Source organism: Muscardinus avellanarius (assembly GCF_963383645.1).
Source record: "Muscardinus avellanarius genome assembly, chromosome: 5".
Lineage (NCBI taxonomy): Eukaryota > Metazoa > Chordata > Mammalia > Rodentia > Gliridae > Muscardinus > Muscardinus avellanarius.
The window spans coordinates 82,696,605-82,840,783 of record NC_137790.1 but is presented as its reverse complement, the minus strand read 5'-3'; the positions used below and the strand labels follow the sequence as shown (position 1 = coordinate 82,840,783).

The 144,179-nt window shown below is 37.6% G+C and overlaps 1 protein-coding gene across 4 annotated transcripts; it reads left to right on the top strand.

Annotated features, from left to right (window-relative positions):
• Nucleotides 1–33,966: 33,966 nt before the first annotated feature.
• IL1RAP (interleukin 1 receptor accessory protein) lies at nt 33,967–137,197 on the top strand (the record flags this gene model as incomplete). Of its 4 annotated transcripts, none has more annotated exons than XM_080696379.1 (10): nt 33,967–34,030; nt 82,635–82,920; nt 86,953–87,139; nt 99,735–99,900; nt 103,070–103,141; nt 105,573–105,699; nt 107,121–107,269; nt 123,750–123,893; nt 125,421–125,564; nt 136,479–137,197. In XM_080696379.1, 10 exons carry the CDS (start codon nt 33,967–33,969, stop codon nt 137,195–137,197), a joined length of 2,058 nt encoding a protein of 685 aa, XP_080552505.1. The 4 variants fall into 4 exon arrangements, with proteins under 4 accessions (XP_080552505.1, XP_080552504.1, XP_080552507.1 ...); XM_080696378.1 differs by having other exon boundaries at nt 123,744–123,893; XM_080696381.1 differs by lacking the exon at nt 136,479–137,197 and adding an exon at nt 129,403–129,770.
• Between the last annotated feature and the right edge of the window lie 6,982 nt (nt 137,198–144,179).

Sequence of the window (144,179 nt, the reverse complement as noted above, 5' to 3'; positions counted from 1 at the left end):
ACTAGACTTAGGTTCCCAAGGTGAGTGTGGAAGAAAGAGGGGGATGCTTGCCCGACTCTGCTCCAGAAACCTCAAGCAGGACAAGTAGATCAAAACTGCAGAGGATCAGAGTCCAGTTTAACACACTGATCCATTTATTCCAGTCAGGGCCATATGAAAACTAGCCAGGGAATGAGTTCCCCATTGCTAAGGACATTTAAAGGGCGCCTCGCCATCTCCTTGGTGAGGATGTTACAGGGAGATTTGAATATTGGAAAAAGGAGTTTGAATCAAAATGACATTTAAGGATCTTTCCGGCCTTGAGATTCTGTCTTGAATTCACTCAGAAACTTTATATTGAGAATAAAGGTTTCCCCTTGTTATAAAAAACACCAACTAGTGATGTCGCCTCCTCCCTCCCCCACTGCGCTTTCCTCTTCTGAACAACTACTCAATTTAAGAAGAGGACTTAGGATGAGGAAGGATGTGGTTCCTTCCCACTTGGCAGCACTCCGTGTCAGAATGGAATACTTGTGTCTGGGCCTGGCACGGTTCCGTCGCCATCAGCCCCTCTCACCAGCCCAGTCGTGTCTGTGACCAGAGCACGTGGGAGGTGCACATCCGTGTAGAAAAACCTCCCACTGGCTGCCAGCTCTGCATTCTTTTTTTTTTTTTTATGTCCAATGAATGCAGTCTTGCCAGCACAAACTTCTTGAAGGAATGAGGACACACCCTGAGACAAGTTCTAGTCGGACCAGACAAGCATCCTCTGAAAAATATTCCCCTTGTAATTGGCAGCATATGAGAGGGGTTCTTTGAGAGCAGTTTCTTCTTGCCATTTCAAAGGAAAGCAGCTTGCAGGCCAGGGTAGAGAAGAGCAAAGACAATACTCACTGCCCCCCATTTTTCTGTATTCTTCCTTTTTCATTTAAATTGGACTATTACTAATCTGAAAGCTCTACATTTCAAAAATGAAGCTCCTTTGATTTAATGTTGAAATTGAGACATTTCATCGGTTTCAGAAGGAAGGAATGTGGCAACTACAGAAAGTGTTCAGCAGCTGATTAACAGCTTAACTTTGACAAAATTAAAAGATGGTAATACTGGCAGAGGGTCCTACTGATCAGTGTTGCCACTAAGCATGGACAGCGCTTTATCATTAAGTCAGGTGATCTTTCCCCTCAGGACTTAGACATTTTACTAATCTTCAACTCAGTGCATTTTTAATTTTATTATTTTTAAATTTTATTTATATGTGGAACATATTGAAAATGGTATACATTTAGCCTGTGCTTGGTGTCCTCTCCCTCCTCCCGGTTCCCCTTCCCCCATCCCAACAATGAGTGTCCAGGTTAACCATGCTATATTTGTAGTTTTACACATATTTGGATGTAGCTCCTCTATTTATCAACCTCAGCCTTCTTCCTATCCTATCCTTCCATTCTAGTTTTGCTGAGTTTTTCCCTCCATTATCTGGAGTCCCTCTGGTATCCCTAATACTCCCTAGTTTGGGCATATTAGAGAAAACATGTGTCCCTTCTCTTTGTGCTTGGCTGATCTCACTTAACATAATGTTCTCCAGATCTTTCCATCTTCTTGTGAATGGCATTATTTTGTTCTTCTTTATAGCTCAATAGAATTCCATTGTATTTCCCATAATTTTGAATTCCATTCATCTGTTGATAGAGACCTAGATTGGTTCCATATTTTGGCTATTACGAATTGTGCTGCTATGAACATGGGTATGCATATGTTACTGCAGTTCTCTGATTTCAACCCCTTTGGAAAAATCCCCAGGAGTGGTAGAGCTGGATCATATGGTAGATCCATTCCCAGTTCTCTAAGGAATCTCCACACTTTTCTCCATAGCAGCTGAACTAGTTTGCACTCCCACCAACAGTATAGAAGAGTTCCTCTTTCCACACATCCTCCCCAGCATTTGTTGTTGTTTGATTTCTTTATGTTTGCCACTCTGAATGGGGTTAGATGGAATCTAAGTGTAGTTTTGATTTGTATCTCCTGATGGGTAATGATGTAGAACATCTTTTCATGTATCTATTGGCCATTTGTATCTCTTCTTTTGTGAAGTGTCTATTCAGTTCAGTAGCCCAGTTCTTGACTGAGTTATTTGTTTTGCTAGCGTAGAGTCTTTTGAGCTCTTTGTATGTTCTGGATATTAGCCCTCTATCAGGGTGGTGGCTGGTAAAGATCTTTTCCCATTCTGTAGGCTTCCTCTTTAGGTTCTTGATGGTTTCCTTTGATGAGAAGAAACTTTTTAGTTTGATGCCATCCCACTTGTTAATTCTTGCTTTAATTTCCTGCACTTTGGAGGTCTTGTTGAGAAAGTTACTGCCTGTGCCTTTATGTTGTAGTGTTGAGCCTATGCCCTCCTCTAATAACTTCACAGTCTCTGGCCTAATTTCTAAGTCTTTGATCCATCTCGAGTTGATTCCTGTGCATGGTGAGAGGTAAGGATTTAGTTCTATCTTTCTACAAATGAATAGCCAGTTCTCCCAGCACCATTTGTTGAAAAGACTGTCTCTTTTTCCAGCGTATGAGTTTAGTCCCTTTGTCAAAGATTAATTGACTATAGTTGTGTGGGTTTGTTTCTGTTCTGTTCTACTGGTCAGTATGCCTGTTGTTGTGCCAATACCACACTGTTTTTTTTTTAAATTAAATATTACAGCTCAGTATGCTTTGCTCAAATGTATCATATTTTGGTATATCAAACTATGAAGTTTTATCCCTTATGGGGAAACTTTTGGAAGTCCTAGATATCAACAGTGAAGTCAGTTCATGTGTCCCTAGGAAATTAAGATGTTAACAACTTCATAGCTGCAAGAAACCTTTAGGGATCTGATCCAACACTGTGAAAAGAAGTGTGGCCAAGATTTCCCATGTACCTCATAAATCTTCACCAATGCCATGGAAAGAGAACAGCAGCTCAGCTTCCTTAGCAGCCTGCTGATTGCTCCTGGGCCCAAGAAGCTGTCTTCTTTTGATACAGGACCACCACCTGTTTAGACATGAGTCTTTCACTGGATATAAATGGTGTGTTATTTTTAGGGGACAGTCATTTCTCAGTGGTCCTTCGGGTTAGGAGGCTGAAGGCTTCCTCAGAGAAAGCCTAAACTGGGGATCCAAAGACAACTTGAATTTCCAGTAGCAAGTTATCAACCTTATGAAAGTCACCTTTCCTTCCTGGGCTTTCATTTCTCAAATAGTGTTCAGAATAGCATTATTGACTTTTGAGATCTTTTCTGATTTTCTAGAGGTTATCTTGATAAGAAGATAAAGATTTAGATAATTAAAAAAGAAGAAGAAATAAAAATTATAGGGTGTTATGCCGGGCGTGGTGGCGTATGCTTGTAATCCCCGCGTTTGGGAGGCTGAGACAGGAGGATCACACGGGTTCGAAGTCAGCCTCAGCTACATAGTGAGGCTTTCAGCAACCTAGTGAGACCCTGTTTCCAAATAAAATATAAAAAAGGTCTGTTAGTATAGCCCGGAGGTAGAAAGCCTCTGGGTTCCACACCCAGTACCACAAAAAAAAAAAAAAAAAAAATTATAGGGTGTTGCTTAAGAAAATGAATCCACTGTTTCATATATATCTCAGAAAGCCTTTGTTGTAACAAAGGTTCCCTCATAAACATAGGAAACTTAGTCTGTATGGCATATTACAGAATATGTGCACATCCCTTATTTATCTTCTTTCTGTTTGCTGAGATTTTATAAGAAACATGAATTGTAGCCATCAGAAAGCTTAAGGACCATGATGTTCAGTTCACTCATTTTAAATAACAACTCTAAGCCCTATGTCCAGAGATACACAGATCCTTAACTCAAGTCTCCTGCCTCCTTGAGCAGTATACTTTCCAATATAGTGCCTATTCCATTTATTTAGCAATGACCAGTACTTAAAAATGAGGCTATGTTCTCAAGGTCAGTTAGTTCTAAACAGTAGAGTTTGGTGTCCAGAAGAAATTGCTAGCAAGGAGATTTACTTCTTGTGCCTATATATGACTTAATTTCCTCTTTATAAATGTGTCACACATAATTTTTTATTTCTGCAGCTCTATTCCTGGAATAAATACCATGTTCTTTTAGAAGATATACCTTCTCCAGAAAAGTAAAACTTAACTAAACCTTTTAACTCTCTCAGCTCTGGTTATCCACCAGAGCCACTCACTACAGAGGTAGGGATTGAAACCAGGGATGCTTTTTTTTAAACCACTGAGCTCCATCTCCAGCCCTTTATAATTTCTTTTTTATTTTGAGATAGGATATCCCTAACTTGCTCAGGCTAGCCTCAGACTTATGGTCCTCCTGCCTCATCCTTCCAAGCTGCTGGGATTATAGGCATATGCTACCATACTCTCCATAGTCACTTTTTTCTTTTAACCACAATATTTCTTAAGATAAAAGTTCAACTTTCTGAAAATACTAATGCTGGGTACATCTATGTCATATACCGTTATGAAAATTTAAGGGTTCATTCCTAATTACCAATTTTGTAGTCATGGAGTGGCCATGAAAACAGTAGTAAAATTCACAAATGCTGTGTTATGTCTCTGGTTGCTCTCAACAATTCTAGGACCTTAGATCAGTCTTGTTATATTTTTTCTTTTATTTTTCTGTTTAGTACCGTGGTTGATACAAAGTCTTCCTTGATTCTGTGATCAAGGATCTTATATCTATTTGGTTAGGCTGCTTCCCAAAATATATTTTATACTGCACTGATGTTTTTAGCAAATATCCTGAAAAATTATACTATCATTAATAATTCAGGGCCATGATTTTGAACATCAATTATTTTTCACCCTACATAATGATGTCCTCAGGGCCTATTGAAATAAGTAACACTCTAAGCACTAAATGGCACCAGACTCCCATGTTACTGGCTTTCTTTGTTTCTTTTAATTTTCTTGTTTTATTTTAATAGCTTGCCTTTCTCACTGCTGTAAACATGCAGTGTTGATTAAAAAAAAAAAAAAAAAAACAAACTTTGCCTTCCTTGGAAGTTTGCTACTTCTCTGCTTGGACATAAGGGGTCTAATAACCAAGTTGTTAGAATGAGGACTTCAGGATCTGTGCTGTAAAAGAAGTTGACTTTTTTTTTTAGTTGATATATTCTATTTGCTGTTTTTAGAGCTCTGATTTACCTAGTTGGTTCTTGAGTATTTATATGATAAAACTTACACTATCGAGTAATTCTTACCAGCTCTTGGGGTATGACTAATACCCTTGATTTTATGGATCTTACCTTCTTCCTTATTTAGATGTTAAGCTTCTTGGAATAATAGACTCATTAGAGGTTTCTACTGTGATCTTCTGGGAACTTATTGATCTTTGATTCTCAAGGAAAATGACCTAAGCCTTAGTGTGGTATAAAAGGATAATATTTTGAAAATAATGAAAATGCTACCAATTGGGAAATGGTTAAATACACTATGGTAGAGCTAGACAAGACAATAATATCTAGTTGTTAAAAGGATTCAGTTTACATGATCTGGAAAAAAAAAACAACAACAACGAATGATAGATACATTGTGACATTGTGAACTGTGAGCCTCCTGTCTCAGTCCCCCAAATGCTGGGAATATAAGCGTTTACCATCACACCCAGCTTAAGACATTTTTTAAAAGAGAAAAAATTTTCCCCAATTTTATTATGAAAGTATTAACATATGCAGTGACTTTGCAAATACATGATAGTGAGCCCCCATGCATCAGCACTTAGAATCTACTACTCACATTATTAAATACTTTATCACATACCTAAACACATATCTATGTGATTCTATGTGCATCTCTGTGTATTTTTTTTACTGTAAGCTTAAGCAGTTTTTATTATTACAAAGGTAGGAAGAAGGGACAGAAATTATTAAAGCACTACATCAGAGGAATATAGTGGAGTGCCTTGAAAATAAGATACTCCATCTCTGTGTATTTTGACTTGTTTACCTGTTGTTAGACTTGTCTACTTGTGTAAGGAGCTATCCTGGAGCCTTTGCTAAATGACTCATTGCCTGTCGTAAATAATGTCATATGTAGAGATTTTATTGATATGCAGACACAGAAACATGTACTGACAGAGCATTAGATGCCTTTACTTTAGATATTTTAGATATTCTCTCTCTCTCTCTTATTTGGTTTGCTTTTTCAGGATATAACATTAAGAAATATTCCTGGAAACAGATTTTAGACTTTGGGAATAAATATAAATGATTTGTGTTTCCAGTGAACCAGTGCTTGATTTTAGGGTGCTGAATGATGAACACTTTGAGGAGGTGGAACAGGCCATATTTTATTTTGGTCCTAAGTAGTCTTTTTATGGGAAGTTGATTCTGTTAAAATTCCCAAGGAGTTCCCAGTTGTGGATAGAAGAGAACACAGCTCAGGACCAGCGGGGTCTTTGGCTTATGAGAAGGAAAAAAAAATCAGCACATACCAGTTAGAAACATAGATAGAGCTTGTGAAGGGGGTGGAAGAAGTACATGAGAATAGCAATGACATCAGTGGTGGTCACAAACCTGTTATGGTGTGACTGTGGTCTTCCTTATATCATCAATCTGATCAATAGATGACCTGGAAAGTCCCTTCAATTATAGGTTCTCAAGAAATTGCATCTGTATCCGGTGCACAGGGTAATTATAGTTTCTTGTTGTTGTTAACTTTAAGATTTACAGATTACCCAGGAACGTGGGAGAGACAGGCCTGAAAAAGAGAACTGGTTTGAGGAGTAAAGATATGAGGAAACTTAGCATCAAGCTTTTATATTAAAGTTATATTTTATCCCTATTTCTTTTATTTCTTCTACCTCAGTCTCTTTGATGAGAGGTTATTTATTTGAGGATTGGCTGTGATTAGCAGAGAGGCAATTATATTAGAGAATAATAGTAGTCATAAATGTAAAAATGTGGAATAGAAGTAACTTTGGCCAGGTCTAAGTCCAAGGATTTTTAATTCTGCATAATTCATGTCGACCATTAAAACTTGCCGATTTTGTGGGTGAACAGATGTTCCTTCCACCTACACACATACAAAAAACTAAAAAGAAAATGTAGAAAACTTGAGTCAAATTCATATAAGATCTGCATCATTTTCTCTTGGCATATCATTCTCGGCCTGTTTTCCATATTCTTTGCCTATTCCTCTGCGGATTACACTCATCAAATTTCTTACTTGCTTTTAAATACCCCATTTACTTTTCTGCTTTCAGACCTTACCTCGATTTTTTTTTTTTAGAAATTCTTTCCATTCTTCCTTTCCCTCCTTTCCTCTTCACTCCCTACTTTCTCTACCCCATCTCCCTATAAAGATGCACAGGGCTCTTACCTCTGCTCCTCGTCATGTGTAGATGTGGATTTTTCTCCATGATACCTCTCTAACGCTAGCTAAAAGGAATCACTTCCAGAGTGGTATTTCACAACCTGTTATTTATACTTTATCACTCAGACTGTTGTTGCTTAATGTCTGATCTGTGGGGTAGCAGCAACAGTCACCCCAGAGGGTTGACTGGAAATGCAGATGATGGAGACCCACCCTAGACTTGGTGAATGCAAATCTGTTTTGCACAGATGTTTGGATCATCCTGATGGGCATCACTGTTTGAGAAACAGTTTCTTAGAGCAGATATCCAGTTGTGCCTCTCACTTGTTTTGCTTCTGTACCAGTGAATTTTGAAAGACCATGTCTTATGATGGCAAACCATATTTTTAGCTTTTGTCTGCAAGGCAGGTTGGCGTGTTTTACACACAGAAGGGGCTCCTTAAGTGTTTGTCATTGAAAGAAAGTCTGTATTTTCACCAAGGGTACAGAGGGGATTACCCATTATCAAGTCTCAGCTTCCTCCTCTTTTTCTTTGTGAAAAGCCACAGTGATAGGATTTGGGGGATTTGGATCTTCCAAAGCTCAGGTGAGTTTGCTGTTGGAGACCTGTGTTCACAGCACAGGGAAGAATTTCTTATTAAGATGTCATTAGTGGGGTTGTGTCTGCTAGCTGACATAATTGTGTTTTTGTCCTAGGAATTGCAAGCCTGACTACAAGGCTAGTATAAGATCCAAAATCAGATTTTAGAGCATCTGATCTCAGAAAAATAGCATTACTTGAGTTGATTGCATTTGCTTAATAAAAAAAAAAAAACTCAATGAAGAACCTGCAGAGTTCCAAAAGGCTTTTGTGTGTCTCCCATTCCAGATTGTCTTCAAAGTCCCTTTCCAATGCCTTCATCTTCTCCAGTTTCCCTGGCATTACTGTTTTTGATTTTTAATCGACAGTCACTCTACTTACTGGTTTTTAAGTTTTCTTAGTCCTTTCACTCATTTTTGAATAGTCAGTGTATCTATATTGTAAAGTTCTAGTGTTATCCCTGATTTCTCACAAAATATTAAAGAAAATTAATAAAGTTATATTACAAGTAAATATAAGTAAATGTATAAAACAAAATAAATAAAATATAAGAAAGTAAAACTAAATGTAAATAGAATGCCAAATAGAAATTTATTAAAATTAAATATCACAAAAGATGATTATTTGACTTAGAATAAACCTAGTGGAAATTGACCATTTTTATGCTATGAAAAACAAATGTTGAATATATGATATCTGCTACATGCATTTTTTATAGTATAAAGATTATGAAATTGAATGTTTCTACTTTTGTTCATTAAATTGTAGAAGATAGCTTTTAGGTTTGTTTTCTGCATGTGGCATTGCAATAGGTATAAAAATGAAATTTAAAAAAGTAGCACTTTTTATGCCTTCAAAAAATTAAGGTACGTGCAGTGAGATGGAAGAGAGATAAGGTGCACACATACTTAAAGAACAAGGTGAAAGGGGCAAGTACTAACAAATATGTAAAAAATAAAAGCAAAACCAAGGCATTTGTTTAGAGAGGTCCAGGAGGTTGTGAGTATGAAGCAAGGCCAGGAAGGTTATCAGAGCACAGGGAGTCAATTCGATGGATTCTGAACACCCATACTCAAGTCACATTCCCCCTGCCTTCTGCCTCCCCCTCCACCTTCCTTACCTCCTTCTCAAGGTCTCTTAATACTCTTTCTTTCCTTTTGTCCTTCCTTTTTTTTTTCTTTCCTGGGCAAAAGTTTGTATGATGCCTATTCTGAAACTGAAAGTTTCAAAGGCACACAGTTCTTTTGGAATTCATATTACAAACGCTTTTCATGAACCCATCAATGGAGAAATTTCTTCCTGTCCTGGATGGATATATATTAACCACATATTTATTTTCACAAATACCAATACTAATTATTAAAGTTTGCCCCTGAAGTTTTTTTGGCTCTTTCTCCCCTTCTTATATATGACTGTGTTTTAGTGCTTCCCCTGATATTTATTTTAATGTAAATTATAAAGATTATAGGATTAAGACATGTTTGGAGAAAAAAATAAAAAGCAAAAATCTTCCCTGAGAAAACACTTTATTTACTGAACAATCATTTAACCAAAATATGAGGCACACTGTCTGCAGTTCACTGAGAGATTACAAAGACAGAAAGAATCCTATTCCTTTCTGTAGCTAAACACCTATTACTATTTTCAAGAGTAAGAAAGCTTGACAGCAGCTTTTGTCACACATGGCCCATCCTAACTTGACCTGGTAATTGGGGTAATCAGCTGTATTAGCTGATTGGCTTTATCCAGAGGAAAAACAAACTTCTCTTATCGTTATCACTTTACAACAGGATGATTTGGGAACAATTGCCTACTGAAGTTGGGCTCCTATTCTTCCATAGAAACTGGGAGATGGGGGCACTATATACCTTTGTGTTTACTTTTCAAAACGATGGCCCTCACCAGGCATGGTGGCACACACTTGTAATCCCCATGCTTGGGAGGCAGAGACAGGAGGATTGCGCAGGTTCGAAGCCAGCAGTACTGGCTTAAGAGACCCTGTTTCCAAAAATAAAAAAATAGGTCTGGGAGTGTAGCCCGGATATAGAAGGGCTTCCACGAACCCCAGTACCACCAAAAAAAAAAAAAAAAAAAAAAAGATGGCCCTCACGTTTCTGAAAAAGGCATTTCTATATCAGGAAGTGAAGAAAAGCCTATCTAATTTTCAAAAGGACTTATATATTTCCAAAAGAAGAAAAAGTACTTAACAATTATAAGTTTTCTAAAGTGAATGTTCTAGGAAAGGGATGTAGAATAAAGAGTGGGAATCTCTTCACTTACTTTCTACTAGGAGAATTAGGCCTTCTAATTAGTTTGTGTTTGGACTTCCAGAGGGTAGATTATATTTCAGTATCTTTACCAAATGCAGCTAAGAATTAAAGTCTTATTTCTTTCCAAGTTTGAGGTAACCAAATCAACTAAAGATTATCTGTGGTCTGTGTAACAGATTATATGTCTCTGTGATGAAATTTAATTTTAAAATTATTAGTATTTATTTAATTTTTTATTTTTGCTGTGATAAAAATATGTAAACCACTTTAGCCATTGTGTGTGTGTGCGTGTGTGTGTGTGTGTGTGTGTGTGTGTGTGTGTGTGTTTTGTTGGTGATTGAACCTGATGTAGGAGAGAAGAAATAAATAGGTAGAAAGGAGAAAGACAGGAAGGAAAAGGAAAATACAACTTTCATAGAAGAACCTGGTGCTAAACTCCTCATCTCCTCAACCTTTCCTCCCCAAATCAGTTCTTTTTCCTAGGCCTATCTCTCCCAAATTCCTGGGACTTCTATAGATCCTAGAGTTAACTAAAAGAAACTATAATTGCCCTGTGTACTGTTAACAAGACAGATACATTATTTTGAGAAGCCTATAATTTAGGAAACTTATCAGTTTATCATTTGATCAGACCATGGTAACTGTGAACAGCCTGAGTATCCTAAGGATGATGAGACCACCAGAAACTGCCTTGAGCCTATGGGACTGTGCTTGTCCTTACATCTTTCCCAGACCTTCCCTTTGCCCTGCTTCTTTTAAAAGAAAAGCAAAGGGCCCTCCAAATTCATCCCTCCAGATAGCCCACAACTTCCCTTGAATGTGTATTTACTCCTTCCTAAATAAATCTCTGTCTGTGTCTCTGTCTGATGCATGCTGAAGTTCTTTTCTGTCACATAAGCCCAGGGTCTCATGGATACTGAATTGAGGAATCAATACTTTCCCCATGGAAAACCCAGGGGCACTCCACTTCTGAACTACACCCTCAGCTCTGTTTATTTTTTATTTTTTTATTTATTTTTTTAAATTAATTTATTTTTTAAATTGGTGCATTGTAGTCATATATCAATCACATTGGAGTACAAGACTTGAGAGGATATACAAGCACACATCATCCAATTAGCCCTCCTCCAGCCCCCGTCCCATTCCCTCCCCCTCCCTCCATCCCACACTTCTTTGGTGATTTACTTTGATACATTTGTTTATGTACCTCCTGCGTTTTAAAGAGGCTCCGTCCTCCAGTATTACATACCCTCTGATTGGTCACATTAGTTGCTTCACTATAGGGCCCTTTCTATAGCTCAACCTCTTCATGTTGCCCTTTTCCTCCTAGTTATTGCTGATTAAGAGAAGCGTCTGATTTATATTTTCTGCGATATTTCTCTGTGCATGCTGCGTTGCAAGTACAAATCCCACTCTTGATGGTCCCAGTAGTGGCCTGGCTACTCAGTGGACTGATCCAGACCTCGCTGGCTCAAGCAGCGGCCTTGCCTCATGGGAGGACCCAATTCTGGTCTCACTGGCCCCTGAACCGGTCAAACCCCTAAGCTGGCTTTGGTCCCGACCTTGGAGGCCGCAGGAGTGAACTTGCCTCACGCCAGGCTCTGATGCTGGCCATTGGCCCCTGCACCGGTCTAACCCCTTGGCAGGATTCCAATCCCGGCCTCGGAGGCCCCAACACTGGTAATGCCTCACGGCAGGCTCCGATGCCGGCCTCACTGGCCCCAGCAACGGCCTAACCCCTTGACAGGCTCTTATCCTGGCCTCAGAGGCCCAGTACTGGCCTTGCCTCAAGGCAGGTTCCGATGCCGGCCTCGCTGGCCCCAGCACCGGCCTAACCCCTCGGCAGGCTCCGATCCCGGCCTCGGAGGCCCCAGCACTGGTCATGCCTCACGGCAGGCTCCGCTGCCGGCCTCGTTGGCCCCAGGACCGGCCTAACCCCTCGGCAAGCTCTTATCCTGGCCTTGGAGGCCCCAGTACCGGCCTTGCCTCACGGCATGCTCTGCTGCCGGCCTCGCTGGCCCCAGCACTGGCCTAACCCCTTGGCAGGCTCTTATCCTGGCCTAGAGGCCCCAGTACCGGCCTTGCCTCAAGGCAGGCTCCGATGCCGGCCTCACTGGCCCCAGCACTGGCATAACCCCTCGGCAGGCTCTTATCCTGGCCTCGGAGGCCCCAGAACTGGTCATGCCTCAAGGCAGGCTCCGATGCCGGCCTCGCTGGCCCCAGCACCGGCCTAACCCCTCGGCAGGCTCCGATCCCGGCCTTGGAGGCCCCAGCACTGGTCATGCCTCACGGCAGGCTCCGTTGCCGGCCTCGTTGGCCCCAGGACCGGCCTAACCCCTCTGCAAGCTCTTATCCTGGCCTTGGAGGCCCCAGTACCGGCCTTGCCTCACAGCAGGCTCCGCTGCCGGCCTCGCTGGCCCCAGCACCGGCCTAACCCCTCGGCAGGCTCTTATCCTGGCCTCGAGGCCCCAGTACCGGCCTTGCCTCAAGGCAGGCTCCGCTGCCGGCCTCGCTGGCCCCAGCAGCGGCCTAACCCCTTGGCAGGCTCCGATCCCGGCCTCAGAGGCCCCAGTACCGGCCTTGCCTCAAGGCAGGCTCTGATGCCAGCCTCGCTGGCCCCAGCACCGGCCTAACCCCTTGGCAGGCTCCGATCCCAGATTTGGAGGCCCCAGCACTGGTCATGCATCAAGGCAGGCTCCGATGCCGGCCTCGCTGGCCCCAGCACCGGCCTAACCCCTCAGCAGGCTCTTATCCTGGCCTCAGAGGCCCCAGTACCGGCCTTGCCTCACGGCAGGCTCCGATGCCGGCCTCGCTGGCCCCAGCACCGGCCTAACCCCTCGGCAGGCTCCGATCCCGGCCTCGCTGGCCCCAGCACCGGCCTAACCCCTCAGCAGGCTCTTATCCTGGCCTCGGAGGCCCCAGTACCGGCCTTGCCTCAAGGCAGGCTCCGATGCCGGCCTTGCTGGCCCCAGCACCGGCCTAACCCCTCGGCAGGCTCCGATCCCGGCCTCGCTGGCCCCAGCACCGGCCTAACCCCTCAGCAGGCTCTTATCCTGGCCTCGGAGGCCCCAGTACCGGCCTTGCCTCAAGGCAGGCTCCGATGCCGGCCTTGCTGGCCCCAGCACCGGCCTAACCCCTCGGCAGGCTCTTATCCTGGCCTCGGAGGCCCAAGTACCGGCCTTGCCTCATGGCAGGCTCTGATGCCAGCGTCGCTGGCCCCAGCACTGGCCTAACCCCTCAGCAGGCTCCGGTCCCGTCCTCGGGGGCCCCAACACTGGCCTTGCCTCACGGCAGGCTCCGATGCCGGACTCGCTGACCCCAGCACTGGCCTAACCCCTCAGCAAGTTCCGGACCCGACCTCGGAGGCCCTAGCACAAGCCTTGCATCATGGCAGGCTCCAATGCTGGCCTCGCTGGCCCCAGCATCGGTCTAACCCCTCTGCAGGTTCCAATCCCGGCCACGGAGGCCTCAGTAGTGGCCTTGCCTCACAGCAAGCTCCGATGTCGGCCGCTGGCCCCGGCGCCCGCCTAACCCCTCAGCAGGTTCCGATCACTGTCTCTGTGGTTATTATTTCAAAGGTTCCAGTTGTAATGTATCAGATCTCTGCCTCCCCCGAATATTGGCCACTGGCATTGCCACTGCCTCCACCGTTTCAGGCTCTTTTTCCACTCTGAATGTTGTCCAGTGTTCCTAAGCATGCGTGATGGTAGCATTCGACATTTGGTGTAATTTCTCCAAAAAAATAAAGTTGGTAAGATCCGGTTTCTGCTTCTCCTGAATACAAGTCTCCACCACCATCGCGAAGAACTCTTTCAACACCGCATTTCTCCTTGGTCTCCGCTAAACTCTCTCCTTATATGTGATGTCTGAGATTCTTAACAATATAGAGAAATAGCAGTCCTCTTTCACGGCGAATTTTTCCATAAGTTCCAGTGCATTTAGATAAGTTTTGTCTGCATCTCCAGTGTCCTGGCATCCATAACGGCTTTCTTACCACCTCTCCGATATTTTTCTTTATCTTTTTCTGTTCTGGGCCCGGTTTCTCCAGGGGTCTGGCGTGCTTCTCGCAGTTCGGCCGGGAACAAGAGTCCTGAGATCCGGGCCCCAGCTGGCGTGCCCTGTGCTCGACCCCCGCCCAGAACCCAGGGTCTTACTGGGCCTGGTTTCTCCATGGGTCTGGCGTGCTACTCGCAGTTCGGCCTGGGGCCCAGAGTCCCGCGACCCGAGCCCCATCTGGCGTGCCCAGCCCACGACCCCCGCCCAGAACCCAGCATCTTACTGGGTCTGGTTTCTCCAGGGATCTGGCGTGCTACGTGCAGTTCGGCCGGGGCCCAGAGTCCCGCGACCCGGGCCCCATCTGGCGTGCCCCGCCCGCGACCCCCGCCCAGAACCCAGCGTCTTACTGGGCCTGGTTTCTCCAGGGGTCTGGTGCTACGCGCAGTTCGGCCGGGGCCCAGGGTCCCGTGACCCGGGCCCCGGCTTTTGTGCGCCGCGCACGACCCCTGCCCAGAACCCAGTGTCTTACTGGGCCTGGTTTCTCCAGGGGTCTGGCGTGCTACTCGCAGTTCGGCCTGGGGCCCAGAGTCCCGAGACCCGGGCCCCATCTGGCGTGCCCCGCCCGCGACCCCCGCCCAGAACCCAGCGTCTTACTGGGTCCGGTTTCTCCAGGGGTCTGGCGTGCTACGCGCAGTTCGGCCGGGGCCCAGAGTCCTGCGACCCGGGCCCCATCTGGCGTCTTATTTTTTATTTTGAAACAGAGTCTCCCTGTGTTACCATGCATTAGCCTCAGCCCTGTGATCCTCCTGTGTCAGCCTCCCAGGTCCTGGAATTACAGCTATGCACCACCATGTCTGGCCATTTTAGCCATTTTAGGGTTTGCTGGGCAGTTGTTTTGTACTTATCAGTACCATTCATCTCTATATCTTTTCCATCTTCTCCCACTGAAACTATATCCTTTAAATATGAATTGAGTTTTCTATTCCCTTTTATTCCTAGCTTCTGGCAACCACAGCATTATCATGTTAACTTTCCTATTAAAAACTGTCATGATATTTCAATATCCTACCTATGAGCAATAAGAAGAAAGTTGTTTCCCTAGGACTTGAAAGACAAAGGTGTTTTCTTGGGAAATTGAGTATGAAAAACAAAATGCCTTGGAATCCAGTGCCCCCATCTATGTAAGAGATGCTACACTAATTACAAATTCTCTGAGTCTGTGTAGTTCCTCAGAAATGTCTCATTTGTGCCACCCCATTACTTTCAAAGTCATAAAAAAAGAAAGCTTTCCTAGAGAAACAATTTTTTTTGCTTATCATTCAGGCACTTTACTAATGTAGACTTGGCATTTTCCATGATCTTTGCTCCAGTCAATCTTTATCTTTTTTCATTGATCTTTTGGATTATTTTTTTGAAATACAGCAGACTAAATATTACACAGTTCCTCCTTGTGTTTCATTTTATAGCCCACCAGTGGCATTGGGAAATGATGTAAAAGAATCAGGGCAGATACTCTGCCACAGTCAGAGAACCTTATTTAAAAGAAAGTTCTGCTGTTGGGTTGCTGCAATATCTTGAGTTAGACTCTTTACCATTTTGTGTCTGATTTCATCATCCATAAAACAGAAAAATTATATTTTCTCCTGAATATGTTGTATGGATATCAAGTAAAATAGGACACAAAAAGAAGTAATTTGTATTCTTTCAAAGCACAGATCATTTTTATTCAGTAGGGTGGTACCTAGCACATAGTAGGGCTATGGAAAATATTAGTAGCATGAATGAACAGATATTATTCTCAAATTTAAATTTCCTAGGGTTCTCCTCTCCACATATACTCCTTGATTGACTTATAATCTCTTTACCCTTTTGCTATCTTCTCCTTCCCCAAGTTACATTTCAGGTTTAAGAACTCCTGAATTCAGAGTTTAAGGAATGATCTGAAGGAGCCTAAGGAATTTCTGTTAACACTTCACATCAGCATTTTCTTTCTAAATCCAGTTTCCTCCTCAAAGATTGGGAGTAGAGAAGATTCGAAATGGAAATTATATACCATAACCCACTGGAACGATATACATAGTTGAGACAAGGGGAACTGTCTTCTTCATTATCTGTTTTTTCCTTCTCCTTCTTCTTCTTTGCCCAGAGACAGCATGCTCAGGGGATTTTACCCTGGCCAAAAATTTAATGAGCTACAATAATGTTGAGTCAGACAATGTGAATCCAAATTAAACAATATCCAGGGACTAATCCCAGGAGTGTACAACTCTTGTTCAGTGTCACCATGCACATGATAAATGCAAATGCATGGATAGTAAAGGCATCGCCAAGGCTCACACTGACAGATGACAGTGTCCGGCTATTCTGTTGAATGCAGATTGACTGATTTTAGTGAGAAAACACATCCCTAAAAATGATCCAGGGAAAGAAATGACTCTTCAGAGACTGAAGGTGTGGAAAACAAATCAAAGAGTTATAGTATTTTCTTGGACCGAGAAACAGCCTGTAGAATCATTCTGTTCAGAAGACTGCAGTTGTTCAACCAGAAGTCTAGAGTATTTCCGGTGTGCCTGGCTTCATGCTAGTCCCTGGGAGACTAAAGGGAATCCAGGCAAACCTTGTCTGCAGGAGTCCAGCCATATATAATTAATTGTAGTACAGGATAAACAGTGACATTACTGGGACCATGAGGGAAGAGTATTGAATGTTGTAAGAGGACAGGAGAAATTACACCTGGCAGAGGGAAACAAGGAGGCTTCAGGAAAGAAGTGGTCTAAATATTGAAGGACAGGTGGAATTTATGTAGATGGAAAGGGAATGAAGGACATTACAGGCAGAAGGGACCATTAAAGGGGACAGGGACAAAGTCACAGCAGTGATTTTTGGCACCATCTATATGTGTACCTATGGTGGGGATCCAGTTATATTAGGAGTGATGCAGAAAAGGACTGGGAAGAGGAGTTTTCCGCCAGATCTTGGAGGATCCAGAATGTCATCTGAAGGACACCAGAGAAATGGCATTAGGGTGTGCTGTGTGGGAAGATTGCTTTGCTCCTTGTCATCAGTCAGCCTTTACAGGTGTCCCCTTGGCACCCGAAGCTTACCTAAGACTTTTACAGCTTGCTTATTTGTGGTGTTGCAAACATCTTTTCTTTGGATTTAGAGAGCCACATTTCAGTCTGTTTTTCATGTGTTGGTACATGGATAGAAAATCTGCATGCAAAATTTACTGTTTTGTAGGTCAACCTAATGAATACACACATTTTCTCATCTTTCTCTTTTTCAGATATGACAATTAAAAATAATAGTGCATTTTGTTTTTCTAACAGATAGTAAGGCCACATAGGTGAAGGGGTTATTTGCCAAGTCTCTCTCTGTGTCCTAACTCTTTTCATAATTAGAGGAATTAAGGCTCCCCTCTGTTTTCCAAATCTTTCTTTCTGGTGGCTTATATCCATATTTGGCAATAGTTTTTAAGTATCTAAAATTCTAGAAGAAATTAAATTAGAATCATTCCAATTAGCTATACTGGTGGAGCATAGCATTATCATAGTTAGATCCACCAGCATGCCTTACCTCTCATTTTATTTAGCTAGTTATTACACCATTGTTCCTCCATCGGCTTGACATAGGAATGGGTTAGCAAATTAGCAAATTGTTTTGGATTTCTCACTTTTTACCCAATTAAGAATTCATGAACCTTACTATAAAACCACCTCAACTAGGAGTGCAGCATCCTGTGAGAGAATTTACAGCTCTACCTACTGAAAGCTCAACCTATTGTGGGGTGCCTCAAACACTGGACACCTACCTTTTTCTGAAAAATAATCTTCAGTCAGCATTTCTAAAAAGTGCCAAGGATCTTAATGTTTGGAGATTATACTAAAACAGAACTTCAAAAACCAATTAGAATTGAGAAACTCTGTAAATTATTCTTAAGTAATTTAGTTTTACAGTATACACTTAGCATACTAAACGGCCCCAAGAAGTCCTGCAGGAAATAATCATATTTTAACCTAATATTTTATTTAATATTTATAAGCTGATGTTTCTTTAAAAGGAAGAAAAAATACCAAACATAATTTCTCAAAGTGATTCTGCAGAAGCCCAAACTGGTCAATATGAATCAATAGATGGGCTTCAGACGGTCCAAGTTAATCTGTGAATAAAATCTGAATGTATCAAGAAGCTTGAATTTGGTAGGTATATTTCTCAGGAATATGTATCTAATCCATCCTCTGTCTGAATTTAAATCAGAATTTTTTTTCTATAACTTGGCAACCCTGTAAAACCCTGTGTGTCAACAGAGCTGCTCAATCCAATATTATTTTCCTGAATTTGAAGAAACACCAAAGGGGACTGAAATAATAAGACATTAATTTCGGCTGCAGCCTGCCGATGTTGCTGACCCTGCGGGGTTATTGCAGAGTGAGATTAATTATGCCGATCTGCCACCCTGGGCTTTGGAGTTGAAGTACCCTGTTGTAATTCACTGCAGGATCATTCATGTAGCCAGCATATTGATATGATTATTATTCCACCAAGGCTTTATCCGCCCCTAGACAATTACAGAACCACTTACCAGCATCTCTCATTGACTTCTTATTTAAAATTCCCAGGGCCACGGCAGGCGTTCAGGTCCTTTTGTGGAAGATAGCTACAGATCAATGGCATTAAGCAACATGGGATTTTCTTTAGGACATGATGAATGCTGAAACTGTTTGCTAAGCAGAAGATAGACACGCCACTTCCTGCAGAAAGTAGTGTTTCCAAGGCTTGTCATCTTTAACTTCTAAAGTCATGACAGCAAGAGCAGAGAGGGAACATACAAAAGAAAGATCGTTACATGTGGTGTCGAGGCATTTGAGTTTGAACACAGAGCTCCTTATTTATTATCTGCAGAACTTTGGGGAAATCACTACTTCTGCAAAATGGGACTGTTATTAAATGCCAAACTCCTGGCAGTCTGAAGAACTTTTAAATGTATACATGTGGTTAGAAAACTTCGGGATTGACAGAGTGTCTTAAACATATTTTTTTCATGCTCATAATTCCAGTATTGGGAGGCTGAGACAGGAGGATCACAAGTTTTAAGACAGCCTCAGCAACTTAGCTAGGCCATCAGTAACTTAGTGAAACCCTGTTTCCAAATAAAAAATAAAACAGGACTATGGGTATAACTTAAAGGTAGAATGCCCCTGGATGCAATTCCTAGTATCTATCTATCTATCTATCTATCTATCTATCTATCTATCTATCTACATATATATACACATACATATGTATGTCTTAACCACGTATTGATAGAATTGGAAGCTCCAGCAAAGTACCTCCTTCAAATGATGCATAGAATAAAATTCCTTTTTCTTGTCAATAATTTTAGGGACTTCATACCTGCAAGATGGTATTAATTTAATTAGCATTTTTTCAATATGTTGGAAATTCATACTAGGTGGTGAGTTTTGGATGCCTGGGGCATGGCAAGATCTGTGTCATCCATTAGCATTTAGCACAGAGCCTCCTGTTGTAGATACTGAGTTTCTCTTATAACTTTGACTGGAAAATATGCCCCTCAAAAGCCTGTGGTATAGCCACAAAATGCTCCCTGCTTGTACTCTATCAATTTATTTTAGTACATGTTCTGCCCTCCTGTTCAATTTGCCTGTCAATTCATTTTCAAACCTCATATTAAGCACTGTGTGAATACCTTTATATGAGGGAGGCTAGAATTTTTTTTTGTATGTAGCTGTATGGTGGAGATAAGGCATACTTGTTGAAATTAGGGTCACTTGAGTCTTTAGTGGTTTATGGATCAGTAGGTAATAACACTATAAACTACAGCTCATTTTCATTTTTATGTAAGATGGATTGCATGGTGCTACATTATTTGTAATTAAGTCACCGAATGCCAAATGGGTATGAAAAGAACTGTGGCCAGAACCACCTCCTGCCTCACCCCATCCCCTCTTTCCATCCAGTGTGATCTGGGGGACTGAGGTCACAGCCCAGAATCTGGGACTGGTGGGTGCACATTGCCATCTGTCAGGATGGTCCTGGTGCCCAAAAATTAGTGAAAGAAGCCATAGAATTTTCTCAACAGGGACACAGACCTCCTCAGTGTTAGTTAAAAAGGGGATTTTCTTTAACACTTTAGATACAGAGGCATAGAATTTTCTTTAGGGCTTGCTTTTTTTTTTTTCCTTCTATAACCTCCCAGAAAGACTTGGGACATTACCTTTGTGTTTCAGTGACAAGACTGGAGATGGGGACAGGGAGGATGTAAACAGTCAGTTTTCTTCAGTGGGTGAGAATGTGTGAACATAGAAGCCATGGCAGATTTCCCCATGCTTTCTCATGGCAGGTACTGTGGTAGCCTGGTATATGCTAAGACCTCTACAAATGTTCTAAATTTAACTCTAGATATTAATTCTTCCTTTTAAAACAAACTGTAGAAACTGAGGCACAAGGACAATACAACACATGGCCAGAGTCCCCCACTGAGTTAATGCCAGTCAGCATGAGAGCCCTGGACACTCTCACCTCTTCTTTTGTAATTGGCTGAGGAGCCCCTGGGTGCTGTAAGGTCTGATTGAATCAGGGAGGCTTGCCAGAGGCTTCCAGGGCCCTAAACTGGAGGGGAGTCAAGACTCCGGTCTGATGGATGATCTCTAGCCAAGCCAATTATGTTTCTGACAAAATCAGGGGGATGTGACAAGGAAGTACTCTGTGAAGGGACAACTGATTTTGGCTAGCAAGATTCATCCCAGTCTAATTTCTGAAGACAGGCTCATTTCATAGGCAGGGGATCTTGATGAGTTTCCCAGAACCCACAGGGACATCTGTTTAGACCAAGGCCTGGAGGAGCCTGCCGTCTCAGTTGGGCCTTAGCCTTGCTAAGGGAGATGGTATACCTGTGAATAGGTGTATAGGATAAGAACATATGCATTCGCATTTATGTCACATATCACCATTTGTAAAGTATTTTTATAAACATTACCTAATGGAATCCTATAACATCCTTTGAAGTACATATTATTATCCTTACTTTATTGATAAGGCTATCAGAGTCTAGAAGGGTATTATAATCCAATGTCTTACAGCTAAAATATGTCCAATAGAAACTGGCACAGAGGCTGAATGTATCTTAGAAAAGTGTTCTTTTTATAATTCAGAAGTAGCCTGTATTTATATGTGTTGATTTTGTAACAGCATTGAATTGTGTGCTGTGGATACAGACTTGGAGTCCCAGTCTACAAAGCATGGTAATAAGACAAAACCTAAGCAAAACAGACCAAGGAAGGACTTTTTTGAGGCTCTAGAAGAGGAACAGACACCTGTTTGGTTTTTAGGAAAATAATAATTTCTTTCTAAAGAGGCAAGATAAGAGAGAACTAGGAAAAGCTGCAGAAGTGAGGCGAGGATTACATGAGGCTCTAGAAAGGTAGATTCATTTTCTCTCAGTGCTAGCCAGTTAGTTTCAAGTGAAAACGAAAAAAGAAGCATTTTATGGGTTGAAGATTTATTTGGGAATTAAGGAATTAAAGCTTGGGCTCTCTTTTTCTACTTTAGAACTTTCACCATTTATATCAGTATTTCCAGTTGGATCCTAATAGGTATATTACATAAGAAAAGAGTTCATGGCCAAATAATTTTGGGTAATGTTATGTTAGACCAAGGTGATTGTAATATTTACTGGACAGATTACCTCAAGCCTTTAAAATGCCAATATGTATTGTTATCCTTCAGGAGATGTGGGATACATTTCAAATTCATTTTTTCTGTACTTACTATAGAATATGATAGTTTTTTTTTTTCAGCACTGGGAATGGAACCCAGGGGCATTCTACCTCTGAGCTATACCCCCAGCCCTATTTTTTATTCTTTATTTTGAAACCGAGTCTCAATGAGTTGGGGAGGGCCTCACTAAGTAGCTGAGGCTGTCTGTAAACTGCAATCCTCCAGTCTCAGCCTCCCAAATGCTAGGATTACAAGCATGCACCACCACGTCCAGCTAGAATATGATAGTTTTAAACATGCTTTTTGATACAATTGTGTTGAACTTGACCATTTACTTTCTTCCTCTTTTCAGATTTTACTTTCTTTTCATTATTTGTGTATATCTCCTTCCAAGCTGTGAAATTCCTAATTATTAGGGAAGTGTGCTTATTTCTATATGTACTTAATTACTCTTGTATGAAATAAGGGTTCAATAAATGCTCCTTGACTTGAACAAAACTTGATGTTTATAGACTCAGAAGCTAGAGTGTTCAGTCTTTATATAGATAAATCCCTAAAAATCTTTCTTTCTTTCTTTCTTTCTTTCTTTCTTTCTTTCTTTCTTTCTTTCTTTCTCTTTTAGCGTGTGTCCTTTATAATAGTATGAAGACAGTTGCTCTCTCTGGAGAGTATCACAGACAGAATCGTGATCCTCAGACCATCTCTTTAAATTAAAGAGTTTAATAGTAGCCATGTTGCTACATGGAATTTGGGGAGAGAAAACCTCTGTTGGCCAAGAAGCTTTCTATGCTAGAACAGTAATTAATTTACCAATGTGGGGTGATTGGATCTTGGTCCACAAGGTGATCTGACTCTTGCGTCTGGAGTGGTTATAATTACACCCGATTTCCTTCTAGACTTCAAATGACCCAAGTGGGTTGGTTCTTCCTCCTATAAGCACTCACATGCTTTGAAACAGCTCTGATGCAGTCCTGTTCTCTATGTTGTGGACTTTTGTATACATCAGAATTTTGACTTCTTTAAGGATAAGGGTAGATTCTATCCTTTTTTTTCATCTGTTTTCAGAGTTTGAGAAATATTTGTTGGGTGAATTTGAAGAAATATTAGGTTCTCTTATAATAAATTTTTCTTCTTTCTTCCTTGAAGTTTACTGAGATGACTCCTTATTACATTATATGCTATATTTAATTGGCTTTCTTAGTTTAAATGGGGATAAGTGTGTGGGTTGGCTGTGTACATGTATACAGTTATTCTGTTCTTTTTGTGAGTTTTATTTATTGTTTTAAAACACCATTAACTTTCATCAAACAAAAATAATTCTGTATTTTCATAGAAACATATTAATAGTAAAGTACATAAGTAAGTGTAAGTGTAGAATGTGTTGACTTTTTTTTTTTTACAAATGCATCATTATGTAACCATTATCTAAGAAATAGAACTTTGTCAAATTCTAGAAATCTTTGCTTTTGCCCCTCCTTGTCAGTATCTGTAAAGGTAATCCATTTTAACCCCTCTTTATTTTTATTTTATTTTTTGTTTTCTGTGGTTGGAATTGAACCGGGCATTCTCCCTGCAAACTATATACCCCAGCCCTTTTTATTTTTGTTCTGAAACAAGGTCTCTCTAGGTTTCTGAGAGTCTTGCTAAGTTGTTCAGGCTGGTCTCATACCTGAGACTTCCCTTCTCATCCTCCCAAATACTGGGATTTTAGGCAGGTACCTCTATGCTTGGTCCATTTTCTAATTTGGAATTATAGGGAGAAAATGGGCCATAGAAGGAACTCTAGATGCAGAAGGAAAAACTATAGATGAGCAAATAAGGTGACCTAACTGAGAAGGATGGGAGGTGAGAAGACAGAAATTCCCTACTGTACATGATGTACGTTCACAAACATATTAAAATCAATCACTAAGCCAAACATGAGGAGAAGGGGGAGGAAATGGGGTGGGAAGTGGGTAAGAGATAATTGAGTGATGTGTGCATGTATGCCTCTAACATCTTGTATTCCATTAAGATGTATGACTACAGTGCACCAATAAAAATTTTTAAAATTTTTCCTTTTTGATGTTAGATCTTTACCCCATTGTTTTGTTTTGAATTTAAACAAGAAAGAACAAAAATAAAGTTTGTTTCATATATAAAAATCAAATTTTATTATATCTATTAATATACCACTTAGAATTATAAAGACTCTGTCTATATTTTGGGTAGCAACATTTGATATTCTAAGCTATCCTGTGAAATAGGTAGCCAGGGGTTCTCACTTAGATGCTAAAAATGAAGATTTGATGTTTGGAGAAAGAAATAATCATAATTTTTCCAAGTTCAAGTTTCGTCCTGGAGCCTATCACAACAGTCTTGGCTTTTTTTACTGCAAAATCCAAACCACTTTGATTATCTCCTTTGAAGTATTTTGGAAACACATCACTAAACTTGAATCTAGTGCATTTAAGAGTAGTACTTTGCAGATTTTACCCAATGGTCAATTGTGAATGTGAGTTAAGTTATGACGGCCCTTTTTTTGTAAATCATAATAATGGTAGCTCCACAATTTCAAGTATTTTATATCTGTTATTGCACTTAATCAGAATTGATAATAACCAGCAATTTTTGAGAGCTTTTTATGTTCCTAGACCATGCTAAGTACTCTACAGAAATTAAGAATATTTCTCTGGACTAATTGTGAGGTAGGTATTCATTTCTACCATCCCTCAACCTCAGTATCCCTAAACAGAGAATAATTAATCATTAAGCCCACCTGTGAAGGAAAGAACACATGGAATACTCCTCCTGAACTAACTGAGGAGTATCCATGAACCCCTATCACATTGGTCTTAAATTTGCCATGAAGAGCAGGCAGGTTACAACTCTTCCTAAATGGTCACCAGATTGCCCTCACTCTTTCTCTGACGATGTCCTAGATCACACAGTCAATTGTAGAACTTCAAGTCAGTGCACTTTCACCTTTCTCTCACTGAAAACTGAGGTCTAGTTCTCCCCTGTGATAAAAAACACTTCATGATGATATTTCTTCCTTCACCCCTCAGAGCATGCTGCTATTCAAAATGATAAGAACAAAAGGAAACCAATCTGCTCACATTCTATTCCAAGCTTTGAAAGATGGCAGGTGTTATATGTTATATCTGTCCTCTCCGAGTTCCAGGCACTTTGAAGCAATGGGGGAAGGCGACACCTAAGAGGACCTTGCTCATGTTTTCAGGGGTGAACTTTGACTCTGCTGTTCTATCAGTAACGGTCACCACACTGGCTTGGTAACCTAAAAGTTGAGGGAGTTCATTGATCTCTCTGTGTGTGTCTATTGCTGGACTTTTCTGGAACATTCAGACTTAATGACAAGACTGTGTGATTCTGAAAGTGAATGTTGAAAATAGAAACCATATTTAGGTTAAAGCAGCTTTCATTTATTTAAACTGTCTAAAAGGGTTCAATATCATTCATTCTGTTGTGTGTGTGTGTGTGTGTGTGTGTGTGTGTGTGCGTGTGTTTGATACTGGCGATTGAACCTAGGGATATTCACCTCTGTACTACACTCAAACCCTTTTTAGCTTTTGTTTTGAAACAGAGTCTTGTTAAGTTGCTGAGGGTATTGCTAAGTTGCTGAGTCTGACCTTGAACTGGCAATCCTTCTGTTTCAGCCTCCAAAGTGATGGAATTATAAGTGGTATGTATCACTATACTCAGCATTCATCCAATATTTTTTTTTTTACAGTACTGGGATTGAACCCTGGGACATTCTACCTCTGAACCGTACATCCAGCCCTATATTTTATTCTTTATTTTGAAGCAGGGTCTCACTAAATTGCAGAGATCCTCGCCTCACTAAGTAGCTGAGACTGGCCTGGAAACTTTGATTCTCCTGTGTTTGTTTCCTAAGTACTATTAGTACCACTTGCCTAGCTTCCATTCAGAATTTAAAAGGGAAAATTTTAACACTTAAAAATATATTTAACTTGCATACAATAAAAACAATTTATTTTTTACTAGAGCTGTATGAATTTTAACTCATGTGTTGAATCATGCAGCCATTGCCACAATCAGGACATGGATTTCCTGTGCCCCTAAACAGCAGCGCAGAGCTCTTTCTTTGCAGTCATACCTTGATATCATCCTGATCCCCATGTCTGTTCTTTCACACCTGTTTTGTCTTGTTGAGAATGTCATATAGAACCATACAGTTGGTAAGCTATTCCGACTGGCTTCCTTCATCCTGAACAGTGCCATTGAGGTCCCTCCAAATTGCTCATCAACATATAACACATGAAGCTCATGGCTTAGGGTTGCTGAATAGTCGTCTGTTTTTTGGACGCACCAGTGTTTGTGGGTCCATTCACCTGTTGAATGACATTTCAGTTGTTTCTGGTTTTAGGTGATTCATAATACGGCTGCCATAAATATTCATGTACAGCCTTTTGTGAACATAGTTTTTATTTCTCTTGGGAGCATAACTTGGTTAACTTTATTAAAGACTGCCACTGTTTTCCAGACTTTGTACTATTACCTATTTTGCCATAAGAGGGTTCCATTTGCTTTCCATCCTCCTCAGCACTTGGTATTTTCAGTATTTTTGTTCAATGTTAATGATTTCTTAGAAGTGTGTATGGTATCTCATTTGGATTTTAATTTATGTTTTCCTAGTGTACCTCCTGCCCTGTTGTTTATTCTTTATTTTGAAACAGGGTCTCACTAAGTTGTGGAGAGCCTCACTAAAGTAGCTGAGGCTGTCCGTGAACCACGATCCTCCGGTCTCACCCTCCCAAATGCTTGGATTACAGGCATGCGCCAACATACCCGGCTGTGGTTAATGATTTTGAACATCTATCCATGTGTTTATTTGCCTCCTGAGTATCCATTTTTGAGGGACTATTTCTTCATGACTTAACATTTTCAAATTGAGATATTTTTAGTATGATTCTTCCAACTTTATTATCCTTTTAAAAATTGTTTCCAGTATTGTAGAGCATTTCTCCTTTCATATAAATATTAGAAGTAGCTCATAAGTATCTAAAAATATCACTGGGACTTTGATTGACATTAACTTAATTTGTAGATTCGTTGGAGAAAATCAACAATTTCTCAATGGTGAATTTTTTATTTCATGAATTTGGTATATTTTTGTATTTTTTTTTACTACTATAACAAATCATCAAAAAGTTGTTTAAGAACCATCCATGTGTTATCATATAGTTTCTGTGGGTCAGAAGCCCAAGGACAGCTGGGCATGGTGGCACAGGCTTTAATTCCAGTACTTCGGAGGTGGAGACAGAAGGATCACACGTTTATGGCCAGCCTCAGCTACTTAGTGAGGCCCTCTGCAACTTACTGAGATCCTATTTCAAAATAAAGAGTTAAAAAAAAATAGTACTAGAGGTATAGCTTGGAAGTAGAATGCCCCTAGGGTCAATACCTAGTAAGACAAACAAAAATCTCAAAGTCAGCAAAGCTGTGTTTCTTTCTGGAGGCTTTGGAGAAGAATAGTTATAGAACTATTCAGGTTTTCAGGTTGTTTGATTTATTTTATTTGGACTTTGGTAGTTAGTAGTTTTTGAGTTAGTAGTTAGCTGAGTAGTTTTTATCTAAGTTGTAGAATTTATGTACCTAAAGTTTGTAAAATTGCCCATTACAATCGTAATATCTCTGTATTCAGTAGCCATGTCTCCTCTTTTATTTCTGATATTAGTGATGTATATCTTTTTTATCTCCTACTTGTTTTACCTGACTAGAGATATATCAGTTTTATTTATTTTTTTAAATAACCTATGTTTTGTTTCCTTTTTTCTTACTTTGAATTCTTTGGCCAGGCATAGTCGTGCATGCCTGTAATCCCAGTACTTAGGAGGCTGAGATAGGAGGTTAGCATGTTTAAGGACAGCCTCAAAAATGTGTGATCCCTTTAGCAACTTGATGAGACTCTACTTCAAAACAGAAAAAAAGGGCTGTTAAGTAAAATGTACTTGAGTTCAATCTCCAGTACCCCCCCACATAAAAAGTTCTTTGATTTCTTATTTTGTCTGGTATTTTGCTTGCTGGGTTTATTCTTCTCTTTTCTAAGTTCTTAAGATGCAAAATTAGACAATTGACTTGAGATCTAATATAATATAAGCCTTTAGTGCAAAAAATATTCTCGAGGTACATATTTGGTAAGTTATATATTATTTTTTGTTCATTATGTGTAAAATTATGAATATAGCATGGTTATCCTGGACAATCCTTGGTGGGAGGGGAGAAGGAAAAATGGGGGGGGGAGGGCACCAAGTATAGTTTAAGTGTATACCATTTATGTTCAATAAAAAATTGAAAAAAATCTTCTAATTTTATTTGGGACTTTCCCTTTGACCCATAGATTATTTAGATGTATATTTATTTAGTTATGTATTTGATTTTTTGTGTGTGCATGCAGTACTTGAAATTGGAAAATGAGTACTCTAATGCTGATGTACATCCCTAAACCTTTTTATTTTTCATTTTGATACAAGGTCTTGCTAAGTTGCTGATGTTGGCCTCAAACTTGCGATCCTCTTGTCTCACCCTCCCAAGTACTGAAGTTACAGATGTGTGCCCCCATACTAGGATAGAAGTTTTTTTTTAAATTCTGAGGTGTTTGAAGATTTTTCTCTATTTTTCTGTTTTTATATCTTGTTTAATTCTCTGGTTGTACTCCTAACAAATATATCCTTAATTCCTTTAAATTAGTTATGGTACACAATATAACCTATTTGGCCAATATCTTCTACATAATTAAAAGAATATGTATTTTAGAATTTCAGAAAGTTGCTCCATACAATATACTCATGTTTTATAGTTTCATTCACTGAGAAAGACAGAGTGGAATATGCTTTCTTCATCGTACCCCGAATTAGAAGCTTTGTGTCCCTTTGCCAAAACTTTGATTTGCTGATAAATATTAGACACTGACATTTCCTATGCAAGGATCCCTTTATGGTTCAAAAATTATACACTAGATAAAACATTGATGATGAAAACAATCCTGATTTCTAAATAAATCATATCTTCTTTTTTACAAAATGGGACGGTTAGAACCTTTGAAGGTTGGCACCAATATAAAACCTACCCAAACTTTATCAACAAGTGGAGAAGGAAAATATGGATGGGATTGTGATAGTTAGATCTGGAATGTGGCTTGGCTGCAGGTTTGTTCCCACATGGAGGTGGCCATCTAGAGTTTGTGTCTTGCTGTTAATGAACACATTTTCAATGGGAAGATCATAACAAAGGACATCTGTCAACCACAGTAGAAATGAAATAAAGTTACAGCCGCTTCAAGGTTTATCCATCTGTTAGTTTTTTGTTTTGTTTTGTTTTTTGCTGTGCCTAAAATGCGACTTGGAGGAAGAATATTTTACTTTGGCTCATGGTTTCAGAAGTCTGAGTTCTTGGTTGGCCATCTCCATTGCTCTGGGCCTGAGGTGAGGCAGGACATCATGGTAAAAGAACATGGCAGAAGAAACCTGCTCAGCTCCTTGAAGCCGGGAAGTAGGGAGAGAAGAAGGGACAAGATAGAAGATAAACCCTTTAGAGCACATCATTAGTGACCAATTTTTCCAGCTAGTCCCACCTCTCAAGAGTTAATTTAGCTCTCATAATCCATTCACTCTCCTAAAGCCTCACCTACAAACACACGAAACTTTGGAGACATTCTATATCCAAGCCATAGCACCAGCTTAAAGCAAGGCCTTACAGGGGGTAAAATGAAGTTCCTGGAAAAAAGATCTAACAAACACCAGGATGAAGTTCTGAGCCCCAAGCAGTATGGTGGACTTTAAGGAGTAGTTATTATGTGAGTATGAAGCCGTATATGGAATCAGGAAACAGAGAGAAATCCAGTCCTGTGGCCTAGTAAAATTCCACTGTGCAGAAAAAAGACAGAACAAGTACTGATCCAGAGCAAATACTAGCCCTGGATCAGTGAACCTAATTTCAGTATATTAGCTGCTGGCTCCAAGAGAACACCTGGAAGTTACAGTGACTCATAGGTAAAAAGATTCAGAAGTTTTCAAGCCAAAGAAATAGAGACAATAAAAAATTCGTATACAGGGACAGACATTAACATTTTTGTTGAATACATAGAACTAAATACATATTTGAAAGTTGCTGCTAGATGGTAGAGGCATCTAAGTTGATATATTGGAAAACAGTGCCCTTAAATCTGAAAAGCATAATTAATATACAAAGGGGAAGTATAAAAATGATCTATAAGAAATAAAATGAATAACACAGAAAAGGCTGGCTGGTAATTTATTGTATGTCAGTTCTAGCCATCTGAAGTAAGAACAAGATCTGAGAGAGCCTATCACAGCAATACAGAGCTAAACTGCAGCTGGGCGGGTGGCACACACCTGTAATTCCATTGCTTGGGAGGCTGACACAGGAGAATATCAGGTTTGAGGACAGCCTCGACAACATAGCAGGACTCTCAGCAACCTAGTAAGACCCTCTTTTAAAATAAAATAAAATAATATAAAAAAATAACTGGAATTATAGCTTGAAGGTGGAGTATCCCTGGGTTCAATAACCACAGCCAAAAAAAGAAAAAAAAATCCTATTGGTACATTATAATTAAACAGCATAGTAAGTTTTGGCGTCATAGAGAAATACATACACACAGCATTTATTTTGTGTTTCCTTCCAGGATTGTTTTTAAAGCTAAACTGTAATTTTAACATAGTGGACTTGTTTGTTATCAGGCAATGCCTTTGCTTTTGGTCAGTTTCTCCATCTTTAACTCTATTCTTACTCAAAATAATAAAATCCTTAGACTTAATGTAAGATAATTTTAAATGAACCAGCATCATCCGAGAAAGTTTCAAATCAAACACCCTCCTCCTACTACCCTTGGTACCATTAGCAGCCCGCACAATCACATTTATTTTCAGTCTGCTTTATTTTAATTCATCACAGGGAAGGCTTGACCCTCGATTTGTGTTTGCACATAGGTTATCTTTCGATTAGCCTTACCTTGGTGACCTGACTCTGCTGCCTCTGGCATAATCCAGGTACTCTTGGGAATATCAATTAAGGTCTTCAATCACTCTAATTAGAATGTCTTCTAAATGCTGCTTTAGGAATTCAGTAGCTTATAAACAAGCAAATTGGGAAAATCTAGAAGTGTGTGTGTGTGTGTGTGTGTGTGTGTGTATGTGATTTTTTAAAAATAAGCAAACATGGTTAAGAAGGCTAAAATGCTCCGATATAGCTGAGTCGTGGGGCTAAAATTACTGTGCCCTGAATCTACAATGAAAAGTCTAGTTGTTCTTGCTGACAAGGATTAATATAGAATTATTAATTACTTCTCTTAATGACTTGGATGAAGACATAGGTAGCATGCTGATCAAGTTTGTAGAGGACACACAGCAAAGAGGACAGAAATTACAATAACAATAGTCTCAGGCACCAAAATAATTTTCAGATAGAATTTAGTGGTGTGCCATTGAAATCATACCTGTCAGAGTGACCTCCATGAGGCACGACTTGGTGATAATATCACTTCTCTAAGCAGAAAACCTCAGCAATTCGCTATTTTCTATTTAAGCTAATTCCCAAGACTTTAGTTTGTACTTCTGATCCTGCTGCTCTCTAATTTAAGACAAAATCTCTATAGTTTATTCTCTAATATCTTGTTCTTGAGCCAAATGGATTTATTTAGCCTATTTCCTATTTACATAGCATATTTTCATTAACTTTGAACATTATTCTCCACCAAGAGTTTCTTTTCCCTCTACTTTCTTCCTGCCTCAGTTATAAATACCCAAACCAGTTCTTGCTCAGTTCAAAAGCACCTTTTGTGTTTAGTCTTCTTCGACTGCCTTGCCTAGAGTAATCACTTTCTTTGCTAATCTTCAATAACACTTATCTGTTCTTTTCTACTTTGTCATTCTTTCCTTTGTATTGTAGCTACTTGTTTGGTACACATTGTACATCCCTGCTAGACTCTGCCCAGAACTATAACTTCTGTTTGATAAATCTCTGTATTTTCTAAGTGCCTCTGCATGCATGTTTTATACATAGTTGATGATATTTAAGTGGTTTGCATGGGGTTTATCTACTGCAAAAGACGTGCCTTTACAGAAGGCCCTGAGTCTTGCTGGCTAGAGGCCCCTGCAGTTATTTTATAGTAAATTGTAAACAGAAAATGCTTAATACATTATTTATTTATTTTTGGCTGTCCTGGGGATCAAACTCAAGGTCTCTTTGTTAGGCAAGTACTGTACCACTGAGCTACACCCCCAGTCTTTAGTGAATGTTTTATTGAATTAATTAGCAACTGATCGAGATAATAGATTCTACAAGGTATAAAGTAAGGTTTAGAAGGAGGTGGTTGGAGAAGAGACATTAAATCTCTAAGATAAAATGATTGCTTGTGATACAATAAGCTCATTTGTAATATATGTACAGCTAGGATAAAGAAGGACCCAGGACATGAATAAGAGACTTTTGATAATGTGTAGTTAAGGGAGGGGACGAGCTGAAAACTTGCATTAGCTTTTAGGCTGACCACACAGCCTGGGTTGCTTGGGCAGTGCCAGTTTACACCCTTGATTTCTGTGTAGCACTCTTAAAAGTGGCCCATTTTAACTGATGTTATTCTGTTTCGCTGTTTTTGTTGAGAGGTCTTGGTGATTGTGAAATTTGTGGTGTGAGTTTTGCTTTGTCTTATTTTTTTTACTTTACCACTGAACTACATCCCCAGCCTTTTAATTTTGTTTTGTTTTGGTTTTTATTTTGAGATAGGTCCTTGCTAGGTTGCTGAGGTTCCCTTTGAACTTATGATCCTTCTGCCTCAGGCTCCCAAGTAACTGGAATTATAAGCATGTACCATCCTGCTAGATTATGGCATAGTCTTTTTGAGATTAAAGCTTTTGCTGTCAGCCCAATTTGGATATAAGTCAGATCTCTGTCACTTTCTAGAAATATAATCTGGACAAGTTACTACAATCTCTGTAAGCATCCCTTTATAGATATTGTCTTCAAATCAGAAAGCGAGGTCTTGAGTGTGGAATTTCTGAGTCATCTTCTGGCTTCAGTATTTACATAGGCCTACAGAAATTTTACCAATGGCCAGGCATGTCTAGGGTGGTAGAAGAAGAGATGCCTCAGAGAGTTGATAAATCTCTAGGTTTTCTTCATTAAAGATCATGGAACCAAATATAAGGACACATTTCTTGCTAGATGGAAGTTTGAGTTGGTTATCAATCTGAAGGCTAAAGATCACAGAAATTGGACTCCTACCTCATCATTTGTCTCTTCCAGTGAGAAAAACAAGAACAGCAGGGCACAAGGCTTATATATTTCTCCTTCATATAAATTTAGAGCATGGTAGACTGCAGAGTAAGTGTAAAACTATTTTTTTTTAAATTTTTTCATTCAGCACCGTGCGTGGTGGCTCACGCTTGTAATCCCCCTGCTTGGGAGGCAGAGACAGGAGGATTGCGCAGTTTCGAAGCCAGCCATGCTGGCTTAAGATACCCTGTTTCCTAATAGAAATATAAAAAAATAGGTCTGGGAGTGTAGCCCAGAAGTAGAAGGGCTTCCAGAAACCCCAGTACCACCAAAAAAAAAATTTTTTTTTTCGATTCATACTTAAGAAGAAAAGGTACCTGGATCACAAAACATTCCCCACTTGGAACAGACCAAAGGACTTGAAAAAGGGTAAGAAGGTCAAATTTATCTGTCAGAAGTTTGACTCATGGTTAAAAAAAATCCAGATGAGTGGTTTTTATGTAGGCATTTACACTGCAGTGATTAGCAGAGTTTGGAGCAGACAGTTGCCATTGGGTCATGGCTCTACCACTCTCTACCAAAGGATCTTGGTTATATCATTTTTATTTGGCTGAGTTTCATTATCTGTATGTCTTTTAGATATTTTTAAAAACAAAGCCTCTATAATTGGTTGATTCTGACAACTAGACCTGTTAATCTTGTAAAACTCTAAAAACGTTCTTAGTCTATAGTCAGCATGCTTGCATGCTAGTTTTTATTATTTAATCTCTTAAAGATAACAAGCTTTCTCCCTTACCTCTGTGTTTATGTTGACAGGATGGGGCTTCTGTGGTGTGTAATGAGTCTCTACTTCTATGGAGTCCTGCAAAGTGTGGCCTCAGGTAAGTGAATGGCTTTTGACAACCAATTAAATGTTAAATCATGCACAGGGTAATGGATCCACCCTTTTTGAGAATTAATTTAAAAAATCACAATGCTGCTTATTTCTAGTATTTTCTGGGGTAGTAGAGAATTACAGACTTGACAGAATTGTTGCATTATTGTGATGGGAGGGACCATAACTTCTCATCTCTAGTCCTCATGGGACAAAATGAACTTGGGGCAAATAGTCTGTTGTGTATAATGAGCAGGCATTTCTGTCACCTTCACACTCAAGCCAAGCAGAATGCTACTGCTTTCCCACACCTTAGATCCTGTGGGGAAACAAATAGCAGTGGTGGCTGCAGGAGCTATTTTGCAAGCTTAAGCCAACACTGCAGAAGGCCATGGTGGCCAATAGTACACTGAGACCTTAAAAACAAACCAACCACTGAACCAAACAACAACAAAACCTAAGAAAACAAAAACAAACAAATAAACAATAATAGGATTCTGATAAACTTCTTCTATCAGGAGAGAATGGACTTGTCCATAGGCCCATATTTTCTTGGAATCTGGCTTCATAAGAGGAGTGATCTAAGACTTTTGCTGAGTTTGAATAAGCAAATTTAGCCATTACTTATCTGGATTATATGAAATCTTAGCTGGAAGTGACTTAATAGTAGAAAGTCCTTCATTTGAGTCCTTGCTCATCTCCAGAATTCTGTTCACCAAGCTTCTTATACCACTAACTAGTGGATTTCTAATTTCAGCCTACTGTGTTTCTGGACTGATTGAATTTGCAGAAAGTTTTTAGTACTTTGTACAAAGTTTTTAGTACAACCTGAAATTTCTCTTTTATTTTTTATACATTTCTTTAGTTAAACTGCATGGTTGAAACATAAAATAACTAATGCAAAGGTTCTTTAATGTTAATACCAGGAACCCAGGGATCCTCATTTAAAAAAATGTTCTCATGTATAATTCACCTGAACACCAGTGGACCTTACTTTGAATATTGTTGCTTTAACTTCTATTCTATATGAGAACTTTATAAATGTTAAACCAGCAATTATATAATTGTGACCCCAGAGTTGTGTGATATATACTTTCAAATGTTCTTCACATGGCATGGATTTGAGCCCTCCTACTATCCTGATAATCTTTGCTGGGTGCATTTGAGTTTTTCTATGTCAGTTAAAGCATTGTATTAGAAACCAAAAATAGCTCTAAAGGAGGGGTGGAACTAGGACAGAGTACAGCTCAAAGATGAAAGCAGGGATAACTTCTAAACTTGTTGGTCCTTTGAGACTTCACAGAGGAAAGAATATATTTTAACCAGAGCTGATATTCAGCTGAGATATACTAGTATACAGTTGGGATAGCTAGTATACAGTTGGGATGCAATAGTATACAGCTGGGATGCACTAGTGTACAAGTGGGATATACTAGTATCCCAGTATCTGTTTTGTTTGATTGGCTGTCTCATTTGATTACTGAAAAAATTTATGTCCTGATTTTTAAATATGTTGACTCTAACCCCTAGTAACTATAACTTTTTCTCATTTGATTTAGTTCTGTGTTTGAATGTTATCTGCTCAGAGGCTTTCCTCGTCCATTTAACTGAAATAGGCCTCCTACTCACTTCCGATCACTTTACTCAACATTCGTTTTCTTCATATCTCTCATCTTCTCCTGAGATGACATTAACTCTTTCTCTTTTCTCCTTCTCTTCCTCTTCTCCTCCTCCCCTTCTCTTCCTACCCTCTACTGCTTTTTGTATCCTCCCTTCTTTCTTCTCCAAATCATCTTTGTCCTCTTCCTTCTCCTTCCCTTCCCTTCCTCCCTTGCTTCTTTCTTTCTTTCTTTCTTTCTTCCTTTCTTTCTTTCTTTCTTTCTTTCTTTCTTTCTTTCTTTCTTTCTTTCTTTCTTTCTTTTTATTCCTTGACATTCTCCCTTTCTAGTTTTTAGATTCCTTGAGTCATAGATTTGTCTATTTTGTTTGTTCTCCAAGCATTCGAATAATAATAATTGACATATAGAGACATAGTAGGCACTAGACACACACATGTTAAGTGGATGAATAAACATCCTTCATATCTTTTTTTTCTCTCAGACTGGCCAGTTTTATGATGGAAATATTTCAGTCCATACTTGCAGTTCTTCATTGTGGTTTCATGCCCTTCCTCACCTTGGAGGGAAAGGGAGAGATGACCACATTACTGTTGTTGAGAGATCAAGGAGTTCCCAGTAATGAAGCTGGTACCTCCCCCAGTGGTTTCGTTAGTGCTCCTTCTCTGAATGACCCTTACTGTAAACCCTGCAAGGAGACCCCCCGCCCATGCAGTTGGTAAGTAAGCTTTCTACCCAGTAACTGTGACTCATACTTCTGCCAGGGGAAGCTGGCGTCTTGAATAAGATAAGTTCTCATACCAGCCCCATTGAGTCACCGCTGGAGCAGGAAACATGTTGTAATCTGCTAGGCCCATCTGGCGCATACTCATTTGCCTTCCCTATGAAGAGGTGTATTGTGTCTGTGTCAGCACTCTACTTCCTAGTTGGAGGGAGAGGGACAAAAAGGAAGTGTTGCTGACAAAAATAAAAGGGACAACTGGCTCTGAGGAAAAGGGATCATCGTGCATCTTGAGGGTTTCACCCGTCTCTCTCTGCATGATGGTACTACTTTTCACAACGATGGAGATGGTAGAAGACTTGTTGGTCTTTTGTGAGGCTCTATGTTTCAGGTTCTTCTCTTAATGGTAACACCAATTTTTATAAGGGACAAGGAAGAAATAGTCTGAAAACCCCAAACCACTCTGCATACATTTGGCATTATTAATAGTTCATTTGTTCTGGGTCCATCCATTGAACCCTCTTCCAGTTTTAAAAATAGAACTGTAACAATGTAAGAATGTAGTGGCATGCTGTGAGGTTCAAGTACAGCAAATGACTTCCAGGCACAAAAGTTTGACTTCCCAACATGGTCTTTCTGGTAATGGAGCTGTGATTTCCTCATCCTTTCAGGAAAGGGCAAGCAATATTTTCATCTCAGGCGGTGATAAAAGCAAATAATAGTAAAAATAGCATTACATCTTTTTAAGGAATTAAAACTTGGATAATTATAATGTGGTAGTTATAGTAATAAAACTGATGTTACCTTGGCTTAAAAAGCAGTTTACATTTTATTTATTCAATCATTTATTTCTTATATTCAAATGTTCTGATAACCATGGCTATTGTAACTTCCCTTTTCGGATAAGAAAACTGAGTGTCAAAGTGTTTACGTGAATGACCAAAACCACATAGCCAACACTTGCAAAACTGTGACTCCAACTGGTTCCTTGGTTTATAAGTCTCATGATATTTTTACTAAATATGCTGCCTTTGGGCTATAAAAGAATATAAATAGTCTAGAAGAAGATCATGATCCAATGAATGAAAAGTAATGATTTTGAAGGGGTCACAGGAAATCATGTTGCTAACCACTAAACACTCCTCAGTAATAAATTTATGTGCTGTTCAGAGAAGGAATCTCTTTATATCCCTACTCCTCCCTCCAGACATTTTCTTTATGTGGAAATCACACAAAATTCATTACAAACTTCGGTATTCCCATTCTTTCTTATCCTAGTACTCAACATTTTCACTATTAAATTAAAAAACATTTTAATTTGCAATCATCCAAAAAGAAAACTTTTGGAGTCATCACACATTTGTCTTTCGGTGTGCCTCCCATTGGCTGCTTGCTAGGAAGTTAAACTGTTAGAGCTGACTTCAGAGTAGAAGTCAATATTTGGAACCTGTGACTCCAAACTGATAAAAAAAGAAAAGTGGCACCACATCAAGTACAGTGAATTTGAAAAATATTGTTCTCTGAAAATAGTTGTTTCTCAGAGTACATTGAAACAGGGTATGCAATGTGTTATCTTTCTAAAATGAGTGCGTACATCCAGATCTTTGAATATATCTTTTTATTGCAAGGTCAGCATACAGTTACCTCTGTGCTAGCTGCAGGTTTGGATTTCTCACACATTCCCTTTGAAGCCAGGGGACTAAAGATTCTCATACCTGTTTTTTAGTTTAAGAAATGCAAAGCCAGGGAGATAGTTTGATTATTGATGCTCATGCTAACATACACGACAGAACTTGGGTTTGAAGGCTGCCTGACTAACTGCCTTTCTATGACTTTATCCTGTTATTGAAAGTAAACATTTCCAATTCCTCTCCCATTTTAGTTTTTTATTAACCATTCAGAGGATAGAAACAATCTATTGATTTATTAGGTATGAATTACACAATTATAAGTAAATAAATACAAAACTGCTGTGTTTTTATCATAGTAAAATACTGTGGTCTGCTAGTGATTGAGATATATTATTTCAAGTTCTTTTTCACTGTATGAGCTGTTTAATGTCATTAAAAAAGTCATTTCATCACTTTTCGTTGCCCTGTTCTTACCTGTAAACCAAACAACTAACCAACCAACTCACAACAACAGTAGACTCCAACCAGTTTGACTTCCTTGTTCTTATTAAGGGATATTATATATGCCTAACATGCACAGGGTACACACTTCTTATTAATTCTTGGCCTCTAGTGATAATCTTAACTATTTTACTACAGTCTAAAAATCACACATTTGACTTTTTTTTATATTGTAGACTCCAGGCTGAAAGGGAAAGGCTCTTACTTTAAGGGACTCAAATTAAAAGTTTAGAAAAAGGAGGGGAAACCAATGCAAAGTAAGACTCCATGAAAGAGCACAGAAATTACTAATGATTTTGGTAGGTACTGGGGAAAGACCTTCAATCAAAGATAAGTGCTCTTTAGTAAAGGGAATACATCTTTTAGTTGGACACAGAATAGTTTAAGGCAACTGAAAAGATAGTGGGAAGGCCTGAGGAACCCAGGGCAAGCTGGGAAGGGGGCTGGGGACAGATTGTGAAAGACAGGAACCCCTTCAGGAAAAGGCAATTGTAGCGTTTAGCATATTGAAATATAGTGAGCTCGAGTGTTTTTTTAATTCTATCTTATTTCTGCAAGGACATATCATATTTCTAATGCTATGTAATGGTTCTTTCAGCTTTCATAAGAACTCAATTTGTTGTCAGCCTCAATGGCCTCATTTTCTTTGAATGTGCTTTTTGAAACACTGCACTCTCAGATGTACTTGTGACATTCAGTCCTGTCTCTGTCGCCCATGGCTGGTCATACTGAACACTCTTCATTTCTATGCAGTTTAGTCCAAACATTTGGAGAATGTCTGAAGAATACCATTTCGTTTTATTCTTAGGCCTAAAGGTCGTTGGAGTTATAGAATTTCACCCTTTTGTCCTTTAAACACTGCTTCTTGGGAGCAGGCAGCACTACTTTTTTTTTTAATCTTATCACTCCTACTTTTTTTGTTCAAGCTGCATTTTTATTTTGAAACACACTGATGTTTCTTTAAGTTACTTGTACTTCCTAAGGGTGAGTATTATGTAGCCTGATTGAAAAGAGATTTGAGTACCACAATTTATTGGTCTCATGCTGACTTTGCAAACAAACAGCTTCTTGTAACTCAGAGATGATTCTGTGTTTAGCAAAACGAACTGTTTCTTTCTTCACATGGCAGTATTAGTTAAGAGAAACTGTAATATTTGTAGGGAATCCACAAGTACCTTTGTATGTAGGTAGGAAGGCTCAGTTCATAAGAATTTTGCCCTTTGAATCACCTTCATTTCTGCTATTCCCCCTTCCCACCCATCCTTCTAAAATCTGTGTCTTTGCCCTGAGATGAGCTTTGTAGAACCAGATCTCCACCTTAGAAGTGACTTATGACCAGGCCCATCTCCAACCATTTTTCTTCCACAGTCTGAAAGGTTTCTTTTCTGTTCAGTTGATCAACCATTTTAGGAAATAAAGTTTCCACCCAAGATAACAACATGATGGTGGTGCTTTCAATCCATTGGGTACTGCCATCTTTCATTTAATTTTGAATGACACAGAAAATGGATATATTTTACAAAAACATTTGGAAATCTCAGTCAATAACTTCAGGTATCTGGCATATGAACCTATAAAAACTGATGTACACAATTGCCTTGTCTGTCCTTTTCCATTTTAGAGGCAGTAAGAGGGCTGAAAAATACAGATGGCTAAGGAAATGAGAGAAGAGAGAGATGATATAATCACACCTTCAACAATTTAGACTACCATGTCCGCTTGTTTTCATGAATTTTGTTTCTTCTTCTGCCATAGGAATCAAAATACTGGGTATAACAATATATTTTGAGAAAATAAATATCACTTTTCTACAATGTGTGTAGTGTCTGAACCATGCAGACTTTATAGGGTCTGGAATAATAGTTTACAGCTCTTACCCATCATTTCAGTGTCTTCCTTTTAAGTTAACTTTTGCAGTTTTTGAAGGGCTCTTTGAGGTAGACATGAGTGTGCATTTTGACATGTATGTCAAGGTCTGATGTTTCACTTTCCCCTCAGTTTTTATAACGGGAAGTTACAGTCTCTTTAAGGTTTGAGCTTTCCATGCCATGCCAGCAAGTTAGGCTAGGTGATAATATCTGTCAGCTCTGCTTCCTCAGTGGAACCTCTAAGGCCCATTCCTTAAGTGTAGAATCATAAGAAGAAAGAAGCAGAAAGCAAGTATACCTATCAATCACGAATGACTTTTTATATAAATATTGATATTTATTAACTTACTATTGTATGGTTTTTAATTATACACATTTTGCGAGTACAGCTATAGTTGAAATATAGAACTTTATTATGTTTTAAAGCAACACAAATTATTGTTCCCAAGTAGATGCAAACTATTATTGACCATTATTTAGTATAGTTTTGTTTGTCCTTCTTATCTTGGGGGAGAAACTAATTCTTCATCATAGACGCCTTTGATGTTTAGAGGCAGTGTACCTACTAGCTTAAACTGGTATGCCTGAATTAACCTGAAAGATCTAGACTTTTCTGGATTCTCTGAGACTTCAGGCTGCCCCAGAAGTTGATTAATGAACTGATTTTTGCTTTTCAGAGAGAAAGCATTAATTTTATCCTTGTATTTTCTTATTTTCTTTGGACTATTTTGATTTATCTGGTCATCTAAGGAAAATTGAATTTCTCTTATGCAAGGCATTTTGATATCCATGACTAGATTTTAAGTATTTCTTCAGCAATTTTTTACTGTTCACTCAAGGTGAATGAAGGAAATGAAGAGAAAATGAGGAATAGCAGGGAAGAAGAAGAGAGTCAGAAAGAAAAGATAGAGAGGAATAGTGAAAAAAAGACAGAAATTCAAAGAAAAATATAGAAACAAAAGCAATCTCTAGATACCAAGCAGGTTTCCTAGATTTGATACAAATCTAGCTATATACATCTTAAGATTACATAAAAATATCTGTTTTTTATGCCACAGTTAGATATTCTCTTTCTTGTTCTGAGCTTGGCATTGAATGATTTCCTTTTAGAATAATTAATTTTCCCGTTTTTGTTAATTCTGATGATTTTCTATTTTCATAGTACATTAAAATGATAAGAGGAAATAGAAATATTAAATATTATAGAAGTGTCCTTACAGCTAAGTGTACTTCCAGTTATGAGATTCACCATCATCTTCAGGGATAAGGCTTTGTGAAGCAAGAATACTTGTATTCTGAAGGAAGAAGGGTCCAGCAGAGGCTGGTAGAGCTTAGAGCCCTGCGTTCCTTCACAATAATGAAGGAAGAGGAGACAGCAGAGAGAGTATAGGACTCTAGATCTCTTCTTGCATGTTCATAGATTCCAACACAGAAATAATCTGCTATTGTTTTCTGTTGACACTGAGCTGTGAAATGTGTTTGCTAGTAATAATGCATTGCTTGAGGCTCAGAATAAAACCACCTTATAGTCAGGTTAGAAGGAAGATGCCACTTTGGAGAATAATTGAAACCACATTTTTTTTTTTTTTTGTGGTACTGGGGTTGCTGGAAGCCCTTCTACCTCCGGGCTACACTCCTAGACCTATTTTTATATTTTTATTTTGAAACAGGGTCTCTTAAGCCAGCACAGCTCGCTTTGAACATGCGCAATCCTCCTGTCTCTGCCTCCCAAGCACGGGGATTACAAGCGTGTGCTACAATGCCCATCAAAACCACAAAATTTTGGATACTGTAATTAGTACATGGAAGTACTGGAGTTATCCCTCCCTCCGGTCGTGGGCCAAATTAATGAGATGCTAAAGGATTTTCAGGGAAAAGTAGAGACAAAAATTTTGTTCCTAGTTGCTTACTAAAGCAAAGTCTTAGTTATCTCACCTTTATTACTCCAAATATCCTGGTATTAAAAAAGGTTCTTATTATCTATAATGCAGTGATAATTGATGACTGCAATAAAAGCCATTACGCATTATACAATATCGATTATTTTAATCACTAAAAGAAGATCATGTTATGCTAAACATAGCTTTAAATCTCTTTTAGTGTGTGTGTGTGTGTGTGTGTGTGTGTTATTTTTGTGTAATAGGAAAAAGGAAGGTGAGGAAAAATATTTATTGAACCAAGGAGTAAGTTTATCTATATTATATAAATGACTAAGCAGGTCCATAGCATAGAGGGCTGCTTTCTTCTGTTGTTACCAGGGAAAAGTTCCAGATTACAAAACATGAGTTATCTTGAAATGGTGAAACACGCCTGTAATCCCAGCACATGGGAAGCTGAAACAGGGGGATGGTAGGTTGTAGGTCAACCTTAGGAGATTAGTGAAGTCCCTTGACAATTTACAAGACCCTGTTTCAAAAAATAAATAAATAAATAGTGTTGGGAGTGTGAGTAAAAGGTAGAATGCCTCTGGGTTCTATGTTTAGTACTTAAGATAACAATAACAACAAAACTGAACTAACTTGACCAAACTCACTATAGGTAATAAGGAATAAAACTCATATTTTGGCTTCAAAATGCATGTCATTTTAAACATACTATGCTGATACTGAACTCGTTTTTTATAATTAAAATTTTATTCTCAAAACATGCCAATGAAAGTTGTCTGCCAATAAGTGATGACATAGAAATACACATTTTGAAAAGAAATGACCAATGAACAAAACAGAGAACATAAGATGTGCCTTTTGATTATGCAAATGCTTTTTCAAATTGATTTGTTACAGGCTTCTTGAAACATATACAGCACATTTCAATAGTGTATACTCAGATTATAGACATCTTTCCAAATTTGTCAACATTTTGCTAAACACTTCTTAACAAGAACAAGTTTGCAGATGGATGAAGGGATGCTGACTTGGTGTGGATGCGGTGGGTTGATATGGAGTGGGAGGCTCTTAACTTCTGTATGTTGCATAGTTGGTATTAATCATTTGTTTCCCCCTGTGACTAACTTAGAGATGTTAACTATGTAATTTCCTGGCTTTTTTTCTTATCCACTGACTGAAGGTTTTGTCCCTCCTCTTAGGTGTTAAGGGACTTAGTAAATGATGTTTACATGTGGCTTAGTGACTTTTTTTTTTAATCCAGTAGTATATAGCTCTCAAAAATTCTTTCTAGTCTAAAAATGCCAGTTCTTTCCCACTAGACGTTGGCAGTGACTGAGTGTGAATTTTGAAATTTGTGGTTTGACTCCAAGTTCCATTTTATTTCTGATAGAGTTGGAATTTTTTATCTGCTCAGAAACTGTCCTGTGGCATGCGTGTTGTGTGTGTGTGTGTGTGTGTGTGTGTGTGTGTGTGTGTGTGTGAACAAAAAAGCTAAAATAAATGTTACCTGGACTCAGCAAGTACACAAAAGATTGGGCTGGAGGGATTATCACTAACCTATTCATAGGTAAGCTATTCTATTTAGTGCAACTTTCCAAAATTGAAATCCCAGCATGTTAATGCACAAATCCTCTCCAGTCCCAAGGAAATCCGTTTCTTAATAGGCTAGGCTAGTTATCCATTTTAAAGCAGCAATACTTTTGTCACAAAGGATAAGTCTCCTCCTTACATTTTGAGACTGCACCTTGTGATTTAGTAAAAGCAGGACAATGATCCACCATAGCCTCTGCATTTAGGGAGGCTGGCATTTCAGACTTAGATGTGAAACACAATTCAACAGAGGTTTCCTGGGGACCTGTTATGTGCAGAGCTTTGTATAATGGGGAAGGTAAGAATGAATAAGACATTTTGTATTTATTTACTCGTTCATAGTGTGTGGGCACAGACTAGACACAGTGCCTGCCTACACTGGTAAAGATGGCAGCAATTCTCTTTCCTCCTAATGCTTGCCATTTTGGAGATAGATTTTGACTGAAGAAAAGATGTAAGTGAATCTATTTTTATAAAATGTTTGATGGTGGTTTTCTGGAGGACATTATTTTTATGGAACGTAATGGAACAATACATGCCTGTGGGTAGAAAAGGTCTCTCGAAGCAGATGCCATGAGAAATGACCACTGATAGGCAATTCAGAAGGTGAGGCAGTGGGATGAGGCATGAGGAAGGCCTTGGGACCACAGGGGTCATTCCGTGCTGCTGGAGCTTCTACTCTGGAGCAAAGGGCAGGGGGCGAAGAGGAAGGGGTAAATAAGAATCCAGCACATATTTTAAATTGCTCTTATATTTTCCTTCATTGCAGTGAAATGCCATTGGGAGAATTTGAGCAGGGCTCTGACTTTATCCAGCTAAATCATTAAGTGTGCATGGCAGCTACTGTGTAGGAACTAGATTGTAGTAGATTCTCATTTCGTTCTGTATAATGAACTAGATCCTTTAAGCAACCCCATTTCAGTAAAGCAGGTAGAAATGCTGCATTTAAAGATAAATTTCTTTTAAAATGAATTGCTGAATTGGTAGGAAATCCTCAGAGGCCAAAACTGAAGTGAATACTAGAATCCAGAAAATAAAAGAAGCCAGTTCTGTGGATGGCAGGTGCCCAGGATAACATCCAAAGTCAGTGGCAAAAGACATATTGATCTTTGATAATTTCACTAAAAATAAAATAAAATGTTTACTGTTTATCTCAAATATATTTCAGTTGAATTAAATATTGAAATGTAAAAAATAAAGTCCTAAAAGTACTAACAAAAAATATGTATAGTTTTATAAAGTTGGTATGGAGAAGGCCTTTCTAGATATATCATCAAAGGTAAAGGCCGTGAAAGAGCATTTGATAGATTGAAAAATTAATAGAGCATCAAAATATTATAAAATAGAGAACAAATTTTAAAAAGGGGGAAATGCAGATATGTGGCAAAGAGTGAATGTTATCAGAATACAAGGAGCTCTCGCACAAAGAAGTTCTTCTAATAGAAAGTATACTCTGAAAAAGGAGAAAAACTTTGAAACTGAAAGTTCAGGCAGTTAAAAAAATCAAAACATGTGGATCACACAAAAATTAAGCTCTGGTTCATGAGTCAAAAAATAAAAGCAACAATGCAATGCTACCTCCTCTCGTCAGACTGGTAAAGATGAACGAGAACAGTCTACCTCGCATCAGTCAGGATGTGGTACTCTCATGATCAGGGTGAGGAAAGTGAGTGTGTACCTGGGATAGAATTTTCAGAGGTCACCTTGACAATTTTTTTCTATGATACCACCATAATGCCTCCTTTTAACGTTGTGATGAATCTTTCACATATACATCCCAAGAAAATGACCAGAGAGAAAAGCACCAACATGTATTCACAACTATATCTTTCATAGGATTGCTGAAATAAGTAACACTGAATATAAATATGCATTTGTAAAATATGCTTCAATTACTACATCAATAAAGTCAAATTCTATAGATCCATAAAAAAGAATATGCTTTTATATTTTTTGAGGTGGCAGTGAGTTTCTGATAGATCTCTCTGTTTAAAAACAAACACCATAAAGCAGTACTAGAATGAAACCTTCAAAAATGTGGCAGTTCTTTGCTGGAGCTCGGCAGTATTAGCCTGTAAGAGCCAACTGTTCTGTTTTCAGGAACTTTTTGAGTCAGTTATCATCAAATTTTTGTTAGTCTGAAATTACCTTTGGCAAGAATGTTTATCCCAGGGGAACTGGCAAATAGGTGCTACCAACTGATTCCCTCCTCACCACTAGGGGCATGCATGCCTAAGTGTGTGTGTGTGTGTGTGTGTGTGTGTGTGTGTGTGTGTAGGAAACCTTAGCTAGAATATCCATCCAAGCCTTAATTGGAATTAGCTTTATAAAATGCAATGATATTTGGGTGTATTTCCCCATTTAAAAAATAGTTGTACTTATTGTCTGAATATATTACAATCCTGTTCTATTTATAACTAGAAATAAAGAGAAACTTCAGTTTGGGAAGTAAGGAAGAATGAAGATCTGCACTGTTAGAAATCTGGGGATGTAAGCAAGGGTCTATTCTGACACATACTGCTGCATCAGTATTGGCTTTTTGTTTTAATCTATATTGTTATGTTAATAACTTCCCTAGAACAGAAATTACTTCATTATTCATGAAATGACCTTGCCAGACTACTAAGTTAGGTGGTTTGTGAGGGAAAAGAGACTTTACTATTGATTTTTTTCTGTATTATGACCATGGATGGTATTTGTATACTTGTTAAGGATGCAATGACAAAATAAATATTAGCTATATAAAAGCTCAGAAGTTCGAGTCAGTGAGTTCTCACATTCTCTCATCAAAATTTTCGAATTCTGGATACCTGTTCCCCAATGTACCTATTTTCTTACCTATTTATCGGCGCTTTTAAACATTGCTGTCAATTACAGACAGCTTTCTGTTTTATTTTTTGTTTTTCATCTTTGTGCTTGTTAAACACAAAATCAGTGCTACAGAGTATGTTCAACCAGCTGTCAACATTTCAATTTCCGTAGGCATGATTATGCATGTGTTAAGCAAATGAACAGTTTTTTTCTTCATCTGTAAGTGTTCCTGCATTTTTCCATGCGGCAGACATGTCATATTGGGTTTATGCTGTGTGCCAGAGACAGTTCACATTATTTTATATTCATTACTGTCACATTGGTGAATAACATCATACCATAGTGTTTTACAGTTTAAAAATGCTTACATACTAGATCTTCAGAATAGCAATGTAAAGTGTAGCATTGTACCTGTTCCACCAATAAGGAAGTACAAGCTTGTAGTGGTTAGATGATTTAGCCATAGTCATAAAGGTAGTACATAAAAGAACCAGGTCTCTAGCCCTTTTTTTTTTCTATTCCCAAGCCCATTATTCTTTCCACTGTTAGGCCCATGGGACTCCCTACTCTTTTATTTCTAAGGACATCATTTATTTTATATTTTTCTAGTGACTTTGTGTGTTTCAAAGAATAAAACCAGACGTGTTAGTCTTGCAACCTTCATGACAATCTAATTTTAGAACATTCCATCCTCCAAAGAAGAAACCCTACATACATCAGCTAGTAAACATCATCCCCTTCCCTCCCTCCTCGAGCCCTAATCAATCCTCGTCTACTTTCTACCTCTACAGATTTGCCTATTCTGTACATTTCATATAAATGGAATCATGCTGACTGTGGCTTTCTGTGACTGGTTTTGTGTATTTTCATTGAATGCAATGTTTTTAAGGTGCATCCATATTACATTGTGACTCAATAGTTCATTACTTTTCATTGATAGATAATATTTCATTGTTTATCATTTATAGGCATCTGGATTGTTTCCACTTTGGGCTATTGATATTAATGATTCTATGCCCATTTGTATTTGTTTTTGTATGGATATCTGTTTTCATCTCTCTTGGGTATAAATCTGGAAGTAGAATTTCTGGCTCATGATAAATCTATGTTTAACATTTCGAAGAACTGACAAGTTTTTTTCCAAGGTGACTGCTCCATTATAAATGCTTTTTGAAGTATTAAAATAGCAGATGAGCCTCAGGTTGAGTTTGATACCACAGCTTTATAGAATGGCTCCTTAAGGCAAAATACATGCATCAAACAGAAGACACTGATGCACATTTAACTTCCTTCCATTTTCTTCTAGAGTGGGTAGTGCTCAGTGAATATGAGAGTACAGACATCTCTTTGAGATCCTTATTTCTTCTTGATATACACAAAAATTGAATTGCTAGATTATATGGGATTCTATTTTCAATTTTAAGGAACTCTCCTAGTGTTTTACAGAACAGATAAAGAAAATGTGATATATATTTATGTTTATATAAATATATACATAAACACATGTGTATAATATTTCATATATACATACATGTATATTTAAATTCTATTCAGTCTTAAGACAAAAGAAAATCTCATCACTTGGAGAACCTGGAAAACCTAGAAGACATTATGCTATGTAAGATAAGCCAATCACAATACAAATATCACATGATACCACCTATTTTAGGAATCTAAAATGGTCAAATTTATAGAAACAGAGTAGAATGGTGTTTGCCAGGGGCTAGAAGAGTCAGAAATGGAGAGGCATTAGTCAAAGGGCACCATGTTTCAGTTCTTAAAGATGAATAAATCCTAGAGATGTACTATCCAGCTCTATGATTAACAAGACTATATTGTATATGTAACAGTTTGCTAATAGGGTAGGTCTTTTGCAAAGTTGTTTTTAATCTCTGTAATAACAATAATAACAGTCAAGATGGTGAGAGGAAACCTTTGATTTTAGATATGTGTATGGCATAGATTATGGTGGTTTAATAGATATATACTTATACTTACCCAATTTAATCTAGTAGTATCCATTAAACATGTATACCTTGTATATGTCAGCCATACCTCAATAAAGTGGGGAGAAGAGGAGGAGGAGCAGATCATGGTAAATTAATAATCCTTCTCAGACTTAGTTCCTTAATCTCTGATCCAGCCGAAGGGCATCTGGACATTTTCTTTTGGTTTGTTGTAATAAAATTAAGTCTCAGTAATATGGGAGATCAGAAAATACGCTGAGTTAGAACACATCCTGGGCAATTCATAATACATAATCTAGAGTAAAATATCCTGGGCTCAAGTCAGGCCATGGCTCCGTGTGACTCTTTGTGTCCTTCTCTGTAAAATGAGGATGATGATATTGGTTCTGCCTGCCTCATGGAGTTGTTATGGAGATCCAATGAGATGATGCGTTTAGAAGTTTTCTGTAATCAGCAAAAGGAAGCAGAAGCTCAAATAAGCCTGGAAGCCAATACCACACACTTGGCAGATGGGTAAGCACCAACTGGTCTGCGTTTTGAGATTAGATGGAGATTTCTGCACTGAAGGGTGGATGTTCACCCACAAGAATCCACATTTCCAAATGTGGTTAAACCTCTGCTCAGAAAGGATTTTTACAAACTGTTTATTTACGTGTCAGTTTTCTAAGAATTCAAAAGCAGGAGGTAGCCTCTTCACCAAGCCCAGTTGTTAAAAACCAGTCTTTAGTTTCCTGGTTCACTGCCACTCACTTGGGTTTTGATGGCTCTAAATCAGTTCTCACTTGTGTTCTATTTCAGCTGTGTTTTTAATGTAGTTGCACAAGAAAGATGGGTAAAGAAAATGTGTTCATCTATTTCATATGATTTACAAAGGTTTTTTCATGAGCCAAGAATTTTCCAAGCATGAAATATAATACAAACTAGGTTTTGTTCCTGTATTAATTCTACAGTATTTATAATTTTTTGTGAGTGTTTTGTCTGTCTCAGGGTCTTATTATTCACCAGGATTCCTGAATAGTCCCATAACTATGTTTTCTTTAAAAATGAAGAACAAAGTAGAGGTCAAATTTAGTCTCTAAAATATATAAATGAGAAATAACACAGGGAGCATAAAGGATCTTGATGCCATGGTTCAACTCTATTGCTCATTTACCAGGTGACCTTGCACCAGCTACTTAACCTTGCTGAATCTATGTTTTCTCATCTGTAAAATTGTTCAGTTCCTTTTGACTCTAAATTCTAAGTTCCATAATTGAAATACGTTTTAGGTTCAAAAGCTTCTGAACCCACTCAACTTACTCTTTCTTTATGCTTCTCATCCATCCATTTTAGCTCTTCTTCCCAGTGTCCCTGCCCTCTTCTCTCCATTTTATTGATCATCCTGGTCTGACTTAAGCTGTCTACTTCTTGGAAATTTTTCAGTACTTCCCTAACTGGCTGTTTCTTCTTCTCTTGCTACACTTCATTTTTCACACAGCAATCAGTGTTAACCCAAGTATGGTAATGCATGCCTATAATCCCAGTACTTAGGAGGCTGAGACAGGAGGGAGGTTCATAGGATCCAGATCAGATTTGGCAACTTAGGAAAACCATGTCTCAAAACAAAAAGTAAAAAGGTCTGGGGATATAATGCGGAGGTAGAATACTTCTGGGTTCAATTCCTACCATAAATAAATAAATATAATAATAAAACAGCAAGTCCAATCAAGTGTCTCTTCTGAAAGTATTTACTGTAATTCTTAGAACTAACTTTCAATTCCTTATAGTAGGCTATATGACCCCAGGTGTTCAGGATCCTCTTCATTCCTTCAGTGTTTTGATAGTTTACCATCGTTCTTGCATCTGACAATGAAGCCTACTCAGATTCTTTCATTCACATGCATTGTTCCTTTCTACGCATAAGTTCTTTCTTTACATACTTTTACTCAACCTTGTTTTTTCATACATTCATTCTGTCATACTCAGCTCAAATGCTTCAGGAAATATTCCTTCCCTCCCCAAATACTGATATCTCAGAGTAAGTTTCCTATTATATTCATCTTCCCATTATTCTTTACTGTCTTTTCCTGGTACCCATATCGGTATCAATTATTGTTTGTGTAAATATTTACTTAAGTATTTAAAGTTTGTCACTGTCTCAAAAATGAAAACTCCTTGGGGATAGGTGGTTTTGTTCATCTCTGTACCTTTAGTGCCTGGCAAACAGGTCTGGTACTTTGTAGATGCTCAGTAAATACTCGGTGAATGATGTAATGGGTATAACAAATGCAAATAAATCTCCTCTTTACATCAGCTATGAGATTATTTTGTATAAGAAGACATGACATTTGTCCAGGAGTTCTGAGGAAGCCTTGGCTTTTACTTCTGCCCATTGTTGAACTATTTGTCTATTGTGAGAATCTGTGGACAAGTGCGGGCAGGGTGTGTAGTATCCAAGGCTCACAATCTAGGGAAGGGTCATCCCAAACTGTAAATAACAATTATACATGGTACAAAGTGGTTAGTGTCACAAGAAAGGTTCAGAGAAACCGCTGTAGTGGTTTGGCAGTGGGAGAAATTGCTTCAGACTGAGAGCAGGCAGCTTTTTTCAGGGCTGAAGTGTCCAATTGAGGCTTTGGATGACTAGAGAGATTTGACTACTTGTAGAATGTGGAGAAAAGGCTTTGCAAAAATTGCCTGTGACCAACAATTGTCCCTTTCCAGCTGGTGCAGGAAAAATCAAGCCTCTAATCAAGAGGCAGGAAATGTACCTTTTACATTTTATTTTTATTTATTCTAATTTGGATCTAATTCCGTGTTTTGATGTGTGAGATCTATGGATAGACAAATGCATATGTCCGTATAAAAACCAACACAATTAAGATGCAAAAATGTTCTGTTACTTCCCCCAGTTTCTTCCATGTTGCCTCTGTGTAGTCAACCTGCCCCCAACCCCAATCCCTTGCAAAACCTGATCTATTTTCTGTTCCTATAATTCTGACTTTTCCAGAATGTTAGACAGATGGAACAATAGAGGACTGGTTTCTTTCACTTAGCAGAATGCATTTAGGATGCATCAATACTGCTGTGCAAATTGGAAGTATACTCCTTGTTGCTGAATTGTATTTCATTATTTGGTTTTATCACTGTTTGTTTATATTTTTAGTAGTTGAAGGACAATTCAATGTCTTAAGGACTTGGCTATTACAGTTAAGTTTCCTATAAACATCTGCGTGTAGTTTTGTTTGAAAACAAGTTTTAAGTTCTCTTGGGTAAATATCAAGGACTGGCATTTCTAGGTCATATGATAGGTATATATTTTACTTAGTAGAAGCTGCCAAATTATTTCCCAAAGTTACTGTGCTACATTTTGCATTTCCATCTTCAGTTTATGGGACTTGTGACTCCTGAATATCCCACCAACACTTGGAATTTTCTAATTTTTAACAAGTTACCCTTATTTCCAAATAGCTCTCTAGCTTCTACAGATAAGATAATGATTAAGGGGATTTAGGAAAGGTGGGGGGAGTGAAAACATAAAGAATGTAATAGTTCAAATAATGCTACAAATTATGCTACAAATCACACACACACACACACACACAAAATTATCAATTATAATCTCAAAGAAATGTATATGGACGGAGGAGGGGGGAGGGACTGAAGGTCACCAAGAGTAGGGTGCAGGTATTTTTCTGTAATTTTTTTTACCCCAGCATGATGTAGAATTACAATGCACTAAATCAAAAAGATAAAACAAATGTTAGTTAAGCTGGGCATGGTGGCATATGCCTGTAATCCCAGTACTTGAGAAGCTGAAACAGAAAGATCTCAGGTTTAAGACCAGCCTAAATAATTTAGATTCTCAGCAACCTAGTGAGACCTTGTTTCAAAATAAAAAAATGGAACAAAAACCAAAAAAAAAAAAAATTGGCTGGGAATGTATCTCAAGGGTAAAATGTCCCTAGGTTCAATTCCTAGTATCATACAAACACATGATAAATAAAGAAGTAAAAGAAAATGTTAACAATTTTACTAGTTATATAGTACTGTTTTCTGTTATGTTAAATTTGCTTTCACATAATGACTAGTGATTGGGGACACCTTTTCATGTGTCTTACTTGTCTTATTTGATGAAGTATCTTTTGCAATTATGTCCCCTTTTAAATCAACTTGCTTGCTTACTTACTGGGTTTTAAGAGTTCTTTGTATATTCTGAATGCACCTCTATTATCAAATAGGTGATTTGTAAATATTTTCTCTTTGTCTGTGGCTTGTCTTTGTAATCTGGAGGTTTTCTTGTCATGTTTAAAGTCCCACTCCTATATTTCTCATTTGGATCTATCATTAATTTTTTCCACTACTCAGCATGTTTTTGAAATTTATTTTTTGTCCTTTTAAATTAAATTAAATTTATTTACCCTTCAATATTTTATTTTATTTTTCCATATTTTATTTTATTTATATATGGAACATATTGCAAATAATGTACATTTAGATGGTGCTTTGTGCCCTCTTCCTCAATTCCCATTCCCTCTCCCAATAAAGAGTGTCCAGGTTAACCAGGCTGTATTTGTACTGTTACACACATTCGAATGTACCTCATCCATTGAACAACCTCAGCTTTCTTTCTCTCCTATCCTTCCATTCTAGCTTTGCTGAGATTTCCCCTCCATCATCTGGAGTCCCTCTGGTATTACCACTACTCCCCAGCTTGGGCATATTAGAGAAAACATATGTCCCTTCTCTTTCTGTGCTTGACTAATCTCACTTAACATAATGTTCTCCAGTTACTTCCATCTTCTTGCAAATGCTATTATTTTATTCTTCTTTATAGCTGAATAAAATTCCATTGTGTGTATTCCATAATTTTGCAATCTATTCATCTGTTGTTAGAGATCTAGGTTGGTTCCATATTTTGGCTATTACAAACTGTGCTGTTATGAACATGGGTATGCATATGTTAATGCGGTTCTCTGATTTCAAGCCCTTTGGAAAAATACCCAGGAGTGGTATAGCCAGATCAAATGGTGGATCTCTACCCAGTTTTCTAAGGAATCTCCACACTGATCTCCTTAGCGGCTGAACTACTTTGATCTCCCACCAACAGTGTAAAAGAGTTCCTCTTTCCCCACATCCTCACCAACATTTGTTGTTGTTTGATTTCTTTATGCTTGCCAGGGGTTAGATGGAATCTCAGCATAGTTTTGATTTGCATTTCCCTGATGGCTAGTGATGTTGAACATTTTTTTCATGTATCTATTGGCCATTTGAATCTCTTCTTTTGTAAAGTGTCTATTCAGTTCAGTAGCCAATTTGTTGATTGGGTTGTTTGTTTTGCTAGTGTAGAGTCCTTTGAGGTATTTATATATTCTGGATATTAGCCTCCTATCAGAGTGGTGACTGGTAAAGATTTTCTCCCATTCTCTAGGCTTCCTCTTTAGGTTCCTGATGGTTTCCTTTGATGAGAAGAAACTTTTTAGTTTGATGCAATCCCACTAGTTAATTCTTGATTTAATTTCTTGCACTTGGGAAGTCTTGTTGAAAAAGTTGTGCCTGTGCCTATATGTTGGAGTGTTGAACCTATGCCTTTCTCTAATAACTTCACAGTCTCTGGTCTAATTTCTAAGTCTTTCATCCATCTCGAATTGATTCCTGTGCATGGTGAGAAGTAAGGATTCAGATCCAACTTTCTACAAACGGATAGCCAGTTCTCCCAGCACCATTTGTTGTAAAGATTGTCTTTTCTCCAGCATATGAGTTTGGCCCCTTTGTCAAAGATCAATTGACTATAGATGTGTGTGTGTGTTTGTTTCTGTATCTTCTTTTCCACTGGTCAGTCTGCCTATTGTTATGTCAATACCATTTTTTTTTTTTTACTACTATTGCTCTATAGTATAATTTGAAGTCCTGGATTGTGATGCCTCCTGCCTGGTTCTTGTTGCTGAGAATTGTTTTGGCTATTCTGGGTCTTTTCTTCCTCCATACAAAATTCATAACTGATTTTTCCAGGTCTATGAGGATTTAATGGGGATTGCATTGAATCTATAGATCACTTTTGGCAGAATGGCCATTTTGATGATATTTATTCTGCCTATCCACGAGCGAGGGATATGTTTCCGTCTTCCAAGGTCTTTTTCAATTTCTTTCTTTAATATTTTATAGTTTTCTCTGTAGAGGCCTTTTACCTCTTTGGTTAAGTTTATGCCTAGGTATTTTATTGGTTTAGAGGTTATAGTAAAAGGAATAGTTTTCTTTATTTCTTTCGTTGTGGATTCATTATTGGCATAAAGAAAAGCAACTGATTTCTTTAGGTCGATTTTGTATCCTGAAACTTTGCTGAATTGGTTCATCAGCTCCAGAAGTCTTTTGGTTGAGTTTATTGGATATCTAGATAAAGTATCATATCATCTGCAAATATGGATAGTTTTAATTCCTCTATTCCTATTTGAATTTTTTTTCTTCTTTTGTCTTATTGCTGTGGCAAGAGTCTCAAGAACTATATTGAAAAGGAATGATAATAATGGCCATCCTTGTCTTGTTCCTGACTTTAAATGGAATTCTTGCAGTTTTTCCCCATTCGATATAATGTTGGATTTAGGCTTATTGTATATAGCCTTAATGATGTTGAAATATGTTTCTTCTATTCCAATTTTCTGCAGTGTTTTTAATATAAATGGGTGTTGGATTTTGTGGAATGCTTTTTCAGCATCTATTGATATGATCATGTGGTTTTTGTTCTTAGTTATATTTATGTGGTGAATAACATGTATTGATTTGCATATGTTGAACCAGCTTTGCTTTTCTGGGATGAAACCAACTTGGTCATGGTGTACAATTCTATTGGTATGGTTTGGAACGCATGTGGCTAGTATTTTGTTTAGAATTTTTGTGTCTATGTTCATTGAGGATATTGAACACAGACGCAATTGGTCTGTAATTTTTCTTTCTTGAAGTATCTTTATTTGTTTTGGGGATTAATGTGATACTGGCCTCATAGAAGGAATTAGGGAGAATTCCATCTCTTTCAATTTCCCGAAACAAGTTGTGAAGTATTGGTATTAGTTCTTCACTGAAAGTTTTGTAGAATTCAGCTGGAAATCCAACAGGGCTTGGGCTTTTCTTTGTTGGCAGAATTTTGATTGCTGTTTTTATTTCTTTGTTTGCTATTGGTTGGTTTAGGCTTGCTATGTCCTCTGGGTTCAGTTTAGGTGGGTTATATGTGCTTAGAAATCTATTGATTTCTTCCATGTTTTCCAGCCTGTTGGAGTATAAATTCTCAAATAGTTTCTGATAATCCTTTGAATTTCCCTTCTGTCTGTGGTGATGTCTCCTTTTTCATTTCTGATTTTAATAATTTGAGTTGATTCTCTCTTTTGGTTAGGTTGGCCAGGGATTTGTCAATCCTATTAATCTTCTCAAAGAACCAGCTTTTTGTTTTGTTGATTCTCTGAATTTTTTTTTTGTTGTTGTTCTCTATTTCATTTATTTCTGCTCTGATTTTAATAAATTCCTGCCTTCTGCTGGCTTTGGGATTAGACTGTTGCAGTCTTTCTAGGTCCTTGAATTGTGTCATTAGGTTGTTTGCTTGGTGACTTTCTCTTCTTCCTATGTGAGCACTCGATGCTATGAAGTTTCCTCTCAACACTGCCTTTAAAGTGTCCCATAGATTGGAGCTGGCCATGAGGCTAGGCCCATGCTGGGGCCTCTGAGGCCAGGATTGGAGTCTGCCCAGGGGTTAGGCCAGTGCCAGGGCCAGTGAGGCCAGGATCAGAGCCTGCCATGAGGCATGGCCTGTGTGGGGGTCTCCGAGGCCGAGAACGGAGCCTGCCGAGGGGTGAGGCCGGTGCCAGGGCCAGTGAGGCTGGGATCAGAGCCCACCGTGAGGTAAGGCCAGTGCTGGGGCTTCTGAGGCCAGGATCAGAGCCTGCTGAGAGTTTAGGCTGTTGCTGGGGCCAGCGAGGCCGGGATCGGTGCCTGCCATGAGGCTAGGCTGGTTTGGGGGTTTCTGAGGCTGGGATCAGAGCCTGCTGAATGGTTAGGCCATTGCTGGAACCAACAAAGCTGGGATCAGAGCCTGCTGTGAGACAAGGCTGGTGGTGGGGCCAGTGAGGCTGAGATCAAAGCCTTCTGAGGGGTATGGCTGATGCTGGGGCCAGCGAGGTCGGGATCGGAGCTTGCCATGAGGCAAGGCTAGGGCTGCAGCCTCTGAGGCCGGGATCAGAGTCTGCCAAGGGGTTAGGTCTGTGCCGTGACCAGCAAGGTTGCAATTGGAGACTGCAGTGAGGCTAGGCCAGTGCTGGGGCCTCCGAGGCAAGGATTGGAGTCTGCCAAGGGGTTAGGTCTGTGCTGTGATCAGTGAGGTTGTGATTGGAGACTGCCGTGAGGCTAGTCCAGTGCTGGGGCCTCCGAGGCAAAGATCAGAGCCTGTGGAGGGGTTAGGCCTGTGCCGGGACCAGCGAGACTGGGATCGGAGCCCGCAGTGAGGCAAGGCTGGTGCTGAGGCCTCCGAGCCTGGGATCAGAGCCTGCTTGAGGGCTGAGGCCGGAGCCTGGGCCAGTGAGACCAGTATCGGAGCCCACTGTGAGGCACGGCTGGGGCGGGGGCCTCCGAGGCTGGAATTGGAGCCTGCCGAGGGGTAAGGCCAGTGCTGGGGCCTCCAAGGCCAGGATCAGACCCTGCCCAAGAGTTATGCTGGTGCTGGAACCAGGGTGGCTGGGACCGGAGCCTGCAGTGAGGCAAGGTCGGTGCTGGGGCCTCTGAGGCCAGGATCAGAGCCTACCGAGGGTTGAAGCTGGTTCAGAGGCCAGTGATATTCTACTAACATTTGTACTAGTGATATTCTACTTTCCATTTCATCTAATCCTCCAGAATTCCTTTCTATTGCTGTCTTCATTTCACTTATTGAGTCTTTCATTTCATTCCAGACCTCTTTCTTATTCTTTCTTAGTGTTTCTATTTCCTCTTTCATTTTCTGTAGACTTGTTTTAAAGCCTTTCATCATATTGTAGATCATGATTCTGAACTCCCCTTCCTGCATTTCTTGTAGGTCAGTATTCATGATTTCTGTTGTCTCTTCATTATTCCTGGTTCTTATATTTTCAAGGTTCTCAGGCCTGTTTTTCTGATGTCTACCCATCCTTTGTATTATGTCTAATCCAATCTTAGTATTAGGAATTTAGGGGTGTCAGCAGGTCAGCAGTACTTTTTCCAATGGTGAGGGTTGGGTGATAGGGGAGGAGCCAGGGTGATGGGTACAGTAGTCAGGTTAGGTAGAGGATATGTTTATGTTGAGTAAGAATTAAATTATAATAAGGTAATATCTTGTTGAGAATGAGAGAGAGTTAAATAGTAGGACTCTTGTAGTTAGTAGAATATTTTATGTAGATATGAAATACTTTGAATGTTAAAAAAAGGAGATATAGTATGGGGAAAAGTTTTGAGGGAAGAGAGTAGATAGGCTAGAGTGGGCAAGTTTGTAAGAGGGTTGGGGGAAGGAGCAAACAAACACAAATAAAGTATCAATGCAAGATACAAAAGCTAACTATTATATAATCAAAGAAAAAAAAACAACTGAAAGAGGAAAAAGAAAAATAGAAAAAAAGAATAAGAGAGAGGGAAAAAAAGACAAGAATAAAATAAAATAAAAAGAACTAGCAACTCTGTGAGACCAGAAAACAAAGCAACCTATCAAACCTATATAAAAAAAAAAGGCAAAGAAAGAAGGGGGAAAAAAAACAAAAAATAAATAAAAAATAAATAAAAAATAAATAAAAACATAAAAACCCCAGTGCTAATTTATGAATATGGGGTCGGGTCCATATAATATCTGAATGACTGATTGTTGTGGTAGCTTTTGGAGTATAATCCAATGTCTCTTAATTTGCTCTGTACTCTATTGTCAACTTCTTGAGCCACTTTCTGGGTGTTTGGATGCCTTTCTTGCCTTTGACAGCTTTCGGTTTAGGTGTCAGGGCACCTGGTGTGCATGTTAATAAATTCTGTAGAAGTCCCGGGTTCTGTGTATTTCCAGCCTGTATTCAGCACTTCTGCACTCTCCACCCTGGACTCAGGTCTGTGCTTCCCTATTGCAGGGGTGGAGGTTGTTCAAAGTAGTCTTGGGACCTCCCCCTGAGGCCCTGTGCAGTTATTGCACCATGAGGATGTATCCTATGTCTCTGTAAATTCTAACTGGGCTACCCTGTGGGGTCCCAAGGTGCACTCTGGGGAAAGGGTTGCTGTAGGGTCCTGGGGCACACACAATTACTGCCAGAGTGCTATTGGATCTCAGGGCGCAGACTGGGTGCATGGCGATTGCTGGTCCAGGGGCTCAGGTGGGCGCAGATGCCTAGCACCCATTCCTGTGCTCAGGCAGGGTGCCCAGGGCTAGCGTGGGACCCGGGGCACGGGCAGGCACTCTAGGCTGGCTCCAAGTCTCGGGGCATAGTGCCGATGCAGACAGCTAGTGGTTGGTCTCCAGGCATGGGGTGGATGCAGGTAGCGGGAGCTGGGTCTGGGGGTGCAGGCAGGGTGCAGAGGCCAGCACTGATCTCAGGCTCAGGCAGGGCGCACGAGGGTAGTGGTAGGTCCCAGGGCATGGGCTTGGCATATATGGCTAATGCTGGACCCGAGGTGTGGGCTGGGGGCCCAAGGTTAGCCCCCAGTCTTGGGGGGGTGGGGGGGGAACACGCAGCTAGTGCCATCCAGGGGAGCGGGCAGGGCCCGCGAGGTTAGCGCTGGGGAGGGAGCATGGGCTGGATGCACAAGGTGGGCACCAGGTCTAGGGGTGTGGGTGGCACAGACAACTAGTACAGGTCCTGGGGTACGGGCAGGGTGCACGAGGATAGCTCTGAGACCTGGTGTGGGGGACAGGCACCTAGTGCTAGTGCCATGTTGGTGTCAGTCAAGTCCAGGTTTGGGCTGTCAACCCGTGCTGGCACTGGCAGCCCAGCTGTGTCTGCAGCAGATCCAATGCTCAAACTTTTTTTTTTCCCCCAGTGGATCTCGCAGTTCAGGGTTTCAGGATTCCTTCTGCTGAGGTGTCTGGATCTGTTTTGGTTCCTGAGATATATTTATTTTGTTGTTTAAGATGCTGCCTTCTTGGTAGTTGAACTTTATTTCAGCCACTGAGAAATGCTGTGTCCTGCAGTTGCCATTTTGAATCCCTCTTGAAATTTCTAACCTTTATCAGTCACAATCAGGGTGAAGGGTCTGAAGATGAAAAAAGTGATTGTTTTATTATGAAGAAACTTCTGGTATTTGGAAATAGAAACCAGGTATTCAGACATCAATAGCCTAAGGAGTAATGTTCTGAATCACACAAGAATGTATAGAAAGTGTCCTATACTATAATGTACTGTCATTTATTGAGGTTTCTGTTTGTTAAAATACCTTTAGATCATTCTCCACAGGAAAGGAACAGTGAAGACTAAATAATTAGGTCTCACAAACTCCATAATGTGATTGTTCATCTATAGCCCCATTAATCCTCATTGATGTTGATGATGAGAGTGGAAGGACAGAGAAGGAGCAAGTACTGGTGATGTAGTCTTTCTCATCTTGATTAATCCTAGTCCCCTACTCTATCAACCACAGAGCAAAAGGACTAGCTCAGAAGCCCTTAGCCTCCCTGCATCCCTCCTCAGCCTAGGTTATTGCACTTGTCTCTTGATTTTATTTCTGATCTGTATCAGTCAAAGCAGAGATAGCAAATGGATAAAGACATTCAAGTCTTCACACATGCGGAGATGCCTGTGTGACCCATCAGATAGCCTCAGGGCACAAAAATATCTCTCAACTGGGGGTCCTTTATCTCTGTTCTTATGTTGCACATCATTCTCAGGTGTCATCAGTGTCTCTCAGTTGCTACAAACATAAAGTCAGTCTTTACCTTCTCTGACACTGGCTGCCATTCTCACACTCTACTAAATTACCCCACACATTGTAATGCAGCCCCAACTACCTAATGGACTTCCTAGTCATAGCTCCAGTGGCCTGGACTCCTCCACTTGTACCTGTCAGTTCACATTCTATTCATTCACTCTTCAGGCGTAAATCAAGTGCCATCTCTTCTGTGAAGGCACCACTGAACTCCACTCCACTCACAGTCAGAATTGAGAACCCCTTCTGCCTTATTATGACATGTTGCATCTTTTCTCTTTTTAACATTTGCTTCATTTTACTTTGCATTGTGGGTTTTTGTCTGACTTTTCACTCTTTTATACAGTGAGATCTTTGAGAGTAGAAATTATGTCTTTCTTATACCTTTATCCTCCATTGGAGCCCACTATGAACTGTCATATGTGGTAGGTTCTCAGGAAGGGCTTATTGATTGAAGGACATGGCATAACCCATGGTTCACCTTGCTTTGTGACCCAGACAGAGGAAGTGTCTGAGTGGCTGATAGTTGTAACTAGAGGTGACAGGGTGTTCTGATGTGTTCAAAGCAAAGACAGCCCTGCTTCCCTATTGGCTGCGATGATGCTCTCCTGTCGAGAATGTGAAAAGGATGATTTGATTTTGAGTAATAAGCAACCTGGCTCTAATCGTCTACCTTAAATGCCTTCCATTGTTCTTCTTAAGGTGATTTTCTACCAGCATGAAATGTTCTCTTTCCCAGACAGTTGATGGAGGAGCTGAGTCATGCCTGACTATACTTAATAAGACAGAGGCAGCTCACGCCCCAGGGAGCTTCCTTCGAGGACAGGTTGACATTTCTGACTCTTCTCTGCTTTAAAAGTGGGTGTCATGAAGGAAAGTCGAGCATAAAGATAGTTTTGGAGTCTCTACTGGAAACAGGCCTATATAATGACACACTCTAATTGAGACAGATGTGATCGGCCCTGCTGCCTCTTTGCTGTGACAGGTGTACGATGATGCTGGGCACAGCAAACCAAGTAGTTTCTGCTCCTCATTAAAGACTCACTTTGTCTCACTTTCTATTATCTACTGCCCCACCCACATTTTTTATTGGAAACACTGGCTTGATTTTACATATTTTAGGATTCAGTCTAGGAAATATTCTTCAAGTTAGTATGGGTTATAAATCCATCATTTTTTAGTGAAGGCAGGAGTTTGTAGAGATGGCAGGGGTTAGACATTATATGGTTCTATCTTCTGACATTAGAAAACTGAGTGCTAGAGACAGAAAGATACTTAGCTACAGCCTGTACTAGATTCCAGAAAGAAGTCAGTCTGTGTTAGATTCCTTTTCCTCCCACTTAATTTCAGTGTAACATATGGATATGCCTTCTTCTCCTCATTTTTTTTAAGCAGATAAAAGTCCTGGTGTAGTGATGCATGCCTGTAATCCCAGTATTTGGGAGACTTAAATAGGAGAATCACAATTTCTACACCAGCCTCAGCAACTTAGTGAGACCTCATTTCAAAAAAGAAAAAAAGAAATAGTACTGGGAGTGTAGCTCAGAGATAGGATGCCCCTAGTTTCAATCTCTCATATCTCCCGCCTGAAAATCAAAGAAAAATAAAATTGTTCAAAAGAGTTGTTATAAAGATTAAAAGTGAATTTTTCAGTCATTTTTTCACCACAACCTAGGTGCTAGTCTGTTACAAACTAGTGGGACAAGTTTCTGCTGACCCTGCTCTGTACTACATGGATCCCTTTTTCTTCAAGATCCCTGAAGAAGTACAGGATGAACAGGAAGAGGAAGAGACTTTGCCTTTCAGGGAGACATTGCCCAACTCATGCCTCTCATCTTCAATACCTTCTATTCCAGCAAAGACAGTTTCTTTTAGAAGTTGAACTCTAATGCTTAGGTTGCCTTCCACAAGATTAACTATGAGAGCCTAACAGAACCTTACAAATGGGAGAGTACTAAAGAACTGAAAATTGACATTTTTCCAACCTTCAGGAAGGTAATTTGAATACAGTGGACACGGGCATTGGCATGACCAAGGCTACCCTCGTAAATAATTTGGGAACCATTGCCAAGTCTGGTGCTAAAGCATTTATGGAGTTGGGCATAGTAGTAGTGCATGGCTATAATTCCAGTACTTGGGAGGTTGAAATAGATGGATCTTGGATTCGAGGCCAGGCCAAGTAGTGGGATTACAAGTGTGTGCCACCATGTCTGTCTTTTTGTTTTTTTTTAAACTGGGTCTCAAAAAAGACAGACATGGTGACACACACTTGTAATCCCACTACTTGGTAGGCTGAGACAGGAGAATTGCTGGTTTGAAGCCAGACTTAGCATCTTAGCAAGGCCCTTAGCAACTTAGAAAAACTTTGTTTTGAAATAAAAAGGGGTGAGGATATATAGCTCAGAGGTAGAATGCCTCTGGATTCTATCTCTAATACCACAATGGAATAATAACAATGGTGATAATGATGATGATAACAATAATACTGGAGCAGTCCGGGGTAAAATTCAGAGGTAGAATGGCCCATAAAAAGTATTTGTGGAAGCTTTTCAGGCATAGGCAGACATTGGCATAATTGGGCAATATGGTATTGGATTTTATTCTGTCTGTCTGTTGTCAGAGAGACTATTTGTGATCACAAAACACACTGACAAGGGACAGTACAACTGGGAGTCTTTTACTGGGGGATCCTTCATGGTAAGCCAGTTGGCTGAGGTAGCAAAGTGATCATCTACCTCAATGAAAGACCATACAGAGTACTTAGAGGAGGGGTGTGTTAAAGATTTGGTAAAGAATCACCCACAGTTCCTAGGCCATCTTATCATCCCCTATTTGGAGAAGAAAGAGAAAAGGTAATCAATGATGTTGAGGAAGAGAAAAAAGAGGGATATGAGGATGATGAGAAGCTCAAGATTAAAGATGTGGACTCAGATGAGGAGGATGACATTGCTAAGGACAAGAAAATTATGAAGATTAAGAAAAATATATCAAGTAGAAATAACTGAGCCATACCAGGTTTATTTGGACCAGATACCCTAATGACATCACTCAGGAATATGAAAAATTCTATAAGAGCCTTACCAATCTCTGAGAAAACTACTTGGCAGTAAAGCAGTTCTCTGTAGAATATCAGTTGGAATTTAGAGCATTGCTGCTCATGCCTCCATGGTCTCCCTGTTATCTCTTTGAGAACAAAAACAACATCATACTCTGTATCCATCATGGTTCATTGTGAGAAACTGGTAAGCTGATACTAGAGTATTTCCACTTCATCCACAGTGTGGGTGACTCTGAGTACCTGTCTCTAAACATCTTGGGAGGAATGTTCCAGCAGAAAAAATCTTAAAAGTTTCCACAAAAACATGGTTAAGAAATCCCTGATCTCTTCTCTGAGCTGGGAGAAGGCAAGAGAACTACAGGAAATTCTGTGAAGTGTTCTCTACAAATCTACAGCTTGGAAGCCACAAGAACGGTGCTAACCACAGTACCTCTCTAAGCTGCTGTACTGCTCTACCTCCATTTGGAGATGTAAAAAACATCTGTGTCATAATATGTCTCTCACATGAAAGAGACACAGGAGCCTCTTCGTTACCTCATTTGTAAGGTCAAAGAACTGGTGGCCAGCTCTGCTTTTGTGCATGGGAAGTCGGGCTTTGAGTTAGTATGTATGGCTGAACCTATCAACAAGTCCTGGCTGCTGCTAGCTCCAGGAGATTAATGGGAAGATCCTGTCTGTATGAACAAGGAAGGCTTGAAGTTACTTGAGGATGAGAAGAAGAAGAAGAAAGAAATGGTGGAGACTTGGCAAGGCAAACTTTGAGAAACTCTGGGAGCAAATTAACGAAATCTTAGATAAGAAGGTTGAAAAGGTTCCAATCTCCAGTCAGCTTGTGTCTTTACCCCCAGCATTGTGACTAGCACTTGTGGCTGGAGGGCCAACATGGAATGGATATTGAAGGCTCAGGAATTTAGAGGCAACTCTGCCATGGGCTACATGCTGACCCAACATACCTGGAGATCAATCCAGCCACCCCATTGTAGAGATGCTGAGGCAGGAGGCCGAGGTCAACAAAAATGACAATTCTATGAAGGATCCGGTGTCGCTGTTGGTTGCACTGGCACTGTTCTCTTCTGCCTTTTCTCTTGAATATCCCCAGAACCATTTCAATCATTTTTCCTGCATGATCAAGCTGGGCTTAGCCATTCCTGATGAGATTTCCTGGGACAGTGACTAGGCTGCATCTCACATGGAGGAAGTAGATTAAGAGTTTTCATCTGGAAACTTGGGCCCTCTGAGTAGTATCTCCATGGCTCTCACAAACACCTGGTGTGACTTTGGCCCACTTGGCTTCCTCAGCGGACATCTGCTGTTTCCTCACCCCTTCTCTTTCTTCTGTCTAAGGCAGGAAACAAGGGCCTTAAGCCCTATCTCCTCACTGATGTGACAACAGGGTTAGATGTTGTGTACTGTGGGGTTTTTGTGCTTTGTTGTTGTTTCCTGAAATTAAATTAAACAAAAATGATTCTTTTTATATAAAAACTTAAAAGTGGGAGTAAATATAAAGCACTTAATATTTGGCACATTGAAAACATTTGATATTGCCGGAGGTTGTGGCGCACATTTGTAATCCCTTTGCTTGGGAGGCTGAGACAGGAGCATCGCACAGGTTCAAAGCCACCCATGCTGGCTTAAAAGACTCTCTTTCCAAATAAAAATATATAAAAAAATAGGTCTGGGAGTGTAGCCTGGAGGTAGAAGGGCTTCCAGGAACTCCAGTACCACAAAAATAAAACAAAAAACAAAAAAACATTTGATATTTAAGAGCTGGTAAAGGTAGCTAAAGTAATAATGGTAGTCCCATCAGAGAATTTTGAAGTGAAACCAGATTTTCTGACCCTGTGCCATTGTTTTCCATACAGAATATCAATAGATATACCCCAGAAACTATATTGGGTGATGAGAAAGTTTAAAGAGATCATTGTAAAAATGAATTTCTACGTTCAAGGAGTCATTAGGTAGTTTTCTGTGGAACAGAAGGGAAGAACATGGCTTGAGATATTTGTTATCATAAACAATCAAGATGGGTGTAGTGTCTGAGGGAAGGGATTGTATATAAGGCCTAAAAACTAGAGACCAAAAGTCTTAGTGTTGCTTGTGAGCCTGAGAAGGTTAGTGGAGAGATGACTGGTTCTGGAGTCAGAAGTCTCTACTGTCAAATAGCTCTGTAAACTTCCCAAATCACCCTCAGAGCCTGTTTCCACCTCACTCCCCACATGGGGCCAAAACTTCCACCTCTGTGATCAAAGGATGGACTATGTCTGAATCTGCCATCCAAACTATAGGTTGCTTTGAATTATGTTTACAATTAAGGATTAGTAATCTTTGGTGGAGTGTGGTATGAGAAAAAAGGCAATGGCTCCTAAGTGATGCATTTGGAACATTTTTCTCACTCAAAAGGAGTCATAAAAAAAAAAAATAATCTGTGCTACATCTTTCTAGGCAACAATCTTCACTATCATTTTTTTCCTCCCAGGCATGGAACTGTGGCATGGGAAACTAGAAGCACACAGGAATGTGTGTTCTGGACTTGACAGTGGACTTGGGATATGATCCTGGAGACAGACAAACAGACAGAAACCCCGCACATACACATACACACACACACACACACACAAACACACTCATACACACACATGCTCACACATAAGACATATTGCTGCACTGTTATATTTATTCTGTGGAGTTCCTAAAAGTCCTTTTCATGACTCTACATTCTACCTTATCAAGAACTTATTTTTCTAATTTTGTTTTTAAATTTTTATTATTTTTTGAAGTCTTTTTTTTTTTTTACTGGTGCATTGTAGTCATACATCTTACTGAGATACAAAATAGTGGGGACATACATGCACACATCACCCAACTAGCCCTTCTTCAATTCTTATCCCATTCCCTCCCCTCTCTCCTTCTCATCTTTGGCTTGATGATTAACATTGATATGTTTGTTAAAGTACATCATGTGCATTACAGAATTTCCCTCTTCCCCCTCCCACCCGCTCAGTTATGTTGCCTTATTTGCTCTTCTATAGAATCTCCTTCTTCATCTAGAGTTCCTCCTATGATCCATTTTTTCTCTATCTTCCACATATTAGGGAGAGCATCCAATTTCTTCTTTTTGTGACTGACTAATCTCACCTATCATAATATCCTCCAGTTCCATCCATTTCCCTAAAAATGATTTAATTGTGTCTTCCTTTATGGCTAAGTTAAATTCCACTGTGTACAAATCCCATAGTTTTGTAATCCATTCATCTCTTGATGGACATCTTGGCTGGTTCCATAGTTTGGCTGTGGTGAATTGTGCAGCTATGAACATAGATGTGCATGCATAGTTTGGTAGTTTGGTTTTCTTTCTTTTGGGTAGATACCCAAAAGTTATATTCCTGGATCATATGGTATGTTCGTTTCCATTCTCATGAGGATCGCCCATACTGTTTTCCAGAGTGGTTGCATTCATTTGCAATCCCACCAACAGTATATTACAGTTCTCTTTTCTCCACATCCTTGCCAGCATTTGTTGTTTGTGTTTTGAATGATTGTCATTCTAGGTGGAGTTAGGTGAAATCTCAGGGTAGTTTTGATTTGCATCTCTCTGATTGCTAATGATGTCAAGCAATTTTTCATGCATTTATTGGCCATTTGAATTTTTTCCTTCATGGAGTGTCTATTTAGTTCACTCTCTCATTTTTTATTTGGTTGTTATTTTTTAGCACTGAGTTTATTATTTGTATATTTTTCCAGTTTCTGGAAATTTTTTTGCTTGTCCATTGACAGAACACAGTTCATATAGCCAGTCGTGAGTGTGAATGGCAGTGTCATGTGAAAGAAAAACTAACAACAAAGAATAGGTAAAAGATTGAAAATTTGATATTTTTGGAGTGTTGGGTTTTGCTTTATATTAGAAAATGTATCTTCTTGTTTTTCTTTTTTTTTGTTTTAAGAGTTTTGGATTTCAGACAAGTTGGTTTTGCTTCCTTTTCAGCAATAAGTAAATGAGAGATAAACATTTTCAACCTTAAGATTATAGTGAGTCCAGATGTTGAATGTAAACATAGGTTTAAAAATTAAATCACTGTGTGCTAATCAGCTTTTGTCCATGGTCACTTCCCTATTGCTTTGGATTTTTGGTGAGATAGAGCATCATGACTTCGAAACATGTGACTGAGGAAAGGGGGGGTGGGAGAGAGAGAGAGAGAGAGGAAGAAGGAGGAGGAGGAGGAGAAGGAGGAGGAGGAGGAGGAGGAGGAGGAGGAGGAAGAAGAAGAAGAAGAAGAAGAGGAGGAGGAGGAGGAGGAAGAGGAGGAGGAGGAAGAGGAAGAAGAAGGGAGGAGAGGAAGGAGGAGGAGGAGGAAAGGGGGAGGGAGGGAGGGAAGAAGGAAGGAAGGAAGGAGAAAGGAAGGAAGAAAAGAAGGAAGGAGGAAGGAAGGTAGGAGAGCGAGCCTGGGATAAGACATAACCCAGTTACTACTTTCCTCCAACTAGGCACCATCTTTTACATTTCATACAACCTCCCAATATTCCATTCAATTATGAGCCCCATCAATAGATTAATCTATTGATGGGATTCATGATCCAATTGGTTTTCAAAAGTTCTATCTCTGACTATTTCTATACTGGTAAAGAAGCCTTCCACACATGAGCTTTTGGGAGACTGTTCATATTCAAATCATAACACCCTGACATACAAGGTGAAAGGAAACGCAGGCTGAAATAAGTGTAGTACAAACTCTCATGTTTGGCTTTGTGTGAAGAAGTAATATATGATTGTGCTACAGAGCAAATGGCTAGGAATCTGGGAAGTTTTCATTCTGCCTCTGTTATTAACCCAGACTTTAGGCTCAGGCATCATCTCACTCCATGGGTCTCAGAGGCTAATCTGTATAATGTGTTGTGGGACTGGATGATTTCCAGGCCCTTCCAGGTCTAGTGTGCTGCAGTTTTCTAAGATGCATGCCAGGTTACCTGTGACATAAATATTTAGAAAGTTAAACCACCGGGATTTCACTTCAGCATTTTCCCTTGCCAAACCCCGTGCTTCTCCTTGGGAGATAACACTGCTCTTGAGGTAAGTGACCATTGAAAACAGAGCCACTCAGAACCCCTACCTCTGGAATCCCTCCTGCCACCCCTCAAGGTTCACCTGCCAGACATTTCTCCATTCCTGCGGCTCTCGGCTTTTGATGCCTCTTTCACCTGCTTTTCTCTCAGAATCTTTTGTTTTCAGCTTGTCACTACCAGCCTTCAAGAAAATCTACATGCTTGACACATTATTAAAATTGGATGAGACTGCGCTGGCATTTCACAGGTGATGCCTCTGTTACACACAGTAAAGGGATGGTAACCTGCCTCTCTTTCTTTGGCAAGTAATGGAGATCCTGAGCTCCCTTTTACTCCAGGCAATTTACTCAGAATTGCTGGGGAGGTTTCTGGCAAGGCTCACAAGATGCACTGTCCTTTGATTTTGTAGCTGTGCATAGACTATGGTTGCAAATCCTATGAAGAGGGAAATCAGATGGCTCTTAATTGAAATGCATACCTTTGGTATGTACATAGTATAAAAGCCTCCTTATCCCTTTGACTGGAAAGTGAGAATTGGGGTTGGAGATTCTAGTGACCTAGGAGTATCTAGAAGGCTTTAAATGTACACCCTGCTTTTGGGTAAAAAATAAATTATTGAGATATCTTTGCTGATTAAGAAGCAATTTCATACTTAGCTGGCTTTCTACATTTAGGACCACATCCTAACTTTGGATTTTTTGAAACTTGCTCTGCTAAATGCAATAAAAACTCAAAATCATAATATTAAATAACTCACTTTTCTTAAGAATAGCCTTCTTTCTAAAAATTAACTTAATAATTGTAGCTAAAAATTAAGTAAACTTTTTTCACATCCTAGAGGTCATATGGCATTTTTATGTTGATTTTACTTACTCCTCATAACAATTTCTACAGGGTAGGTGATTTTGAGAGCCTCATATTTAGTATCACATACTCTTGCACATGAAGAAATTGAGATAGGAGGTCCGTCTTTTCAGGTGCTACATTGCCATAACCTACTTTTAGTCTCAAGGGCAGACCTAAGCATTAGCTTCTTTGCCTGTAAAATGAGAGGTATGAGAACAATAATTGTAATTGCATGGTTTTACCAAATCAAACACACACTCAGCTATCTTCTGTGACCCACTAGTAACATTATGTTTTAATCTGTCTGGACTTAATTCATAGCCTATTTTATCTTCTTCTTTGAAGGGGACTATTCTATTGTATTATTTATCAACTGAAAATGTTTAGTGTGTATTTGGAACATATATTTTACTGAAGGATTCAGGAAAAGAAAGAGTATGCCATTTGGACTGAAAAGGAATGATTCCACAATTAACACTAGTGAGTCCTTTGTTATTCATCAAGTTAGCTCTCTGGGCTTGGTTAACATATTGTAAAATGAGAGGACTTTTCTAAAGGTTTTTTTTTGTTTGTTTGTTTAATTGGTATATTGTTGTCATACCTGTTAATGGGGTACAAGATGGTAGAGACACACATGCACACATCAGTGAGCCCTTCCCCAATTCCCACCCCATTCCCTCCCCCTCCCTCCTTCAGGGAATTTTCCTCTTCCACCCTCCCATTCCTCTCTGTTAGGTCACCTCATTTGCTCATCTACAGTTTCTCCAAACTTTCTCATAGTCCGGCAATCTCGAGCACATTGTTAGAGATCAATCCCCATTAAGATAAACATCAACAGTATCTGTCTAGCATACTCAGTTTGGAACTGAGAAAGAGGAATATAATATTAGCTGTAGCAAGGATTACATGAATAGCGCTTTAATAAACACTTTATGATATTGTCTCATTTCATCTTCAAACCAGTCTTCTTTTAGACATGGGGATACTTAGTTCATTTGCATTTGGTCACTTGGATAGAAACATCAGAATAAAAATTAGAACTGGCATTTTCAGAGATTTGCCACTGTATACTCCAAAGGCAAAGCTGTTTGGGGATAGAAGAGATTTGGTGTGGTCTGTCCCCATCACTGTCATATATGGTTATTACTTCTCTCAGACCTGTCTTTTGGTCACATTCATGTCATCTGTGGAATAGGTTATAACTATCCTACTAGAACTGGAAGCTGTAACTAAAACTAAGACCAATGTGTTCTTCAAATCTAAAATAATTTATGAAATATCTTTAGTTATAATGCAGACAATTTGGTTTATGAATAGAAATTTGAAGGAAGAAGCCACATGTTTTATATTCTGGAGTTTGTTTATAGCCCTTAGCACTCACTGGACCCTGGGCAAATACTATGTAATAATGCAAATAAAGAGATTAAAGCCTGGTTGATTATTATATGAGGATTATAATTGATCATTACATCTTAATCATGGATTATAAAAGATTGCTTGTGTGTGGGGGAAAAGTACAAAACTGAACTAATGACTGCTCAGAGTTTCTCCAGTGTACTGCTCCACATTTGATGTGAACCGGTTTATTTACTGTCACAACGGCCCTGCAAAGAAAATAATTTCCTTCAGCCACATGAGGATACTTATTACAGTAATTTTTCTGTAAAGAAAATAATGGAACCATGGTGCAAAGGCAGCACAGCCAGAATTCCTTCTTTAGCCTGCTAACCCCTGCTGCCACTCTGATGAGAGAAGCAGGTCATTCTAGGTGGCTATTAGATGATGCTATCTACAGTCCTCCTTATTATGTGCTGCAGCAGGAGGGGTGGCTGCTGGACCCTTCTTGGACATTAAGGCATAATGATTCAGGGTCTTTTCATTCATGTTCCAAAACCAGTTGTGAAAAGATTTGATGAAGACCAGGAAAAAGCCCAGACATCTTCAGCAGCTCTTCCAGACCTAGGAGCTCTAACACTCTCGAGAAAGTCCAGGGGTTTTACCCAAGAACTCTGCCCTAAAGGAAACTTTCCAGAATGACACATCTTTTCACAAAGCAAGAGAAGAACCTCAACATAGCAGGTCCAGAATGCAAACCAAACTGTTCAGAGATCGTCCTGTTAATCCAGTAACCATTGTTAGAAAAGACCCCCCAACTCTAAGCCTTACTTATATTATTTCATTTTATAACTTTAAGTACTGGCAACTGTATTTCTGAATTTCATAGGCTTGATCATTTGAATCTGGTTTTGGGGGTCCCCTTTCCTCTTTGTACTCTTAGTTTCTTTCTTCTTTTCTTCTGCCTTTTTCCTTGTTTTTACCTTTATGTAGTAATGTCTTTCTCCAGATTTTGTAACTTCATTAGCTAGGCCTGCCACCTCCAATTAATGTAAAATGAAAGACAATACAAAGATGAATGCCCAGTGTCACAGGAAGGAGTAGTACACCACTAGGGAGAAAACTTGTTCTACAAACAAATCTCTAACAACCCCTTGTAAATCTGAAGATGTGACTTGTGAAATTCCTCCCCAACCCCAAACCTTGTTTGGAATTTGGCATTCTTTCTTTATCTGGCAAATCTTATCATCTGTTATCATCTGCCAAGGGCTGTTTTCTGTTTTCTTCAAATTACTCAATCAAGAAAACTCCCTCCTTTGGTGGGAGTAAGGTATTTCTAATTATCTGGTCCAGGAAAGCCATCTGCTGAGTGATTAGCCCTGTGTTACTGAACAGTGAAAGCAGAGGGTGTAGGTGATGGCTCAGCGCATCCGCCCTACCCACCCCAGCTTCTGTCTCTCTACTTTTGATCACTTACTGACAAATATGAATTTTTGGAAACATTTTCTATACTTTTGTTTGAGACCCTTGATTTTTTTTATCCCCTGAATATCTAACTTCAAATATTTTTTCCATTGTAAATCATATTCTATATGAATGATGTCTGCAGATTTTTTGAAAACTGATTTATTATAGGATAGTGTTAGAGAAAGATCCAGATATGTTAAATATTTTTTATTGAAGAACAAAAAAGAATATATTTTAAAATGTAAATATTAATCAAAGAAATTTTGAATTATGGGATGGATAAAAACCTTAGGGTTTGTTCAAGTACCCATTAATTTTGAAAAATGAAATAAGAGCATTGATATTAGTAATGATGAAGATTATAAGTCTACTTATAAATATGTATACTCAAAATAAGAGTGATGTATACTAATGCTTCTATAATTTTAATGTGGATTAGGATTACCCAGAGTTCTTTACAATGAAGATTCAGTAAGTTCAAGTGGGATCTGAAAGTCTGTAGTCCTTTTTCGTTTTTATTGGTGCATTATAGTCATACATCTTGATGGGGTACAAGATGGTAGAGGCATACATTCACACATTATTCATTCAGCCCCTCTGATAAGCTCCAAAGGGACACTGATGAGGCTGATGGGTTATGGACCACACTTTTACTGACAGATTATATAGAGAGTTTATTTATTATGTAAAATCCAAAGAAAGAAACTGCAGGGCTGGTAAGACAACTTCAGCAGTTATTCAAGGTCCCAGTTCCTTTTCAGATTTTGCCATCTTTAGGGTGTGGCCTTTATTCTTATCCTTCATGAGTTAGTTCTGGCCATTATGTCCATGTTCCAAGCAGCAGGATAGAAGTAATCATAGAGTAGAAGGGACATAGCAAACACAGTAACATATTAGTGTCTCTCAAGAAGGTTTCTGGAGTCTGTCCCATGATAATTTCAGAAGTAGACCATTGGCCACAATTTAGTCACCTTACCATATCCAGGTGAGAGGCCAGTTGGGAAATAGCACATTATGAATGACTATGTGCCCAACTGAAAACCCACAGATTTCAGAAGAAAAGGGAAGAAAGGGGGGATGGTAAATGGGACATATCCAGCAGTCTTTGCCACACACTTGGAGGTTGGCTGTAAGAAGTGGTTTTGCAAAGGTCACACAGAAAATTCCTTTATAGACTAATTTTAACTAGTATAGGTATAATAATTTCCAATTTGTATGAGACTTCATATTGTAGGGCCACACTAACTTTTCATGACTGGCCTGCATTTTTATGAGTTTCATTTCTTGGATATTCCTCAAATGTTTTGGAGACTTCATTGGCCATGATGCCTACCCTAGATACCCACTGCAAACCCCCCGTGCCTGAGCCCTCTTACCAGCTTCTGTGTTTTTCTTTGTTCCAGTGCCTTTTTGTCTTTCAACATACCTTTTCTTTTTTAGCATGTTCATTATTCATTGTCATCTCCCAGTGTTAGAAAGTGAGTTATGTGAGACTCTTGTTATTTCACCAGTGTATCTATCACAAGTACTAGAACTTGGTACATGCAGAGGTACATAGTTTTTGGATGAACATATAAGGCAAATAAGTGTTAGAACCTACTTCTGAGTTAGGTCTATATCCCAACCCTGATGCTCTGTGCCACACACTTACTCTATCAGGACCCTGCTGATGTTTTAGTTCTAGAACTTCTATATTTACCACAGACACTTTCCCACACTAAAAATGGCAATTTATTCTGTGTCTTCATGATGTTCTCTCAGTGTCGAGAGCCAAATTAACCAGTTTGCTCATACCTTGGATACTCTAGGGATCAAAGTCCAAAGTTAGTATTTTCTGAAAAGGCATGCTTCCCATTAGAAAAACAAAATTGAACAAAAGTACAAGAATGGATGTCAAAGTAGCCCTTCCGATTGACATAGTCTCTGGACTTTAGCTTATATTCAACTACTAGAATATGCTGATAGAACTGTTGTGTAAAATGTCTGTATCATCCAATTTGGGTTCTGTTTTGAAATGTTAAAAGTGACTAGAACTGACCTCAACCCAGACTCAGGAATACTACCTTCACCCTCTATCCTGTTTATAATAATATATTTAAAAAATGATATAATTTATGAGTATGCATCTGTTTAGAAGCTGTTGTTCAGTTCATTTTCTTTGTTTAATTTTGTGACCATGTCTTTCTTTTATAAAGATTGTTAGCTTCTTTGTGGATTAGGGTCCATTCAGATTTATCGGGCAGAATCAGCCAATATATTGCTAGAGTTTGAATCTTCACTGTCCCCCCAAAGACCATGTGCTTAAGGCTTGGCCCCCACAGCCTGCAATACTATTGGGAGGTGACAGAATCTTTAAATGGGTGGGCCTAGTGGGAGGAAGTTAGATCACTGGGAGTGGAAAGGGGATATTGGGACACTAGCTCCTTTTTCTCTGGTTTTCCTTCCTGGCCATGGGGAGTTTTGTCCAAGCTCTTATTGAAGTAAGTAACACATGGCAAATAATTACATATGGAAATAATTCTACCTTTGATCTTCCATGAGTCTCATATTTGCTCTTTCTATCTTATACCTGAGCTTCATGTTTTTTTATACTTACGTGTCTCTCTATGCCAACACTCAGCACTGTGCCTTGCTTATAGCTGGTCTCGATATTTAATAAATACACATATATGAGCAGCTTTCCTGTGGGAAATGTTCTGCTTTGAATGCATGTGCATAGATTTGGAACAAGCATCCTAGGTCTATGTTTAGGCAGCTTTTATTTGTGCTACCACTCAGGCAAAAGTAAGTCAATTAATCTCTCTGTCTCCATTTCCTGGCATGTAATGTGGGAATGGGCATGAAAGCCCGAGAGGGTGTTGTGAGATTAATTAGTTAAAATGTATACCCTGCTATATAAATGCTAATTGCTGTCAGGAGCGTGGGTTGGGTTTTCCAGTGACTTGGCTTTGGGAGGCTTTGCTCATTTCCATTAGTCCTCTGTGCCACCAAGGCTCAGCCTGAAGAAACCCTTTGGCTGAGAGAAATGATGACTTTGTGGTTCCCCCGCACTGAAGGGCCAATTTAGAAAGGACTTCCAGTGTGGAATAAACTGGATAAGAAGGGACATTTTAAGCAAAAAAGTAATTCGCAGTGCCAGTAATTTGCTAAATTCCCTTTGCTGTTATTAGAGACAAATCTATTTGCATAACAGCCTTTCCCTGTCTTTTCTGAGGCTGGTGCCTGCAGTGAATCATATAATTAATCTGGTAGTACATGACACTCTAGACTGTTGCCATAGATTTTATTTTTATTTGTTCTTTGAATAATTTAAAAAGGTCTGACAAAACATCCTCAGGTAACTGGCTAAAGAAACTTAACAGCTCACAGAAGAAATTTCAAATGGACAAATACCCCAAAGAAAAGGCTCAGTAGTAATTGCATTTAGCTATTGTTTATGAATACTAATGTTCTTGTTTCTAGTCCTTGTTGTAAATGAGTCTTACTTTAGAGACATTACTCATTTGGTCCATGAAACATAAAAGAGACACATAACAGAAATAATTAAGTCTTTTTCTTTTAAAAAATATTTTTAAGTTGACTGGAAACATATTAAGTCAATGGAATCAGCCAAAATTGTCAGTGATAGATCTGAATTTAAATTTCAGTATGTAAGGAACTTTAGCAAATACTGTTTTAAAGAGTATTTGTTCCTAATTTATTAATTTATATCATGAAAGGAAAATTTCAACCTTCTTAGCCACAGTAAGCAATATTAATCACAATGATAAATCTCAGTGGTTTAACAAAACAGAGTTTTTTTTTTTTTTGTGGTGGTACTGAGGTTCCTGGAAGCCCTTCTACCTCCAGGCTACACTCCCAGACCTATTTTTACATTTTTTAGTTTGGAAACAGGGTCTCCTAAGCCAGCGCACGCAACTGGCTTCGAACCTGTATGATCCTCCTGTCTCTGCCTCCCAACCGCAGGGATTACAAGCGTGCGCCACCACGCCCGGCTCAGAGATTTATTTTTTGCTCACATCTGAGTCCCTTAAAGTAAGGTGGCACTCCTGAGTAGTTTTCTGCTACACAGTGGCTCCTTCAGTCTTGTGATCGAAGACCTTTTTAAAAACTGCCTGGTCTTCAGGATAACCATGTAAAGGAAAGAGAAAGCACCAAAGCTTATGCAAGGAATCTCATTTGTACAGTATTTCTGGCCACATTCCATCATCAGAACAAAAATCACAGGGTTGCAACCCACTTAGTGGGAATATATAATTTTCAAATGGGCCAAAGAAGAGAACACAGGATTAATGGACTTCTAGCCATCGCCAAAATCCCTTTCATAATTCCTCCTTAATTAGTCTACCTGAGTACTTCTTTGTGGTAGAGACTATCGTATGCTGGCTCCTTTTGTTTTTATTTTCTTTATATTTCTTCTTTCACAATCAGAATGTCCTACTTTACATGTGTGATACTGAGGATTGAACGCAGAGGTGCTCTACTGACTGATACCCATAACCCATTTTAAAGTTTTGTTTTGATATTTTTTTTTTCCAGGCAGGGTCTTTCTAAATTTCTCAGGCTAGGCTTGAACGTTACGTTCTCCTATGTCAGTCTCCCAAATACTGGGATTACTGTTAATCACTGCATAGGGTTAGGAAAACCACGAAGGGCCAGAGTAGCACATTATAATATCGGTGTCAAAGTAATAAGGTATCCAGTGCAGGGATTAATGTCTAATTTATCAATGTTCCAGTAAGAGTAAATCATGGTAGAACTATGACCTGTGGCCCAAGTTGTAGTGATGAAAACTGAGATACAGTATAGACTGTGGTTGCCTACAAGATGCTAATTTTCATTTGACAGTGTTGATGCCACCATCATTCAATTTTTTTTCAACCAATATAATTTGAAGGGAGATGCCTTTGGAATGGCATGAAGCATATCTTTATGCAATACAGAAAGTAGTGACATAATTTTATCCAGAAGGAAAACTTAACATGGTCAAGTTTTAGCCTCCTTCTGCTGTTGATATCTCTCTCTCTCTCTCTCTCTCTCTCTCTCTCTCTCTCTCTCTCTCTCTCTCTCTCTCACTGTTTTAAGCTTTATAAATTAAAATTGATTGCGAACCAGGAATGTAGGCACATGTCTAATATCCCAGTACTTGTGAGCCTGAGACAGGAGAATCAGAGATTCTAGGACAGCCTCCACAATACAGCATGACCTTGTTTCAAAACACAAAATATAAAGGGCTGGGGATGCCTCAGGATGTGGTGGAACATGCTTATAAATTCAGCATTTGGGAAGCTGAGACAGGAGGATCACAGTTGGAACATAGCCTACTCACTACCTCACTGCTTAGTGAGGCCTTTTGCAATTTAATGAGACCCTGTTTAATAACAAAGAAGAAGAAATAGGGCTGGGGTATAGCTCAGAAATAGAATGGCCCTGGGGCCCTGGGTTCCATTCCCAGTACTAAAAAAAAAAAAAAAAAAAAAAAAAAAAAAGTGTGGGGGGATGCTGGGGATGTAGCTTGGAAATAGAATGCCCTGGATTCAGTTCTTAGTACCACAAAATAAATAATGTGTGTTTGGGTTCTGGAATTTTTTCTTTACATGCATTAATAGGGAATTTTCTTCTTTGTCTATTTTCTATTTTCTTTTTACTCTAATTTTTAGGGATTCCTCAACTTTAACCTCCAAGCAGACCATCTGTTAAGTCTTTACATTTTAATCTTGTTCTCATTTAAGTCAGCTCTTTGTTTCTCTCAATATTCCTTTAGCACAGTATTTTCCTGTTTTATCAATGTAGTAGTTCCAAATGTAGTAAGTTCATGAAGAACCTGTGGAATCTCTATAAAGATGTTGATAGTATTTTTATTTTTTTCTTGAATAATGCTAATTTTCTCTGTTTCTTTTATTGTATTTCATTGAACGTTGCATTTTTAATGGAGGCTTTTCTGAAGTGTTTTCTTGAGTTATTTGTTCATATTTAAAAAGCAATTAAGAAGCTGCTTGGAAATTCTAAATGTGGGCACGAGTCTGTTAACCTTGAGCTTTTTTGATTTGTGATATATCTGTACAACTGCTCTCAAGAGCCTCTGATATTAAGTTTGTTAAGTCTTTCTGCTTCATGTGGTCAAATTTCCCACAAAGGATTCTTCTATTTTTTGGCTTGGTGAGTAAAGGCTGAGTGGGGAAAATTGTTTATTAGTGGGAGAGTAGCATTGGAACAAAGGATGCAATCTATTTTTTTTTTTTTTTTTTGGTGGTACTGGTGTTCCTGGAAGCCCTTCTACCTCCAGGCTACACTCCCAGACCTCTTTTATGTTTTTATTTGGAAATAGGGTCTCTTAAGCCAGGCCTGGCTTCGAACCTGCACGATCCTCCTGCCTGCCTCTGCCTCCCAAGCGTGGGGATTACAAGCGTGTGCCACCATGCCCGGCAGATATAATCTATTTAATACAGCTTTCATTCAGGTTGTTTTTTTTTTTTTTTTTTTTTTTTTACTTTACTATTCTCCCCATACCCTTAGTTTTGAGGTTCTGATTTCATTTGCCATTGTTAGGATATATTATTAATATTGGTAACAAGCGAGCTACCTTTTACTTACTAACAAAAATAAGCTATATTACATGAAGTCATACAAGCAGAAGAGTCTTAGTTCCTGTTTTTTTTTTTTTTTTTCGTATTTGCCAAGTCAGAAGAAAAGAGTGCTCGATGAAATATGTCTGAGCATTAAAACACCTACCACAAGTGATAGTCCTATCATGTTTGCTAAAATAAATTACATAGCCTCTGCTTACTTTTGATTCAGAAAAGTACAAAATATAAAGGCTGAGTGGCACCAATGCCTTCTTATGTGTTGACAATTCCTGGGTCTTCCCAATATCCAAATTGCAGACTGTTTTTTTTTTCCAGCTTTCCAATGCTGGTTTAAGATTTGTGTTTTTTTCTTATTTTTCTTTCTTTCTTTTTTTTTTGTGGTATTGGGGTTCCTGGAAACCCTTCTACCTCTGGGCCACACTCGCAGACCTATATATATATATAGGTCTGGAAATATAAATATAAATATATATATATATATATAAATTTTAATTTGGAAACAGGGTCTCTTAAGCCAGACAGGCTGGCTTCTAACCTGCGCTATCCTCCTGTCTCAGCCTCCCAAGCATGGGGATTACAAGTGTGTGCCACCACGCCTGGCCTAAGATTTGTGTTTTTAAATATGCTAAACCCACCAGGTACCACCACCAAAAAATATATATACAAATAAATAAATATTATAAATTTGTGTCCAACTGTCCCTTTTGAGGTTGCCACAGTCTTTTCTCCTGTTCTTGTTATTACCTGTGATTATATCTTAAAGAATTACTTTAGTTTTAGTGGTGCTTCAGAAAGGAATCAAATTGGGTGCATTTATTAAATTTGTAATATTTGTTAGAAAAGCTATGGTTATAATTTTCTATAAACTGAATGAGCTAAATCTGCCACTTGGCAGTGTTAAAGAAAATATAGTTAATTAATGTGATTAGGTAGGTTTTTAAAAAATATTGTACAGGTATTACAAATGAGTCTTGACATAAGCAACCTTTTGATTTTTCCAATTCTCTGTGTGTTGGATTTTAAAAAGTAATTTTAATGAAAACTTAGCAAGAAATAATCATTTGTTGAGTCTTGAAAGAAGCAGTTTAATTTCTCAGAGATTTATTACTTAGGTGTCATCTTTTTTTCCAGTCAGAAAGATTCAAGTTTTTTGCTTTATCAAAAGTAAATGGCTGCTATTGTCATTGTTTTGCCAGTTATCACCTGTTAAAAAAAAAAAAAGTTGCCTAATAAACAGTCACAAATGCCAATGACAAACAAATATCATTTTATGTGTTATACTTGTAGTTTTGTTTCTGAGTCTAGAGTTTGCCTGGTGCAGTTGATCTTGGCTTGGGCTTTCTCTTGTGTCTTTGGTCAGCTGTGGCAAATCTGGACAGCTGTGCTTCTGGAGGTGGGCCAGCCACAGCAGGGCACCTCAGCGCTATGCCATTGGTCTCCTATTTACTGGGCGGCTTTCTTGGGCTTTTTCTCACAGTGGTAACAAGGTTCTAAGAGAAAAGCGAAAGCTTTTAAGCCTTAGCTTGTTACCACACAATGACTTTTGCTGCATGCCAGTTTAAGTCATAGGGACAGCCTGGACTGTAGGATGGAAATAGACTTTTGTTGATTGGAAGATTAATTTTCAAGTGGCAGAGGATGAAGATTCAGGTAGGAATGAGAAGGCCTGTTTTTGCATATTTGGTCATTTAGAATGGTCAAGTGATCATTAAGAATAATTTTTTATGTTAAAATACATAAAGTGGACATATTGCTGAAGGAAAATAATTAAGAGGCTTTTTGGTTTGTGCCTATAAAATGGTCTCAGTGCAGCTGGGCATGGTGGCACACACTTGTAATCCTAGTACTTAGGGGGCTGAAACAGTAGGATTATGTAGATTTGAAGCCAAGCCTCAGCTACTTGGTGAGACTCTTCAGCAACTCAGTGAGACCCTGTTTCTAAAAAATATATAAAAATAGGTCTGAGAGAGAAGCCCAGAGGTGGAAGGCCCCTGGGTTCCATCTTCAGTACCAAAAATAAATAAATAAATAAATAAATAAATAAATAAATAAATGGAGTTCACAGTGCTTACATATAAACAGCCAATTTTCAACTAATACTTAATCCCTCTCCTTCAAAACCAGCCCATCCAAACTATGATTTCAATATAATATTTACATTTAACAATTACTTATAAAAGAAAAGTATATATTATTGAAATTTTATCTATTATAATCACAACAATTAACACTTAGATCTTTATTTTTTTTTTGGGGGGGGGTGGAACCCAGGGGCATTTGACCTCCGAACTACACCCCCTGCCCTATTTTTTTTTTTTTTCTTTATTTCGAAACCAGGTCTCACTGAGTTACAGAGGGCCTCACTAAGTAGCTGAGGCTGTCTGCGAACCGTGATCTTCCAGTCTCAGCCTCCCGAATGTTGGGATTACAAGTGTGCGCCACCACACCTGGCAACACTTAGATCTTTATATATTGCACAGAAGAATAACATGATGAGAAAACATTTTTAAAAAACTATCAAATATTAATCTATATTCTACCAAAGTAAAATTATGTGTGGAGATAGTGAAATTAAACAATTCAGAGACCAAAAGGAATAGTATGAAATTTATAATGCTTAAAAGATAGATTCTTCACACACTTTTAGGTTTGATACTGGTATATGGCAAATCTTTATTCTTTTGGATATAATTAAAAGAATGATATAGCCACTGTATTTTAAAATGCCTTTACTGACAACATAACACAAAGCATATCCTTTCCAATTATTGTATTTTGCATGGAATGTTATAGATGTCAACAGAAATGTATCAAAGTTTACATAGAACACATGAGCACATATATGTGCATATATACATATGCATGTAAAAAATGGAAGGAATGTATGAAAATGATTTTGGGGGTCATATGGGATTTTTTCACTTCTGAAATATTTTCTTCTTTCATATGTTGACATATATAGCCCTTTATTCAGATGTCAATCTTTAAGAAAATACTTATTCTGTTTTTTTCTGAACACAACAGATTGTTTTTTATTACAAAAATAAATTGTATAAACAATTACAAATTTTATTTGACACTCAATCATTAAAATACTAGCACTTTTATTCCCCACATCACTGAGACCTTGGATTCTTCAGGTCTATAGCCCCACAGCCAATGCAGTAGCCAGTAGACACACATAGCTAGCCCAGGTCGAGATGTCCTGTAAGTATAAAACACATGAGATTGAAAGATTTACTATAAAAATGAAAATATAAAATAGCTCGGTAATTCTTTTTGGATATTAAACAAGACATTATTGACATTGTGTTTATTCACTTGTTTTTATTCCTCTCATCTGGCAACTGAGCATCTAAAATTGCATATGTGGTTTGCATTCTATTTCTATCAGACAATGCAGATCTAGCCTCCCAAATCAGATCTGAGAGCTCTCTTTCTACCTAGCCAATGGTTGCCATTCCAGTTATAGTTTCCTCCTTAGGACCTGTCTGTCTCCAAGAAGTAGAAAGCATACCACTTCCTTTTCAGGTGGCACCTTAGCCTGTTCCTTGTAGGGTTTCACAAGATCAAACTCTCAGATTAAATGCTTACCCAAAAGATACTCAAAGACAATAAAGAAGTGGAGAGAAGTATTTTCTTCTCACCAGAGGTGCTTATTATATGCATTCATTAGAGGGAGGTCATTGAAAATGACTAGAAAAGGAGGTTTCTGGAACAAAATGGAGTATCCTGGGGAAAACCGTATTCTCTGGAGGCCTTTACCGTGAAGTAACTCATCCACCCTCTCTGGCTTTTTTGTTATTCTAGAACGCTGTGATGACTGGGGACTGGACACCATGAGGCAGATCCAAGTCTTTGAAGATGAGCCAGCTCGCATCAAGTGCCCGCTCTTTGAGCACTTCTTGAAGTTTAACTACAGCACAGCCCACTCAGCTGGCCTTACTCTGATCTGGTATTGGACTAGACAGGACCGGGACCTTGAGGAGCCTATTAACTTCCGCCTCCCTGAGAACCGCATCAGCAAGGAGAAAGACGTGCTCTGGTTCCGGCCCACGCTTCTCAATGACACAGGCAACTACACCTGCATGCTAAGGTAGCCTGAAGCTCAGTGGCAAGTTTCTCTTTTCCATTTGGTTCCTAGACTTTTAATCTGACCATGAGTGTGCCAGGAAGCTGGGGAAGGGGATGGAAACATGTGCATAGAGTGTTTCACCTAGGTCTCTTAGCTGAAGTGGACAGGGAAGATGGTTGTGTGTCCTAGAACATCCTCCATCAGTGGGTCCTTTTTGCATGCTGACATGCAGAAAGAGTTGTTTAAAGGTGGAGAATCACCTGGAGTTATTCATTTCTCTAGAAAATGAGCAGGGCAGGGAGGAGAGCCCATTCATATCTTTGATTCTTGGCACCTTTCAAAGTGTCCGGCACAGAATAGATACTCAGGGAACCTTTATAGAAGAAAGAATATTTGAGAGGCATCAAATGCATTTAGGACAATGCCTTCAAACTTTTCTACTGAAATTTTCCTGAGAAGCAAGTGAACATTGTGTCCCTGAGAATCTAAGAATATAATCTAAAGCAGCCTACTATTATTGCAAATTTGATCAAATCCATTTTCTAAGATTTAATATAGATTTTATCCTACAACATGCCTATGTTTCTTTTTTTCCTTTTTATTTTTCTTATTCTTTTATTTTGTTTTAGTACTTGGGATCGAATCCAGGGGCATTTTACCTCTGAGATATACCCCAAGCCCTATTTTATTAATTTTGAGACAGGGTCTTGCTATGTTGCCAAGGGTATAAATTGCTGAGGCTGACCATGAAGCTTTGGTCCTCCTGTCTCAGGCTTCTAAACACTGGGATTACAGGTATGTGCCACCATGCCTACCCCATTTTCTTTTACTATAGATTAATGTTTCACTCAGAAAAAAATCTTAAGAAATGGTGAGGCCCCTCCAGAGAATAACTACTTAAGGTTTAGTTATTTGGTTACTTTCTATTTACTATCCATTTTGAGTTATCAGCCTGTAATTTGTTTTCTAAACTCCATCTTTGTTTTTTCTTTCTTTCTTTCTTTCTTTCTTTCTTTCTTTCTTTCTTTCTTTCTTTCTTTCTTTCTATTTTCTTTCTTTCTTTTTTTTCTTTCTTTCCCTTTTCTCAGCACTATTCCCTACTATTTAATAGGTATATTGTTTCGTAGAGCAGCATTAGCAGAATACCATAAACAGTGGCTTTAAAAATAGAAATGAATTTCCTCACAGTTCCAGCACTTAGATGTCTGAGATTAAAGGTGGCCAATGGGTTTGATTCCCAGTGCCAATCTCCTTGACTTGTATAAGGTCACCTTCTCTCTCTGCCTTTGCATGAGGGTTCTTCTGTGTATGTCTGTATTCTAATGCCTTCTTCTTATAGGACACTAGCCATGTTAGACTATAGCCCACCCTTATGAGCTCATTTTATCATTATTATATCTTTGAAGGCATTGTTTCCAAATATAGGCAAGTTCTGAGTTATTATGGGTTAGAACTTCATTCAATGGATTAATTTGGTGTTGAAGTTCATAGTTTAGCCCATCAAAATGAATAATCCCATATCCAATTTCTCTCATGGATTCTAACTGATCTGTGATGGAGAACTATGGCTATGCTTTGATAAATATGTTATAATTAAATAAAAAGGACCTCTTTGCTATCATTGAAAAGCCTTTGGTTCAGTTTGTCTTTGGGAGTCTATGTAGCCTCTGAAAGCACTTCTGAAGCTTATTGAAGTGGATTCTTGGCTGGTGTGTGTCTCCCCTAGAAGCTTTGGGAGATGCATGTGCCCCTTATTTATAGTCTAATGAAAAATGGTGTAGGTTAAAACAGATTACATTGGAAAGAGCCCTGGATAAAAAAGCAGGGAAAAAAAAAAACCAGGCCACTGTACAGGCTCTTCAATTACTTAGCTGGTGAATTTAAGCAAGTCATGACCATATCTGGAGCTTTGGTCTCTCCATCCACACAATGGGAGGGTCGGCCCACACGCCTTTAGACTCCTTTTCATCATTGCCAATTATTCATTCACTGGCACTTAGCAAGGGAACATCAGCACATCCCTGAAATGGAGTTGTCATTGTTGTTTGATGGACTTTGGTTTCTACTGTGCATGCGAGTGCTGCTGTATTCATATTACTTTTTGTTTAGCCACCCACTACTTACCCAGCGATCTTCCCAAAACTTTTCTAAACTAACCTTCTTTTGGATATGAGTAGAGTTGCTTGGCTGGTAAGGTCTGCATATTTCTTCAGTGTTGTTTATCAATTTTCAGATTTTTTTGATCTTCAGTTGACTCACCTGCCCATTTTCTATGTCTCTAAAGCAAACCTAAAATTGAAATTATCTGCTAGGAGTATTACACACCTTCTCATTTCCCTGAGGTGATTTCTAACAGGAGAATGGCCTTCAGCTAAACCATGTATAGTCATAGACGGGATGTCAGTGAATCTATAAAGCTTAATTTAATCTATAAACTTCCTAAATTTTATTGCTTATATTCTTGCTCCAATACTGTTTACCTTTGGGGATTACAAAAGTCAGTCTCACCACTGTTAATTGTATTAAAGTCAGAGGAATATAGTAAAGAAATACAAATGATCATGTGGAAATTAATTTTTATAGAGAAAACAGATATCTATAATTAACCATATAAATGTGGGTTATGTTAATGTTTAAGGTGTTCAATGAATGGGAAACCTAATGTAGATATAGAGTATGTAGAGGATAATGGAGGAGCTGGAACAACCTATACAAACATTATTACATAGATACAATTCCCATTCTTAAGTTTTATGGGTTTGTTTAGCCCTTCATGCTGGATTGCTTATAACATTTTGAATGGTTGTTCCATAGTTTTTGGTATAATCTTTCTTTTGTTTAATTTTTTCTCTTGATTCCAATGTTTTTCTTGCTGAAATGGCACTAAATGAATATTTTTGAGTTCATACTGTCTCTGTTTTTTCATATTTCTATTACTTGAAAAATATTTCCACACTTAGAGATGCTAAGTCAAAAGTGGTCTTTAAAACTTATCTCAGAAACATATATTTTGAAAAGATTGTTTTTATTATTACCAGCTATGCTTTAATATGCCATTTTTACCTTTGTATCACAATACTAGTATTACTTAGAAGGCTTTAAATGATCAAATGGTAGATTTGTTCCCATTCTTCTGAGGATTCTCCATACTGTTTTCCAAAGTGGTTGCACTAATTTGCAATCCCACCAACAATGTCTTAGAGTTCCCATTTCTCCACATCCTCGCCAGCATCTGTTGTTGTTTGTATTTTGAATGATTGCCATTCTAGTTGGAGTTAGGTGAAATCTCAGGGTAGTTTTGATTTGCATCTCTCTGATTGCCAGTGATGTTGAGCATTTTTTCATGCATTTATTGGCCATTTGAATTTCTTCTTTTGTGAAGTGTCTATTTAGTTCACTTGCCCATTTTGTTATTGGATGTTTGTGTTTTTAGTGTTGAGTTTCTTGAGTTCTCTGTATATTCTAGATATTAGTCCTCTATCGGAGTGGTAGGTGGCAAAAATCTTCTCCTATTCTGTTGGCTCTCGATTGAGGTTTTTGACAGTTTCCTTTGCTGAACAGAAGCTCTTCAGTTTCATGCAATCCCACGTATTGATTCGCCTTTTAATTTGTTGTGCCTCTGGGGTCTTGTTGAGAAAGTGTTTATCTGTGCCTGTGTGTTGCAGTGTTGGACCTATGCCCTCTTCAAGGAGCTTCAAGGACTCTGGTTTGATTTCCAAGTCTTTGATCCATCTTCAGTTGACTTTTGTGCAGGGTGAGAAAGTGGGATTAATTTCCAATTTTCTTCATATGGTTTAAATGAAAATTTTAAATACAAACACACACACACACGTTTAGGTTGATAAGTAAGGTGTATTTTAGAACATTAACAGTAAATAATTGTGTTTCTTTTATTCTTTGATACCAATTGGTATAGGAAATACCTCCATAACTCATTTAATTTTACATGAGCTTACACATATAAACGAAGTCTTCTTTGGTTCACTTTAGTGTGGTTTTGATATTATGAAATGCAAATGAGGCTACCTATTTATTACATATTTCTTTTTTCAGGAACACTACATACTGCAGCAAAGTTGCCTTTCCCCTGGAAGTTGTTCAAAAGGACAGCTGTTTCAATTCCCCCATGAAACACCCAGTGCGTAGACTGTATATAGAATATGGGATTCAAAAGATCACTTGTCCAAATGTAGATGGATATTTTCCTTCCAGTGTCAAACCAGCCGTCACTTGGTATATGGTAAGCAAGTCAGAGCACCTTTTATTTTTTCTAAAATGGCAATACTTATTTGCTGAGTCCAATGTGGAGACTGAGATTTCTTTTCTTTGGGGATTCTGACTTCTTTAATAATGCCATACAAAACTTTCACCACTTCCTCATTCGGTACTGTTTTAAAGGAAGGGGCATGAGTCTTTTGCCTCAGTCCACGGTTTCTTCACTGTGTTCACTGAGTTACCACATCTGCCTGTCAAAGTCCTGTGGAATGCATTTTGAGAAATGTTAACCCACTTCAACTCACTACTTAGTCAAGCCAGAAGCTGCTGATTCATTTGGTTAATTTCAATCTCTCGGTTAATCAGTACTGTAATTTATTATGAATATGTGTTTTCTTCTTTTTCCTCATCTGTGGGCACCATCCATCTGTGGTCTCTCCCACATCTGAGAAATTTAAAAATGTTTTATAAAAAAATTAAGTGTTGGAAGGTGATGCTTGTGGCAGCAGCATAGATTTTTAATCTTTTCAGATCTGCACATTCACCAAGGCCAAAAACTCAAGGTTAATATTTATAGCAAAATTCAGTGACAAATTATCCATAAGAATTACTTTCAGGAAAGCAAGTGAAACAAGCTACCAATAGCATTAAGACCCATACTGAATCGGTGTTTTCAAGCAAGCAGAAGAAGAAAGGAATGTGCTGTCTGGCTGACTTGAAGACAGGAGGACCCAAAGCTGGTGCTTGCTGGCATGTGTGGAAGGCCAGCTTAGAAGCAGAGTCTGGCACTTGGAGAGGTGGTTCTGAGAAGGGGAGTGAAAGAGGCTTACAGTAAGAGGTTCTGATGAGGTTGGAGCAGTGTGAGTGTCTTACAACTCTAAAAAAGGACCAGCCACACCAAGGAGACACTGCTGAAAATGGAAAAGCATTAGCCTAGCCTGTGCAAGGCCCTGAGTTTAGCTCTAGCACCATAAGAAAATAAAAAGAAAATCAGATTAGGAAAATATGAAGAAAGGAAAGAAAAGGGAGAGACTAAAAACAGAGGAAGGGGAACAGGCAGAGCATCTTAAGATAAGCCACCAAATTTTTTGTTTTGTTTTGGTGCTAAAGATTGAGTCCAGGAATACTTTACCTCTGAGCTATACTCAGTCCTTTTTAATTTTTTTTATTTTAAAACAAGGTCTTGATAAGTGGGTGAAGCTGGCCTCCAAACTGTGATCCTCTTGTCTCAGCCTCCCAGGTACTAGGAATCAGGTGTACACCATTATGCTTGGCTACCACCATAGTTGTGAAAAGAATTTCTGTGAAGTTGGAAAATACCGCGATATACTAAAGTCTAGAAAAAAGAAAAACTATCAAAACAACAACAGCAAAAATAAAACCAAGATAAAATCCTATTCAAAGTTACCAGAAAAAGGAGAATAAGAAATAAAATGTCAATGTAGAAAAATAAAGCATATCAGAAGTATATTAGTACCTATTAAACATGAGCTAAGTTGGGCATGGTGGCGAGCTTGTAACCCCAGCATTTGGGAGGCTGAGACAGGAGTATCGTGGTTCTACAACAATCTCAGATACTACTTAGGGAGGCACTTTGCAACTCAGTGAGACCCTGTTTCAAAAAATTAATTAAAAAAATTAATTATTAAAAAAATTATTAAAAAAATTAATAGGATTGGGGGTGTAGCTCGAAGGTAGAATGCCTCTGAGTTCCATCCCCATTGCTGCAAAAAAAAAAAAAAAGAGCTAAAAAACATTGAGAAGAATGTGCTAAAAGACAAAGAGAAAATTGAGCTAAAATATGCTGGGAAAATTATAAAAGTCATATGAAAAAAATAAATAAGTAGAAAATCCCAGAAATTATATAACTTACTGAAAACAGAATGAAGAGAACAAATTATTTCAGAAATGATGGTAAATTAAGAGGAACATAGTGGTAGTAGAAGAACATGCTCACATGCGAAGTCACATACAGTATGTGTATACATATATAATGCCTTAAGATTAGTAAGAAGTGAAAGGGAAAAACACTTAAAATCAAAAATGAAAAACGAATAAAATAAAAAATATTAGAATGACTCTATAAATAGCAGATAAAGTAGACTTTAAGACAATGAGTATTACCAGAGATAGAAGATATTTCATAACAATAAAATGGTTACTTCATCGGGAGACATAAAAAATACTTCAAAATATATAAAGCAAGAACTGGCAGAATTTACAGGAGACATAGACAATTCCATAATCATAACTGAAAATGTAAAATTCTTCCGAGTCAACTTACAGAGTTGTCTGTTAGCCAGAAATGAGCAATTTGAACTCAAATAAAAATAATACTTGCAGTGGTTTGAATCCAGTGAAGTAAGTTTCAATTCACAAGTTCATCATGATATATAAAAATTTTAGCTAGTTGTATTTGAATGCTGATAGGAAATTAATTATCTTGAAAACCAGGCAGTGAAGAAAAGTAATTAGATGTTTATCCTAGTTTTCCTGGAAGAAATATACTATTAGTTTATATGATAGTTCAGAGAAGTCTGTTTTATGTAAGAATATCTACTAATAAATGGAGAAATGATAAATATGGAATATCACTCTGCAAGTCCCAGTTGATTAACAACTCTGAACATGAAGCATCAATGGCGGCTAACTTCACAAAATGATTAACCCCGGACATCTTTCATCTTCTGATGAAAGAGCACACTCTTACCTGTAATCTTGCCCAGTGGATTAAATGTGGGTCTGATCAAGCCTTTGGATACTGCTGCTATTTTTCCGGAGATCTAAGGAATGTAGGAATATGTTAAACTGCACCATGGGTTTGCAATCAGCAGAATCCAGACTGTGTGAAACTTTATAGACCAGGACCAGATGTGCTGGGTATTTTAACCTGTGAATAAAGGAAAAGCATGTAGTGGGGATACCTGAAGGAACATATGACAATAAAAGAAACAGACACGTTTTAAAATTGGATGAAGCTATGTCTAAAGATATATATGATTGATAAAATTATAAATGAAAGCAGAAAAATGGTTTAACTATGAAAGTACAGTAGTCATACTTGAGTGACATGGGACACATGGAAAGCTTTCAAGGGTGACTGGCAAAGTGCTGTTCCTGGCTCTGATGGACAATTACAAAACTGCTCACTTTAAATACTTCATTAACTCATACATATGTTTTGAATGTTTGTATATATTTGATTTTATATATATTTTGATTTGTATATATTTAATAGTAAAGTGACTAAGAGGGAGAACTTGGAGAAAAGAGGGAGAATGACAGTAAGAGGGAGAGAGAGGAGGAAGGGTGGGGTGTGGTGAGGAAAGAGATCAATTTAAGAGAAGTAATAATCAATTGTAAACCTTAAAATCACCTTAAATGAACCCTATAAAATAAATTACAAGAAAATTAGGGAATTCTGAACTAAGAATATTAGTGATAGATGTGAATTATGACTTATTAAGTTTCATAGTGGTAAAATAGTAATAGTTGCAGAATGAGCCTTATAATTTAGCAATACATACATATTTGCAAATGGAATTATATGATTTCTGTGGTTTGCCACAAAATCATCTTGAGAGGAAGTGAATGCGTATAGATGAAATAAAACATAGACTGAATTAATGCTTGTAATGGCTAGTAAGGGAATAAGGGCTCCTTTCATGTTCTCTCCATAATTATGAATTTTCATAGTCAATAGCATATAAGATTGTTAAAACATTAATAATTTTATGTCAGTAATTATTTCTTCCTGTTAAAAAGTTATGTTTTAACTCAACTTTGGATCAACTTTTCTTTTGTTTTACTTTCTTTATTGGTGCATTGTAGTAATACATTTTAATGGGATAAAATACTTGTGGAGACATACATGCACACATCACCCAATTAGCCCTTACCCAATCCCCATCTCTTTCCCTCCCCATCCCTCCTTCCCATGCTTGGCTTAGTGATTGACTTTGATATGTTTAAGTACATCATGTGCTTTAGAGAGTTTCCCTTTTCCCCCTTCCATCCCCTCATTTAGGTCACCTTATTAGTTCCTCTGTAGAATCTCTTTCTTCATCTAGAGTTCTTCCTGTTACTCATTTCTCCTTAGTTTCACATATTAGGCAAAGCATCTGATTTCTTATTTTTTGTGAATGACTAATATCACTTAGCATAATGTCCTCCAGTTCCATCAATTTCCCCGTAAATGATGTAATTGGGTTTTTCTTTATGGCTGAGTAAAATTTCATTCTGTACATATCCCATAGTTTTGTAATCCATTAATCTGTTGATGGACATATTGGCTGTTTACATAGTTTGGCTATGGTGAATTGTGCAGCTTTTAACATAGATATGGATGCATTAGTTTGGTAGTTTGGTTTTCTTTTTTGGGGGGAAGATACCCAGAAGTGGTATTGCTGGATCGAATGGTAAGTTTGTTCCCATTCTTCTGAGGATCCTCCATACTGTTTTCCAAAGTGGATGCACTAATTTGCAATCCAACCAACAATGTATTAAAATTTCCACTTCTCCATATCCTTATCAACTTTTGTTGTTGTTTGTGCTTTGAATGATTTCCATTCTAGCTAGAATTAGGTGAAATCTGAGGGTAGTTTTGATTTTCATCTCTCTAATTGCCAATGATGTTGAGCATTTTTTCATGCATTTATTCACCATTCGAATTTCCTCTTTTGTGAAGTATCTATTTAATTCACTTCCCTTTTTTATTGGGTTATTTGTTTTCTTACTGTTGAGTTTCTTGAATTATCTTACATTCTAGATATTAGCCCTCTATCAGAGGAGTCAGTTGCAAAAATCTCCAATTCTGTTGGCTCTCGATTGAGGTTCTTGACAATTTCCTTTGCTGTACAGAAGCTCTTCAGTTTCATGCAATCCCACGAATCGACTTCCCTTTTAGTTTCTTGTGCCTTTGGGGTCTTGTTGAGAAAGTTTTTATCTGTGCCTATGTGTTGCAGTGTTGGACTGATGCCCTCTTCAAGGAGCCTAAAGGTCTCTGGTCTAATTTCCAAGTCTTTGATCCACCTTGAACTGACACTTGTACAGGGTGAGAAAGTGGGATTTATGTCCATTTTCTGCAAATGGTTAACCAGTTTTGCCAGCACCATTTTTTTCCAGTGTATGTTTTTAGCCCCTTTGTCAAAAATCAATTGGCTGTAAGTGTGTGGATATTTTTCTGAGTGATTAAGTGTTCTAACCTCTAAACTTGTCTGCTTTTTTAGCTTTATTCCCATATGCAAGCTATCCTTTTCTATTTTTTCCCTCTGGATTCCCTTTTCCTAGAAGAAGCTGCTTCTTCTGGAACAGAAAAAAATTCTGTTCCCTTCATGAGTTGTATTTTGTTTTCTCCAGCTTAAAATCATTTTACCCATATACTCCCTTAGCTATATAATTATGATTCTTTTAATGTCACTTTTCACTACATTTACTTTCTGTAGTATTTGCTCATGTATACATTCAACATATACTAGCTGAAGATCAACTGTATTGCCAAGGGTGTGGGGGGAAAGAGTGATGAATGAGATATGTACCCAGCTCTGTGGAATCTCAAAGGAACATACAATTTAACATGAAAAGGTACATAAGAATTCCTGTTTTTATCAAAAGTAGGATTATTCCATTAAGATATGTGACTACAATGCACCGAATTGAAAAAAATAAGAAGAAATAATAAAAATAATTCTACAACTGTGTCAAAGAGTAATTGCTATTGGTTTCAAGAAGAGGAAGAGCATGTGCCCCCATGAGCTTGTTTTTCTAAAGTTATACCATATTCAGTGATCTGCAAGATTTTTGTTTTTTCTGTCTGTATAAATGTTGGTGTTGTTAACCAAGGCATAAAGTAGTGAAGGAGAAGGTGAGGAGTAAGTGATGGATTTAACAAATCTCATATTAAGTTAGAGATGTCTATGAGGCATCTGGGTGGCAGATAATATTGGTTAGCAGGAAGTGGTTGCATATATTTGGGTCTGACGCAGAGGAGATAGAGCAAGTAATAGATAACTGGATACATCTGTTTTATAGTTGAGCCATTAAGTGAAAAGTGGGCTCAGTTCAAACTCTAGAGAGACTATTCATAAAATGAATGGAAACAGAAGTCTAGATACAGAAAAAATGTCACTGCTATAAAGCCACTAACATGGTAGATGTCAGCAGCATACAGGTGACCAAAAATGACAACCAGCAAGCAGCCATCTTTTCCATCCTGTGGTTATGAACAGATTGCTACTGTTATGTATAATACTGGGTTTTATTTCTCCACCTTTGCATGATTAATTAACATCGTTGATCTTAAGAGTTCTGTCATCTTAGGAATAAGATCATGGTTTGGGTCACTGTGTTCTCCTATTTCTAACAGTGATGGCATTGAATTCTGTTTTCTATCTTGTACATCTTCCCTAACGATCCACATAGGCATCTTGGCTCTACAATAGCAGTCCCCTTTTTTATTGAATTCCCTACTATGATATTATAGAAATGGCCTTTTTAGTAATGTAAATAAGTCTATGAATGTTAAAAGTTATGTTAATTATAATCAGTTCTAGCAAATTTGCTTTCCTATATTATCTACAAGTAGAGAGCTGCTGAATTGAAAGGAGGAAAATGAAACTAATACATCTTCCATTTTACTTATGTGTAGGGCAGTATGCTAGGTATTTGATTTGTTATCATTAATACTCATCACAACTCTGCAAGAGATGTATCACCTTTAAATAAGTTAGGAAATGGAGGCTCAGAAAGATAAACAAGCATTGTTGACATTTATTGAGCATAGAGATTATTCTAAAATGCTTTATTTCACTTTGTTCTTTCAAAATCCTTATGAAATAGGTTCTCTTTTTTTCCCTTTTTATCTTTAGGATTTGCCAAAAGCCACAGGGCTAAGAACCAAGATTCAACCCCATGTGTAAGAATCCACACCTTTATGTGTATGGCAGAGTCTGTGATATCAGGCCAGTTCTATCTTGCTCCCAAACCTGTACTCTCCAGGGTTGAGGTGAGGGGGTAGTCCAGCCTTTACTTGTAAAGCTCAGGGCATTTTGAAAGGTAGGACAATATTTGAACATGTACTGGGCTGTGGCTGGAATATGAGACTGAGGGAAACCTATGGCTAGAGGGCCCCAGAAAATCAGAAGAGGCTCTGACAAACTGAGATTGCAGGAGACAGAAAACCAAATGTTTAATATTTCAGAAATGCGGTAGAAAATGGGACAAGATTAGATTTCCCTCCTCTACATGTCTTCTTTTCCTCTCTCCTCCTCCCTTCTGCATGAAGTTTCATTAATTCAGGATCCAGAATCCACAGTCCTCTAACTCAACTGTCCTGTGAAGTAAATTGGTGTTCAGTAAATGTTTATTGAATAAGTCAGGTTTCCTAACTAGCCTGGAAAGCAAACCATAGTTTATAAGTGATATACTGAATTTCATATAGTCAGTTTATCAAAGAATTTGTGGAACACACTATGTATAGAAGCTGGAGACTGTCTATTTATTCACATAGGGACCTTTACAAATGTAGCAGGAAGAGGTAAGTGTGATCTTGTTATTGCTGTTGTTTCTCTTCCAATTATTATTAAATTTATTTAGAGACCTGGATTTTCATATATGGAAAGCCATCCTAAATTTCATATTCTATTCCTCATTGTTATAGTTGGATATTTGAAATTTCATTTTATATAGACACTAATAAAAGCAAAGGCAGTTTCTCCTTTTCACTGTGGATCAGAAGGACCATTTTATTGGGTGTTTTGTATATTACATTTATGGCAATTGCTGAAATACTATCAGATGCCATTTCGTGGAATGGATGTCATTCTGTATATCAATTTTCAAAAAGCTGGCTGTTCTTGTACCCATTGTGATTATTGAAATTGGTATATTACCTCAACTTGTAAATTTTTGTATGAAGTTAATCAGAATCGGTCTGATATTGTCCATGTGTCTCTCTCAGAAAACCTTTGCTTTCTTCTGACAAAGTGTTATCAGGTCAGGAAGGAGCATTTCTGAAAAAGTACTGGTCAGGGTTTGCTGCTGGAGTAGCTCATATTGTTGAGAATCTAGTTCACTGTGTGTGTAACAGACTTATTATGCCTGCCTCATTTGTTGTGGCAACTTAGCTAGATTGTTTCCTTATCATTTTCCCTTCCCTATATCCCCTAGGGAATGAGTTTTAGCCTTTAACACTAAATTAGTTGGTATCATATTCTCTTTCAGAGCTAGACACTTATAATTCCGTGTGTGTGTGTGTGTGTGTGTGTGTGTGTGTGTGTGTGTGCTGGGGATTTATCTGAGGGGCACTACCTCTGAGCTATATCCCCAGCCCTATTTTTTTTATTATTTCTTTTGATTCAAGGTCTCACTAAGTTGCAAAGGGCCTCACTAAGTAGCTGAGGCTGTCCACGAACCTGTGATCCTCCTCTTGTTTCAGTCTCTTAAGTAATGGGATTACAAGTTTGCGCCACCATGCCCAGCTGACACTTATAATTCTATATATGCATATACAAACAACATTTTACATATATCTTTAGGACTTCTAAGGATCTAAGATTCATCACTGAAACTTAAAATCAGTTCAATTAAATATCTCTGAAGCTGTGGGGCTAAATGAATCACCTGCTCTGCATTTTGATAGAACTTAATTCATACCTCATCTCTAGTATAGTGATTACATTCCTCTCTTCTACACCAGGTAGTGAGCTCTATTTTTCTCTCTTTTTCTTTTCCTTTAACAACAGGCACACAAAACAAAACTGAACCAATATATATTGCACTTAGGAATTGATTGAGTAATTGAATGAATTAGATTGGACTGTAAAATTTCATGAGGATAAGTGTCATTTCTGTGTTTACTGGCTATTATATGTCCAGCACCTAATAGTCTCTGGCACACAGAAGGTACTTTGTAAATATTTATAAAACATTGGCAGACTTAGCTCTGTCTAGAACTAAGATTGATTTTTGGAACTCTTCTGAGACTTCATGACAATATATAATGTATTCCATATCAACAGAATCTTGTATGCAAAAACCTTCAGTAGCTATTCCCGTTGGTTCACACCTTATATCTTAATTTCGGGAAGGTTACTAGGGATTGAATCTGAGGACATTTTAACCCTGAGATACATCCTCCTATCCTAATTTTATTTACCATTTTTGAAATAGGCTCTCCCTAAGTTGTCAATGCTGATATCAAACCTGCGATCCTCTTATCTCAGCCTACCAATTATTGGGATTAGATATACTCATTTACCACTTACATAGGCCATGAACACCAACTTCATATCTTGTATCTTTGTTTCTTTCATACACATGCAGTACAGACATTTTGAGCTCCATGTGCCAACTATCAGACAAGGTGCAGGCCATGCAGTTATAGTACTCATCCACACACACTGGCCCCTACAGGAGTTTAATTTTCTAGAGGTGCTAGGAAGCGCTCTACCTGAAAACAGAACAGCATAATGAAGTAGATAAAGTATGAACAAGGAGGGAAAGTACTCCGAGAGGACAGGTGAGTTCTTCTCACTTCTTTCCTGTGCCTGCGGTGTTTCATGCCCATTTCTCCTCAACCTCTATGAATATTCCATTTATCCTTTAAGATACAGCCAGAATCTTGCTTCTCCATTAAGCTTTTCTGAGTGGTTTCTGTTTCCTCTTCATGCATTCCCCAGCCCCAGTACGCCTTCCATTGTTTTTGTCGTATTCCTTCTAGACCGAGTTCTTCATGCCTGCAGATGGTTCTTCACATGCTGTGTGTTTACTAAATGAAATCACTTTTCCTTGCTTCATCACGACATACCCTGACCCACACTCATCATTCCCCACATGCCTCTCATTTCCGTTCCAGAATCTCAAAGTCCTTTCTGGGCTGTTCTGTACCTATCTTTGGTGGTCGATTGTCACCACAACCCTTGCATAGCTGAATAGTTTCTCTTCTAGTTAACTTCCCTCTTTTGAGTTCAGAATGAGGAACTGATGAGTAAATTAGGATAACTGTTTTTTAATTAGACAAGTATTTGCTTTATTGAAGAAATTTCCTAGCTGTTAACTCATTTCTTGCTTTTGGAAATGTGTTTTCTATTGTTTGAATATCCAAATTCTTGTTTTTGCCTATTGCGACTAGATTCTAAACAAGTGACTCTTTCTGAAGTGATTATGAAATTTGAAGAATTTATTTTTTTAGGATTAGTTTCTTGTTTGTAAAAAGTATTCTTTCCAAAGATGAGCATGGATTGAAGGGTCTAGAAATAGAGCTGCTTATAAGAAAAAGTAGCACTGGCCAGACAATATAGGCCAAAGTTAATGAGCACTTATATTTTAACAGTGCTCTCACACTACCCCCACCACACACACATATATTTAAAATGTAAAATATTTCTTGTATTCCATTTCTAATTTTTATAGTTTTGAAAGAGCTATAAAATGTCCCTTTCAGCACATTCTGAAGAACTGCTGTTGACAAGTTGAATAATTATGTCTGTCTTCTCTTCCTGAAAAAGTAGGCTTTTCCAGTTTACCACCAATTTCAGAAATCAGCTTAAGCAAAGTAACAGAGCCAAACACACAATTAACAGGGGTGTTAATAGTACTAACACTATTAACACCACATAGTATGAGGACACACATGAGTTGAGTTAAAAGCAAAGGCTTTGAAATAGATTTAGGTTCACAATTGAAACAAACGGATCCAGGATCTAACTCCAGTTTTAACACTGCCTAACACTATGATATGAACTTTGTAGGCCTTTATTTCCTCTTGTATAAAATGAGGCTAAGAGCATTAAAAATTGTCTTGGGTTAAGAATCAGCTGAGATCATGGTGCACATGTTAGGTGCCTGTGTGGGTGTAATTTCACAGCATCGACTCACTGCTGATGAGCACTGCTCATTCTTAGCCAAGAAGCCAGTGAAAGGCTTTTATTCAGCTCTCTGCAGTACTGAGTTTCAGCTCTGTACTGTGCTATCTAGGATATCTCTTTATCTGTCTGTCTTATTTTTTTTCTATCATCTGTAAAACTGGAGCATATTCAGTCTGATCTGTCTGCTTCACAGGGATTTAAAAACAGCTAAGCTAACGAATGAGAGGAAATATATCTTTGAACTGTTTAAATGAAAGGTGTCACAAAAATCAAATAGAATTCTATAGACATTCTAAACACAATCTAAACTAAATCTGACTTAAATTCATTATAAGAGTATAGGTCTTTGTTGCTGTCTACTTTGTGATAACCTAAAGTTATTGAAATCTTCTGCCAGTGTGACATGTGCTCAGAAACACTGCTTATCCAAACAGGAAAAATGGCATTGAGAAACTATCTTTCCTGAGGTCATATCAACTTCCCCTTCATAATCTTTTTCATGAAGCAAAAGTTCAGAACTGTTTTTAAAAGACATATTTCCTGTGACAAAGAATTATAAAATGTGTCTCTTAGGGTAACTGTCATCTTTCACAATCCATGCTCTAAGAATTGAAGCCAGAAATCCTTAAGCATACAAGAATTAAAGTTTAATATATGAATACAGAATGTTGAACATGCAGGGCAGCAGTTAATTCCCAGAATTTTCAAGATCTAATAAACCTTAGAGACAACCTAACCCTATTTATCATTCATGAAATATTAGTATTTTAAAAAATGTTTTGAAAATTAATATATATTTTTTCACAGGTGATATATATATTTTTTCACTAAGATAAACTAAATAAAACAATATAGCCAACTGCTGAGACTGGGAGATACAAAATACGACTTTTAGTTACTTTGTATGAGATAATACAATATCAAATTATAAGCATCAACTGAGTTGTATGAAAGAATTAGAATGCTTATAAAGTTCATAAAATAGCTGTTAATTTTTGAATTCCAGAGTCTTTAATATCCAATTATGAAAATAAGATAAAGTACAATAAAAATAAAAATACCTGGAAGTCTCTGATATAGATATTCAATAGGGTGACCAAGAATGAAAAATTTAGATAGCTAACTTGGAGCTTGGATTATCAGACACAATGACTCAATTCCTTAATTAAGACAATCACTGAAGAACTGTATAAAAATAATTGCTTCCTAGAGTAGGAGTTGCAATGGCTCAAGATTTTATAGTAATTGTCTTAAAACTTTCACCTTGCTTCCTTATCAAGATAGGATTCCAAGGATTTAAATCCTTTATCCTGAGACAGGAAGCCTATGCTTTTGAAGCCATATTTCAGTTTAAAAGTTTACTTTCGCCGGGCGTGGTGGCATGTACTTGTAATCCCCGCACTTGGGAGGCAGAGACAGGAGGATCGGGTTCGAAGCCAGCCTCGCTGGCTTAAGAGACCCTGTTTCCAAATAAAAATATAAAAGTATATTATATGGGAGTGTAGCCTGGAGGTAGAAGGGTTTCCAGGAACCCCAGTACCACAAAAAAAAGTTTACTTTCTCTTTTGTCGAGGTTGAATAAATGTATTCATGTGCTCTTTGCAAAAATACCATCCATATGCTTGAACAAAATTGTTCCGTAAAATGTGCAGCATAAATATTTGGAAGTTCTGTGCAAAATTCAAAATGAGAGTATATGTGTTTATATATTTTGTATTTATGTATCTAAAGAGTAAACATCTTTTCTTCTTCTAGGGTTGTTATAAAATAGAGAATTTTAATAATGTATTACCTGAAGGCATGAACTTGAGCTTCCTTATTCCCTTGGTTTCAAACAATGGAAATTATACTTGTGTTGTTACATACCCAGAAAATGGACGTACCTTCCAGCTCACCAGAACTCTGACTGTAAAGGTGGTAGGTAAGCATGATTTGTATTGAGCACCCACACGACAGCTGTAATACTCTTTTTCTGGCTCTTAACGGTTTATTACACTCAAGTATATAAGTTCTATAAAAAAAAGAGACACTTTTTTTGTTGTTCACTGCACTATACTGAGGAGTTCCAAGTATAAATTACCCATTTGATAACGATTAGTTGACTGAATTTGCATGTGAATAAAGTAAGATCATGTGATGAATGAAGAGTATGAGACGAATTCATCTTCAAATTATGTCACTTCCATTTAGTCATCACATGACTTGATCAGGGTTTCAGTCTTCTAATCTGTACTCTGGAACTAAGACTCCCTAAAACTCCAGATAAGTGATGATATTAGAGACGGTATACATAGGTGCTGATGCAGTTACAAGCAAGCATTGGGAATCACTGAATGGTATTAATATTATTATCAAAAATATTTTACTAGATTAAGTGAACTGTCTTTCTCTGTACTGAAACCGCTATTGCTAAAGGTATTTGCTAGCAGTGTTTAGTCATCATTCTACACTGAAAGAAATAGAAAGGATAATGCTTATGCAGAGTTGAGATTCCTGTCAAACCCAGAAATCAAGAGAATGGGTGTGAGGATATGTGGCTTGCTGGACACAGTGGTGCATGCTTATAATCCCAGTACTTAGGAAGGTGAGACAGGAGGATTGCAGGTTCAAGGCCAGCCTCAGCAACTTAGGATGTGTGGCTCCTGGGTGTAAGCCCTGAACACCACAGTGTCTACTGTGTTTAAGCAGCAGCACATATGAGTGACATGTTTCTGTACCCCATCTTTTACTAGGGGGAAACATTGAATCCCAGCAATAAGAAGTAGCCTGCTAGTGGAATAAGTAATCCTAAATCTCTCATCTCTGTTTAGGGCTTTTTCTGTTAATGTGGCACTATAAATTACATAAAAAGGTTTAACATAATGCAAATAAATTTCAAATCAAAATATATTGTACTCACTTTTCTTTCTCTGCTTACTTTTGAAATAATGCTGAACTGGGGATTAGTTCAGAAAAATAATACTAAATTTGCAGTCTAACATGAGTGGGTTCCAGAAGTCAAAATAATTATCTAAACTTGTCTTCATCTCATAAGTTGTTTTAATATAAGTATTAATTTTGATGAGTTTAGAATAAATGTGCTTAGTGATCCTGAGTTATAGATATAAAAGTTGACAGTTGACGGGTGTGGTGGCGCATGCTTGTAATCCCCGCGCTTGGGAGGCAGAGACAGGAGGATCGCGCAGGTTCGAAGCCAGCCTCGCATGCTGGCTTAGGAGACCCTGTTTCCAAATAAAAATGGAAAAATAGGTCTGGGAGTGTAGCCCGGAGATAGAAGGGCTTCCAGGAACCCCAGTACCACCAAAAAAAAAAAAAAAAAAAAGTTGACAGATACAGACAGGAGTAAGAGTAGTTCTTACTTAACTTGAATCAAAAAAATCATTTTTAAAACTGTAAATCATTGATTATTTATTATGCTTCACTAGCAGGTGCTTAATATATTACTTAATTTATTTCTTAAGTTGAAAACAGTGAGGTAGCTTTTATTCATCCTCATTTAAGAGTTAAGGAAAATTTGCTTTTTAGTGATAAATAAAAATTAAGTGTTATATGGATAGAATATGATATAGTCAAGATTAGAACCTGATCATTAAATCTTTGAAACCCATATATACATATGTACTCTTTTTAAAGTTGTCATTTTAAATGTTATATTTACATATTTATTTACTACTTATCTAACCATGTCCCATAGGAGACATTGATCATTTTGAGGACAAATATTTAGATAATAAGCATAACTAATATTGATGGATTATAAATTGAAAATATATACTCCCCACATGCTGTATTTTTAGCTAAAATTAATTTAGCATCTCAAAAAAGTAAATATAGAGAGAATAAATAATCAAGACATGAAAACTGTTAATTACAATGTAGTATAAGTTCATATAAGCTTTAGAAATAAAGAACACTGATTAGACCTTCTATCCTGAAATATAGAGGGAACTCAATATGTTTTGTTTTTTTCTTTGTAAAGGAAACCTGTTTTCCTATGCTCACAACACTTCTGTCACGGAATGTGTGAGCTTTCCATACCAAATAATTCTCCAGTTCTCTGTGGACACCATCTGTGTTTCCTACAATTTAATTCAATTTGTTACTAACTACTTAGAGTCAACACAGACCCTGCAGATTAAGACTTGGTCCAACAGTACTGCCCCAACTCCCAGTTGCAAGAGTGAGGCCCCAGGTTACCCACATTTATGTTTTACTTGATTTCTAATTGGGGATTCCCACAGACTTCTCCTTGGGTTCTATGATACCCTGTAATGGGTTACAAAACTCCCAGAATTACTCTACCTACATTTAGAAGTAAAAGTGATATGTGATAAAAGATGCCATCAAACAGCCAGAAAAAGAGATACATAGAACAAGATCTAAAAGGACCCAGGATGAAGGGACATCTGCCCCTGTGATATTGGAGTGCACTACCCATTTTCTATCCTTTCATACAGAGGTATTCCCCAACCTGGAAGGTCACTGGTTCCCACAGTTTAAGGTATTTTATAAAGGTTTCATTACACAGATGATTGCTTAGATCATTGGCCATCGGTGATTTCTCCAATCTGTGCTCTCCCTTCCCTGATGACTGGGGATTGAGGCTGAAAGTTCTAGCCTTTTAATTATGCTTTGGTCTTTCTGACAACTAGACCACGCACTGAAGTTTCCTTAGAAACTCCACAACCACCAGTCTTTACATTAACATACAAAAAGACACTCATTACTCCAAAGATACCAAAGTTCTTACAAGCTCTTGGATAAGGAATTGAGGACTGAGACCAAATTACCAAAGACTAAGACAAAAAACAAATGCTCAAAGTACCCATGAACACTAAAAACATTAAACTTTAACATTCAAAGGGTGTTAGGAGCTCACTGTCAGAATTTGTAACAGAGACCAAATGTATATTTCCTATTATAACACAATTAGCTTTTTATAAATTAATGAAACATAGTAATTAAGTATATATTAGACTATGGCCTTCTCAATAATTAACAAACTATGCCAGGAAGTTGGCAAGGCTTCAGAGAAATTTTAATGAGGCAACCTGTGTTAACATCATCTTCTTTTCTACTTTCTATCACAGGTTCTCCAAAAGATGCGAGACCCCCTGAGATACATTCACCCAATGATCTTGTGGTCTATGAGAAAGAGCCAGGTAACTATTACCTGTTCCTCTGAATTTCAGTTAGATTATCTTAATTATTTTAAAAAATCAGTTAATTTAGTAAAAGACAATAAAATGCAATTGTAAAGAAACACATGAAATTAAAGTGTTGGAAGCTCAGGGATCAGCTACTTCATCATCTCATGAGCAGCTCCAAGCTTCTTTCTATCTCTCTTGGCATCTGTTCTCTTCTTCCTGTGCTGTCAGTCCTCTCTACTGATTAGTGATTTCTGTTTGATACAGAATTGACTTTGAACAGGGCTTTAGTTAGGGGAGGCAGTAGTATGAGCACAAGACATTATTTTGATTGGGTGTGGTGGTTCTGTAATATCAGAACTTGGGAGGCTGAGACACGAGGATCCTAGGTTCAAAACCAACCTCAGCAACATAGTGAGGATCTCAGCAACTTAGCAAGGCCATGTTTTCAAAAGAGTTGGGAATTTAGCTCAGAAGTAGATTGCCCCTGGATTCAATATCCAGCACCACAAAACCCCACACAAACAACAACAACAATACCAATAACAACAACAACAACACAAGTTCATTTGAGCTTCTGCCTCACTAGAAAAAAGAAGATGGCAGAGGTTGGAGGCAGGACTGTGACTATCATATGGAAAAATCAATAGAGCTAATATACCTGGATTCAGAACATTATTGAATGCTTACTATGGACAGCTCACTGGATCTCTTATTGGTTTTTATAGTTTTTTCATTCTAGACAAAAATAATTTATAATTTACCAAATAAGAAATAATTTATATCTTTTTCACTCAAAGTTTCCCACAACTAACTGAATAGAAAACTATAGAAAAATTAACATTTATTGTATTCTTTACAATAAATATACTCCAGACCCAGTGTAAAAGAGAATTTATATAAAATAAACTATATATAATAAAGTCAGGTATCAATATAGGTGGGGAACAGCATACCAAAAAAATTCAGATGAGTTTAGAAATGTGATTTGCCTTTTTAAAATAAAGAATATATAAGTATACACACACACACACACACACACACACACACACACACACACCACAACACACACCCTAAGGGGTTTGCTGATCTTACATGGACTGAATTTCCTAAAATTAGCTCTTTGGGTTATCTTTCTTAGTAAGATAATGATATAGAAAACTGAAGGAGAAAAGACATAAAATATATGAATTTGGATAGAAAATAAAATATGGTCAGTAAGTCAGATAAACCTAAGTCCAAATATGGACCCTTTTTGAGTCCTCTAAATCTGGACACTTTTTGAGAGTAAAAGCAATCAATACCTAATTAGGAAAGCAAGCATAAAGCAGTTATTTTCTGGGCAAACTGGAATGGAAAGTCTAATCTAGGTCAAATTCTGACCTGCTACTCATTAGCGATTCAATCTAGAAATGTCCTTTCACATTTATGTGTCAGTCAGCTTTCTGTTTCTATAATAAAGTACCTGATATACACAACTTTAAGGAGGAAAGACTTATTTTGGCTCACAGTTTCAGTACATGGTCACTTTGCTTTGTTATTTCTGGGCTTTTGGTGAGGCAGAGAATCATGGTAGAAATAATGCAGTGGGCCAAACTGATTCACATCATGATGGCCAGGAAGTGGTTACAAGGTAAGAGCACTCTTCCAGGGCATGCTGCAATGGCCTACTTCCTCCAGCTATGCCCCACTTTCTAAGAGGTTCCATTGCCTTCCAGTAGTGCCATCAGCTGGACGGTCAGGCCTTTAACACCTGAGATTTAAGGGATTAAGATCCAAAGCATAAAAACCTACAAGCTTCAGCTTTTGAAGAATAAAAACATAATTTAAAAAAATACCTCATAGTGTTTTATTAAGATTAAATAAATACATTAATTGGTATAATATTTAACACAGTCATTTGTCCAGAACTCTCACTGGGTATATTGCTGCTGCAGCTACTGCTACTGTTATTACTATTCTCTCTGCCTGGACATATCTCTAATCTCATGTTCTATCTCAGAAGGATAGTTCAGATAGCTACTTTTAAATTATCTTTAAATTTATTGAATGCACCTTGATATCATGAATATTTACTTTTGGCTAGTTCTCCAAGTGATAGTATCACTCCATCTTTCTTGGACAAGGGCCAAAGATGTAGAGAATCTTTTATGGTCACTCTTTGTTTATGAGGGAAATAGAAAAGAACATTCCATAAAAGTTCAGGATCAAAAAGATACTGCCAGAGCCTTTATGAACAAACATTGCCATTTTAGAGTATATTAAGATTATATTTAATAATGGCCATTCTAATAATTTATATAAAGTTGCTATCCCTTTTTCTTGTTTTTTTTTGTTGTTGTTGTTCATTTGGTTGGTTGGTTTTGTAATGAAGTATGGTACAAAGTATAGCCATGTGAAATCTATGAATTGATGGTTAATTCACCGGCTAATTTCTTTTTTTAAGGAGAGGAGCTGCTCATCCCCTGTCAAGTCTATTTTACTTTTCTTATGGATTCTCACAATGAGATTTGGTGGACCATTGATGGAAAAAAGCCTGATGACATCACTGTTGACATAACCATTAATGAAAGGTATCATAAGGGCATGCCAGGATTGATTAACCTTTGTCCATTTTATGGAACTAAGTTATAGTCCTATAGGAGAGGCAGTGAATGATGGAACAGACATTTACATATGATAAGTACAGTGATGAGGAAGGACTGGATGTTATAGGAAGATTACATAGTGAATCCAGTCCATTTTCAGAGATTAGATAATGCTTTGCATATGATATAGCACCAAAATCAACATTTTAAGGACAATTTCTAGTTCCTAGTAAAGGAATATCCTATGAAAAGTCCTGGAGGTTGGTAAATCAGAGCATATTGAAAGACACAAAATGTGTTTCCTAAAATTATTCTGTTTTGCAGAAGGAATTGGTGAAAGATGTGGCTGGGGGCTCCAAGGGAGAGATATTATTGATCATTTCCACAATTCTGAACCCTATGCTTCCCATCATAATAATAACGACTGAATAATAATGAAGTCATCTTGCTTCTTTTTGTTTCTATTGAAACATATGTTCAGTGTTCAGGAGAGCAGGACAGTTCCTCTTAGGCTAAGCCAATCTGAGCTCTTAACCACATTTTCATGACTGACAATAGGTCTAAGCCAAAGAAGAACCTGAATGCCAGTCGCCTGAGTAAATCGATGGTTTTTCTCTTTGAGCAAAGTAGTTCAAGGGGATTTTAAATCTTGATCTTAGACCCAAAGTACTTGATCTGTGACTCTCTGAGGTTTGGATATATTTATTTCATAATGTTTCTTTTTTTGCTTTTAGAAGTTTCTCCTCCTTAAGTGTTAGTGCTTCACCATAAAATTTTAGCATTTTCACCAAAATATTCTGTTTTCAGCTTTTGAAATCACTGATATATAGCAACTATTACTATGATATAATAATAATGGCCTACCTGAGCATTTATAAGTATCGTCTCAAGCATTAACATATTTTCCAAAATTCTATGGTAAATTAATACAAGTAATCATTTGTACACAGCTTTATTATTATTATTATTATTATTATTATTATTATTTTATAAACAGGGCCATAGCATGTATAAAGATTACATTGTTCAAAATACATAGCAGCAAATGGCAAAACCTGGGTGAAAACCTAATTAAGTCTGGTCCCAGAGAATTCTTTCTAAACCAGTACAGCACTGCGCCTCAGGAGTTTAAGGGAAGGAGACATTGTTCATTGGAGGGAAAGCTCCAGTAAGCAGCCAGCCCTGGGATTTGATGTGGACATCCACATGGTGTGCACCCTAGATGGTAGAGTGGAGTGGGTATCTAGCCGCTCCCTGTTATAGCCATGCATTACAAGCAACACTGCTCGTCCACACCCAGCAGCCCTCAGCTGATGGGGGCTCTGTGTCTGCTCACCTGTCAGGTTCACACAAAGCACACAGCCCTTAAGTCTCATGAATGCTTTGTTTTTCTTTCCTGTGTCTAGTGTAAGTTATTCTTTAATAGAAGACGAAACAAGAACTCAGATTTTGAGCATCAAGAAAGTCACCCCTGAGGATCTCAGGCGCAGCTATGTCTGCCATGCTAGAAATGCCAAAGGAGAAGCAGACAGAGCGGCCAAGGTGAAACAAAAAGGTAATGGATGCCCTCAGCAGATGAATCCCTGAGCTCCGCCCCGTGGTGACGGCAGTGGAGGAGACGATGAGCTCGCCACCTCCCACAACATCTGACGTAGGGATGATCAAAAGCCAATGTGAAAGCTTGAGAGGAGGTTTCCATCTATATGAAGATGCTCAAAGTTTTCTTTTTGGTAACTTTAGGACATTAGTGTACAAATGTCACTAAAAGCATCCATAGGAGTATAATAATGAGGCATAAATTTCTATCTTTACAATCATGAAAAGCAAAAACTTAAGAAAGAGCTAAAGCTACCAGGAATATAATGAAACTGGTAGGGATGTATACTGTTGGTGAATTACAAAGAAGCTTTTAGAAATAATTAATGGCAGAGTTCAAGAGTCATAAAAATGATCATGCCATATGACCTAATACTTCTGGAATTTTTCCCAAATATATAACAGAAAGAGTTATGGATCCATTAATATTAGAACTGTCTATAAAAATGAAACACAAATAGGCACCATCTAATTATGTGCAAGTAGTTAAGTAAGGTAGAGAATATTATTTCCTCAAAAAATATTTCAAAATTATCACTTTAGATATAATGTATCAATATTCAAATAGTTTTATAATGTGCCACCAGTTGTAACTGCTAATGTGAACATTATTTAAAATAATGTAAAATGATTTTGTGTTAATATTACTCTATTTTTCTATAATAAAAAATTATAAAGCCTTCTTTGTGTGAGCAGTTGCTCTGAAACAGACTATCCAGCATTCCTTTCGAGTCTTTTCCCTAACACAGCCTCCTAAACAACCCCTTCCAGAATGTTTTCCCATGCTCTGGAGGAAAGACAATGACAGCACACATTCATTGAGGTCACTCAGAGACAGCCTGGAGCCTGATGCTTGATAGAACTTATAATATTTACATTAAAAATTAAAAATTCTAGCTTATTAGTATTTTGCACTGGGATTAAATCTTTTTCTCTTAAGCTGATGAACAAAACAGGGAGCATATGACTGTATCATTACAAATGAGAAAGAAGCAAGGTCTACAGTGTACATACCTCTTTAGTAGTCTTAGTGGATTTGCTCAGGACATGTCATTGCTTCTGAGAGCAGAGGCCACTTCAAGGCTGAAGTACATGATGTTAGCAGTTTGCAAATGTTAAATCCTTTGTGTGCTGCTCAGAATTATTATGGTACTGTACTGCACTATTTGTACTCTGGAGTCAGCCTGCTGAAATCCTTGTTTCTATATATCCTAACTCTGACTTTGAAAATGTTACCAAAGCTCTCTGAGCCTAAATTTCTTTATTTTTAAAATAGGCAAATTAAGCCGGGCATAGTGGCGCACACTTGTAATCCCAGCATTTCGGAGGCGGAGACTGGCGGATCGTGGTTTCAAGGACAGCCTCAGCTACCTTAGCGAGGCTCTTTGCAACTCAGTGAGACCCTGTTTCGGCATAAAGAATAAAAAATAGGGCTGGTGGTGTAGCTCAGAGGTAGAATGCCCCTGGGTTCCATCCCTAGTACCGCAAAAAAGAAAATAATAAGCAAACTAATAGCAATAACTTATTAGGTTGTTTAAAAATATTTAAAACAGGTAATGGTCCCATTAAGATGTATGACTACAGTACACTAATAAAAAAATTAAGAAAACATATAATGATACTTTAAAAAGTTCTTAAAGCAGGTGAAGTGCCCAATAAATGTTAGCTCTTACTATTTTCACTTAACATTGTTAAATGTTATTGTTATTTAACAAAAGCTTTTAAAAGTCAAACAAATATCAATATAGATTATAGTTCAGCTCCCCCTGAGAATCTTTAATATATAACATTTGATATAGATATCTACAATGGATTGGGTTACTCTAGGTAAGATATTTTTAAATATCTTTGACTCCATATTTCTTAAGTGTGGAGCATTTTGTGGGATTCTTCTTCTCAGGCCTATATTCTAGGGAACAGTGGTGGAAGATGACATAAATTAAGAGTTACTGTCAAAAGACAGGAGGTGGGCGGAGAAGTACAAGTCCACTCACCAGAGCCAGTTGAGTAGCTACCCTGAAGCAGAGGTCCCCACTGTGAATGACGTGGACAGCATCAGGACTTCCAAAGACACGTGGACACTAGGCCAGAGGGTCTGTCCTGAAAGGTCACATAATAATCCAGCCAGACCTGGGTACATCCAGTGCCGCCAAGGGCTGCAGCCAGTTTACTCTGTCTCTGTTCTCAGTCAGCTTATGCTGAAATTTAGAGGTGAAATCCAAGCTCACATTCATACTTTGCATGAATGAGTCTTTCTCTGATTCATTAACAGGGCATTCTAATTACTTCATCAAGAATATGAGAGAGAAAAATAAAGAATAAAAAATAGGGCTGGTGGTGTAGCTCAGCGGTACAGTGACCATGGGTTCCAACCCCAGACCCACAAAAAGAAAAAAAAAAAAAAGAATAAGAGAGAGACCAGACTACTATCTGGAATGAGAGGAATTGGCTGGAGTAGGTTTTATTCACAGCACAATTCCATTTAATCAACAGAACAGAGTATTAAGATGGATCTAATGTAACCATATTAAATGTACAGTTGATTTATAATAGGAAAGTGGTAGTGACTAAGGAATGGTGTGAGTTTATCTTAATGAGAAACTGTGAAATTGATTTGTTTGTACCATTCACATGTTCACTAACAATATATGTAAGTTTTAATGCTCTATTTCTACATCACCTTTTGGAGTTGTCCAATGCTGAAATTTTAGTCATCCTGGTAGAGTGGCAGTATCACAATGTGTGTGTGTGTGTGTGTGTGTGTGTGTGTGTGTGTTACTAGGGTTGGAACCCATGGGTTTCTCTACCTCCAGGCTATTCTCCCAGACCTTTTTTATACTTTATTTGGAAACAGGATCTCACTAAGTTGCTGAGAGCCTCACTGAATAGCTGAGGCTGGCTTCCAACCTGTGTGATACTCCTGTCTCGGCCTCCCAAGCGCCGGGATCACAAGCGTGCGCCACCATGCATTGGCCAGTATCACAATGTTTTTAACTTGTACTTCTCAGGGTCTAATGGTGTTGGGTACCTTTTTATGAGCTTATGGGCCATTAATTAGTAGTGTTTTTCATTTAGCAGTGTCCAATAAACTCTTGAGCTCATTTTTTAATTAGGTCATATGTTTTAAATTTAATGTTTATAGGACACAAAAAACAAAATACAGTTTAAATACAAGTCCTCTGTGAAATACAAAATCTATAAATATGTTTACTCTTTGTGAATTCATATTGTTTGATAAGCAGATTTTTATATTTTTTGATGTTTCATATTTTGTTTTTTATTTTTAATTATTTTTAATCAGTGCATTGTATTCATACATCTTAATGAATTACAAGATGATAAAGGAATACATGCACATATCACCCAATTCCCGCCCCATTCCCTCCCATCTCTTTCCTCATGTTTAGCATAGTGATTGACTTTGATATGTTTGTTAATGTATATCTTTTAGGGAATTTCAATCAAGTTTATTTTATCAGCTTTGTGTTTTATGGTTATTGCTTTCTAAATCCTGTATTACCAATCTGTGTCCACATTAGGTTACAGAGGTTTCTTCTATGTTTTCCTCAGGAAGATTAGTAGTGTTTTCTTTTGTACTTAGGTCAGTGATCCACTTAAAACTGTTATTTTTATGGTGTGCGATATAGACTAAAGTTTAGTATTTTGTTTTTTCATATAGCTGGTTGTTCCGGCCCCATACTGAAAAATGTTTCCCTTTTGTCTTAAATTAGTTTGAAAGCTTGGCCCAAAAAAACAGTAGTCACTATGAGTGTCAATGTGTTTCTGCATTCCCTATTGTATTCTGTTCTCTACTCTGTCTGTAGTCAGTACCACCTTATTTCCATGAACACAACCTACTACAAGTTCTCTTCCTTTTTTCCCCAAAATAATTTTATTATTTTAGAAAAGATATTTTATGTACATTTACTATCAATTTATCAATCTCTTTTTATTTATTGGCATCAGTTTATTCATTTCTACCTAGAATCCTGCTGGGATTTTGTTTAGGACTATAATAAATTTATAAATCAGTTTGGATAAAATCAAAGACTGAGTTTTCCAGTCCATAAATATGATATATCCTTCCCTTTATTTATATCTTCATTAATTTATTTTGGTAATTTATTATATTTGAGTGTATAGGTTTTACATACATATTATTGAATTTATACTACATATTTTATTTTTATACTATTGTGATAGTACTGTAGTTCTACTTTCTAGTTGTTTATTAGTAAAACAAAAGTACAAGCCGGGCATGGTGGCACACACTTGTAATCCCCGCGCTTGGGAGGCAGAGACAGGAGGATCACGCAGGTTCGAAGCCAGCCTTGCTGGCTTTAGAGACCCTGTTTCCAAATAAAAATATAAAAAATAGGTCTGGGAGTGTAGCCCGGAGGTAGAAGGGCTTCCAGAAACCCCAGTACCACTAAACAAAAAACAGAAGTTTAATTGATTTTTGTATTAATCTAGATCTTTTCCCTTTCCTCAATTCACATATTAAAATAGAAAAATAGATTTTTTGTTTTGACTTTTTGGTTTCTTAGTATTTTCTACACACTTGTTCATGTCACCCATTAATAAACATAGTTTTACTTCTACCTTTCCAAATTGTATACTTTTGATTATTTTTTACTACATGTTTTTCCTTTTGGACTTCTCTATTCTTTTAATTATCCTCAATCTAAAAAGCAAGCATTCAGATTTTGTGTATTAAGGATGATATTTGTACGTTTTTCTGTAAGTGAGCTTTATGTATTTTAAAAAGTAACTGTCTACTTTTAATTTTCTGAGAGAGTGTGTGTGTGTGTGTGTGTGTCTGTGTCTGTGTGTGTGTGTGTCTGTGTAACCAGAGGAATTTTACTTCCGGGCTACACTCCAGCCCTATTTTATTTGGGGCGGGGGTACAAGGGCTTACTATGTTAAGAGTCGGCTTGCTGAGGCTGTTCTCCAGACTGCAATTCTCCTATCTCTGCTTGCCAAGCACTGGGATTGTAAACGTGTGCCACCAAGACCAACTTTGAGAATTTTTTTTTTTCAGTGAATGTACTGAATTCTTATCTTTACCTATTCTTCATATTATTTTTCTTCTTTTAATCTGTTGATGCAGTGATTTATGATTGATTTTGAAGTATTCATCCAGTCTTAAATCTTTGTAGTAAAAAATCACATGGTTATGGTTTTTTATATATTACTAGACTCAATTTGCTAATATTTTGTTCAAAATTTCTGTTTTTTTCCAATAATTCCTTTGAGGTGTGTAGTGGTCCCTCTTTTTATTGTCTGAAAATCTGTGTATAAAGTGAAAATCTGTGTTTCTGGCTTGAATTTTTAAAAGAATTACTTCTTTAACTAGAAGAATGACCTATTTACTACTTAGGTGTTTTCTTTATGGAAAAGTTCCTTTTTTTGTGTGCATATTAGTTATGGAAAATAATGGGCTTTGTTGAGGCATATTAGTACACACTTTGATCATTTCCAAATCCTCATTTCTTTATTTATCCTTTCTCCTCCCGATTCCTTCTCTTTGTTCTAATAGTCCTCTGTCTACTTATATACCATCTTTTTTTTTTACCTATATTCCATATATCAGAGAAATCATATTTCACTTGTATTTCTGAGTTAGGCTCATTTTACTTAACATGATGATCTCAAGTTTCTTAATTTTTCTGTAAATGACATAAATTTGTTCTTTGTTTTGGTTGAACAATATTCCTTTATGTGTATATATACCACCTTTTGTCTGGCCAGTCATCTGTCAGACACCCTAGGCTAACTCTCAGCTATTGTAAGCTATTGTAAATTATGCTACTATAAAAGTGGGTATGTAGGTATCCCTATACTATGCTGACTTTAGTTATTTGAGTATATACTAAGAAGTGGTGGTATAGGGACATCATATGGTAGTTCTATTTTTAGGTTTTTGAGGAGACCCCATACTGATTTTCACAGTGGCTGTAATAACTTACACTCCCACTGGCAGTGTGTAAGTGTTTTTTTTTCTCTGCATCCTCACAAACATCTATTATTTTTATGTTATTGGTAATGTTCATTCTGCCTGGTGTGAGATAGAATATCAATGTAATTTTGATTTACATTTCTCTGATGACTAAAGATATTAAGTACTTTTTCATGTAATTACTGAACATTTGTACTTCTTTTGAGAAGTATCTGGTCAGTTCATTCGCCCAGTTACTGATTGGGTTATTGTTGTTGTTGTTGTTGTTGTTGTTGTTGTTGTTGTTGTTATTATTATTCATTGTCATAGTAGTCATATTGGTAGTAAGTTTTTGAATCCTTTGTATATTCTGGAGATTAATCCTCTGCCAGAAGAGTAGCTGGCAAAGATTTCTCTCCCATTCTATAGGCTGTCTCTATATTCTGTTAGTTGTGTCATTTGCTGAGGAGAAGATTTTTAGTTTTATTCAATACCATTTGTCAGTTCTTGCTATTATTTCCTGAACTGTAGTAATCTTATTTAGGAAATCATTGCCTCTTTCCATATCCTTAAGTATTTCCCCAAGTTTTTTGTTTTAGTAATTTCAAAGTTTTAGGTCTTACACTTAGGTCTTTGATTCATCTTAAATTGATTTTTTTATACAAGATGAGAAATAGGAATTTAGTTCCCATCTTCTATATATGTATATCCTTTTTAGTACCATATGTTCAAGAGGCAGTCTTTTCAGTGATGAATGTTATGGGCACCTTTTTCAAGAATCAAATGGCTCTGGATGTGTGAGTTGATTCCATGTCCTGTGCTCCATTACATTAGTCTGTGTGTCTGTTTTGTGTCAATACAATGCTGGTTTTGCTATGTCTCTATAGTATACTTTGAAATTAACTGTTGTACGCCGGGCGTGGTGGCGCACGCTTGTAATCCCCGCGCTTGGGAGGCGGAGACAGGAGGATCGCGCAGGTTCGAAGCCAGCCGCGCGCGCTGGCTTAGGAGACCCCGTTTCCAAAATGAAAATGTAAAAATAGGTCTGGGAGTGTAGCCCGGAGGTGGAAGGGCTTCCAGGAACCCCAGTGCCACCAAAAATAAATAAATAAATAAATAAAAAATTAACTGTTGTAATACATCCAGCATTGCTCCCTTTATGTAGGATTTCCTGGGCTCTTCTGGGCCTTTTGTGCTTCCACATGAATGTTAGGCTTATTTTTCTAGTTCTTTGATGAATGTCATTTGTATTTTTATGAAGATTGCATTAAGTCTGTAGGTCACTTTCAGCAATATGTCCATTTTAATAATATTAATTCTGCCTCTCCTTAAACATGAGAGTTCTTGCCATCTTCTAATGTCTTCTTAAAATTCTTTCTTTAGTGCTTTGTAATTTTTTTGTTGAGGCCTTTCACTTCCATGGTTAATTTTGTTCTTAAATATTTTATTTTTTATGTTTAGAAGCTATTATAATGATGTTTCTTTTCTGATTTCTTTCTTCCTGGGCTCATACATTATTGGCAAATAAAAATTTGTTGATTTTTATGTGTGTTGATTTTTTATCCTGATACTTTGCTGAATTTATTTGTCAGATTTAAAAGTCATCTGGTAGAGTTCTTAGAATCTTCAAAGTATAGTATTGTATCAACTGCAAATAGAGATAACTTGACAGCTTCTTCTCTTATTTGTATCCCTTTGATTTCTTTCTCTTGCCTAATTGCTATGCTGAGTAGGAGTGGTGAAGGTTAACATCGTTTACTTGTTTTTGTTCCTGCTTTTAGAGGAAATACTGTTTTTCCTGTTTCAGTTTGATGTTGATTTTGGATTTTTTACGCTGAGGTAAGATCCATCTGCTTTTTGGACTTCTATTATGAATGGAAGTGAATTTTGTCAAAGTCTTTTTCTGCATCTATTAAGATGATGATTTGATTTTTTCCTTGATTCTTTTGATGTGATAGATTATATTTACTGATTTCTAAATGTTGCATCATTATCGCATTTCTGGAATGAAACCAACTTTGCTCATGGTGTATGATCTTTTAAATGTGATGTTGAATTTTGTTTGCAAATATTTTATTGAAGATTTTTGCATCTATATTCACTCAGGATATTTATTTATAGTTTTCTTTTTTCTTGTGTCCGATCTGGTTTTGGTATCAGTGTGATAGTGAATTCATAGTATGAGTTTGGAAGCATTCTGTTTTATTTTTTAATCAGCTTTGGGAACTTGTCTTTCAAGGATTTTTTTTTCTAATTCATTTAAGTTGTCACATTATTGCATACTTTCTGTGTTTTATTTTTTTCTAAATATCAATTTAATGTCTGCAGAATTTTTGAAGCTATACTACTCTCATTTATGATGTTAACAAGTTGTGTTTTCACCGTTTTTGTTTATTATTTAAAAACATGGTTTCCAATTTTACTAATTTTTGCAAAAAATAAACACATTTACTGTTTTTCCTGTTGTTACATATTTGGAATTTCATTCATTTACTCTTATTGATTTTTTCTAACTTTACATTTAATTTACTTTTTCTCTGCCATCTTAGAATGAAAGCTGAGATTATTGATTTTACACATATGAAGGGGTTTTCTAGATATTTTTATTATGTTTTATATGGAAATTGATTTGTGCTTTAGAATTGACAGCATAGCTGGGCAATGTGCTATACACATATAATACCAGTATATAGGAAGCTGAGCCAGGAAGATTACAGATTTGAAGTCAATCTCAGGATTTAACAAGACCCTGTTTCCATATAAGAAATAAAAAAAGATCTGAGGGTACAGCTCAGAGATAGAATACCCCTGGGTTCAATACCCAGCACCATACAAACAAACAAACAAACAAACAAACAAACAAACAAACTGACTTAGCAGAGCATAGTGTTGCATGCTTGTAATTCCAGTACTTGGGAGGCTGAGACAGGAGAATCATACTTTCTTGGTTAGCGTCAGTAACCTAGTGAGGCTCTCAGCAACTTAGTAAGACCCTGTTTCCAAATAAAAAATAAAATAGGAATGGAGTTGTAGCTTGGAGGTAGAGCACTCCTGTGTAGAGCAGTCCCTAACACACCACACAACACACACACACACACACACACACACACACACACACACACACACTAACTTATTGTTCTCTCTTGATGAAGTAACTTTTAATATTTCACATTGGCATTTAACTTAGGTAATTTTAAAGATTAGCAATGGAGATTAAACTTTAGGGGAAAGTGACTTACAGTCACTTGAGGACATTGTGTGATGGAGTGGGAAGAACATGGGCTTAGGTTCCAGACAGACCTAGACTCAACCTCCAGCTCTTGGGCTAACTATGTACCTAAACTGGTCCAAGCTGCCCTCTTCTTATCCTTCAGGGCCCAGCTCCAGGAATGTCTGCAAAAATGGAAGGAAAGGATAATTTCTAGTTTAATTATGTTGTCACCAAAGAGGTACTGTGTATGATTTTATTTTTCTCATGTTTATTGGCACTTTCAAATCTTCACAGATTGTCTGTTAAGGTGAATGTTTTACATGTACTTGGAAAGGATAGTATTCCATATATATTGAAAGTTTGTGGGAGTAATGTTTAACAAACATCACCTAAATGAATTGGCTTCGGTATTGTCCAAGTCTTCTCTATTCTTACTCATTTTTTTCATCTATTATACATTTGTTTATTAAGAGAGAGAGAGAGAGAGAGAGAGAGATGTTAAACTCTTTCCATATATTATGGACTTTTACAACTTTTTCCTCAGTTCTGTTAGTATTTGTTTCACATGGAACTGTATTATCAGGTTTATCAACATTTCTGAATAGCAGAAAATATTATTTATTTGTTTATATTTATTAATTGATTGATTTCAAGATGAGGTCTTTCTTGCTATGTTACCAGGTTGGGCTCCAACTTCTGGGCTCAAGCAATTCTCCCACTTTACCCTGCAGAATATCTGGTACTACCATGGATGCCACTGTATCCTGGTCAATACATCTTCCTGATCAGTTGACTTGTAAAGCACTAAATAATTGTACTCTTTCTGTAATACTCTGCCTAATATTAATTTAGCCAGTTCAGTTTTCTTGTGTCTAGTTATTTGCATGTTATATTTTTTCCACCTGTTTTTCATCAGTGTCTTTATATTTATTGTATCTATATCTTAAATTCAGCATATTGTTGGGACCTTGAGTTTGTAATCCAATTAGATAACTTCTATCTTTTTTAATTTGACTATTTAGTCCATTTATCTTTGTTTGTTTGTTTTCGTGTTACTGGGGATTGAACCTAGGACTTGCTTATGCTACACAAGAACTCTACCACTGAGCTTGAAACTTAGCCCCCATTTATCTCAGTTTAACTACTTACTGGATTTAAATCTGCCCTCTTGCTGTTCCTTGTCTACCTGTTCTATTTTTTAGTCTCTTTTTATACCTCCTTTTAAATTAATTGGGAATTTCTTAGTATTCTATTTTATCCCCTTTCTGTTATATTGATTCCACCTATTTGTTTTGGTTTTTTGTGACTTCTTATTGTTGGTGTTTTAGTTTTTCCTGATATTTATAATATTTTATCTATTTATCTTGAATTAACCACTTTACATATTCATGAGAACCCTACAATGGTATTCTTCCATTTCTTTCTTCCTATTCATTGTTATAATACATTTACTTGGCATATATTATGAAGTGCCACAATATACTTTTCCTTTTTTGCTTCAAATATTTATATTTAAGCTTGGCATGGTGGCGCACGCTTGTAATCCCAGCGCTTGGGAGGCTGAGATAGGAGGATCACACAGTTTCGAAGCCAGCCTCATCTACTTAGTGAGGCTCTCAGAAACTTAGTGAGTCCCTGTTTCCAAATAAAATATAAAAATAGGTCTGGAAGTATAGCCCAGAGGTAGAAACCCTCTGGGATTCACCACCAGTACCACCAAAACAAAAACAAAAACAAAATAAATATTTATATTTAAATTGAGAACACATTTATATTTATTTGTTTTTTATTTTCCATTTCTGACACAGAAGCCTTGGCAACATTTTAAATTACTGTTTAACATTTCTGGTGGTGCATATTCACCAGTGACAAATCTTTTCAATTTTGTTGTTATCTGAAAATGTTGTACTTTATCTTAATTTTTACAGCTCAACACTTTATTAAGAAAGTTTTTAAATGCATGCAAAATTTGAAAGAATTATACATTAAGCAAATTTATGCCCTTCTTCCAGATTCTATCACTAACATTTTGATATATTTGCTTTTTCACAAATCTATTCTTCTTTTCATCCACCAATACATCTTATTTTTGATGCCTTTCAAAGCATTGCAGACACTTATAAAATTATTGCCTAAAATGTTGAAGCATCTTATCATTATTTAGATTTTAGTGTTTATATTTCTTTTGGTTTTTCAGTAAAACTTAGAGTAATAAATTGTATAACCCAAATGTACCATTCTATAACTTTTGAGAAATGCATGTATCTGCATAGCTAATGCACTAAGTCATAAATATTATGGTCACTATAAAATGTAGCTTCCTACCCCTTCCTCTAATTGGTTACTCCCTCCTCTCTCTACCTTCCCTACCACTGGAAACAAAACTATTATTAGTTTCTTTTTCAGAAGATTGTTTTTCCTATTCTAGATGAGGATGGACCCATATGGGATGCACCATTGTACAAGAGTTCCTTTATGCAGTGGATGTTCTTGATATTCATCCAAGCTGGTGTGCACACCATCATGTGCTCCTCTTCTTTGCCAACGAGTCATTTTTTGAAAGATTGTATTGTAATTTGTTTGTTCATTTTCTGGATGATTGACATTTGGGCTCTTTCCAGGTTTTGGAGTCTTTTTTGCTTTTTATACTTTTATTGGTACACTGAAATTATACATCATAGTGAGGTTCAAATTCATATTAGCAAACATGCACATAAGTCTTGTGTTTCCTTTCAGGTCTCACCCTGCTCCCTATGTTTCTCTCCCTGTACATGTTAGTGATATTGGTAGTGATACCTTCATATATGGACATGGCATTCTTTGAACCATTTTCTTCCTCAGTCTTTCTTTTTCCCCTCCCCTGCTCCCTCCCTCAGTCTTTTTCCACTAAGCATCTCTTTCCTCATTTATCTAAAGTTTCTATGCTTCCTATTTTCTCTCTAGCTTCCACATAGGAGAAAAAACAAATGACCCTTGTATTTCTGAGGCTGGCTAATCTCACTTAGCATAATATTTTCTGGTTCCATCTATTTTCCTAAAAATGACATAAATAAAGCTTCTATTAACATTCTTATCCATGTGTTTTTTTGAAGATTTAAAGAAGTTTATTAGAAAGATAGAAATACAGAGGATAGGCTCCATACCAGACTGACATGGAGGAGTGACTCGAATGAATACACCCTTATCCATGTGTTCTTATGGGCTTTTAATTTCCCAAGGTGAATACCTATGAGTAGAATTACTGACTTAAATTTGTCAGAAATTGTTGGACCTTTCCCCCAAGTCGCTGTGTCCTTCTACACTATCACCCACAGCATATGCAAATCTTCACCAGTTGGTGTTATTCTTCCTTGTTTTAGCCATCATGGTGAGCATGTGGTCGTACCTTATTATAGTTTTATTTTCATTTTCCTGACGACTAAATACTGAGCAATTTTTTTCTGTGCTTATTAGCCATCTGTAAGTCTTTTTTTGCGATGTGATTGTTTAAATATTTTGCATTTTATACTTGGGTAGATTCTGCTTTTATTATTGAATCTTAGAAATTCTTCATCTGCGGTGGATACCAGTCCTTTGTCAGATACATGTTTTGCAAATACTTTTTCCCACTCTGTTACATGCCAGTCTGTTTCTTTACTGGTATTTTTAATGAATAGAACTTCTTTCTTGAAATGAGATATTGTTCACCAATTTCTTCCCTAACAGTTAATGCTTTATCTTAAGAGACCTTTGCCTATGTCAAAATGACAAAGTTTTAGTTTTTGTTTAGATCTGTGATTCATCTCTGATTATTACTTTTTAAATAAATAATATAAAGTAGGGATTAAAGTTTAATTTTATTTTCATATGGACAGCCAATGATTCCACTACAATTGGCTGGAAAGAATATTTTTAGCTATTAGGAAGTTTGTGTGTTTTGGTCAATATTTTCAATTGATATATAATTTTAGGTTAAAGAATCTTCTTTTTCTTTATTCTTTCAGCTGTTTAAATATGTCATTAATTTCATCCTGGTACTATTATTTATTATGAGAATTGGGCAATGTTTTGTTTTGCTTATTATTGTTTCTCTTATATATGCCTCAATTTTGACAGATTTTAAGATTTTATTTTTTAATTGGTTTTGAACAATTATAAGATTTATAGGTGTGGTTTTATTTGAACATATATCTTATCAGTTGCTTATTAAACCTGTTGTTCTGTAAATTTATTTTCACTTGAATGGACAAAAATTGGCCATATTTCTTCCAACATCTCTTCTTGCCATTCTCATTCTTTTATCTTTCCTCTATAAGGTACACAATGAAATAATCCTCCACAGATCACAGAGATTCTCAATGAAATTTTCTCCTTTTTATTATATTTTTGGATAGTTTCTAGTATCTACTTATAATTTATTTTGTAATGTCTAATTTGCAGTATTTTTATTTCAGAACTGCATATTTCACTTTTTTCTATGTCTCCATTGTAATGTCTCATTGATATTTTCTATTTGTTCTTTATAATAGTCAAAGCCCTTTTTAATTTTTTTAATCCAACAGACACATTTTACTATACATTTAAAGTACTTATCTGTTACATCTTTTCTAATTCTGGTTATATTTATGTAGACTGATTATTCTTCTGAATATGGATCATATTCTTGTGGATTTTTGCAGTACTGGTACTGAGGATTGAACCCAGGGGCATTCTACCTCTGAGCTATACCCACAGATCTATTTTTTATTCTTTATTTTGAAATAGGGTCTCATTCTGTTGCAGTGGGCCTCACTGAGCAGCTAAGGCTAGCTGTAAACTTGGCATCCTGCTGTCTCAGCCTCCCAAGGATTCAGATTACAAGCTCCTGCCACCACACCAAGCTATATCCTTGTTTTTAAGTTTGCTTGTATCCTGATTCTTTCTATAATATGCTAGACATCATTAAATATTTGGGATTGTAAGAGTACTGACTTTTTGTAATATTAGGTTATTAATTTACTTGCATACAATTTGCTTTACTTATTTATTTACTTGTTTTTTTTAATCACCTAGCTTATTTGTATTAGAGTTGTTTAAAATAGCTTTTTTTTTTTTTCTGGTAAGGCTAGTTTGGACTATTTCCAAGGCATAGCCTTCTCTGGAATTTCTGTGTAGCTAAACACAGGATTTTGTTGTTTTTGTTGTTTGAGTGGCCTGAACTCAGCTGTTCCCCAGCCCAGCATGTGCTATTGGAGTTGTTCAATTTCTAGCTGTTCTTTGCCTGACATTATAAACTACCATCTAAATATGCACAACTTTAATTTGGCCAAAGACTCAAAATAACCCCATGTGAATTTCTAGAGTTTCTTTTCTACCCAGTTCTCTTTTCTGGTAATCAGACCTATAAATGCAATCTCACTCAATATTTTTGAACTCCAGTTTTTCTTTCCTTAGTTCAGTGCAACCACTATCTTATTTTGTCTTTCACCTTGCTGTGTGACAACCCAAAAAGTGTCTTCAGGCACAAAAACCAGAGAGATTGTGGACTTCACCATTTCTGTGCCTTTATTTCCCTCAAAAATTGCATCCATATGCTGCCAAATGTCCAACTTTGAAAAAGCGTTATTTAAGATGTTGTGGAGATAAGGCTAATTGGAATCCTTACTCCTCTAAGGATAGAAACTGGAGCCCAAAAGGCACACATTTTAACACACGATGATAGCCAAACCAAATCAGGTCCAAAGGTCAATACAATAGTGAGTCTTCCTCCACTTTACCCTCATTTACATAAAGAATTATCTTTGTTTGCAATTCAGAAAGTGGTTGTTACCACAGTTCCAAACATTATTAATAATTCTCAATAATTCAGCGGAGGGTAGCCACCAGCTCTATGGCAGTGAACACGTGGAAATCCAAGTATCCTGTATTTGGTTGGAGAATTTAATGAAACACAAATTTCCAACTACAATAATAATGATGAATGACTTACACTTTTCAAGGAGAAACATGGCCTCATGTAGAACTAGAACTCAAAAGAGGGAAAAAGGCTACAGCTGAGTTGTTAAACTGTTTTTACCAATTGTGATTTGCTAAAACTTTGGGATTTGGCACCAATTTTTACTGTAAAACTGCAAAAGGTATGGAGGAAATTCTGATTCAGAGAGTAGGAAGCAAAATACTCTTGACTGCATACTGAATTAGATTATTAGGGAAATCGATGAGAGAAGGATAGGTTCCAATTGGGTCAAATTGCATCACTTTCTGATTGGAAACTCTGTGGTCTGAGATTGCATCAGAGTAAAATTGTTCTGTCCAAATACCAGGGAATCCATCTGGGGCGACAGAAAATTTAAGCTGAGCATCATGCTTTCCCAGTAAACCAGTGCTGTTTTACATATAAAGTGCATACACTGCTCCCTGCATGAGACTCAAGTCATTTAGAAAGTCAGGCTGGTGGATTATCCATCTTAAGAGTCCAATTAGTTATGGAGCATTAGGGGCTTCTTGATATAATGATGGCTCCACAAAATACAGCTTGTAAATATGAGACATGTGACCATATGACACACACAAATTAAAAAAAATCATTAGAAATAAAGTTGTCAGTAGTAAAATAAATGTGGCAGAGAGAAATTTATGAGTATAAACGACCTTGTGGTCATTAAGCAGGACCTCTATTGACTTTAAGAAAAATCCATCAGTCTATGACCAGATATTGCACTTAAGTCTCTACAAAGTATATTTTAGAATTTTGGGCATAGAAGATGGTTCCAGTACCAAACACATTCAGCATTCAGTGGATGCTCTTGGGCCATACCCAATGAAAATGAAATTTTTGAAGTATTTGCAAATAAAGAAAATGAATTGAATTTGTGCTATATAAAATTCTACCAAAACCTTGGGCTTCTCCAGGTAAGACTCTTGGGACTCCATTTCAAGAGATGGTTGGTCAGAGGATGGAATGACACTTTCAAAAACCTTTTTTAGGTGATGTAGGTGTCAAATTGTGAATGTTAATTTGATAGCCTTATAAATCTTTCCCAATGTTCAGGTTGTTTTAATTTGTGTGTCATCAAAGTCTATTCAAATAAGAGTTAATTCTATGCCAAAAGTGCCAGAAACAAAATAAAATAAAATGACACAATCTAGTATTTGAAAGAATTGCTTAAGCTCTATCATGTTATCTCTGCTTGTTCAAACACGTACTTTAGATGCATGGTTCAACTGCTTGGCTTGTCCAACTGTTTTCAGAATGGTGTATCACGGCATTCACATAAAAGCATAAAAACTAATTATTTTTTCTTTGGTTGTTGTTATTTATTCCAGTGGTAGCACCAAGATACACAGTGGAACTGGCATGTGGCTTTGGAGCCACAGTCCTACTGGTGGTCATTCTCATTGTTGTTTACCATGTTTATTGGCTGGAGATGGTCCTCTTTTACCGAGCTCATTTTGGAACAGATGAAACCATTCTAGGTATGTGATGTAAACCTCTTTTGATGTGAAAAGTTCAATGTAAATCTCTTCAATTGTCATCTTTAGAAAACATACTCATTTGATAAAAACCTACATTAATGTGAAGATTTAAGCATATTACCTTCTATTTCATCTTTTACTATTAGAAACTATTCCAATTTGTATTATTTTCCATTCTTGGATCAATATGTGTTCTAGTCTAGATTACTACTATCCAAATAGGAAGTACAATGTATACTGCATTTTAAGTTAAAATTTTCTTGTGGCCACTCTAGAAAAAATAATAAGAAACATGTTGAAAATAATGATTTGATTCAGTACATGCATGTTGTTATTTCAGTATGTGATTGAGATGAAAAGTTACTGAGATATTTTGGAGTCTTTTGGCTCCAAGATGCATTCAAAATTCAGAATAAATTTTATCTTACCCTTACAGCACATCTCAGTTCATACCATTGTATTTCAAGTGCCCAGTGGACACAGGTGCTTTGTGGAACTGTGCTGGACTGTGCAAATTCATATGCTGTACTCAAGGCGTGACCATGGACCAACTGCATCCAAGTCACTGGAGAGCTTATTAGAAGGAAAATATTTGACCTAACAACTAATGAATCAGAATCTATACTGTAACACTGTTCCCAAGTGATTTTCATGCACATTAAAGCCCAAGAAGCACTGCTCTCATGCAAAAATGTGTCTGGCAATCAGAATAGAACATTTAGACATACAAATTCTTAGGTCCACTCAATAAGGATATGGACATTAGTAGGCTCTTATGAGAGGCACATTATCTTTACTTTTAATGACTTATGAATTTTATAATTATGCAGCTCTGGGAAAATTAATCCACTGACTTTAAACCCATCTTTATTGTAGTTCTTATCAAGTATAATTTGGATAGTTTAAAAAGTCTTGGTCAGTTTATAATTCTAATGTATTAATGAGTGAGATATTAGCACAAGGAATAGAAATTTTCTGCATAGAATTAACTTTTGGTGTCTACAAGTTATACCCTCATTCTTTTAATTCACAGTCAAATGGGCCATGACTCACATTTTCTTCGCTATAGTTGTGACTATGTGAGGTATGATTAGAAGATACATCCAATAAAATTTGAGTTCACAGAGATACTTTGACTATGTGTGATGGTGCACACCTGTAATCCCAGTGTGTGAAAGGCTGAGATAAAAGGATCACAGGTACAAGCCCAGTCTCAGCAACTTAGTGAGACTGTCAGCAATCTAGCAAGACCCTGTTTCAAAATGAACAATAAAATAGGGTTATGGATGTAGCTCAGAAGTAAAAGACCCCTGGGTTCAATCCTTAGTTACACATATATACTGACCAAAAACAAACAAAAAAGACACTATTTTGCCTGAGGAATGTCACAAGTAGAAAATCACATTGGAATATATGTACAAAATAAAAATGTATATCATGTAGAAGTTAAATTTAAGAAAAAATACATCAATCTTGAGAAACTTTCTTGATTTCTAATTTGCTCTGGGTCTGTGTTCCTTTTGCTAGATGGGAAGGAATATGATATTTATGTGTCCTATGCAAGAAATGCTGAAGAAGAGGAATTTGTGTTATTGACCCTTCGTGGAGTTTTGGAGAATGAATTTGGATACAAGCTGTGCATCTTTGACAGAGACAGTCTGCCTGGGGGAAGTAGGTATTTCAGATGAGAACAAATGATGCTACCTTCCAAGGCAGAGAGGAGCCTTAGGATTGGGTACCAGAAGTGATAGATCTATATTGATGTCTTTGGATAGTGAATGTTCAGTTGTTTGAAGTAGTAGAGACTTTGCTAGAGAAAAAATGCATTTTAAGATATATACTATTCAACCCACTTTATGATATTGAAATATTTTCTGTTGTTATATTTAAGAACACCATGTCAGGAAAGTACAGATATGGGGCAGATCCTAGCTTAAAAGTTTACATTTAGATTTTTGGAAGGTTTAGGCTGATCTACATGGACTTGCCCAGAATGCTTTATAAAACTTGAGTATTAAGAGTTAGATTTTAGCTGGGCTTGTAATTCCAGCATTTGGGAGGCTGAGACTGGAGGATCGCGATTCACAAACAGCCTCGGCTACTTAGTGAGGCCCTCCTCAACTTAGTGAGAGCCTGTCTCAAAATAAAGAATAAAAAATAGAGCAGGGGGTATAGCTCAGAGATTGAATGCCCCTGTGTTTCATTCCCAGACCCTAAAAAAAAAAAAAAATGGAGATATTTTAAGCCGTGTGTAATGCCACACACCTATAATCCCAGCATTTGGGAGGCTGAGAAAGTAGGACTGCAGTTCACAAACAGCTTCAGCTACTTAGTAAGGCCCCTTGCAACTCAGTGAGACCCTGTTTCAACATAAAAGAATAAAAAATATGTCTGGGAGTGTAGCTCAGAGATAGAATGGCCCTGGGTTCCATCCCCAGTACGAGAGAGAGAGAGAGAGACAGAGACAGAGACAGAGAGAGACAGGCAGGCAGAGAGATATATTTTAAACCTGGCATGGTGGTGCACACTTGTAATCCTAACATTTGGAAGGCTGAGACAGAAGGATCATGGTTTGCAAATAGCCTCAGCTACTTACTGAGGTCCTTTGCAACTCAATGAGACCCTGTTTCAACATAAAGAATAGAAAATAGGGCTGGGAGTGTAGCTCAGAGATAGAATGCTCCTGGGTTCCATCCCCAGTACCACACAAAGAGAGAGAGAGAGGGGGAGAAGTAGAGGGAGAGGGAGAGGGAGAGGGAGAGGGAGAGGGAGAGGGAGAGGGAGAGGGAGAGGGAGAGGAAGGGAGGGAGGAAGGGAGGGAGAGATTTTAAACCTGGCCTGGTGGCACACACTTGTAATTCTAACATTTGGAAGGCTGAGACAGGAGGATCATGGTTCGCAAATAGCCTCAGCTACTTACTGAGGTCCTTTGCAACTCAGTGAAACCCTATTTCAACATAAAGAATAAAAAATAGGGCTGGGAGTATAGCTTGAAGGTAGAATGCCTCTGAGTTCCATCCCCAGTACCACACACAAAAAAGAAGTTAGATAATTTTTTTTACAAAGTCTGATGTTTACTTAGTTTCACTAAAATTGAGTTACAGATGAGCTTGCATACAATTTTTATATATTCACTGATGGTAATTTTTTCTTTTTGGCATTTGTTTATTTCCTTTCTGTTGCTTTTTTCCTAGGAAACCAGTACTACTCAAATTTCCCTTTTCCTTGGATCAGCTTCTTTTGTATTAGTTTATACAGTTGATATTTAGTTTAACACTTTAAAAAGCCAGTATATGCTAGTAGGTTTAAAGACGAAAGCTTCAGTATGGTGTAATGGTGCATGCCTGTAATCCCAGTACTTGGGAGGCTGAGACTGAAGGGTAAGAGATTCGCAGCCAGCCTCGGCCATTTAGTTAGGCTCTCAGAAACTTAGTGAAACTCTGCTCTTGTTTCAAAATAAAAAATAAAATAGGGTTGGGAGTATAACTCAGAGATAGAATACACCTGGGTTCTATACCTCAGTACCATAAAAAAAAAGAGAAAGCTTCAAATACTGAATATTTTAAAACAAAAATACATCTCTTCAACCTGCACAAATTAATGGTCATATGATTTTTTAAAATAAACACATACATACATAAATCTACTCTTAAAATTCATATCTTTGAAATTCGTGCACTCTCTAATCTTAAGCATAAAAATAATTTTCTTCCTTGAAATTCCTGTTTACATTAATCATTTGTTTAACATATTTTTTAAAATGTCCTATGGATAATTGAGACTTTTAATAGACAATTTTTTCTTTCATTTTGAATTAACTGGATCAGTTATCTTCTTTATCATCATTCATATGATCATCATGCTTGTCTTCTACCGATGATATCTCTTTTAGTATAATCAGGAATGGTAAGTTACTATATAGTTAATAAATAAGTCTCTCTCGTTTTAATACTTAAGTCTCCCAAATCACGTATTAATTCATTATTTCATTCATACAGCCATATACATGCATATACTATGTGAAAAGTTACAGGATTTGAAAGGTCTTTGAATCATTTAAGTTCTACATAATTACTCTTACATCTTTCTTTTGATGGTTGGCCTTTGCATCATCTTGGATTCTCTCTACTGCTCTTATCCAGTCCACTTTGATTTTGGGCGTTTCTTTATCTTACACTTGATCAGCCTCCCATTGAGACACACATTCCTGGATTCTTCTCCAGTTGGCACATGCTAGAATTTAATTGCAAGTCTTCCCTTTTATTTGCATACCTGTGAAAATTTAGAACCAAAATGACAGCTGGGAGTGGTGGTTTACACCTGTTATAACAGAACTTGTTAAGCTGAGACAGAAGGATCACAGGTTTGAGGAGAGCCTTGGCAATTTAGCGAGACCCTCAGCAACTTAGTGAAACCCCGTTTCAGAATAAAAAGGATGAGGGGCATATATAGCACAGAGGTAGAATGCCCCTGGGTTCAGTCTTTAGTAACCTACCCAAAAAGTTATACTGATTTTTTACGGGAGTATGGAATGACACATGCTATACATTTCCACAACATCAATGTGTTACCCTGAAGTTGGAAACTCTCTACCTCAGTAAAAGATTATCTAGGTTTCCCTAAAAATCTGCAAGATGATAGTTTCTTTTTAAGAATTTAGTGATAGGAACTGATCAGAGCCCTTTACTGCAGAATAAAATTATATTGTGCTTCCACTTCTCCTGATTTTTTTTTTTCTTTTCTTACTTGGAGAAAGCATTTTTGACATAGTAAAAGCAGACAGGTCAGCTAGCCCCTTCCAAAACACGGGGCTCCCTAGGAAAGATAGGACTTTTAGGAAGAAAATCCAGAGACTATTATGGTCTCCACAGCAGAGAAAAGTAGACAGCGGAGTTGAGAATGCATTTCTAGTCAACCTGCCATTCAACTGGCAACATTTTTTTTTCAGGTCCTGTTCCAAGTGATATCATTCAGAGTCAGGGAGGTGTTTAGCAAAAACTGAAGATTCCTAACCAAGTTGTCCTATGTTAGCAGAAGATAAAATGCTGTATTTCAGATTCTATAATGTGTATTTTAATTCTTTTTTGTAATAGGGAGATTATATATGAGGGTCTTCAGGGGGAAAGGGCTTAAGAACAGATTTGGCTGGGCTATAATATGCTGTATTCCTTGCGGAAACTGGTTTTAGAACAGCACATCTCTTCCTTGTGGCTCAAGCCACACTTCTGAAAACTGAGATCACAGTAGGAAACCACCCTTTGGCTTCATGTTTGTTCAGTGTCCTTTTTGCAATAGAATATGTCACGTGGTTTCCATTTTCCCTGAAAAGAATGGTATTTTATGAAGAGCACGATTGGGTCTAGGGATAAAGTTGTTCAAAGTGCTATAGCAAAGAGTTCCGCCTCAGTTCTCTGGCTCTCACCCCAAGTTCCTCACATGTGCTCCTCAGCCCCTGTGCTTTTGGATGGTCCTTGGCCAACACTAATCCCCATGGTGTTTTCTTTCTCAGTTGTCACAGATGAGACCTTGAGCTTCATTCAGAAAAGCAGACGCCTCCTGGTTGTTCTAAGTCCCAACTACGTGCTCCAGGGAACCCAAGCCCTGCTGGAGCTCAAGGCTGGCCTAGAGAACATGGCCTCTCTGGGCAACATCAACGTCATTTTAGTACAGTACAAACCTGTGAAGGAGACGAAGGTGAAAGAACTGAAGAGGGCTAAGACGGTGCTCACGGTCATTAAATGGAAAGGGGAGAAATCCAAGTATCCGCAGGGCAGGTTCTGGAAACAGCTCCAGGTGGCTATGCCAGTGAAGAAGAGCCCCAGGCGATCTAGCAGTGACAAGCAGGGTCTCTCCTATTCATCCTTGAAAAATGTATGAAAGAAAAGACTAAAAAGTACAAAGGGTACCCCCGGAAGGAAGAGTGCTTCCCTTTTCACTCTCAGTTTATGGTTGGATAGGCTGAAAACAATTCTGTTTAAGCCGACTCAAAAGGGATAAATTCAGGGTGACTGTACAGCTGGCTCTTCTGCTTCTCAGGCTCTACTAAGGTTTAGAACGACATTGCCAGCTGTTCACCACCAGTCTCTAATGTCACTGTGTTCCTCAAGGGCAGAGCTTTGGTCCATGTGAATTTCCTCTTTTACAGCCCCCATCCCTGAACTCCTTCCTCCCCTCTTTAAGTCTTTGCCCATGGGCTTAAATCTTAACCATACAGAGTGGCTTTGCCCAGGTCCTTTTAAGACATTATCTATTGACAGGGGCATCATGAGTTTCTGAGTAGAGTTTTCATTTTCTTTTATTTTTACGCATCCATTAAAAAGATAATCAGGGCCTAAATTTATTTTAGTTGAAGATAACAAATTCGTGTTCCTTTGCTGTTCAGTACACTGTCCCAGCAAGGCTGATGCCCACTTTGGAAGATAACAAAGTAATATAATTAAAAATGTTCCATATAGTTGATTTGAATGGCAGGCTGCATTTCCTCTGATGATACCACATTTGCTCTCATCTCAGGTCATAATGCCATATTTATAAACTTGAAAATATGTCATCATTTTGGTTTTTATAGTACATTCCTGACTATCCACAGACTGATTCATATTTAGCACTCCATCTCCCTGTCTACTCATATGAGTTATTCAGAGCTTGCAAGTAAAGACAAAATGGATTATACAGGTGGCTGCATACTTGGTACATTCTGAAAGACAACTTATAATGGTGCTAATGGAGAGCAAAATGCTTTTAGGGCATTTTGACTTGTGAAAAGAGTGCAGAACAGAATGTTTGACAATTTGCCTTTTAATTCCAGCCTTGCTAATGTGAAAACTGGGAAAGTAATTTCTCCTCACAAATCTGTGTCTCCTCATTGTAATGTGGAGAGATTGGGCTGAGTGAGTGACCTTCCCAGTTGCTTTTAGCATTAATATTCTAAAAGGATTAATTGTACTTCCTATAATTTATTCACTAGTACAGGCAATGCCGTGTTCCAAACAAGTCCATCCAAAAGGTCACTGTCAATGAAACTTGGTTCTGTCGGCTTGAAGTAATATTTTATTGTTTTTCAGACTTAGAAAAGTAAAAATGAAGTGCAGAGTTTACAGAGTGGATATCTATGTTACATGTAGAAAAAATGTATATCCACATGCATTAATTTTATATGTTTGTGTGTCCAGAGGTACACACACAAATTATATATGTGTATATTCATATATTCACATGCACATGAATGATCTATGTGTGTATATATATATTTGTATACACACATACACGTATCTTTAAATCGCCATTAGTGTAATATTATAAACCACTGGAACTCGTGTACAGTTTTTAAATTATGTTTACATGTAATGCTTTTGTGTTGATGTCATCAGTCCATTAATATTATCTGTGAATTCACTGCTCACAGAATGGTAGTTGCCATTAATTCTTGTGTTCCCTAAATTGGTATAAATAACTTATAACTGCTACAGTCAATCTGGGTTGCAGTAGACTCTGTGGTGCACAGTGATTCCATGGTTGCTACTGAAATCTAACCAGTCATCTGGTATTAATTGATTTTCTACTATACTCCCAGCAGACACATTTAGAAATTAAGCTATGCTAATCTCAGTGCTCAAGTACATAGACTGTTGAGTAGTAAAGGAAATAAATATACCTATAAATGAGTCTGAATAGCCTATGAAACACAATAATTCATAATTTAAGGAAGCCTTATCCCCATAGTATGAATGTTAATAAGCAATTCTAAAATTATCTCTTACATTTAAGTGTTCTTCATCAGTATTAAAGTTCATAATAAATCATTTCTCTCTATAAGAGTCACTGATCATTTTAAATTGAAAAAGCGTTCCCTTATGAATTCCTGGCTATAAAACTATGTGTATGGAGTCACTCTTGGAACTAATATCTTAGCCCTATTGATGCTTTTTCTTATTACAAATCATTAATATTTCCTTAACACTTTACTTACAAGACCAGAGGAGAGTGACTCCAGATAAGCTTTGAATAGGAAATCTTTGATGAGCTATAGGTTAACAAGGGATAGTGTCATCATCGAGGGTCCATTCTTTTGCTACGCTGCATTTCTTTTGCACTTTGGAACTCCTATTTATCCCAAATGCCATTGGCTACCCCTAGAAAATCTTTGACTTATTTTTCCTATTTATTTTCCTAGTTTTGGTACTGAACTTTTCCAAATGGGTATGATGCAAAATATATCAAATCCAAGTAATGTGTCCTATCCTGAAAGGATTTGGTTTCAAGATTAATTTCTAAGTGATGCTCCACCATAACATCTGAGGAAGATGTGGACACATACTTGCAAGAACATATCATGTACTTTATTAAAAAAAAACTCAATGATTTTAAATCTATGCTATAAGGACTTTCTGCACCCAGGTTAATGAAAAGCCAAGCTATTGAAAGAGTCTAATTGCACAAAAACATAAAATTTATTTAATTCTCTTTTGTACTGTAACTTAGATAATTCCTATTATTCTAATTAAAAAAACACTCTATTGTAATGGGAAACAAAAACATCACTCCATTTGTTAATTATCCATTTTCTTTCTTTAGTTTTAATATTTTAAGATTGTCTTTTTAATTTTATTCATTGAACTTTTGTATTTTCCATCTTTCATTTGATTTGTAAATTTACATATTTTTAAAATAAACCATTTATTTTCAGCTTTGAATTTTATTTTGTACATGTGTTTTATGTCTTTATTTTCATGTTGGGCATAAGAAATAATGGAAGAATTAGTGATGACTCGTATGAAAACAAATAAAATAAGTTTCAATAATTAAGTTTTGAAATAAATCTGAGAAAAATGGGAACTTCACATCAAGTATATGATGTATCAAAAATGTGTGTGTGCCTGTGTGTGTGTGTGTGTGTGTGTGTGCATGCATTTGTAGGCATGCAATTACAGATTGATATAAAGATATAGGGAAGAGAGACAATTTTCTATTAAAACAAAACACAGCCTGATTTATTTTGATTCAAGATGGAACTTGAGTAATGTATAGGAATTTCTTACCTTTTAGGCTTTAAGGAAAAACAAGGCAGTTGCTTTGGGATGAGATAAAAAAAAATTAATGTTCTAGGACAGGTATGGTGGCACACACTTTATAATCCCAACAATTAGGCTGAGACAGAAGGATCGCAAATTTGATTACAGCCTCAGCAAGTACTGAGATTCTAATCAACCTGTTTCAAAATAAAAATAAAATAGTGCTTGTGTGTAACTTGGAGGTAGAATTTCCCAGGTTCAATCCCTAATACTACAAAAAAGAAACTAGTTTCCTACAATAATAGGTCATAGTTGAATTAAAGATGAATTTTTATCACAAATCTCAAGTAAATAATAAAAATATTTGAAAATTCATCTTCTTTTGTGTTAGTAATATTAAGCCCTTAATTAGGGATGTCTTCTTGTTTTAAAACATCCTTATTGATTCATTTGTTAAATGACTATTTATTAAACCCTGTAACATTCTCTGAACTAGTCAACTTTGTAAAAAACCAAATTCTACTGAAAAGCTTTTTTCTTGTCATTCAGTCCCCAAAGGATAAGGTTAGGATGAATGGATCAAGGTTACAAGGAAACAGAATTTTAATCAATTAGGAAACACTTTTAAATCAAAGTTGAACAATAATAGAATTTACTCTCTGTAGACTTGATAGGTCCCCTCGTATAGGAGATATACATGCAGAATTTTGATGATTATCATATTAGTTTTTATAAATGGGCTTTTCCATGAGATAAGTAGTGATAAGTGTTAGGTTGCTTTCCACACTAAAAATATTAATTGACCTCGAGTGCAGTGCTGACTGGTTAGAAAATTCAGAATCCACCTTCTGTTAGCATCTACTGGTCTTTTACCAACCTTGTTGAAACTTTCAAGATGACACAAGCCCTTTCACATAAGTAAATTTGCAATATGGTTTCAGGGACACATTCAGCAACTAGTCTCTCTTATTTCTACTTATGTGATATAGAGTAACTTTAGTAACGAGCTATGAGATTGTTTTAATCGTATCTTTTATCTACATCCACATTAAACTGAATGCACAGAATTTAAAAATATGAGTCAAAGCAAATGTAATAAACATTAGCTGTGTGTTGTTTTAGTATTATGTATACTAGGCATGGAGTAATAACTTGATCAAATGATTTGTTTGCCACATGTTTTATTTGTTTTATAGCTCTATAAGTTCCTTTTTATCACATGCATTTTATGAAAAGGTGGACTTAGATTCAAAGATACTAAGATAAAAACAGAGATGATGAAGAAACTAAGCTTTAAATTTAGGTCCACCTTCCAGATTAGGTCTTCTCTTTTCACCATACTTAAACTTTTAAGGAAGAGAAAAGAAAAAAAGAGGGGACTTTTTTGCCAATTTAATAAGCAAAGCACAAAATTACACCCATAGTTCTCCTCTAGATGACTTCAGGGGATTATGACTTTCCAAGGAAGGAGTGTTCATCAGAATTGTAGGTTCTGGATTAGAACTATAAGTTAAAACTCAATATAGTGCTGCAAAAGGAAATGGATCTCATTCCTCTGTAGCCACAGCTCATGTTTCATGAGCCAAACAGAATAAACAATCCAAGATTTTGCTCCCTCTTCAAATAATCTTTAGCATAAGAAAAAGATATTAACTCCTATCTTCCAATATAAAGTTTGGACAATATGAAAGGTATTTTTAAAATATGTCATAAAAGAGTCAGCTTTCTTTAAAGAAGTGAGGAGAAGTCTATGTTTAGGCCAAGCCCATTTGAGAAGCATCATCTCTTTCTTTCCTCAGTGTCTGGAATCCTGCCACTCATATCTGAATTTAGCATTGTCCTCTTTCAAATGTAAATCCTTCAGTTCCTGGAAGGGATACAAATTAAATAGAAAAAAGACACAGCTTTCTAAAGACAAATTTTTAGAAGATCTAAGTGTTTTATATTCAACCATGGTATCCCCACTGGAAAGAACTTATGTTTTCCTCAAGTGACTATTTCAAAGTAAAGCAACACACACACACACACACACACACACACACACACACATGAAATTTGACAATACAAGTTCCCTGTACCAGCCATGTAGTCTTAAAGGAAGAATTTCCAAAACACATACTTGCATCCACATACACACATATGGATTTTGAAGTGAAAATTTAAACTTACCTTTCAATATCAAAATAAAAATTCTGTAAGATATTCTTGCATTCCTATTGTGACTGGTCAAAAGTCAAAAATTAAGCACATCTCTTTCAATTTTTATTCAAATTGTTCTTAAATCCACTGAATAGAAATAATTCATCTGGGAAGGATTCTGACTCCCTCATTCTCTGTCAAGTTCATTATGAGAAAATTCACTGAATACTTTCAGTTTACCTTCACAGGTTAAAAAGTCTCTCCAAATATGTGAGTGTGACCTCACTCTGGGTCTGGCACGTGTTTTCAGAGTTGTCAGTGGCTCCGATTCACACATTTGGAATTCCTTTCCCTCAGATAATCGCATTGCCTATGTTCCCAAATCTCACAGTGAGTCAAGAACTACACTTATTGAAGAAATATCCTTTGGGACCTGTCCAAAGTCACCTTGGCAACTGTTGGAATTGAATACTTTGCCAGGAATTTTAATTGACTGATTTTTGCCGATTATCATTATTTTTGCCTCTACTTGATTCTTGGGCCAGTTATTTTAACACACACACACACACGCTCACACATGGAGGAAGAGATAGAATAAGAGACTTGCATACAAGGAAGGAAGGGAGAGGAGGGAGAAAGAGAAAGAAAGAATGAAAGAAGGCAGAAAGGGAAGGAGGAAAGAAAATAAATCTTAGTTGACTACGGTCAATCCTATGTCCAATGCAGTTAAGTATCATGGGCTGTAAAGGATTTTCAGAGCGTGTCATTCCTTTTGATCTTTGCTGATTAGACTTTGTGAGAATTATGTTTGTTGCTCTTATTCAAAGTGCTATTATTAGAAGACATATATAAACTGGAATTTTATTCAGAGGAAAATAATGAAAGGGGAGGAGACTAGAAATTACATCACATATAAAAATAAGAAAGAACCCTGATGTTATTTAATCTAGAAATAAAGAGAAAATATTCCCACATCACAGTAATTGTCAAATATTTTATGCTTTGAAGATGTCAGATCTAAGACCATCAAATAAAACTTACAGAGATAAAGATTCAAACTAAGAAATAACATGGAAACAGCCCAAATTAGCTGCTTTTAGAAATGGTTAATTGAATCCCCAATTTCCTTCCCCTCTTGAAATGGTAAAGGAAGACATTATTGGAGAAGGAGCTCATGCAAACATGGCTTTTGTAGTGGGGGCCAGTGATTGAACTCAGACCCCCCCCCCTCATTCTTGAAGGTATTGATTGCTTTGAAACTGTTAGGAAGAGTGATGTAGATTAGATTCTTGGTTTCTTGACTAAGAAGATTATTATCCCTGAGCTATATTCTCCATTCTCCAATATTTGTTTATTGCCTGTCCTTGGTAGGACGGACAATGACTAGTATGGAAATATTCACTAGACACTACGCTGTCTTTCCATCTTCCTGTAGATACGGTGGAGGCAGTCTTTGATTTCATTCAGCGGAGCCGAAGGATGATCGTGGTCCTGAGCCCAGACTATGTGACAGAAAAGAGCATCAGCATGCTGGAGTTTAAGCTGGGCGTCATGTGCCAAAACTCCATCGCCACCAAGCTCATCGTAGTGGAGTACCGTCCCTTGGAGCGCCCGCACCCTGGCATCCTGCAGCTGAAGGAGTCTGTGTCCTTTGTGAGCTGGAAGGGAGAAAAGTCAAAACATTCTGGCTCTAAATTCTGGAAGGCCTTGCGCTTGGCTCTGCCCCTGAGAAGTCTGAGCGCCAGCTCAGGCTGGAATGAGAGCTGCTCTTCACAGTCTGACCTCAGTCTGGATCACGTTCAGAGGAGGAGAAATCGTTTGAAAGAGCCCCCAGAATACCAGGGCTCAGAGAGGGCTCTGGGTGCCTCCGCAGCCCCCAGCACAATGTCCAAGCACCGAGGGAAGCCCTCAGCGTCCTGTCGCTGCTGCGTCACCTACTGCGAAGGCGAGGGTCACCTCCGGAGCAAGAGCCGGGCGGAGATTCAAACCCAGCCCCAGTGGGAGACACACCTCTGTAAGCCTGTTCCCCAAGAGTCAGAAACTCAGTGGATACAAAATGGCACAAGATTGGAATCCTCTGTTCCCCAGATCTCAGCTCTTGCACTTCGCCATTTCACAGATTTGTCCAATAACAATGACTTTTATATCCTATAATTACTGAGCATGGTGGGTGGTGGCTGCTATCTCTACCAACCCTCTTTTTTGTCATGAAACTTTGGGAATGACTCATAATTTTTTAACCATCTAATGAACTATCAGATTTGTGTCCCTCTTATTGATTTTTAAAAACTATTTATTTCTAGGAGACTAAAGACCCGAAGGACCCGAATCCAGAGTTATTGCCTCTAACGGCCTCAGAAGAGCACACTCTTCTTGGGCCCTAGAAGGTCAGTATGTGAAAGTTGCCTAATCTTGCCCAATGGTTTAGGTTTGAACTGAGAATTTAAATATGTTTCTTTAGAGTTTGTTGGTTGCTCTCATGTTGTAAGTCAGTCAGGTTTTATTGGACTATGGCACTTACAGGGTGTTATGTATTCCCCAGGGAGCATCATGGGAAAGAGCTGGTTCTGGTCGGAGCTATAGGACAAAGTGCAATAGCAAAATACCCTGCAGTATGTTTTCCCTCAAAGAACCAAGCGTACCCAACCAAGGATACACAGTGTTCTCTCTGTCTCACTGTAAACTAGTGTGCTCTAAACTGCCTACCATTGTTAGCATCAATAAAGTTATATTTTTATGTCATTTCCTTTGTGCTAACACATTTTTACCCCACTCTCTCCCTTCTACCTTTACTGCCTTTTGTATTCAAATCTGAAGAATTTTCATTTCAGGAAACTGAGATTTGACCTAAGTTAGTTTCTTCCTGATATAAATATATATATTGAGACAAATCTAGGAAAGGACCACAAAAGAGAAAGATTGTAAATTAATTTTTTTATTAAAGTATCATTTTATTAAAGTGACAGATAAAAAAAAAAGTCGGGATTGTAAGTATAGAGTTTGTTGCCTGAATCCCTTCTTCCCATTTAGGATTCTGAGAAGGGATGTTAAATACAATTCTACAAGGATCAGAAGGTAAGAAAGAAGATGAGCAAAGCACAAGCTTAATGCTCATGTCTCCATCTAGTTTCAATACACATAACAATGAAAGGCACCTGACATTTGATTTCCAATCGGGGACATAATGGTGGTCACTTGGCCTACAGGTAACTGGAGAGCACATCTATCTCCCTAAAAAGGGGAACAGCTTTTAATCACTTCATTTAAATATTGCCACTGATTTAGCTCCTGTTGTGTTACCAAATTTTTCAATCTTTTTTTCAAGAGAAATTAAAAATCTAGTTATGTGCACATACTCTCAATTATGGGATAACTTACATTTATAAAAACATAATAAAATAAGATAAAAGAGACAAAAAAAAAAACATCTGCAGGACACATTTAGCCTGAAGGCCACTAGGTTGTAATTTCAGAACTAAAGTATTCAGCCAAAGAATATATGATATGTGGAAATAGGAATTCAAGCACCACTGGCAATACTGGCACTGGAAAATATAAACTGGCCCTTAGGACATAATAGGGAAGGTTTATTCCCTTTCCAAGCTGAAGACATCATGGTCCTCAAAATAGAGCTGATCAAACCTAACCCTCTAGCACAAGAGAAAATGAGTGTGGCTTGTCTACTTCCTAAAGGTTTTCTGCCTCTTGGGTTTACTAAAAAAAATTAGGAGCATGAAATTTTCAATTGATAAACAGATGAATACCAAGAGAGCAAGAGACCATACAAGGCAGAGGAGTCTCCCTCAATACCTTAGCCTTGCTTGCTGGAGAGCATGGCCTGACGAGTGTCAGCCTCTCTAAGACAGTAACAGTGAGTGAGTGGATGAGTGGTGGAGAGGGAGGGAAGATCCTACTCCTCTTAGAATGTACATTAGAAGATCCTTTCTCCCTGGAAACAAAGAACTAGAAGGTCCCTTCCCTGAAGCTGAAGGGATAAGGACCCTTCTGAATAAACAGGAATCACCATGAAACTTGTAATTCGGAAATGATGGGCCACTTTACCTGAATATGCAGCAGAAAATAAATGACCCAGCATAACCCAAGAACCTTGTTCCATATTTACTCCTTCTAATCCTTGTTCTTGTTTTTAATAAGGGAGTGTTCTGGGGATGGAACCCAGGGAAATTCTAACTCTGAGCTACACCACCAGCACTACATTATTTTTTATTTGGATATGGATTCTCGCAATTTTCTGAGAGCTTTGCTAAATTGCTAAAGCTGGCTTCAAACCCGTGATCTTCCTGTCTCAGCTTCCCAAGTACTAGTATTACAGGTATATACCACTACAATGGCTTATATACCTCTTCCTGCAGAGAGTAATCTATCCTTAAAATATATTCAAGGATTTAAACTTGGCAGATGAGTAGCAGTTTTCTCCAAATAGTTTAACAATGGGTAATGGAAGTGGTTCTAAATCTTCAGAGTGAGAGGGGGTTTCTCTCCATAAGTAGTCTTGTTACTTTAATATCCTAAACTGTAAAATATCTTAGAAAAATTGAAAAAAATTACTTTTTTCATTTGTTAATTATTTTACTAGGGAATAAAAATAACTAACGAAAAAGGCTTGAAAAATAAACATGGGCTCCTATTATGAATAGCCATACAAATCTGGTGTTTCCAAAGCTAAATTTTGGTCAGCATCAATTTCTTTTGACAAGATAAGTATAGTGTAAGAAGTAAAAGTCTTAATTTTGGACATTGAGATAATGGATTTTAAAAAGAATGGATTATATTCTTTTACTATATGGAAAAATGTTCAAGAAATTATTATTCCTTGACCCATCATGCCACATTGAGTGTTAGATCCTATGTCATATATCTCAATGAAACAAAATAAAATCAAGAAGAAGGATCCTTCATGAGGCTTGAGTATCTGTAGCTGAAATGACATAATGTAGGCAAACTGAAATATCAGTAATGTGAAAAGTATTGCTGATTTATAAATTTACATTTAAAATAGAGTCCTGCTTCTCTTCTATTTGACCATGAACTCTTTTGCCTCAGTCTCCTGATAACTAAAATGGAAATAATATTATTGACTGGGTGTTGTGAGCATTACATAATGCACTATACACTTCTTTTATATAGATTGCTTTGATTTTACTTTTATAAAATACTCCAAATAAGAATTTATTCATATTATCCTAGATAACTGATATTTCCTAAGGACACTCAGCCACTTAGTGAAAGACTTGGGCCTCCAATACAGAATTCTGACATTTTAGAACCAATTCTGGAATATGTAAGGGAGAGTATTTCTATTACAAAGCCACCTGGATAGTACTATTTCATCGGGAGAATAACTTATTAAAATAAAAAGCTGTTATTTTAATCCTATACACATCTAATTAAATGTTATATTAATCCAATGTATCTACTGACCTCAAATTATTATTATTTTTTTGTGTGGTACTGGGGATGGAACCCAGGAGCATTCTACCTGTGAGCTACACCTCAGTCCTATATTTTATTCTTTATTTTGAAACAGGGTCTCACTGAGTTACAAAGGGCCTCACTAAGTAGCCGAGGCTGTCCACGAACCTAGATTCTCCTGTCTCAGTCTCCGGAATGCTGGGATTACAAGCATGCACCGTCACACCTGGATCAAATTATTATTACTTTGTGTGTGTGTGTGTGTGTGGTACTGGGGATGGAACCCGGAGGCACTGTACCTCCGGGCTACACCTCCAGCCCTGATTTTTAGTCTTTTTAGTTTTTAAACAGGATCTCACTGTTACAGGAAGGGGCTTGCTAAATAGCAAAGGCTGTCCTTGAACCTCAATCCTCTAGTCTTCACCTCCCTAATGCTGGGATTACAAGTGTGCTCCACCATGCCTGGTTCATGCTATTATTTTTATAAATTAATTTTTACATGGAAAGCCTTAAAAATAGAGTCCTTTTTGTGGTCCTTCAACTCATCATTCTAAAACTGTGTTCTTAAAATAAATTATTTGTATTCTTCTTAATTAATTTTAATTATAAAAACATATTCACCATTTACCTTGAAAGACAAATTTAATCTTTCAGCAGCTACGATAGATGCTGAGTTCCAGAGTAAACCTCCTCTTACCACTATTAAGCTGAGCGTGGTGGCACACGCTTGTAATCCCCGCGCTTGGGAGGCAGAGACAGGAGGATCGCGCAGGTTCGAAGCCAGCCGCGCATGCTGGTTTAGGAGACCCTGTTTCCACATAAAATAGGTCTGGGAGTGTAGCCCGGAAGTAGAAGGGCTTCCAGGAACCCCAGTACCACCAAAAAAAAAAAAAAAAAACCCACTTTAGTAATAAAATAAAAAAACTTTAGTAATAAAATATTAACTTTTAGATTGAAGATTTGAAGCAGTTGGAAAAAAAAAAAACTAATGTTCCAGTTCATAAAAAACATGAATAATAAATTGAACTCATTAAGATAAGCACACGCCCCGGGCGTGGTGGTGCATGCTTGTAATCCCTGTGCTTGGGAGGTGGAGACAGGAGGATCGCGCAGGTTTGAAGCCAGCCGCGCTGGCTTAAGAGACCCTATTTCCAAATAAAAAGTATAAAGTAGGTATGGGAGTGTAGCCCGGAGGTAGAAGGGCTTCCAGGAACCCCAGTACCACCACCACCAAAAAAAGTTAAGCACAGAAGGACAGACAATCCTATGGTAATGATTTTAAAGTTGTGTGTATAAATCACTTAAGAGGTTCCTTTCAATAAAGACCCCAGGGCAAGTCCCTTCCCCAAGTTGACATTCTCACTAGGTGCTGGGGATTCTCTAGGAGTACACCACTTGAATAAGGAATTATACAGGTCAATCTTGGAAATCTATTACCTATAAGAATTCCTTCAAACCCTTTTCACATCTAATATCCCATTGTTCAGGTTGTAAAAAAAGAAATCCTCAAATAGGGTCTGTTTAAGCCATCACAAAGCGTAGTCTTGGAGTCATTCACATTGGCTCCATTTTGTATTCAGAGTAAAATGAATATTTCCTGACCCTAATGCTAGAGTAACTAAATGAGGATCTCTGCAGTGGGGAAGATTTGCACTTAAACTCAGGTGATTCTGATGCACAAAAATTTTAAGAGAAAGAAAAAATTAATTTTCACTTCTCTTTTACTCCTCTTTTACCCTTGTAGGCTCTGATTTTCTCCAGCCAAGGAGGACCACGAATCATCTTTTTAACAAGGTGTTTGCAGGCAATAGATGAAAATATAGGGCATGTTTAGCCCTTGGAGTTGCCTCAGCACAAGGAAACAGTTGAATAGAGTGGTTAGTAGAGTGTAAAATATACAAAATATCAAACACTGACATGTGGAACTTGATGGGGTGCTGTAGTCATCACATATGTTAATAATGGTGGGATTGGATGTGCCCCACTAACAATAACCCCAATATTTCAGTAGCCTCATATATCAAACCTTATTTCTTGTTTATACCACATATCCAGCATAGGGCATTGCTTTTTGGTAGCTTTGCCATCTGAAATATACGGCTTGCTTTGGTTGTTTGCTTCAGCTTAACTTGACACTCATTACTTTCACTTACAAGTTTTTGAAAAGAACTAGCTCCCAGGACTTGGTATAGTCACAGAGAAAACTAGAAAATATAGTTGCCTTCCTGTGACTCTGGGAAGAAAATGCATTAAATTGAACTTAATGAACATGTAACATTGTTGTTATTGCTACAAGTGAGATGAGAATATGAACAGTGCATGAAGAGGCAAGAGGCTTTCAAACCGAGATAATGTCACATGCTTTGGGAATGAACAGAACGACTTTCTTGCCAATACCCCACCTCAGTCTGCCGAGGTATCAAGACATAAGAGCACACAGAAAAGAGTAGAACTTTCCCATAAATGTACCCCAAACAAAAGATGTTGAACAAATGTATAATAATCTGGTAAGGAGGAAGCGTGCTGAAAAATTGTGAAAGTTCCTATATTTGGTTACTTTCCACTCAGTGGCTCTAGTTAGTTCCCTACAAATGTGATGCTCAAACTCTCTGCAAAATGAGCCATTTCATTTTGAATATTCAGGAAGCCTCAAAAGAATTGAAGACATTTAGAACACAGCAGAGCATGTAACACGGTCATTAGAAGGCATCCCTTGATCCATTTATCTGAAAAGCTAAATAGGAAGTTCAAATTGTACATGGCGAAAGCTCAGATGAAGAAGAGGCAAGTGCCAGTGTGGGTATTCTGAAGTCTGCTGCTATCTGTACATCTGCTCACTCTGTGTTTTGGATTCTGTTTGTATTAAAGATTTGAAGTTTCTATGACTTTTGTTATGTGTTCAATATTGTTTGATAATAAGAAAAAAGGTTTCTTTGCATGGGTGAAATTCAGTGCTTAGGAGTCTTGATATATGCCAGTAAGTTATAACACTGAAAAAAGAAGAGATTTATTTCTTAGTGTAGTGAGATTATCAACACATTCAAATTCCTTGTTTTTCCCTTGGGTACTTGAAACACTTAAAATATTTAAATGGGATGAGCCACTTTTTGAAAGCTCTTCATAAAAAGAAAAATATTTGAAATAAATTCTGAAATCAAATAGTGAGTTATTTTTATCTTACCCTAGGTGATATATATATATATATATATATATATATATATATAGTGTGTGTGTGTGTGTGTGTGTGTGTGTGTGTGTGTGTGTGTGTGTGTAGTACTGAGGATTAAATCCAAGGGCATTCTACCTCAGGTTTCTGATAGTCTTGCTACAGAATATCTTGAACCTGAGATCCTCCTGTTTCAGCCTCTCAAGTACTGGAATTCCAGGCCTGTAACACCAGGCCCAGCTCTGATGGGTATTTTAATACTGTCTTGCTTTATTTAAAAAGTTAAAATAAATCCTAACATTTATTTTTTATTTAAGATTCAAATGCATATATAACTATTAATGTCTCTACTCTCATTAGTTGTGCTATATGTTTATAAATATCATTAATTTATTATTAATTTATTACTATATTTTAAAATACCTTGAGCAACTGATTCTTACCAGAATGGAGCATTATCTTTTTAAGAACTACACATACATGGGGATACCCCCCCCTCCGAGAACTATTAAATCTTCCCAATGATTTAATGTGTGG